Source organism: Panthera pardus, unplaced genomic scaffold (genome assembly GCF_024362965.1).
Source record: "Panthera pardus isolate Hobbes unplaced genomic scaffold, ASM2436296v1 HiC_scaffold_7, whole genome shotgun sequence".
Lineage (NCBI taxonomy): Eukaryota > Metazoa > Chordata > Mammalia > Carnivora > Felidae > Panthera > Panthera pardus.
This window is the reverse complement of record NW_026527002.1, coordinates 16,832,958-16,954,853: the sequence shown is the minus strand read 5'-3', so window position 1 is coordinate 16,954,853 and position 121,896 is coordinate 16,832,958. Positions and strand designations below refer to the sequence as shown.

Sequence of the window (121,896 nt, the reverse complement as noted above, 5' to 3'; positions counted from 1 at the left end):
ATGAAATGAGTGAAGGTGGTCACAAGCTACGAGCTTCCATTTATAAAATAAGTCATAAGATGTAATGTACAGCATGGTGACTACAATTAATAATGCTGTATTGTATATTTGAAAGTTGCTAAGAGAGTAGATCTTAAAATTTATCATAACAAGAAAAACGTAACTATGTGTGGTGATGGATGTCAACTAGACTTGGAGTGATTATTTAGCAGTCTATCAAATCATGATGCTGTACACTTGAAACTAATGTCATATGTTAATTATATCTCAATTTTAAAAATTAATTTTAAAAAAGGTTATATGAAATAAAGATTGCTAATCACCTGACCTTAAGATAGGAAGAATATCCTGGATTTTCTGAGTGGGTCCAAGGTGATCACAAGGGTCCTCAAAAGTGGAAGAAGAAGAAGGCAAAAGAAGAGTTAGAGAAAAAGATGTGACTATGGAAGGATGGTTGGAGAGAGACAACATTGCTGGCTTTGAAGGTGGAAAAGGGGGCCTCAAGCCATGGAATCTGGGTGGCCTCTAGAAGCTGGAAAAGGCAAGAAAATGGATTCACTCATAGAGCCTGCAAAAGGGTGCAGCCCTGCTGACACATTAATTTTAGCTCAGTGACACTGATGTCAGACTTCAAACCTAGAGGGCTAAAAATGTGGTTTTAAGTCTCTAAATTTGTGGTAATTTGTTACAGCAGCAGATTAAAAAACAAGTTAGATATATAGATACATCAGCAACTCTACAAAAGTTGCAGTGTGAGGGCAAGTGTGGCATATAGAGAATTGTCTCCCTCCCTCACTCCACGTGGTTTTAGAAAACATGCCAACTCACAGACTTTTCCATTTTTATTTTCTTTATATAACTAATTGCAAGAGTTCAATTTACCATGCCACAGGATTATTCTCCAAGCAATCTAAGTGCTGTTGGCTAACAACTTACTTAACCCATTATGGGTCCTTGATGATGGCAGATGACAGTTACAGAATATAAATTTTACCTAAGTACTATCTGGTTTCATATATTTTATTTATTTATTTTTATTTATTATTTTAAAAATTTATCTTATTTTTTAAACTAAATTCTACCGCAGCATGGGGCTCAAACTCACAACCCCAAGATCAAGAGTCCCATGCTCTACCTACTGAGCCAGCCAGGTACCCCTGGTTTCTTATATTTTTATTTGTGTCTAGACACCTGAGAGTATCATACAAATTAGTTGTGAATTAACTATCCCAGAGACTTACAGGAGTAGCCCTGTCATCTCCTGAGAGGTGAGCACAGCAGTTGTCAAAGGAGGCAGGCCACACTCACTGAGTCCTTCCTGCCTCTTCTTGGCTTTATCAGAAACACATTATATACATTATTGCCTTTAATCCACATAACCATGCCATCATCATCCCCTTTTTACAGATAAAGGAATAAATTCAAAGAGGTGAAATAACCCTACCCAGGTCACATGGCAGGAAAGTGGCAGAGCTGAGTCCACTTGATTTGAAGCCCTGGTGTTTCTAGAGCCTTCAATGTCAATAGGTGGTTCTGGGTGAAAGGCAGCAAGGACCAGGTGTAGAAGTTTACAAACTCAAATGCCTAAAGCACCTGGGAAGCACCTCTAATGGTGAGTGTCAGAAGAGGTGAAAGTGAGGTGATAAATGGCAACTGACCATCAGTCTTCATGAGTGGCAAGAGGTGCATGCCCTCTCTAAATGGAATGGCTGATGGCTGCTACCAGCTGATTGTTGCTATGTGAGCACAAAGCCCCAATTGGCCAGATCCACTAATCTTCCAATAAAAACTAGCAATACACATTTTTAATGTGAAATGGCATAATTCCAAAATGCTAGGAACAAATTGAGATTTTCTTAAAATGTTGTGCAGGCCAAATGAGCCACATCTATCAAGCAAATTTTCCCCATCGGCTACCATTTGAGACCAGTAGTATTAATCCCTAGGACACAGGGAGTGGTCCCTAGTCTTGCTAAAAGAGAAGCTATGGAAAGGATTGAATTAGATTCTGATTGAGCTCACTGAGTGAAGAAATACCCTAATCTAAAGAACAAGGGAGGCTTATTCCAAGGCATTGAGGCACATTAAAGAAGGGAATATGACTCAACTTTTTCACAGAATCTTTTTAAGGAGACCAATAATTGGGCGCCTGGGTGGCTCAGTTGGTTGAGCATCGGGCTCTTGATTTCGGCTCGGGTCATGATCCCAGGGTCCTGAGTATGGAACCTGCTTAAGATTTTCCCTCTCCTTCTGTTCCTCTTCCACTTGCACTCACTCTCTCTCTCAAATAAAAATAAATAAAAGTCATCTTTTCTTAAAAAAAAAAAAAAAAAAAAGGAGACCAATAATTAAAGCAACTCTAAACACATCAACCCATCTGGGTTTGCTGATACATAAGCACTTTTCGGTGAATCATCATTGATAGATATGCTTATCTGCCATATATCTGTACCTGATCATTAGAAGCCAGATTATTTTAATTTTTAAATAGAAAACAGCTTAATAACATGAATCTAATTACATATATATAGGCAAAAAGCCTGACATATAATATCTGTCGAGTAAGAAGAAATGGCATGACTTTGAAAATATTTATTCAAAATAGTACAATATCAAAAATAAAAACTACACTTAAAATTTGCTGATACATATATTAAGCAGAAAGCTCTGGTTTCAGAAACACAGAAATAGTTGCAGGACACACTGAGGGATGAACTGATGTAGGAGAAATGCAAGTTGTACAATAGATATCATCTTCGCAGAGCTCTGCAGCCATGGTATAGGTATGGAGGAGACAGCCGCATTAAACCTGGGTTAGGAAGGTTGAAGAGAAGGACAGTGGAGGAGGGGAAGAGAGCCCAAGTGGGGGCCAAGCCATTTACACTTATTAAGGAAAGGAGGAGGCAACAGACAGAAGGATGAGACCAAGAGCAAGGGGGACTTGAACAGGTATAGAGTGAGATTAACAAAAACTTACTACACGTTTACACTATTAATAATAGTTTACATTTGAGGTGCCTGGATGACTCAGTCAGTTAAGCATCCAACTTCAGCTCAGGTCATGATCTCGTGGTCCATGGGTTCTAGCTCGAAGTTAGGCTCTATGCTGACAGCTCGGAGCCTGGAGGCTGCTTCGGATTCTGCGACTCCTGTGCTCGCTTCGGTAGCACGTGTACTAAAACTGAAACAATACAGAGAAGATTAGCCCGCCCCTGTGCAAGTGTGACGTGCAAATTCGGATCCTGTGACTCCCTCTCTCTCTCTTCCCCTCCCCAGCTCCTGGCCTCTCTCTCTCTCTCTCTCTCTCAAAAATAAATAAACATTAAAAAATTTAAAAAAATAGTTTAAATTTTAAAGTACACTATAATTTTTTGGGGTGCCTGGGTGGCTCAGTCGGTTAAGCATCCGACTTCAGCTCAGGTCATGATCACATGGTTCGTGGGTTCGAGCCCCGCATTGGGCTCTGTGCTGAAAGCTCAGCAACCCTGGACCCTGCTTCGGGTTCTGTGTCTCCCTTTCTCTCTGCTCCTCCCCTGATGGTGTGTCCTCTCTCTCTCTCTCTCAAAAATAAATTAAAAAAAATTTTTTTTTAATTTCAGTACACTGTAATTTTAAAGCATTTTTTAAAAGACTATTTTTTAAAGCAGTTTTAGGTTCATAACAACATTGGGCGGAAAGTGTAGAGGTCTTATATAACCCGTCTCCACACATGCACAACCTGCCCCATCAGAGTGGTACATTCATTATCATGGATGAACCTACATTGACATGTCATTATCATCAAAGTCTATGGTTTACATTAGGGTTCACTCTTGTTGCATATTCTGTGGACTTGGACAAATGTATAATAACATGTTTTCACCATTACAGTATCCTACAAAACAGTTTCATTGCCCTGAAATCCTTTGAGCGCTGCCTATTCATCCCTCCCTTCCTCCCAACCCCTGATCTTTTTACTATCTCCATAGTTTTGCCTTTTCAGATTGTCATATGGCTGGAATCATATGGCTTCTTTTACTTAGTGACATGCATTAAAGTCCCCTCCCCCCAATCTTTTCATGGTTTAATAGGTCATTTGTTTTTAGAATTAAATAATTTTCTATTGAGGGGTGCCTGGGTGGCTCAGTTGGTTGAGCGTCCAACTCTTGATTTTGGCTTAGGTCATGATCCCAGAGTCATTGGATCAAGTCCCACATCGGGCTCTGTGCTGAGCATGGAGCCTGCTTAAGTTTCTCTCTCTCTCTCTCTCTCTCTCTCTCTCTCTCTCTCTCCCCCCCTCCCCCTCTGCCCCTCTCCCCTGCTCACACACTCTCTTTATCTAAAATAAAAATTAATTAATTTTTATTGTCTGTATGTACTACAGTTTGTCCATTCACCAACTGAAAAACATCCTGGCTGCTTTCAAGTTTTGGCAGTTATGAACAAAGCTGTTATAAATTCCATGTTCAGATTTGTGTGTGTGAACAATACATTTTAACCTTCATAGTCTGAATATAGAACAAGTGTTCTAAGTCAAATCCTAACCAGTCAAATATAACTGGTAGAGTTTATCCTTTGAATATCCTTTGAAACAACAGACAATATGTTACTATGTTAGGAATGAAAAATTCTAAATTGATTTCAACTCATGTTTTGAGGAATGAACTCTCTGTTTTGTCATTCCCCCCTATCTTGTCTCTGCTTCACCCCTTCCCAACCTGGAACACAGTTAGCATGATACAGTGGATCAATGGATGGTGTAGCCATGACTTTTGTGTTGGTTTCTGTTTGACTATTTGAGGCTCTGATGCTTATGAGCAATGTGACTTGCAGCAAGTTACTCAACATCTTTGGGCCTCTTCTGCCTCATCTGTAAAGCAGGGGTTTTTAATAGTGCCTACCTTATGGATGAAATGAGTTTATGTCTATAAACTCTTAGAATAATTACCTGGCACATAAGTGTTTGTCAAATAAAATGAAATATATGTACGTGGATCTCTTGTATGAATGATGGTCTCCCAGGCTTGTATACAATTCTGAATTGTGCTGTTGAGTCAAAGTGTCAGGTCTGCAATTTGTTTTTATCCTACTTACAAGCCAACAAGTTAACCTTTACTGTTTTACAGCTGCTGAAAGAAGACATGGAATATCTGAGGAAGAGGGGGAAAAAACTTTTATAAAAGTTTATTTATTTTGAGAGAGAAAGGAGAGAGAGAAAGAGAGAGAGAGAGTAGGGTCAGGCAGAGAGAGAGAAAGAGAGAGAGAATCCCCAGGCAGGGCTTGAACTCATGAACTGTAAGATCATGACCTGAGCTGAAACCAAGAGTTGTCGCTCAACAGACTGAGCCACCTAGGCAAAAAAAATTTTTTACCCACAGCACAGCATAAACAGCATGAATTGTTTACATTAACTCCTTTTGCCCCAAGTCCCACGGGTGTGATACTAAGAGCCCCAGATAGATGCCACATGTGCAGTGGGTTTGTGTTCATTGGGGGTAACAGTGAGCTTGGGGAGCCCATTGCTTTTCTAGCAAGCAACAAGCTAAGCCAGCTTCTCTTTCCCAGAGGGAGAGGTTACTTCATTCCTCAAGACTGCTTGATGTAGGCGGTCCTGGCTGGCTCAGTCAGTAGGGCCTGCTACTCTTGATCTCAGGGTTTTAAGTTCAAGCCCCAAGTTGGGAGTAGACATAAGTTTTTTAAAAAGGGCAAGAAACCTGGGTAGCTCAGTTGGTTAAATGTCCAACTCTTGGTTTCAGCTCCGGTCATGATCTCACAGTTGTGAGATCAAGCCCCACATCAGGCACCGGGCTGGGTGTGGAGACTTCTTGGGGTTCTTTTTCTCCCTCTCTCTCTCTCTCTCTCTGCCCTTCCCCTGTTCTCTTTCTCAAAATAAATAAATAAACTTTAAAAAAAAAGGACTGGAGTGCCGATTTCATCTCAGGTCATGATCTCCTGGTTCATGAGTTCGAGCCCAAATTGGGCTCTGTGCTGACAGCTCGGAGCCTGGAGCCTGCTTTGGAGTCTGTGTCTCCCTCTCTCCTCCCCTCCCCTCTCTGAAAAATAAGTAAACATTTAAAAAAATTAAAAAGAAAAAAAGATTGCTTGCTGTAAACACCACCATGAGAAATGGCTTGCGTAAAGTGATATGGTAGAAGGCCTCTACAATGGCCCATAATGATTCTTACCTTCTGGTATTCACTCCTTGGTGTAATCACCTCCAGTTGACTGTGGGCTAGAGTTACTGACTCACTTCTAACTAATTTAATACAGCACAAATGACAGGATATTGCTTCTGACATGAGGTTATAAAAAGACTGTAGCTTCTGTCTTGGGCACCCTCTCATGTTCTCTCTCACTCACTGTGAGGGTAGACAGCATGTTGTGAGCTGCCTTATGGAGAGACCTACATGGCAAGGAAAGGATGTCTTTGGCCACAGTAAGAACCTGAGGCCTACCAACAACTCTGTTGAATGAGCTTGGAAGAAGAATCTCCCTTATTCAAGACTGGGGATGACTGCACCCTGGCCAACACCTTGATCTGGAACCAGGGGCACCTAGCTAAGCTATGCCCAGATTCCTAATCAAAAGAAACTGTCAAAAAAAAAAAAAAAAGTTTGTTTTTTAAGCCTCTACATTTTGGAGTAATTGGTTATGTAGTAATAGATATATAATATAAGCTGTATAAGCTGTTAGGGCCTTACATTCTTGGCATACTGTCTAAGACATGAAGGAGTATGAGACACCCACAGATAACCATTCCCAAACAACAGGGTAAAGCTACGAACCAGAAGCAGACAATGCCATCTTTCTAGAAGAGGGCTGACATGTTAAGTGTCCAGTGTGTAGGGAGAGGCAGGCACTGAAACTGGAAAGTAGAATTTGGAAGGAAGCCCTTAGCTGGAACTAGCCTTACCAATCTCAGAGCCAGTTTTTGAAGAATTTTGCTTGCTTGAGGACATAGTGCAGGATAGAAAAAAAGTTTTCTGCTTTGTGCATGCAGTGGGAAGCAAGGTATTCAGTGTCAAATACTGAAATGCCTACTCTGCATTCAGTGAACCAAATTATCTAGTTGTATATTACTCTCTGTACTCATTTGCCTTCTGTTCATCTGAGCCCCTTGTAAACTTTGTTTAAATATTTTCCTGGTCTTATCTGTGCTTAAGGGAATTAGCAAAGGCTTGAGCCACAGTATTAAAGGGGTAACAGTGCCCCCTGGAGGCCAGAGTGGCAATGCCCAGAGGCCACCAGAGGTAGAAGCTAGGATAGGCAAGGGTAATGACAAAGTTCTTTATAAATGTTAAGAAAATATTTGATTAAATTAAAAATCTCTTTGATTCAAAGCTTGTAAGAAGTTAGTATGAAACATTTATAACTAGATGTGGTGATGGATGTTAACTAGATTAGCGTGGTGATCATTTCACAGTATGTACAAATATTGAATCATTATGTTGTAAACGTGAAACTAATATAATGTTATAAAAACCCATTCATTCAAAATTTTAAAAAGAAATAAATTGGTATGGAAGATTTCTTTACGTTTATAAAGAGATTTTGTTTTCAAAGAGAGTTAACTTTATACTCTACATAATGGGGGGCCAGCAGTACTGTTATTAAGAACACGGACTTCGGCACAGACAGGACTTCCTTTTGTTAACTGTGTGTCCTTGACCAAGCTGATAAATCTGAGCCTATTTCTTTTTTCTTTTTTAAGTTTATTTATTTCTTTTGAGAGAGAGAGAGTAGGGAGGGGCAGAGAAAGAGAGAGACAGAATCCCAAGCAGGCTTCATGCTGTCAACACAGAGCCTGATACAGGATTCAAACCCATGAACCTCGAGATCATGACCTGAGCTGAGATCAAGAGTTGGATGCTTACTCACTTATCCCACTGAGCCACCCAGGATCTCCTGGGCCTATTTCTTCATCTGTAAAACAAAGATAATATCTCATCGGATTATAGTGATAATTAAATGAGTTCATGTATGTAATATCCTTAGCACTTGGTAAGCACTTAGTTTTTGAAAGCTGCTATCACTACCATTACTACTAATACTTCTACTAAGACTACCATTGTATGAATAAGATAAGAGTGTTAAGTACTACTTAATATACTATTCCCCATGCTGGTAATGGAATTTTCAGATAAGGAGAATTTACAGAAGGGGTGCCTGGGTGGACCCTGCATTGGGCTCTGTGCTGACAGCACAGCACAGAGCCTGCTTGGGATTCTCGCTCTCCCTCTCTGCTGCTCCCCATGCTCATGCTCACTCTCAAAATAAGTAAATAAATTTAAAAAAAAATTACTAAAAAAAAGGAATTTACAGAAGACATAAATTAGAATAGAGGAAAGGAAGAATCAATGGGCACTAAAACCTAAGAATATATGTAAACATATGCGAAAAAAAATACAATCTTTTTTTATAATCTCTATCCAATTTCTATCCAATTTAGAGGGCGTTGTTACAAATATCTAATTAATATCACCAGTCTATTGGATAAGTGGTCAAAGGAAATGAAAAAGAGGTTTAACAAGTATGTTATCTAACAACCTACTTCTTGGTTAAGAAATGCAAAGTAAAACAACTTCAGCTCTTATATACCTTTTAAAGTCTCAAATATAAATGAAATATAAAAAGTATGGGTATTAGATGGGGCGCCTGGGTGGCTCAGTTGGTAAGCATCTGACTCTTGGTTTTGGCTCAGGTCATGATCTCATGGTTTGTGAGTTTGAGCCTTAAGTCGGGCTCAGAGCTACTGGTGTGGAGCCGGTTTGGGATTCTCTCTGCCCCTCCCCTGCTCTCCCTCTCTCTCTCTCTCTCAAAATAAATAAATAAACTTAAAAAATGCTTTTAAAAAAAGTATGGGTATTTGAGAAGGCACTGACCATGGAACACAACACATCTGACTTCACCTCCTACCAGGTGTGAGTGCAGATGTTAATCTCTCTGTACCTCAGTTTCCTTATCTGTCCATATAAGACAGCAATAGCATATTATAGATTCATTGTGAGTATTAGATGAAAAGACATGGGAAGCCCAGAGCATAATATGGCTCTTACCAACAGTCTCATCATCCTCGTCATCATTATCTTCATCATTATTACTTCATTTGCTGATATTATTATAGGCAGAATTGGAAAGGAGTCTAGCCCTTCAGGAGATTACTCAGAGCAATGTGTAATAAGAGCCATAAAGTTCCATATACTCTTTAAATCTGTTTTTCCATTTGTGGGAAGAAATTTAAAGAGAAAAAATTACCTGTTTAGAGATGTTTATAGCAAGGCTAATTATGATCCTCAAAGCTTGGGAACAACCTAATGCCCAGAAATGGGGGAGAGTTAAATAAACAAAGTACAATAATACAAGATACTAAGTACAAAAGGAATATACAAAAATCATAATTTTACTATGTATTAAGAACCATTTCAAAAATATAATGGAAAAATGACACATAATAATCACAACTCTAAAATACCTACAAATTGGGGTGCCTGGGTGGTTCAGTCAGTTAAGCGTCCGACTTCAACTCAGGTCATGATCTCACAGTTCGTGAGCTCCAGTCCCGTGTCGGGCTCTATGCTGACAGCTCAGAGCCTGGAGCCTGCTTTGGATTCTGTGTCTCCCTCTCAAGATCTCTACCCCTTCCCCACTCATGCTCTCTCATTCTCTCTCTCAAAAATGAATAACATTGAAAAAAAATACCTAGAAATAAAATTAATAAAAAATATTCAAAACCCATTAAAATTATGTTTTACTGAAGGACATATCGTTTTTTGCAAATGGAGAGTCATATATGGATAAGAAACCTCAGTATTTCTTAAGAGTCAATTCTCTCCATATTGATCTATAAATTAAATGTAATTTTTATCAAAATCCCAATGGAGTTTTTTTAATTTAAAAATTGATTCTCTAGTTTCTCTGGAAGAGTAAATGTTTAAAAATAGCTAAGAAGGTTTTGAAAAACAACTGTAACAAAATAAAAATTGGCTTATAAGACACTAAAAGAACCATAAAACTATATAGTAAATAGGGTAGTATGGTACTGATCAGAAAAAAGACAACTAGATCAATGGAATGGAACAGAGTCCAGAAAGTAATCCAGGTTCATACTTACAGGATTTCACATGTGCTCAAGGTGGCATTTCTTTACTTCTCTTTCCTTTTTTTTTTTTTCTTTCTTTCTTTTCTTTCTTTCTTTCTTTCTTTCTTTCTTTCTTTCTTTTTCTTTTTGATATCTTATTGTTAAGTAATCTCTACATGCAACATGGGGTTTGAACTCACAACCCCCAAGATCAAGAGTTGCATGCTCAACTGCCTGAGCCAGCCAGGTATTCCTCAGGGTGGCATTTCAAATCAGTGGGGGAAGACTAGATAATTCAACATAAACAGCAGAAGGATAATTGGCTTAATTACCCATAAACCATGGGTGATTTAAAAATCTAAATGTAAAAAAACAAAACAATAAAACTATTTGTAAAAAATATATATAGAAAAATGTCTTTACAAACTTTGGGTAGGAAAGAACTTCCTTAGTCTGACACAAAAACCTGGAAGCCATGATGGATTGATGAGATTGTATGATGATTAAACACTTGTAAAGAGTGATGCCTTTCCTTATGGTCATCCTTCTCTCCTTGGAATCCCCAGGGGAGCAATAGCATGGGGTGAGAGATGGGAGTTGGGAGGCAAGTGGAGGGAGTCCAGGAAGGCCACTCAGGAGTCTTTTACTATGCTTTGCTTTGATCCTGAGCATTGCTCCTTGCTCAGATAAGCACAGTATTTCTAATTTGAAATGGATTTAAATGAAATGAAAACTCTCTTGTATCTTCTGCCAAACACCAACATAACTTTCAAATAGCAAAATAGCAAAAGAGACTATAAAGTTATGAGTGACGCACAGAAAACATTCACAACCTGGGCAACAAGGGGTTATTATTCATCAAATATCAAGTGTTCTTTTAAAATAAGAAAAAGAAAATAAAAAATAAAACTGACCAAGAAAGTGAATAGGCAATTCAGTGAGAAAGGAATACAAGCTGTCAATAAACAAATAAGCATGCGTTCAACCTCACTGCTAATTAGAGAAATGCAAATAAAGCAAGATGGTTTTTTTACCTAGCAGCAGCAGCATATGGAGGGATGGATAGGTGGTGTGAGCAGTCAGCAGAAAGGAGGGTTCCAAATAATTATGAAACATATCATCATGCTAATTCTAAAATATGTCATTGGCAAAATATTCTTCCCTATGGAGACAGGCCACTCACACTGCCTGTGTGTCAGCAGGCCCGTATCAGAACAGCAAAAATGTATGAGTGATAGCATCCCATGTTAGTATATGCCCACACACTGTTGGTAGAAGCATACAGCTGTTTTGGATGGCAAATTGGAAGGACTTAATCAATATTTTATTTTATTTTATTTTAAATATATGAAATTTATTGTCAAATTGGTTTCCATACAACACCCAGTGCTCATCCCAAAAGATGCCCTCTTGAATACCCATCAACCACCCTCCCCTTTCTCCCACCCCCCATCAGCCCTCAGTTTGTTCTCAGTTTTTAAGAGTCTCTTATGCTTTGGCTCTCTCCCACTCTAACCTCTCTCTTTTTTTTTTTTCCTTCCCCTCCCCCATGGGTTCCTGTTAAGTTTCTCAGGATCAATATTTTAAATGTGTATTTCCTTTGACCCAATAATTCCACTTTTTGAATCTAGAGTACTGAAATATCTCTAATATGTCTAAAGATATAAGTACAAAAAATTCACATAAACTTTGTAAAGGGGACAATTTGGGACACAACCTAAGTACTAATCACTAGGGGGGTGGTAAATAAATTATGGTACATAGCAGAATTCTCCAGAATGGTTGGCAGACTGGACTAGATAACTCCTCAGGTCTCTTACAATTTTCCAATTTTATGACCTTTAGGTTTTTGAGGACAGTTCCAAAAGAGGGGCTTCAAAAATAATTAAACCAATGACATCATTAACAGAATAATCATGCACTCCCTTAAGATAATCATTTAGAAGAGGAAATTAGTATTTTAAAATGTCTGACTGTGATATAATTGTATAGTTAGAGGAGTTGTAAAGATAGTACAGAGTTCCCACATACCCTTTATCCAGTTTTTCCTAATGTCAACATTTTACATAACAATGGTATTGTTGTCAATAATGTTCATGCACTCACAACCTGTTGAATCAACAAAGCCAAAAGAACTAGTGATCTAATTCTATTTACTGCAAGTAATAAGACTCTGCTCCATTGGCAACAGAGGCTAATTATAGCAAAGAAACCAAAGTCATCCTTCTCAGAGAGACTGACATTGAGGTGAAGAAAACATGTAGTTTGGTCACTGCTGCTTCTGTGCATCCTCAGAGTGGAACCAAACTTGGCTTTTATTAATGCTACCTCCAGTTCAACTATTTTTAATTTTCTAATTTCTGAAGTGAAAAAGGCTGAGGTTAGCAAACTGAAGCATTATCTTAATTGCTTTTAAAAACATCTGAGAAACTGCTATTTTCAGATTCTGTTAATTTAATAACAGTAGGCAAATCACAGTGAGTAAGCAGGTCAAGAACCTGAGAAGACTGAATGATAAAATTAAAACCTTAAGCACAAGCACTCTTATTTAACAGCTTGGATTATGCGTGCCAAGTGTGGTGAGTGTTGATGGTTCACCAACTGTTTTGTATGCCAGACACTTCAAAGAACATTCCAGAGAGATGGTCTGACTTACTGGAAGTTTGAAGGCTCAAACCCCATATTTTGTCCTGCTTTATAAAAATGGTTTTTATTATGAAATATTAGGCATTTTACAGGATTAACTAATCCAGTTTCTACAACAGGTCAATAATAGAAATTTTAAAAAAGGAAAAAAAGAAAAAGAAAAAAAAGAACAAAGCAGTGCCGTGGATGAAGAGACTTAAAAGATTTAACAACCAAATGCATTGTGCAGATCTTATTTAGATTCTGATTTGAACAAACCAACTATAAACAGACATTTTTTGAGACATCAGAGAAATTTTCTAATGGAATTGGCATTAGATGTTAGCAATAAATTGTTAATTTTGTGAATATGGCTTTGTGGTATGTAAGAAAATGTTCATATTTTGGAGGTGGTTCCTTAATATATGAAGGGACAAAATTATATATTTAGAATCTGCTTTTAAATAGTTCAGCAAAGGGGGGCACCTGGGTGTCTCAGTTGGTTAAGTGTCCGACTCTTGATTTCAGCTCAGGTCATGATCTCACGGTTCATGAGTTTGAGCCCCACGTGCGGCTCTGTGCTGACAGCACAGAGCCTGCCTGGGATTCTCTCTCTCCCTTTCTGCCCCTCCACCCCTACTCGCACACACTCTCATTTTTCTCTCAAAACAAACAAACAAACAAACAAATAAACTTAAAAAAAAAAGTTCAGCAAAGGAAGAAAAAAAGTAACAGATGAAGTGAATGTCAGCAAACTTAACAATCATTAAGTAATTCCCAAGGTAATGGGATGGGAATTAATTGTATTCATTTATTTATTTATTTATTTATTTTGAGAGAGAAAGAGAGAGAGAGAGCGTATGCACAAGTGGGGTAGGGGCAGAGAGAAAATTCCAAGCAGGCTCCGCACTGTCAGTGCAGAGTCCAGTGCGGGACTCGAACTCACAAATTGTGAGATCATGACCTGAGCAGAAATCAAGAGCCAGATGCTTAATAGATGGAGCCACCCAGGCACCCCTGTACTTTTTTAAATGAAAGTTTAAAATTTTCAAATCAAAAGTTCTCACAAGATACCCACAAAATTTAAATTGGGGGTGGAGTTACAGTTATAACTCTAGACCTTCCAGACCTGTGAAAAGTCTATGATGGTCATCACAAACTGCACAAATGATCTTTTACAAACGAAGTTAAAGTCTGTTTCATTTGCCATTGTGGTTTTAGCAAACTCTCTGACAAGAATGAAACACCCTTTGAGCTCCCCAAAAACCCCCATTTGCTAAAGTTGCTGTGAATGGGATCCCTCCTTCCTCTCTTGATCTCCTGTAGTCATTTCTACCTTCTGGCTAGAGTTACATTTAAAATCATAAATCTAGTCACCTCCTTCTCTGCTTAAAACCCTTCAATGGATTCCAGTTTCTGGAATAAAATCAAAAGCTCTAACGTGGCTCATACAGCCTTATGTGAGCTAGCCTGTGTCTCTCCTAAGACCTCTGGGCTACTCACTGATCCCTCCTCACTGGCTTCTTTCAGCTCTTCACTACCAAGTTCTGTTCTGCCCCACGACCTTCCCAGACCCAGTCACCCCTCTTGGAACATCCTCCCCCAACACATCTTCACAGGACACGCCCCCACCATTTTCTCTCTTCTAGAAACAGTTCTTTTCTCCTTTAGCATTTTTCACAATTTATTTGGTTTTATTTATTTCATGTCTGTTTTCCCACTCTTCATGTGTATTCTGTTTATCATAATACAGCCAACAATATTCAATTTTTAGTGAATCAGTTAACAAACATTTCTTCCCAAGCTTCTAGTCCCAGAACTACAGGAATATGGAAATTTAGTTTTGAAATATTAGCGAGAGGGAATTTGGTGAATATTATCCAAAAAAATTGGCTTAAACTTCAGAGGAATTATGGTTGAGGGACTGGGGGAGGGGGTGGGGTAAGGTGGGAATGGTGGTGGGCATTAGAAAGGAGAAATATCAGAGTGTAGCAAGTATCAGAGTGTAGCAAATGATGATCAGGCTGCAGAGCAGCCTTACAAAAGGGAAATGTCAAGGTCACTGTGATTTTTGATGGGTTTGGATTCATAAACTTCCATTTCCCTGTGATGCTTTTTCTGTTCAGTCAGGGCCCTGATTTCCATCCCAGTTCTCTGCGATGAAACACTAACAAGGGTGGGATTAGAGGTGGGATGAAGACAACTGACCAGGGTCTCACTCCTATGCCAGGGAGCGAAAGTTGGTGGAATACACACAAACATGTACAATCACAAGATTTTAGCAAATTTCTTTAAAAATTGAGAGCTCAAGGGGGTACCTGGGTGGCTCAGTTAAGCATCTTGATTTTGATTTTGACTCTTGATTTCGGCTGAGGTCATGACCTCATGGTTTGTGAGTTCCAGCCCCATATCAGGCTCTGTGCTGACATTGAGGAGCCTGCTTGGGATTCTCTCTCTCTCCCTCTCTCTGTGCCCCTCCCCCACTCATGCTCACTCTCTCTCTCAAAATAAATAAGTAAAAACAAAATTTTTAAACAAAAATTGAGAGTTCAAGCATACAAAATTTGAATAAGACAGTTAACAAATTTGAGCCAGTGGACTTCTATGTGACTGTACAGCATATGATTATTTAAAAAATGTTAACACTATTTAGTGCTGATAATGTGTCAGGCACAATTGCAAGGGGTTTACAGCTATTGGCTCATTTAAAAAGTACATATTCTTTCTCAGGTTCTATGGAAAAGTTGTAAAAGTGATCAAGTACTGATCACAAAGCAAGCCTCAACAAATAATGAAAATTCAAGATCTTTACATCTAATCATATGTAGTAAAACCACAGAAACATGTAAGACAGCAGGTTCCCTGACAAGGGTAAGGAGAGGCAGAGAGGGAGAGAAGGGGATGGGTGAAGCAGGGAAATATTAGCTCTAATGTTTTATTTGAGACGAAGAAAGGAAAGGAAGGAGGGAAAGAAGAAATGATTGAAGGAAGAGGAAGGGAAATTTCTCTTAAGTGGTCCAAAAATAATCTGCATATGTAATACAGAGAGACAAGGATACGCAAGTGTGGCAAAATATTGACATCTGATAAACGATGAAAGGTGTGTGGGAACACCTTGTAGTATTTTTTCTATTTTTCTAAAAGTCTGAAATTAAGTTATAATTTCAAAGATTTTATAACAATTATAGTAATGTCAATTTATGGGTAAAGGAGTATCACATTATCTTTTTTTAAGTTTATTTATTCATTTTGAGAGATAGAGAGAGCGAGAGAGCAAGTGGGGAGGGGCAGAGAGAGAAAGAGAATCCTAAGCAGGCTCCGCACTGTCAGCACAGAGCCCTACATGGGGCTCAAGCCCACGAAACCACGAGATCATGACCTGAGCCAAAACCAAGAGTTGGACATTTAACCAACTGAGCCACCCAGGCATCCCCATGGAAAGACATTTTGATTAAATGTGATAGATGTTAGAAAATATTAGGCAGAGGGATGAAGTGGTAAATTGTACTTTTATAGAATCACTCCACTTTGGTTATTCTATGGAGAATAGAAACTAGTGGGGTGCCTGGGTGGCTCAGTTGCTTGGGCGTCTGACTTCGGCTCAGGTCATGATCTCATGGTTCATAGGTTCAGGCCCCACATCAGGCTCTCTGCTACCAGCACAGAGCCTGCTTGGGATCCTGTCACCCTCTCTCTCTCTCAAAATAAATAAATAAACTTGAAAAAAAATAGAAAATAGAGAACTAAATAAAAGCAGGAAAACCAATTAGGAGGCTATTGCAGTATTCCAGATAACAAATAATAATAATGGTAATGTGGTGAGAGCATTTGGGATTTTTTTGTTTTTGTTTTTTTTTTTTAGAGAGAGAGTGAGTGGGGAGGGACAGAGAGAGGGAGAGACAGAATCCCAAGAAGACTGTGCACTGTCAGCGCAGAGCCTGACTCAGGGCTTGAACTCACGAACCGTGAGTGACCTGAGCTGAAATCAAGAGTTGGAGGCGTAACCGACTGAGCCACCCAGGTGCCCCACATTATCTTTTTTACCTTTTAAGTATTTAATAATTAAAAGAGAAAAAGAAAACAATTAAAATCAAGCATAGCAAATTGTCTGTAAGAGAAACCCCTGATGTCAGAAGAGACAAGTCTGTCGTTCCCCCACAGAACACTGCCTTTGAGTGACCTGAAATAAGGAGTTGTCAGGGGGCTCTGCGAGCAGAAGGGGCTGAGGGCTTGGTCCCCACTCTCCTCTGCAGCTGCTGGCCCTATGCAGGAACGACCTGCCTGACTCTTCAGCCCTGGCTCCACATCCTGTTTATCTACATCTGGCAGTTTTTTTCTATGACAGGATAAATAGATTAATAAACATTAAGACACACCTAAACTTGTTGACCCATCATTCAATTTCTGTGCATGTATGCCAATGATGTTGTTACTATTTATAGGATGCTCACTGTAAACAAAGCACGGCCCTGGATATAGTAGAAAAGTATAAAAATAAATACAAGATGTAGCCAAATGCTCACTCCAAACCCACAACGTGACAGAGAAAGGAAAGGCATGGGTGCCTACATGTGCCAGAGGTTATACCTTCATTTTTGCTGCCTCATTTAATTTCCATACCAATTCCGTGAAATAGATTTTATTATTCCTATTTTATGCATAAGAAAGTTGAGAGAAGTCATTAAATAGCCCAAATTACACAAGCACTAAGTAACAAAGTTTAGGCCTGTCCGATTCCAAAGTCCATGCTCTTTCCACATCACCATGTTTATAAAAGTCACAGAAACATACATACTGTAAAATTTCACTTACTCAACAGTCTTGGGGATGAGTCATGCTGGACGGATGAGTAAGTAAAAGGCCATTCTCTAGGCAACACTGTTCAAAGCCTTCTAAGGTTAGAGCAGAGAACACTGTAGAAGCCTCTGGGGAAGAGGATTTTCTTCCTTGCATTTCTTTTCTGTCTTGGGCTTCTGGCATTTGAAGCCCAGGACACCTGGTGTCTGACATGTAGCTCCTGCAGAAGATGCCCAAAAATTCTTTTTTCCTTTTTGCTCTCTCAAAGTACAAATGAGACAGACTGGCAATTCAGAAATAATTTTAGTACGTACAACAGGAGAACAAAACAAGAAATATTTACAGAAAATACAACTAGTGTAAAAACAGTTGAATTTCCAAAGCACAGTTTTCTGATACAGATTGGGTTGGGCACCCACTCAGTCCTGAAAATTACAACACTGTCCCTTGGTCCCGAAGGGTGGTGTGGCTCTACAGGTCTGTTTCTCATCTCCTTTCTCAGCGTTTTGCTATCTCCTGGTCAGGCACCTTTCAGTATTTATCTTGTCCTTAGTCCTAGAAATGGGTCTAATAATTCATTCTATTCCTTCCATATATAACCACCCTGAATTTTAAGTTCCTCACCTTTATAATAAAAGGGAATACAAATAAATATCTGAGATCAAATAGAGAGATCATGTAGGTATGTGGTACATAATGAACACTCCTAAGTTATTTTTCTTCTCTTCCCCATCTCTGCACATGTGCATCATCATCATCCTGACAATAATAGCTGATGGTTGAGCATTTACTATGTCACAGGCACTGTTCTAAGCATTTTTCATGTCAATTAGTTTAATCCTCACCACAATCTTATGAGGTAGCTACAATGACCACTTCATTTTAATGAAAACACTTTCATTGAAAAGCTGGGACTCAGTCTAACCAGTTGAGTTCCAGAACTAGTGCTTCTAACTACCGCACTACACCACACACACAAGGGACTCCTGTGTTGAAAGTTAGCCATATGGACCTTCAGATCCCTCCCCTCACTTTGCCTACAAGTTGACGCCAGAGCAAGAAGAAATCGAATACAGGGAACATAAAAAAAAGCCTACAAGTGTATCCACTCATATATAGTGATATAATTTACGATTAAAGGTGCAGCAACTTTATAATAAATATATAAATATAATGTTTGAATTCTTAGACCAGGCATTTAGGACTTCCAAAATCAACTTAAAAAACATGTGTAAAGGTAGATTCATTTGGGGAGAAACATTACCAAGCATAAGTAACTTTGGAAAGGAAGGAATTTCATGTAGGAGGAAGTTGTGGTGTTTTTTTTAAGTTTTTATTTATTTATTTTGAGAGAGACAGAGAAAGAGTGAGTGGAGGAGGGGCAGAGAGAAAAGGAGAGAGAATCCCAAGCAGGCTCTGCCCTGTCAGCCCAGAGCCCAACACAGGGTTTGAATTCACAAACCATGAGATCATGACCCTACCCGAAATCAAGAGTCAGGCGTCCAACCGACTGAGTCATCCAGGCACACCAGGCGGAAGTTTTCTGCTTGTTGTTTATTTTAATGTCAGTTAAACTACATTAAAACAATTGCTTATCAGTAAATAGTGAATATTTTCCCGTATCATTAGGATAGTGATTAAGAATAAGGGCTAAGAGCAGACATGGGTTGAATTCCAACAATACTTCACTAGCTGTTTGAGCTGTTTTCTCTTCTATGAATGGGAGTGATACCTATCACCTAGGGATATTGTGAGACTTAAGACAATACAATTAAGGTGACTGGTACAGTGCCAGATTTGTAACAAGTACTCAATAAGGTAGTTTTCTTTTTATAACATCACTATAATGGCTAATGAGTATTCCATCTGATGGCTGTGCCAGGGTCCATTTAACCAGTCCCACACTGTTAAAAATCTGGAACATCTTCAATACTATTAATAAACAACAGCAAAACTTTCCCATACATTTCTGGTTATTTCTTTAGGGTTAAATCTTACAAGTGATTTAGTCAATCAAAGAATATCCACATTGTAAACTTGTGACACACATTATCATATTATCAACCAGTATATAGTTTTACCAAGTTATTCAGAAATAATTTTAGTTCAGGGGCGCCTGGGTGGCTCAGTCGGTTGAGCGACCGACTTCAGCTCAGGTCACGATCTCGCGGTCCGTGAGTTCGAGCCCCGCGTCGGGCTCTGGGCTGATGGCTCAGAGCCTGGAGCCTGCTTCCGATTCTGTGTCTCCCTCTCTCTCTGCCCCTCCCTCATTAATGCTCTGTCTCTCTCTCTCTCAAAAATAAATAAACGTTAAAAAAAATTTTAAAGAAATAATTTTAGTTCAAATATATATTGAAGGGACTTAATCAACTCTTGCCAACAACAGACATTTAAAAGAAATATCCTAATTTTATGGGTCTCCCCAAATCTCATGTTGTTATTTATTAGATGTTTCAATTTCTTTTGTTAAATTATAAAGGTCCTAGGCTCCATAAATTAAAGTATGAGACTGGCAGAAAAATAACTGAGATAGGCAAACGTTTTAATGTAGCATGTTACAGTTGGGGTATTTCAAGCCATTCATGAGGGGGTGAGTTTTTCCAATGGTTTTCAAAGTACACCCTTTGGGGAGGGTGGAAAAGGGGGTAAGTACTGCTGGCAAGTTGGAATAATTCTCATTCATTCCCATTTCAATCACATTGGTCTGTTTTACATATTGAACTTATTGGTAAATTGATCTGGAGGATTCTGGACCTGAAAACAAAACCAAAAACATATTTAATGCAAGGTTTTGGGACAACCGGTATTTTGCAATATAAAATAAGTAAATAAAATCATTTGAATCTTTCCCTCACATCCTATGCAAAAATACATGTCAGCTGGATTAAAACACTAAATGGAAAACACCTCCATAATTACCAGAGAATATGGGAGAGCATTAACTCCTTTTTAAGCATACTGATGAAAGTGGAGGCCATAATGAGAGGCACTATTTCTCTGTGTTGGTTTTTCCTAAAAATATGTGCCTCTGACAGATTCAAATGTTTTTGTGGCTAACAAAGTGCAGAAATGCTACATATCAATAATACTGCCAGGGTGGCTTAGGGTATTAACATCCCTGTTATCTCTATCAGCACACCCAGATTACCCCAAAATGTACACTGTAAACAAAATAATGTCCAAAATGAAAAATGTAATACATTCTAGTATCTTAAGCTGCTAGCAGACTCTTGCCATTAAACCCTTCCTCTCCCTAGACATTTTGGAGGCATCACTGCTTTTTCTCTGGAGTCACAGTGTCATTAGCATAGAAAGGCTCTGCAAGTCCTCAGTAGAAAAACTAACTTTATTTACTCATTGTTTACTAAACTTACTTCACTGTAGAACCCTCCCCTCAACATGATACCCATTAATATCCATAGAATTTGTGGACACACTTAGCAAATGCCAGGCTGAAAATTAATATATGAATGGGAAAATGCTAGGCAAGAGGGGTCATGAAAGACACTCTGTCCATTTATTGCTATTTTACCAATGTCCAAATTGAGGCACTCTCCAATGTTGTGATCTGCTGACACCTAGTGCTGATGCTTTAATTTAGTACATGCATACATAATTTTCAATACTTTCCTGTCCACCTAAATAAAAACCCCTGCTTGCAGACTGCCTTGGATTTATATTCTTGTACATCATACTTATAACACACTTATATATTGGAATATTATGCAAGGATTTATGTAAATAATCTAAAGGACTAAGAAAGTATGTCACCTTGTATTTTTGCTCTTCTCTTACCCATTCACATATGTCTTATGAGACTATACATATAAAAAAATGTAATGCTTATTCTGACTCTTTATGTCATACCCACGAAAGGAACTGAATTAGACTGTGTTTAGGAGATAGAGCCAGAAGGTTCAGACAGAGAGATCAGGCCATTCTACAAAAACTCAAGATTGTTACCGGGATGAGGATAAAGTGTTTCTTTCAGTAAACCCTTGAACTTCACTTTCTTTTACCCCCAAAGTACCCTTTGAGTTCTAAGTAAAGGGAAAATAAAAGGAAGAAGGAAAAGTAATAAAACTGCAGTGATAAGTATTCTCCTGCTCCACAGACATTGGTTATTTGGTCCAGCCATTTAAAATTAATGTTAGTTTGAATTGCAAGCTGTTAGGCTTACGAAGATTAAGATGCAACTTCTGATCTATATTAAATGCGTCTCTATATGTTTACTTTAATAATGTCAATGCAAATGACACTTGTTTGTACAAATACACTGTATTAATATCTTCCAGGTTTCCTGATGCTAGTTTGAGAAGATTAGATCACATATTTCAATAAAAATTCTAGTGCTACAAAATCCTGGAATGCCAATTTTGAGGCTTACCTGATAACTGTAAAGTGGTCACTCATAAGATAGGGTTAGTATTTTTGAGTATTTGACATTCTTTTTTTTAAGTAAGCTCTATACCCAACACGGGGTGTGAACTCAGGACCTCAAGATCAAGAGTCACATGCTCTACCAGCTGAGCCAATCAGGCATCCCCCCTTTAAGTATGACATCTTAGTTAAGTAGTATCAAATCTGAGTATTGCTGGAAACCATGAAGCAATTCCCTACTGTGAGAGGGGCGCCTGGGTGGCTCAATTGGTTGGGTGTCCGACTTTGGCTTAGGTCAAGATCTCGCAGTCCATGGGGTTGAGCTCCATGTCATGGAGCTGTTAGCTCAGAGCCTGGAGAGCTGTTAGTCTGAGCTGTTAGCTCAGAGCCTGGAGCCTGCTTCAGATTGTCTCCCTCTCTCTCTGCCCCTCCCCCACTCTCACTCTGTCTCTCTCTCAAAAATAAAATAAAAACATAAAAAAAATTCCTTACAGTGTATTTACTAGTTCACTTATAACTACTAAGTTCAGAATATATGAGAGTGTGTGTGTTTGTGTGTGCACACATGCATGCATGCTTTGTGCAATTTCTGTTTCTAACTGAATGTAGCACTGGCAGTTAAAGGCCTAGTTCTTTTGAGTTTGGCAAGTCTAGGCTACTGTGTGACATGTGATGACCTAACTCTATCAAAATTACCGTGAAATCTTTATCTATACATTTTGTCATGATGTTCTTTGGTTTTTACCTGATACAAACAAAATCCTAAACTCTAGGTAAATTCAGGCATTCAAAACTTCATGTTTTAAGGTGCTCATTTAGGAAATCATAAATATTGTTTTAGATTAGTATCAAAATTACAACATAAAAATTTTAAAAAGTTTTTAGAGAATTTGTGGATTTTCAATGAATGCATGCTTCGATCTCAGGCTGAGAAACACTACCATAGATGACAGCCATTCATTCATTCAACAATATTTATTGAGGCTACTGTGTGCCTGGCACAGGGAATCTAACAATCAACAAACTGCCTGCCCTTATGAACAGCCTTACAGTCTAATGGGGAAGAAGGACAATAGACAAGTAATTATATAATTTCAGATAGTGTATAGTGCTATAAAGTGAGCAGGATAAGGAAATGGAGAGTGAAAAGGACAGAGGTTGGCAGGAATGGCATCTTGCTGGAGCTGACATTTGAGCAGACACCTAAAATGATTACCTGGGAAAAATTTTCCAATCAGAAGAAGAGCAAGTGCAAAGGCCCTGAGACAGGAATGTATTGGAGTGTTTGAGGACTAACAAGGTGGTCAGTGCACCAAAGCATCCAGCCAAGGAAATGTCTGAAGTAGCCAGGCGCCAGATCACAAAGGGTCCTATGATGTTGTAGTAATGACTTTGGTGGTTCCTAAGGAAAAAATGGGATTGCAGAAGGCATGCTTTAGATAGACTAGAGGTGGAACTTCTGTCCCTGGAACTCAGCCCTTTTTTTTTCTTTTACTTTTTAAAATCAACTTTATTGAGGTATAATTTACACACACAAATGCACCCTTTTTAAGAATTCAGTTGGATGAGTTTTGGCAAATGTATATATCCATATCCTCATCACCATAATCAAAATAAAGAATATTTCCATCATCCTAAAAAAGCTCCCTTGTTCCCTTTTTCAGTCTGCATCCCTTGACCCAGCACCAGAACCAGGAACTCCCTGGAATCTGGGGAATCATTATTTTTAATGAAGACTTAGAGCTGTAAGGACCTAGATCTGTGCTGACAATTGAGAGCCACTAGCCACATGTGGCTACTTAAATTTAATTAAAATTAAATAAAGTTAACAATTCAGTTTCTGGGCGCCTGGGTGGCTCAGTCATTAAGCATCTGACTTCAGCTCAGGTCATGATCTCATGGTTCGTGAGCACAAGCCCCACATCTGGTGAGCATGTGCCCATGCTGCAGGTGAGCTTGAGCCCTACTTTGGGTGAGCCCAAGTTCTCTCTCTCTCTCTCTCTCTCTCTCTCTCCCTCTCTCCCCCCTCTCCTGGGATTTTCTCTTTCTCTGCCCCTTGCTCACTTGTGCACGCTCTCTCAAAAACAAAACAAAACAACAACAACAAAAACCCAATTCAGTTCCCAAGTTGTACTAGCCACATTTCAAGGGCTACGCTAGTGGCTGCCATATTGGACAGGACAGGCATAGGACTTTTCCATCACTGCAGATAGTTCTATTAGGCAACGCACAGTTGTTACCCAGATGGAATTTGACCTTTGCCACATGAAAGTAGGCTAAGCAGCCTGAAAACTGAGTAAACCATACAAGTCACATTACCTAGTTTTATGTTACTATCTGTGTTTAATACTTTTATCACCAAATAATTTTAAAAGCCCATGTATGGGCCAGAGTGTTGAAGGAGGAGGAGTGTTCACTGGGATGGCATGATAACAACAGTAATTACGGGGTTGTTTACTACATAGAAATTCTTCCTCCTTTATAAGTTTAAAGGATGTCCTATTTTTTTTTTTTTTACATTTATTTATTTATTTTGAGAGAGAGAGCAAGCGAGGTAGGGCAGAGAGAGGGGAGAGAAAGAATCTAAACCAGGCTCTGAGCCATCAGCACAGATCCATGGGCTCAGATCATGGCCCGAGCTGAAACCAAGCGTCAGACACTTAACCGACTGAGCTACCCAGGCACCCCAGGATCCTATTTTTATTAAGGGAAAGGGTGATTTCTTTTATAACTCATAAGGCACCATTTTAAGTAAAATTAAATCTTAAAATCATGGTCTTACTAAATTACATATTTTTTTTTTCTTTTTTGAAAGGGGGGGTTCAAAGCAAATATGCTGAAATATTAACATATGTTCAACCTGGTAGTCGGTGCATGAGTATTTTTATATAATGTTTCTGTACACTTAAAATGTTTGAAATATTTTAAAAGAAAAAAATGTAGGCTTTCATTTTAAATGTTGGACAAGAATATTTAATGTTATCAAAATTGTTCATGATTTGATTAAACAATTCAGGTTAAAAGTAGTTTAGCACACTAGTACAACATAATGGTCAGTATGACAGAAGACTCATTATAGTAAACATAATGATTAAGCATACAGGCTCTGGAGCCAGACTGCTTGGGTTTTAATCCTAAGTATGCCACTTACTAGCAATGAAACACTGAACAAATTAAATAACCTCTCTGGGCCTCAGTCCTCATCTGTAAAATAAAAATAATAATAATAGTACCTGGCTCAAAAAATATTATAAGGATTAAATAAATATATGTAAAGACCATGGCACATAATAGATTCCTAATTAGTGTTAATTTAATAGCTACTATTATGGTGATGATAATGATGATACAATTTTGGTTTCCTAATACTTTTAGAAAAAAGGAAATTGAACAGTCCATTAAAAATGGTAATTGTAACCTTCTAATTGATAAGACTAATTTTAATTTTTTTACTTATTTTCTAAACATTCTATGTAAATTCCTGTTGTACTTAAAACAACAGAAACCAAAGTCTGGGTTTTAAGTCCTTCCCCAGATATGACCCACAGTCTGATAAACACTAATTTCCCATGTGTGATCCTTGGACCAGCAGTATCAGCAATACCAAAGAACTTGGTAGAAATGCAAATTCTCAGGCTCCATCCCAAATGCACTCATTCTGGGGTGGAGCCCAGCAACCCACTGTTACATTCGATTCTGATGATCACTAAAGTTTGAAAACTATGGTGCTAAGGCATAACCTATAACTCTACTTGACCTCTTTCACCTTTATATAATAAGAAATACTGCCAATCATTCTTCTTCAAATACTCTCTGCAACTCTTGTTCACAAAGTCCTTCTTCCACCCTTTGAAATACCTTTCATGAGCCTTTTGAGAATATCTCCTCTCTGTCGCCAGTTACTGCCTGACACAGAAAACGCAAATGCTTTCTGGAGCCAAGCAGGTAATATGTCTCAAGGGACCTGGTATATGACCTTAGAGAGAGAACTGCTGGCCACTGCACAAAGATGTTCACATTAAAAAAAAAAAAAAAAAAAAAAGTTAAACTGCTGCTGGCCAAACAAAAACACATGTAAGCCAAGTTTGGCCACTGGCCACCAGTTTGCACTCACTTCTTGGCTAATTCTCTCTCAAATCACTAAGCAGCTGTGATGTAGTGGAAAGAGTGAGTACTAAACATGGAAGAAAACCTTGATTTGAAGCCCAGCTCTGCTACTTGCTAGCTGGGTGGTAATAATGATGATGATAATGTTAACCTTCCAGAGTTAAACCTATCTCACAGGACTGTTTTAAAGACTAAGATAATATTCTGAAAAACACTCCCCCTACAACAAGCCCTCAATTTTTCATAGCATTTGTGATATTTATTTTCTTATACTGTTTTGATTGATTACATGCTTTATTCTACCTATATTTATGAACAATTTAGTTTAGCCTATTTCTACTATTAGACTTGGAGTTCCTCGGCATCAGGGATGGCATTCTGCATCCTTTCAAGTTCTCACGATACCTACTTCAGTAATTAAGTCCCTCACATATCCACCCTCAGCTTCAACAAAAGCTGATGACTCAAAGTCTGATTATCTGGAGTAGAGATCTGGAGGAACACAGTCAACTCTTAGTACAGGTGTATATTTTTCATATAAGAAAGCATGTGGCTGACTTATAACAATCCCCAAAGATATGATTCCCTTCCTTTTCCGATATAAAAGAAAAACAATAATGGTTATGCTCTTGTTAAGTGGATGCCTCTTGCTTTTACATTTACTAGGTTTATTAAAAGCAATATAGGAATTTTAGGGGCGCCTGGGTGGCTCAGTTGGTTAAGTGTCCAACGTTGGCTCAGGTCACGATCTCACGGTTTGTGAGTTCAAGCCCCGCATCAGGCTCTCTGTTGTCAGTGCAGGGCCCACTTTGAATCCTGTCTTCCTCTCTCTCCACCTCTCCTTCTCAAAAATAAATACACATTGAAAAAAAAAAAAGCAATACAGGAATTTTAGAAGTGCCATACTAGAAATTTATGGGGAAAAAGAGGGTTTCAGTTTTAACTGCATTTTGTCAATTCAGATAGAGGTGATGCTGGGGTAATGGTGATAGAAGAGGTATATATCAGAGCAGCTAACATTAGGGGCTCAGCTCATTTTCCCATAGGGAATACTGAGATGAGAATAAGAACTGTTAGTGGGGCTCCTGGGTGGCTCAGTCGGTTAAGCATCTGACTTTGGCTCAGGTCATGATCTCACGGTGTATGAATTTGAGCCCTGCATCAGGCTCTCTGCTGTCTGCTTCAGATTTTGTCTCCCTCTCCCTCTGCCCCTCCCCTGCCACATTCTCTCTCTCTCTATCAAAAATAAATAAACTTTAAAAAAAGAAAAACTATTAGAAATCTCATCAAGATCTTTTAAAAGTTATTAGGCAATTAAGATCATGGATTTGGGGAAGAAGAGGAAGGAAGCATGTATATCTCACATAAGCAAGTTAGAAGCTTTCTGCACTCCTATGGCCTTATAAGAAACAGCATGTCATATTTTGTCCTAACAAAACGTTCTTACTTTACAGGTACCCATGCCTTCTAAATGCCTGTAAAAAAATAATTCACATATTGAACGTGGCATGGTTAATGCCCCTTTGTTAGCCTTCTTACTTTCTGAACTTTGCATCTACAGACTCATTAAGTGACTTGAAGGTTAAATGACCCAATTTAATTCTAGAATTGATCGAAAACTTAACTCCTTTCCCTCCTCCTATGAACTGTGCTTTATATCAGGGTATTTTATTTTTTTTCCTTTCAAAAGTATCATTCTTAAAATTAGAACTATAGTAACAAATGGGTTTAAATGTCAGATTTAGTTTTGGAAGAGTATTTCTAACTAATCAAAGTTCCACATGGGGAAATGAACATTGGATGAGTCAAATGGATTGTGCTTGACAAACCAGCAAAAGGCTACCCATTTTTTCAGTAAGGTGGGAAGTGGTTATTTTGTCAAGTGTGATTTAGAATGACATATTCAAATGCGATTTAAAAAATCTATTTCACTATTCATATGTATTATCAGTAAAGAAAATTTAGCTTGGTGATGTCAAAACATAAAAGTGCATGCCCATGTGCACACTGCTGTCATTTTTCATGTGTTTTGAGGCTTTCATAATTCAATTCTTTGGATTCTGTATGATGAAAATAAAATTTCACTGAAGGTGTAACTTCTCAGTAACAGTAGACAACAATTTCCACCTACTAGGCATATTCAATTTCTCAACTTAAAAACACTCAATTAAAAACCAGTTCCAAGACCATGTATGTAGTTACCACCAAATTATTGTCAGAATAGAAATAAACAACTTTTCCTGCATGAATTAAGAAAAACTTTATTTAAAAAAATTATTTTTTCAATGTTTATTTAATTTTGAGAGACAGAGAGTGACAGAGTGTGAGTAGGGAAAGGGCAGAGAGAGAGGGAGACACAGAATTCAAAGCAGGCTCCAGGCTCTGAGCTGTCAGCACAGAGTCAGACGCAGGGCTTGAACCCAAGAACCATGAGATCATTACCAGAGACAAAGTCGGACACCCAACCAATTGAGCCACCCAGGCGCCCCAAAAAACTTTATTGAAAATTATCCCTTTCAAGATAAGTAACATTACCTATCTTGTATTACGGTAACATCATTTGTGCCGTGGGCCAGGAGAATTGGATAAGAGAATAACGTTTAAATAATTTCTCTTTCAAACATGTCACTTCTTTTGAAGAAAACTGTAGACAATAATTAAGGTGGAAGTCAGTACTAATACCTTTTAGGAGTGTCTCACAGATGGTTCATTTCAAAGCATCAAATTCTATTTACCCAAAAAACCTAGTAAGGTAAACAATGCCCTTGGCAGCTACAGAAGACTCAAATGGCCTCATGGACTGCACTGATATATCTATTTTGTCCCAAATGTTTCAGAAATTTTGAGATAGTTCACTTATCTAAGGTTTCAGAAAGCAAGAATTTCCAGAATAAGTGAAAGGGGCTCACTGTACAATAATAATTAAAACAATACTAGCTTTCAATTAACATATCAATGTGTTGTGCGTGAAGAGGCAATTTCCAAGCACACAATAAAATAAAGCTCTGTTGCCTCCTTAAGGGTAAACATCCTTATCACTCCTTCCCCCTAAGAGATCCAGAGACCTAACAAAAGGTGTGAACTTAACAGCTCTTTTCTTTTGTAGAAAATAGTATAAAAAACACTCTCTGGGTCTGAGATACACTGGTGGTTTGACCTTGGACAAGTCACTTAATTCCTAGTCTGTTTCCATAACCGTAAATGGAGTCGACAATACCTGGTATCGTATTACAGGATTGGTGCCAGAATGAAATGATGTATGTGAACGTATTATGTAAACTATAAAGCAACAGTAACCGGAAGTTAGTTATTATTTTATATAATACTGGCCTAAACTTTCCTGCTATGTCCCGTCTGCAATATGGGTACATATCTAGATCTGAATGCCTAACCATCGCTTGCTGGCTGTGTGAACCTAAGGAAGTCACTTCCTTTTGGGCATGTTTTCTAACAAGGTTTTTATGAAGAGCAAATGATAATGTGTACGTAAAGATTGAGGCAGAAATATATTAAGAACTTAATAAATAATAGCTATTATTAGTTTTGAAGAGAGGACCGTAAGTAAATTATATCTAGTTAAAAGCCTTTGCATGTATATACAACTCTACACGCATCCAAAGTACTGTTATTTGTACTGTAAACTGCAAAGACGTACAGGGAACTAGGAAACAAATGGCGCCTCAGTGACCCTCAATACAGAAGGGGAATAAGGCAGAGAAGGGGACTTAGGCGCCTCAGTAGCTTGGAATAGCGGCAGGAATGAGAGAAGTATGGCAGAAAAAAAGACCTTAAGAAATACTCCGAGAATCAATTCATTGTTTACCCCCCGCCCCCCTCCCTTCTCTCTTACGACCTCCGGCCTAGATTAGGCCATTTCATTCAACTTCCCAGCCCGCTATGCCGCTGGACATTTATTTACTGTACCTTCTTCACTGAGAGCCTTTCAATTCCCCTCCCCTTCTATGAGTCGTGAACTTCAGACCCTCGGCTTCCGACACCCATTCCCTTTAATTCTGTTTTTTACCAAGCTTCCCTGTATCCTTCTCTCCGCCTAAGGGGGAAGTGAGGCTGAACGCACCGCAGGGCATCCTAGGAAATGTGGTCTCTCATTCTCTTTTGCTTGAGCCCCAGAGTGAGGAAGACGACAAAGAAGATCCAGTTAAAACTACAACTCCCGGCAAGCAACACGAATGACGATCTCCTTTCTGCCCCCCCTTCCTATTGCCTTCCTCTTCCTCCTCTCCGCGGGTGCTGAACCGCATGGCCTCACGGTATTGTAGTTCTTTGCGGATCCAAAATCCTAGCATTCAATGGCCCGGAGAGAGGCTGCAAGACTCTAATTCCCAGAGGGCAGAGCGGTAGCTGCGCCTGCGCACTCCCAGTGAGGGCGTGTATGTCTGTGTGTCTGAGGGAGAGAGAGAGCGAGAGTGAGTGAGTGTGAGTGTTGGGTAGGGTGGTGGCCGTTACGTTCGGGGCAACGGCTACGGCAGTGGAGAAGTAAGAAGAGAAACAACGTCCGGCGCTTCCGCCTTCGCTTAGGAGGAGGAGGAGCTGGTAGGGAAAGGAAAGTGATTCGTCCTGGGCCTGGACTAGACAGAGTCGGGCCGGTGGGTGTCTGGGCTATGAGCCTTTGAGGGTCGCTTGGGACGCGGAGCGAGACACGAGAGCCGAGAGGTATGTCTCAGCCGCCGCCGCCGCCTCCGCTGCCGCCGCCACCTCCTCCCCCTGAGGCTCCGCAGACTCCGCCGTCCCTGGCGGCGGCGGCGGCGGCGGCTCCTCCGGGGGGGCTCTCGAAACGGAGAGACCGGAGAATCCTCTCTGGGAGCTGCCCGGATCCGAAGTGCCAGGCGCGTCTGTTCTTCCCGGCCTCCGGTTCTGTCAGCATCGAGTGTACCGAGTGCGGACAGCGGCACGAGCAGCAACAGCTGCTGGGGGTGGAGGAGGTGACCGACCCGGACGTAGTGCTACACAACCTGCTGCGGAACGCGCTGCTCGGGGTGACAGGGGCACCCAAGAAGAACACGGAACTGGTAAAGGTGATGGGCCTTTCTAACTACCACTGCAAATTGTTGTCGCCCATATTAGCTCGCTATGGAATGGATAAACAGACAGGCAGGGCTAAGCTTCTCCGGGACATGAACCAGGGCGAACTGTTCGATTGCGCTTTGCTAGGTGACCGCGCCTTCCTCATCGAACCAGAGCATGTTAACACAGTGGGCTATGGCAAGGACCGCTCCGGAAGCCTCCTGTATTTGCATGACACACTTGAGGACATCAAGCGGGCCAATAAAAGCCAGGAATGCCTCATTCCAGTTCATGTGGACGGGGATGGACACTGCTTGGTGCATGCTGTGTCCCGTGCTCTAGTAGGCCGGGAGCTCTTCTGGCATGCCTTGAGAGAGAATCTTAAACAGCACTTTCAGCAGCACCTGGCCCAGTATCAAGCCCTGTTCCATGACTTCATTGATGCCGCTGAATGGGAGGATATTATCAATGAGTGTGACCCTCTGTTTGTACCACCTGAGGGTGTTCCCTTGGGCCTGAGGAACATCCACATATTTGGCCTTGCCAACGTATTACATCGCCCTATTATCCTGCTAGATTCTCTCAGTGGCATGAGAAGCTCTGGTGATTATTCAGCCACCTTTCTGCCTGGGCTCATCCCTGCAGAGAAGTGCACAGGGAGAGATGGTCATTTGAACAAACCAATCTGTATTGCATGGAGTAGCTCTGGTAGAAACCATTATATCCCCTTGGTAGGCATAAAAGGGGCTGCTTTGCCCAAATTGCCTATGAATTTGTTGCCTAAAGCATGGGGTGTGCCTCAGGACCTTATTAAAAAGTACATTAAACTTGAGGAGGATGGTGGTTGTGTTATTGGAGGAGACAGAAGTTTGCAGGATAAATACTTACTGAGGCTTGTGGCTGCTATGGAAGAAGTCTTTATGGACAAACACGGTATCCATCCAAGTTTGGTTGCTGATGTCCATCAGTATTTCTACAGGAGGACTGGGGTGATAGGAGTTCAGCCTGAAGAAGTTACAGCAGCTGCTAAAAAAGCAGTAATGGATAATCGCCTTCACAAATGTTTGCTCTGTGGTGCCCTTTCTGAACTTCATGTTCCTCCAGAGTGGTTGGCTCCAGGAGGGAAACTGTATAACCTGGCAAAAAGTACTCATGGACAGCTGAGGCCTGACAAAAATTATAGCTTTCCCTTGAACAATTTAGTTTGCTCATATGATTCAGTGAAAGATGTTCTGGTACCAGACTATGGATTGAGTAACCTGACAGCCTGTAATTGGTGCCATGGCACATCTGTGCGAAGGGTCAGAGGAGATGGGTCTATTGTGTATTTGGATGGGGACAGAACTAATTCTAGGTCCACTGGTGGCAAATGTGGTTGTGGATTCAAACATTTTTGGGATGGTAAAGAGTATGACAATCTACCAGAAGCTTTTCCTATTACTTTGGAATGGGGTGGAAGAGTGGTCAGAGAAACAGTATATTGGTTCCAGTATGAAAGTGATTCATCTTTGAATAGTAATGTTTATGATGTTGCAATGAAACTTGTTACCAAGCACTTTCCAGGTGAATTTGGGAGTGAAATCCTAGTTCAGAAAGTTGTCCATACTATACTGCATCAGACTGCCAAAAAGAATCCCGATGATTATACTCCTGTAAATATAGATGGTGCTCATGCCCAAAGAGTTGGAGATGTACAAGGACAAGAGTCAGAGTCTCAGCTCCCAACTAAAATTATTCTTACTGGACAGAAAACAAAAACTTTGCACAAGGAGGAGTTAAACATGAGTAAAACTGAAAGAACTATTCAACAGAATATTACGGAACAGGCTGCTGTAATGCAGAAACGGAAAACAGAGAAGTTAAAACAAGAACAAAAAGGGCAACCCAGGACTGTTTCTCCTAGTACCATTCGTGATGGTCCGTCCTCTGCACCTGCTACCCCTACCAAGGCTCCATATTCACCAACAACTTCAAAGGAAAAGAAGATCCGAATAACAACTAATGATGGACGACAGTCCATGGTTACACTTAAATCTTCAACAACCTTTTTTGAACTTCAGGAAAGCATAGCCAGAGAGTTTAACATTCCTCCATATTTACAGTGTATTCGATATGGCTTTCCTCCTAAAGAGTTAATGCCACCCCAGGCAGGAATGGAAAAGGAGCCGGTTCCTTTACAGCATGGTGACAGAATTACAATAGAGATTCTAAAAAGTAAAGCGGAAGGTGGTCAGTCTGCTGCAGCACACTCTGCCCACACTGTGAAACAAGAAGAGATTGCTGTTACTGGTAAACTATCCAAGGAACTTCAGGAGCAAGCTGACAAAGAAATGTACTCCTTGTGTCTTTTAGCAACATTAATGGGTAAGATCATTTTAACTCAGATGGTATTTCTTAATTGTGAATATTTTTCTGTTGTCTTCATGAAAAACAATCTGTGATCATTATAAAAACGATTTGATTATATAAATATGTTAGGAAGAGATTATTTTTTTCCTCCTAAATAGATGGATGTTAGCATGATTCTCCATTCAGTAAACATTAGGACAACTAAGAAAGTGAAAGTAGTCCATTAACTGTAACCAGATTATTTAAATATAACTTATTCTCATATTTGTTTAATAGCTTATAATGTATCTATTTAAAGTCTTTTAAAATATTTTCCCCCCAGGGCTGTATTGAGCCTGGTCACTTTGTCCCTTTTCATTTATTTTAAAATTTTCTTTTCCTGCATGTCATGTGATTTCAGGACTTCCTGTTTGATGAATTGCAGTTTCTGGTGTTTATATTCTCACTGCACTCCCACCTAATAGTCGCTGTCCTCCATTTCCTGTTCTTCCTTTCCTAGTTCATCACATTTTTATTTGTACATTAGGATTTGTGTTTAAGTAATTTCCTTGCTCAGTGACTCTTTGCTTTCAAACATATTGTACTATTATCACTCATGAGAAATACAAGAAACAGAGGTGGATATTAATGTGTTTCTTAAGAAGCATTTCTTTTTAGTAATTCAGCATAAATTAAAAATATCAACCAAATATGTAAACTAAAGCTTTAGATGATTTGGGATATGATCCAATGGTGCACTTTTTACATTATTTTTATTTGCTTACTCTTTGTTTTTAAATCACTGTTAATATGCTTTACTAAGGCTGAAAGTAGAGTTAAAATTTATATTACATATTAGAAGAGCCTTATTTTTGCTGAGATTAGAGTTTTTAACTAGAAAAGTGATCTGGGTTTTGATTCTGTTTTCTAAGAGTACTAAGTATCAGTGAGTTGGGCCTTGACCTACCAAAATAAAGATTATTCCTGGCTTGTTAAATTTGGGGGCCTAGAAGTTAATAGGAGATCTAAAAGCCCTGTACACATTAATAACTTGATATTGATATTGTAGATTTTATTTTGGCAGACCTAGCCATCAAATCGGGGGATATGTCAAGAAATGTACTAGGCACTTTGTGTATTTCTATCTCTTAGAGTTTTTAGTTTCTTAGAGACTGCATGAAATATAGGAAAGATTGTGTGATCTTTGGAGTCAGAAAGACCTAGAATTTGAATCTTGGCTCCACTACTTATTAGTGATTCAGGCAAGCTGCTTAACTCCCCGATACTTCAGTTGCCTCTTTACAAAATGCCTTTTGTGGTTGATACACAGGGCAACAGTAAAATCCTCCTAGAACTGTGAAAATCAAATAACATCAGCAAAGAATGGATAAAATTAGATACATGCAGAAGGTAGTTTAAAAACTGGCAATCTCCCAGGTCAAAAACAGGAAAAGAAAAGGTCTTCCTCAGTAGAAGATGAACTCTTGAGGATGTGGCTCATTTCTTATCTAACCTTGGATGCTCAGTACCTAGTATAGTGCCCAGCAGGTTGTAGGCACTCTGAATGTTTTTGATTGGATTAAATAGATGACATTAACATGTCTAAAGAAAGGCTATGTCAGCAGAAATGGAATGGATGGTCAGCACTGAACATTGAAAAAGAGTTGAAAAGCAGAATTTGGCACTGTTTATACACTACTGTACAAAGGGAAAAGATACATCATCTGGGGTTCATGAAAATTCTGGTAACTAGAAAGATAATCTCTAGGGGCTGGAATATTTGATCAGTCCTCACCATGGCCTGGCTGAAAGAACTGTATCCGTTTAGGGATTCTGTATTCATCAAGTATTCTGATCATTCATTTAACTTCCTAAGTAGTGATGTACAGGTGAGAGCATACCTGTAGTCTTCACTTAGAAGACTGTGTTCTCCATTGTAGATAAATAAATTGGCAAGGGTGAGATTATGATCAGTACTGTAAAAGTCTGATTAGCATAATAATATATTTTATAATGAAAATTAGTAAAATGTAGTTCTGGTTTATAATTGGTCACTTTTTGAGTTTAGTTTGAGGTTTCTCAACCTGAATATCTGAGTACTAGACTGTTGACTGCAATGAGTTCAGTAAGGTAGTGTCTTCTTGTTATGATCCCTTTCCTCTTTACCTCCAACATTTATGTTGCTTCCCTTCTCAATACACAAATCTCTTTAAATCTTCTATTCCCAACACAAAATTTGAGCATAAAAAGAGTGTTTTGCTAATTTCATAGTGTAGCACTTGAGAGACTTTCTGCTGTAGTGTACTAAGACACTGCGTGGCCTGTATTAGTCCCTGTATTAAACATTAGTTTTTTTACCTCTAATTTTCTTATAACTGTATTTGAATTATGCAGAAGACATTCTTAATAAAAACTGATGTGTTGGTAAAAATGTCAGTTTGGGGATAGTTATATATACACACAACCTTATGTAAAGAGTGCTGGAGAACTATTGATGTTTAGTTTGGAGAGGACTGGAAAATGGAAAATGACAGGGCTTATTTATAAAATTGCAAATTTCAAAATGCAGAAATTACTTTGTGAATTACCAGATGTGAACTGAGCTGTTATGAAAATAGTTCATCAAGCATTATGCTGTTTGAATTGTTGGCTCCTTCTCATTTAGGTGTAGGCTTAAATACCACCTTAGAGAGGCTTTCTCCTGACTACCTTTTCTAAGGGTTTGAGAGACCTTTGCTCACCACTCTAAGTAGGCCCCCTCTCTCATGGTACCCAGTTCATTTCTCTTATAGCACCTATTACAGGTTTCCATTATCTTATTTGTTGGTTTACTTATTCATTTGCTTACCCCACCGTATTTATTATAAACTACTCAAAGGCAGAGATAGTAGTCTATACATGAATTTATACTATCATACTTTGAAGATTAAGTTAAACATTGATTCTGTTCCTTTCTGTGCTTAGCTACTTTGATATTTTTTATTTTCCTTCATATTTTTCAGTTATAAGATAATATTTTTAAAAATTCAAAGAATTTAAGTGTGTATAAAGTAAAATATGATAGTTGCCTGTAACATTTTTACTCCCCAGAGACTGTGTGTGTGTGTGTGTGTGTGTGTGTGTGTGTGATAAATACATTATTTAATGCTAATGATGCTGCTGAAAGTTGTATGGGCTGGATATACTTTAGGGATTCAGTATAAGGAGAAAAACAGGCATGCCTTTCTTAGAAATGGTTTTGACTACTGATAAAGTAGATACATTTTTAGATGGGAGGATCTGCAAGAAGGGTGGAGTGATGGCAATGGTTCTTTCAGCTAATGAATACCCTTAGGAGTATTTCTAGTAGAAACAGTCCCATGTTCCTAGTTTAAATTTACATTTTGGCCAGTTTATTTTATGGTCATAGATATTGGAGTTCAGAGTTAATGTTTAGTACCTTTGGGCATCTTTAAAAATATAAAGGGGGGGCATTTAAAAATATATTTCATTTCATTACTCAGCCATAAAAAAAGAACGAGATCTTGCCATTTGCAACAATATGGATGAACCTAGAGGGTATTATGCTAAGTAAAATAAGACAGAGTAAGACAAATACCATATGATTTTACATGTATGCAGAATCTAAAAAACAAAACAAAAAAGCAAAAACAGACCCATAAATACAGAAAACAAACTGATGGTCGTGGGGATGGGAGGTGGGCCAAATGGGTGAAGGGGCATGGGAGGTACAGTCTTCTAGTTGCAGAATGAAAAAGTCATGGGGATGAAAGTTAAAGCCTAGGGACTATAGTCAGCGGTATTGTAATAGTGTATGGTGGTAGCTACACTTATGGTGAGTGTAGCATAACCTATAGAGTTGTCAAATCACCGTGTTATACACCTGAAACTAATGTAACATTGTGTGTCAATTATGCCTCAATAAAAACACATAAATAAATTTAATATAGGTGTTAGATTTTCAAATTTGCTCACTTTATAAATTGCAAAGTAGAAACTTCAAATTGCCTTTTTAAAAATCTAGTTAGAAAATTAGAATGACAGGGATGCCTGTGTGGCTCAGTCTGTTGAGCGTCTGACTCTTTATTTCAACTCAGGTCATGATCCTGGGGTTGTAGGATTGAACCCCACATTGTTTATGTGGAGCCTGCTTGGGGTTCTCTCTCTCTGTCCCTCTGCCCCTCCTCCCCAAATAAAAAAAAGATTGGAATGATGAGCTTAAAGCCCACTTTTAACCCCATGTTTTTATTAGTAGTAAAAATGAAAATTTTAAAAATGTTTCATTTTAACATGCTTTTTAAAAATTAAATATTGCTTCTTAAAGAGGAAAAAAATCAGATAAACCAAAAGAAAAACCATCTGTAATATCACTGCCATATATAACTTAGGAGAACTGAAGATTTTTAGGAGGAAGGATTTGAGGAAGACAAAGTTTGGACAGAGATTATTGATGGTGATACAGACTTTTTTCTACATTTATACATACACACAATATGTTGAATATAAATATTTTACTGTTCACTGTGGAGAAACAAATGAATTATAAAGTAACATTGGGGCACCTGGGTGGCTCAGTTGGTTAAGCATCCGGCTCTTCGGACTTCAGCTAAGGTCATGATCTCACGGTTTGTGAGTTCGAGCCCCACATTGGGCTCTGCACTGACAGCATGGAGCCTGCTTGGGATTCTCTGTCCCTCTTTCTCTGCCCCTCCCTTGCTTGTGTGCTCTGTTTCTCTTTCTCTCAAAATAAATACATTTAAAAAAAATTTTTAATAAAAGTAAAATTAATTGAGGACTAACAAGAATATGAATTAATACAATATTTGTTCAATGTTTTACCAAGCTTTTCCTATTCTCCAAGAGTTTGCTTTCTAATGAAATGGTAGAAAAATAATTCTTTCCCTTTTTTGTAAGATTACTCTTAGTAACTTTCAAATAGACAATACAGTATTAACTATAGTCACCATGCTGTACTTTACATTCCCATGACTTATTTATTTGATAACTGGAAGTTTATACCTAAAAGTCTTTTCCTTTGTTTTTGCTGTGATTTTTTTTTATTAGATTCATGAAGAGGTATAGATGGTTCCACTAGTTATATTTTATCGGTATTGACACTGAGGAACAGTTATCATGGTGCTGCTTCAGTTAAGTTTTTCTGAACTTATTTGAGGCACTGTTAAAAGGAAAAACGTCATTTATACTGTTCATTCATGTACATTCATTCAATGAATGTTAAGAATGATACTGTCTACCTAGCACTGTGCCAGGCCCTGGAAATAGAAAGTCAGATAGACCAGTGACCTTTTCCTGACTTTGAAAGGCTAGTTTAGAAGGGGAAACAGAAAAATACACTAAATTACCATGTAGTGTGATGAGGGCTGTGGTACTCATATGCATAGGAGTAGCAAGGAAGGTACCTACCTATCCACCACTCTGAAGAATGCTAGAGAAAGTGACACCTAAATTGAGTTTTAAAGAATATATAGCAATTATTGGCCATTGGGAACCAGAGAGCATTTTGGTGGTGTTGCTTTGTAAAACTCAAGTTAGGGTATGATGTGAGATGTGGGATAGGAGAGAATGCAAGGATTACTCTTATCTGCCATGAAAAAGGAGCTTGGACTTCACCTTATGTTTTTTGGGGAACCATTAAAGGTGCAACTCTGAAGGTATTATGGAGGAGGGATTTGAGAACAAGATTGGAGGGAAAACCAGTTAAGGAGATGGTGGCAGTAATTCGAATAGGAGACAGGCCTGAACCAGGGCAATTGTAGAATTGATGGAGACAAATGCAGTGGAGAGCCATATGATGCTAATGGGGCTCTTGTGCAGAATGTCACAATCCCTTTTTCCTGACCTCTAATTTATTTTTTTGGTTCTATTGCCAACAAATGGAAGTATCTGTATACCAAAGGAAATAATTTGCCTACTTTTTCCTCCTAACCAGTTGTTGATGCCATGGATTTCTGTAAGAAAAGACTGCGGATAGTTCTGTCAAATTTGTAGTAACGCAATTTGACCTCTGGTAGAGGTTTAATATCAATGGAAAGGGTAGGTCTAAGCTTTGGAATGATACACAGGATTCAAATCCTGGGTCTGCCACTTACTAGCTGTTTGATCTTGGGAGAATTGCTTAAACTCTGAGCTTGTTTCTTTTTCTGTAAAATAGGACTTGGTTGTGATGAGAAAATGAAACTGAAGTTCCAGCTCAAAGCTGGGTAGATAATAGAGGTTTTGATTTATTTATCCTTCCCTTAAGCAACAGAGCATGCATACTCAGTGGGGCCACATATTGCTCTCAAAGGGGGTGAATTTGGTTCTTGGGAGATGGAGAGAGTAAAAAAAACTTTAATGAATAAAATTCTGATGTAGTACATAGACAAACAGTATATCTGTATATCTGTAGTATTCAAATGTAATGAAGGAGGCAGCATAGGAATATAGTGTCTTAAAAGGGTCCTTAGGAACAATTAAAAAAAAGAAGGATCCTTAGAGGGACAGAATGAAAACAAGATTAATAACCACGACAATAGAGTTCTAATTGGTTAGAGTTCTGGAATAGTTAAGGAATAGGAATAGTTAAGTTATGTAAAGCACTAAGAAATGTCATTTTTTTTTTTTTTACTAGTATTTAATGGTGGTCAATTCTGAAGATTTCCCTAATTTGAGACCTGTTCAGACTTTTACCAAAAAAACTTAAGTGCTACCATTATAATTTTTTATGTTTTCCAAATAAATTGTATTCTGATATTTTATAAAATAGTACAAAGTAATATTGATAAGTAAATGAAAGGTTATCATAGAAATAATTCATCCAAATGAAGTCTAATGATAAATTCAGCAACCAGAACTTCTACTAGAAGTTATTAACATTCTGTATTTAGGGATTTTATTAATATTAAAATTTTAAATTTGTATGCCCACCCTTAAATTTAGCCATTTTCTGGTAATACTGTATCATTAATGAATGAAGTGTTTGTGTGTAAGTAAATGTTCTATTCAACTGAAACTTTAAGTGCCTGGCCTTTTAAAATTTGCATACTTTAAACTGATGTACTGAATAACTTTTGCCAACTGCCATGCAAATTCCTATTCTTGTTTATAAATGTGGGAAGGGGTTAGAGCTCTGAGAGATTGCATGTACATAGTGATTAAGCCTCATCATCAGTAACCTCCATTCAAAACTCAGACACAGTATAATCTTCTAGTAGGAAAAATAAAAACCTTTCTTTGTTAAGATTAACTTAAAAAATTCTGATCGTACATGTACATTATCAGATGAGAAAATAGTGAAAGTATAAGGAAACAAAAACAACCATTCCTGTAGTTACCAGAAGTAACTGTTACGTTCTTTCCATTCTTTATTACCTTTTTGAACAGTGATTATCATTCTTAACTTTTTATTTGAAACTTCTTATTGAATAGTCACTGTCAAAGGATGTTCTTGAAAAAATATTTTTGTGAAATGGTGATTTGCTTGGGGACATTTTGTGGACTTCTAAAGGTTATTCTAAATCTCTTCAACAAGTCATTTCCCCTCTAAATTTCTATTTAAAAAAGTCAACTTTGGAACAACACAATACAACATCAATTACTTATCTTCAGTCTACCTATAGACTTTTCTCCCTAGCCTCTTCCATCTATTTTTGTTTAGTTTTAAGATAAATATAGAATGTTCTGTATTCTACTTGTTAAAAATAAATATCTTCCTATCACTCTCTCTGTTGGTTTAGTTCAGTGTTGAGAAACACTTTCCTTTGAGTTGGATTGAGTCTTCAGGTATATTTTGTTTCATATGCCCAGTATTGACTCATGCAATTTTAAAGACATTTTTGAATTAGTTTCTACATTTAAAAATAGGGAGAATTCACATGAAAAACCTAGCTTTCTGGCTTCTAAAAAGCCAGATGGTCTTAAAACATTGGACTTACACTCTGCTATGATAGCACTTGGCAGTCAGTGGCTGCCACCTTTAGATAGGTCATGGGTTTTCTAGTTTACCGCAGTCCCATCACTCCATATCATCTCCTTATGTTATACCAAGCTGCATCACTTATTTAGGAGATCTACCTTGCTATCTCTGTTCAAGGTTAATCATTAAGCAACCCTGGGTGGAATTCTTTTGTTTGTTGCTAATACTGTTTGTTTTTATTTTACAGGAGAAGATGTATGGTCTTATGCAAAGGGGCTTCCTCACATGTTCCAGCAGGGTGGAGTGTTCTACAATATTATGAAGAAAACCATGGGTATAGTTAATATATGATTTTATTCTTAGATAATATCTCCATTTAAGCTATTATAAGATTAAGAAAGATCAGATAGTATTCTTCTAAAAGCTATTTCCAGGGCACCTGGGTGGCTCAGTTGGTTGAGCATCCGACTCTTGATTTTGGCTCAGGTCATGATCCCAGGGTCATGGGATCAAGCCTTTTGTTGAGCTATGTGACAGACGCTGAGCCTACTTAAGATTCTCTCTCTTTCTCTCTTCTCTGCCCCTCTCCCCTGCTCATGCTTGCTTTCTCTCTGAAACAAAAAAATTAAATAAAAATAAGGCTATTTCCAGCATTTATTTTAGGTGTATATTCTTCAGCAGTCTGCCTAATTAAAGTGGATTATTCTCTTGATATGGTCAGCTATATTTTCTGCTATAATATTACAAAAAGTCTCCTATCACTTTCTTGCTCCTATTTTCTCATTAAATTATGTATATGATTCTAAGGACAAATTGTGAAATTAGAAGCAGAATTGATTGGGGGCGCCTGGATGGCGCAGTCGGTTAAGCGTCCGACTTCAGCCAGGTCACGATCTCGCAGTCCGTGAGTTCGAGCCCCGCGTCAGGCTCTGGGCTGATGGCTCGGAGCCTGGAGCCTGTTTCCGATTCTGTGTCTCCCTCTCTCTCTGCCCCTCCCCCGTTCATGGTCTGTCTCTCTCTGTCCCAAAAATAAATAAAAAACGTTGAAAAAAAAAATTTAAAAAAAAAAAAAAAAAAAAAGAAGCAGAATTGATTGTAATGCTAGTGACTTTGAGAACCAGATAATAATACAGTATTTTTGTTGTTGTTGTTGTTGTTGTTGTTGTTGTTGTGTTTTGGCTATTCTTATTATATACCTCAGTGTTTTCTGGATTTTAAGAAATAGTTCATTTTATATATTTAACTTCTCATATTGTGTATGCATTGTTTGTAAAGATATATGCAAGTATGCAACTTCAGAGTTTTAAGGTCTTAAGAGAAATGTTGGCAATGTGTGTGTGTGTGTGTTTGGATCTCACATGTTTTTTCAAAGATTTGATGTGAATAATTTTGGCCCCAGACTTTATCACTCTGGCTTTTCTCATTTTTTCACCTACCGGACCTCTGTAGACATTAAATGCACAGTCACTATTTATGGATTTTATCTCTTACACACTTTTTTTCCTTCTTACAAAAACATCCCAACTTGGCTGTTGTAGAAATGTTCAAACATATGTAAAAGTAGCAAGAATAATATAATGAACCCCTGTTAACCCACCACTTGTCTTCAGCAATTCTCAGTACATTTCTATTTACATCAACTGGACTATTTTAAAATAAATCCAGACATAATATAATTTCATCTGTAAGAACTTTAGTATGTATCTCTAAAAGTAAGAACTTTCCTTAAAAAAATACAATACCATTATCACATATTATCACATATTAAAATAATTTTTAAAACATCACCAAATATCTAGTGAGTGTTTAAATTTCCTTGATTTTTGATTGTCTCCATTTTTTTTTTTTCTTTTTCTTTTATTTTATTTGAATCAGGGACCAAAGAATGGCTGGCTTCCTTCCTTTCTCCCTTGATCTTACTTCTTTCATTCCTTTCTTTCTAAGACAGGATTGTTGAAGCATATTTACATATAGTAAAATTCACCCTTTGTAGGTATTCAGTGTAATATGAATTTTGACAAACATATACAGTCCAGTAGCCACCACCACAGTCAAGATACAGAACATTTCCATCATTCCAAAAAGTTGCCTTGTGCTCCGTTCTAATGAATCCCTTACCCCTACCCCTAGGCCCTGACAACCACTGATTTTATTTCTGTCTCTTTATGTTTCCTTTTTTCATTATTGCCATATAAATGGATTAATATAATACAACCCTTTGTGTCTGGCTTCTTTGATTTAGCACAGGGGTTGGCGAACTACTGCTTGTGGGCCATATCAGGCCTGCTGCCCGTTGTGTATAAAGTTTTATCAGAACACAGCCAAAAAGAACACAGCCATACTCACATTGTCTAAGGCTGCTTTCACACTACAATGGCAGAGTTGAATAGTTGTAACAGAGACTATATAGTCTGAAGACATAAAGTATTTACTGTGTTGTTCCATTACAGGAAAAATTTGCCAATTTCTGTTTTAGCTTAATGCTTTTGAGATTCATCTATCTGGTTGCATATATTAGTAGTTCATTGTTTTTTATGCTGAGTAATACTCCATTGGACATGGATATGTCACATTTTTAAAAATCCATAACCAATTGAAGGACATTTGGATTATTTTCAGTTTTGGTCTACTATGGATAAGGCCACCATAAACATTTGTGAACAGGTCTTTGTGTGTGGACATATGTTTCACTCCCCTTTTGTAAATACCTATGAATGGGATTGCTGAGTCATATGGTAAGTGTATGTTTATCTTTATAAGAAGCTTCCAAACCATTTTCCAAAGTAGCGGGATCATTTTTTATTCCTACTAGCACTGCATTGGAGTTCCAGTTGCTCTGTATCTTTCTTTACCAACACTTGGTAGTATCAGTTTTTGTTTTTAAAACGATTTTAATAGGTTTATATTACTATCTCATAGTGGTTTTATTTTTTTAATTTTTTTTTTTTTAACGTTTATTTATTTTTGAGACAGAGAGACACAGAGCATGAACAGGGGGAGGGGCAGAGAGAGAGGGAGACACAGAATCTGAAACGGGCTCCAGGCTCTGAGCGGTCAGCACAGAGCCCGATGCGGGGCTCGAACTCACGGACCGCGAGATCATGACCTGAGCCTAAGTCGGACGCTCAACCGACTGAGCCACCCAGGCGCCCCTCTCATAGTGGTTTTAATTTGCATTTCCCTAATACCCAATGATGTTGACCATCTTCTCATATGCTTATTTGCTTCCTACTTCTTCCTTTGCTCATTTGTTTAAAATGTTTTATTTATTTTTGAGAGATTGTGATTAGGGTAGGGGCAGAGAGAGTGGGACAGAGGATCGGAAGTGAGCTCTGCGCTGACACCAGTGGGCCCTATGTGGGGCTCAAACTCATGAAATGTGAGATCATGACCTGAACCAAAGCCGGACGCTCAACTGACAGCCATCCAGGCACCCCATCCTTTGCTCATCTTTAAATTGGCTTGAATCTTTTTTTTAAGTTGAGTTTTGAGAGTTCTTTGTATATTCTGGGCACACATCATTTATCAGGTAAGTGTTCTGCAAATATTTTCTCCCAGTTTGTAATTGGTGTTTTCATTCTGTTAACAGTATCTTTTGAAGATCAAGAGATTTCAATTTTGATAACCAATTTAACAATTTTTTTTCTTTCATGATTTATACTTTTTGTGCCCTATCCAAACAATCCTTACCTAATTAAAGGTCACAAAATTTTTCTTCTATGTTTTCTTCTAGGGGTTTTTATAGTTTTAGGTTTTATATTTAGGTTTATGATCTATTTCAAGTTGATTTTTTTATATGTCACCAGGTATGAGTTGAGGTTCATTTTTTTATGTATGGACATCCAATTGTGCCAGCACTTGTTTGTTGAAAACAGTATGCCTTGTCCATTGAATTACTTTGGTAGCTTCATCAAAAATCAACTGACCATGGGTTATACACTTGAAAAGTGTATATGCAAAATATAGCATCAGTAAAATTATTTTTAAAAATCAATTGACCATGTATATGTGGGTCTGTTTTTAGATACTGTTTTCTGATTTGTTGATCTATATGTCTCTCCTTTAACAAATACTGTAGTCTTGATTACAGTATCATTATAGTAATTCTTGAAATCAGTTGGTATGAGTCTTCCATTTTTATTCTTTTTTTTTCTATTTTCTAAAAGTTTTAATTTAAATTCCAGTTGACATACAGTGTAATAATTAGTTTCAGGTATACAATATAGTGATTCAACACTTCCATACAACATTTAGTGCTCATCACAACAAGTGCACTCCTTAATGCCCAAACCTATTTAACTCATCCCCCACCCACCTCCCCTCTGGTAACCATTAGTTTGTTCTCTGTAGTTAAGAGTCTGTTTCTTGATTTGCCTCTCCCTCACCCCCCTTTTTTTCCCTTTGCTCATTTGTTTCTTAAATTCCACATGAGTGAAATCACATGGTATTTGTCTTTCTCTGACTTATTTTACTTAGCATAATACTTTTTAGCTCTGTCTATGTCATTGCAAACATCTTTATTCTTTACCAAAAAAATTTTTTGGATATTTTAGGTGCTTTGCTTATCCATATAAATTTTAGAATCAACCTGTCAGTTTCTATAAAAAAAATCTGGGATTTTTACTGTGATTTGTTGACTATATGGATCAAATTGAGGATAATTGATATTTTTACATCGATTCTTCTGATTTCATGAAAACTTTGTATTTCTCCATTTATTTAAGCGTTCTTTAATTTCTGTCATCAAAATTTTGTAATTTTCGGTATACAATTCTTGGAAATCCTAAATATTTCATGTTTTGGGAATGCTTGTAAAAGATGCTTTTTAAAAATTCCAATTTCCTTTTGTTCTTTGCTAGTGCATAGAAAATTGATTTTTATGCATTGACCTTGTATCCTGTGACTTGCTAAATTCACATATTCTAGTAGCTTTTGATCAGATTCTATGGGATTGTCTATGTAGGTTATCATATCTTTTGCAAGTAAAAAAGTTATTTTTTTCCTTTTCAGTTAGTATGCCTTGTATTTCTTTCTCTTGCCTTATTGCACTGGCTATAAGTTCATTGTGGAATAGGAGTGGTGACAGCAGACATCCTTGCCTTGTTCCTGATCTTTGGGGGCAGGCATTAGCATTCAGCCTCTAGGTTTTTCAGGTTGAAGACATTCCTTTCAATTGGTAGTTTACTGAGAATTTATATTTTGAATGGATGTTGAATTTTATTAGGTGCTCTCTTCCTGCATCTATTGAGATGATCTTACGGTTTTTCTCTTTAGTTTATCGATAGGGTGAATTATATTGATTTTTGGATGTTGAGTCAACTTTGCGGCCACTTATTTTGTTGAGTGTTTTGTGACTTATGTGGGTATGATGGCATGTAATTTTTTTTAATGTTTATTTGTTTTGAGAGAGAGAGAGAAAGAGACAGAGCATAAGTTGGGGAGAGGCAGAGAGAATGGGAGAGAGATTCCCAAGCAGGCTCCACACTATCAGAGCAGAGCCCAACACAGGGCTCGATCCCATAAACCGAGAGATCGTGACCTGAGCCAAAATCAAGAGAGACATTTGACCACCTGAGCCACCCAGATACCCCAGAATGTAGTTGTCTTGTAATGACTGTTTAATAAGGGTAATATTGGCTTCATAAAGTAGAGTTGAGAAGTGTTTGTTTCTCTTTTGTTTTCAGGTAGATTTTGTAATAACTGATATTATTTCTTTTTTTTTCCCCTTCAAATTTTTATTTAAATTCTAGTCAGTTTACGTACAGTGCAGTATTGCTTTCAGGAGTAGAATTCAGTGACTTATCACTTATGTACAACACCCAGTGCTTATCATAACAAGTGCCCTCCTTAATACCCATCACCCATCTCTTTCATTCCTCCCCCACCTTCCTCCATCAGCCCTCAGTTCTTTATCATTAGGAGTCTCTTACAGTTTGTTTCCCTCTCTCTTTTTTTCTCTCCCTCCCATCCTTTCATCTCTTTTGTTCCTTAAATTCCATGTATGAGTTAAATCATAATGGTATTTGTCTTTCTCTCCCTGACTTACTTCACACTCTGGCTCCATCCATGTCATTGCAAATTGCAAGATTTCATTCTTTTTTTATGACTGGATAATATTCCAGTGTGTGCGTGTGCGTGTGCGTGTGTGTGTGTGTGTGTGTGTGTGTGTGTTCACCACATTTTCTTCATCCATTCATCAGTTGATGGACATTTGGGCTCTTTCCATAGTTTGGCTGTTGTTGATAATGCTGGTATAAACATTGGGGTGCCTGTACCCCTTTGAGTCTGTTTTTTTGTATCCTATAGATAAATACCTAGTAGCGCAATTACTGGATTGTAGGGTAGTTCTGTTTTTAACTTTTTGAGGAACCTCCATACTGTTTTCTAGAGGATATTATTTCTTTCTTAACTATTTGGTAGAATCCATCCAATGAAGCCATCTGTGCTTGGAGTTTTCTTTGCTGGACATTTTAAACTATGAATTTAATTTCTTTAATAGAGTCCTCTTAAGGTTATGTCTTTTTTCTTGAGTAAGCTTTGTTAGTTTTATTTTTCAATAAATCTATCCATTTCATCCAAGTTATCAATTTTATTGGCATAAAATTATTTATAATCTTCCCTTACTATCTATTTAATATCTGTAAAGTCTCTAGCTCTTTCATTTTGATAAAGGTAAATCTGTGCCTCTCTTGTTTTGCTGGCCAATCCAGCTAATGGTTTATCAGTTTTATTGATCTTTTCAAAGAAACAGGTTTTGGTTTCACAGGTTTTCTCTATTTTTATTTTCTAATAAAGGTAGAATTATTTAAATTTAAAGCTATAAATTTCTCTCTTAACATCCTCCCCTCTTTTTTTAATCCTTTTCTTTTTAACTTTCCATTTTCACTTTATTCTACATCCTGAACTATATTGATACCAGCTAATAGTTTTTTTAAAAGTTAGTATTTAATTAGGATTGATTATGGTGTTTTCAGTAATTAGGGTAAGTATGCAGTGTCTTTCATGCAACTGAAAGTAACTTCCCTCAGTTTTTTGTGTGTGGGAGGGAGGAGGTGGGTGATTGTGGGGATGACTCTTGATTATTTTCTGAATACTTATATGTTTCTGGTTTGAAATTATTTTTAAACTGTTAGCTGTAATGCTAAGACAATTTAATAAAGAAAGAATAATTTTTTCAACAAATGGTGCTGGGATAACTGGATAGTTACACACAAAAGAATGAAATTTGACCTCTACCTCACACCAAATGTATCCACCACCAGAGTATAGGAAGTAAAACTAGAAAACTGTTAGAAAAAAACATAGGCCTAAAACTTTCTGACTTTGGATTTGGCAAAACCTTAAATATGACACCAAAAGTACAAGCAACGAAAGAAAAAAGTAGGAAAATAAAAAGCAAACTTTTGTGCTACAAAGGACACCATCAAGAAAGTGAAAAGACAGCCCACAGAATGGGAGAAAATTTTTGCAAATTATGTACCTGATAATAGATTTGCATCTAGAATATAAAGAACTCATCAGTAAAAAAGCAAATAACTCAATTAAAAGATGGGCAAAATCTGAATAGGTGTTTCTCCAAAGAAAATATATAAACAGCCAGTAAGTACATGAACTGATGTTCGGGTGCTCAGCATCATTAACCAGAGAAATGCAAATCAAAACCACAACGAGGTAGTACTTCACACTCACTAGTATGGCTATAATTAAAGAGGCAGATAATAAGAACTATTGGCAAGGAGATGTAGAGAAACTGGAACCCTCGTACTGCTGGTAGGAATGTAAAATGGTACAGTGAGTTGGGAAAACAGTCTGACAGTTCCTCAAAAGATTTAACATGGTTACAACCCAGCAATTCTACTCTTAGGTGTATAACCAAGAGAAATGAAACTTGTCCACACAAAACTTGTACAGATGGTCATAATAGCACTATTCATAACTGTCAAAAGTGGAAACAACCCAGTATTTCCATCAACTGATGAATGGATAAGTGAGATTTAGTATATTCATACAATGGAATATTATTTAGAAATAAAAAGGAATGAAGTACTGGTATGTACTATATCATGGATGAACCTTGAGAATATTATGTTACATGAAACAAGCCAGTCACAGTAGACCACACATTCTATTATTCCATTTATATGAAATGTCAAGAATAGGCACACCTAGAGAGACAGAAATCAGTGTTGCCTAGGGCTGGGAGTTAGGGAAAGGGGAGAAAATGAGAATGATTGCTAATGGGTTTGGGTTTCTTTTTAGTGTGATGAAAATGTTCTAAAAGTGATTGTGGTAACAGTTGCACAACTCTGTGAATATACAAAAAAACAATTGTACACTTAAAACGGGTGAATTGTATGTGAATTATTTCTCAATAGAGCCATTATAGTTTTTTAAATGTTACCGGTGTTACGTATCCTTATTAGGAAGTAGTTGAGAGCTCTGAAGTAAGAACATCTGATATCAAATTTTGGTTCTACCATTTACTCCCATTACTACTATTTTAAAAACGTTTTTTTAAACTTTTTTTCTTAACTTTATTTATTAAGAGAGACAGGGAGGGAGGGAGAGAGAGAGAGAGAGAGAGCGAGAGAGAGAGAGAGAGAGAGAGAGAGAGAGAGAGAATATCAATCCCAAGCAGGCTTCGCGCTGTCAGTGCATAGGGCTGGAACTCACAAACCGTGAGATCATGATCGGAACTGAAATCAAGAGTCTGAAACTTAATCTGCCGAGCCACCCAGGTGCCCCTACCTGTGTGACTTCTAAGTCTCAGTTTCTTCATTTGTAAGTGGATATTATAATCTAGAGATTGTTAGGATCAAATGAGATCCTGCACATGAAACAGTTAACAAAGGGCCTGGCACCTAATAAATAATTAGCTAATGTTTGTTATTGTTATTAGAATTTCAGCTGGCATTTGCAGAATAATTAAAATTCTTTTGACTACAACAGCCATTTGAAATGGGTCATTGTCAGAAAATTATTTTACTGTTCAAAATACAATTCTAATATTTGTGGCAAAGTTTTACCTTTTTTTTTAAAATTAATTTATTTAAGTTATCTCTACACCCCACATGGGGTTTGAACTCACGATCCTGAGATCAAGAGTCGCATGCTCCTCCAACCAAGCCAGCTAGGTGCCCCTGATCTCTCCTTTTTTTAGGACAGATTTATGTGGCAAATCATTGTTATTATCTGGTGGTCAAAGAATCAAAGTATATCAAGCCCTCCTCACCCCAAAATTTACAACCATATCCTCCAAAAATTGGAACATACTTCTCTTAACTTTTTTCAAATTCACTCTAACAAATAGATGGTTATATCTACATTTGAACAGGAATATTTCCCAATTTAATTAACCAGACTGTTAATGTTCCTAGTCTTTATATTTGGATAGATATTTTAAAATTCATTTGTTTAAGGGGTGCCTGGATGGCTCAGTCGGTTGAACATCTGACTCTTGGTTTAAGTTCAGGTCATGATCTCACGGTTCGTGGGTTTGAACTCTCCATTGGGCTCCATGCTGACAGTGAGGAGACTACTTGGGATTCTTCTCTGCCTCTCTCAGCCCCTCCCTCTCTCTCTTTCTCCCTCTCTCAAAATAAATGAATTAAAAAAAAATTAAAGTTAATTTGCTTAAAGTATAGTAATTTTCCATGCAGGTCTTTATATAGAGATAAATGCAGACATGAACGAAAAATTTAGTTTTAAAACTTGTACAGGTATCTTTATAATGTGTTTGAACTTTGTGAAAATGGACATTGAAAATTGTGCTGTATACATTCTCTGTGATTTGCTTCTTTTATGCAACACTTTTTCAGATTCATTCATGTTGATGGGTTCAACTACATTCATTTTCACTGCCACATAGTATTCTGTTGTATCATTTTAATATTATTCATCTACTGTTCTGATGCATTTTGGGTTTTTTGATGTAAGGAAGAATGTAGCTATAAACATTAGTATACACATTTTTTGGTGTATCCAGTGTGATGGAATTGTTGATATGTGATATAGGAACTTTAATACACTTTGATTCTTAAAATTCAAAGGACTATATAAGTTATATAAAATGTAAATGATTATGCTTAAAGGAGTCACAACCCTTAACATATTTGCAGTGATTTTTTAATACAATTTAAATTTTTTTAATAATATAAAGGTTTAGAAAATATAGAAATGGGAAACATCACCTATAATTTTTAAATATTTATCTTATACATATATGTTTTGGCCAGATTGTAATTATAGTACTTAGATGTGTTTCCTGCTATTCATGCACATTTAACTATATATATGAAACATCATAGTTTTCTTATTTATGTCAGTTATTAATAGCTGGATATTACTTCCATTAGGGAGATAGACCATAATTTTCTTAGCCATTCTCTTCTTGTTGAAAGCTTATTTAGATTGTTTCTGGTATTTTGTTATAAAAAATACTGTGATGAACATGTGTGGGACTATGATTCTTTCCAGGGAGGGTCAAGGAAAAGCATCACAATAGCAGCCTGGAAACAATTACAAAACCTTTTTCGATCTAACAGAGGAATTAAAACTATTGACTGACTGATTATTAGGCAGTCTGTGGTATATGCTTTACATGTTTTTTCATTTAATCCTCAAATCAGTGAAATGAGTAGTATGCCCATCATATATTTACCTGATTGTATTATAATGATCTGTTTGTATCTGTCTCCTAAGAATTACATTTTATTTGAATCTTCAGGGTCTGTTTTAGTTCCTGGCACATAGTGAGACTCAATAGATGTCATCTACTGAAATGAATGTTTGAAAAGTTTTGCCTAGGGTCATCCCTGGACTTAACCATTCAAAATTCTCTTCTCTGCTACCTTTGTTTCTTGTGCCAAGTTTTACAGATCTTTGAGGGAGGGGATTGGTAATAAACTGACTCCAGGGTTGTGGCCTGAAAGGCACTTTTTAGACCACATCTCTGGTTTTAAACTTTGTCTCTTTTTGTCAGTTATCTCTGCCAAAAATGTTCTGTCAAGAGGAAATTCTAGTTGGATTTGTATTAATGGATACTTTACTTCTGCTGAAATGAGTGTTTAAAATTACTATATGTTATTTATTCATTTGCAGTTTCGTTCTTTGGTTATTTGGAATATTCAGTGAGATACATTAGAACCACTCTGTAGCTTTTTTTCAGTGGAGGGAGGAAGAACTATATATTTTTTTTAAACAACTTTTTTTTTTTTTTTAATGTTTATTGATTTTTGACAGAGAGAGAGAGAGAGCGCATGAGCTGGGGAGGGGCAGAGAGAGAGGGAGACACAGAATCCGAAGCAACTCTAGGCTCGGAGCTGTCAGCACACAGAGCCTGACGCTGGGCTCAAACTCACGGACTGTGAGATCATGACCTGAGCCGAAGTCGGACGCTCAACCGACTGAGCCACCCAGGCGCCCCAGGAAGAACTATTCTTAACAACCTACAAAACTGGAGACTACCTAAATGCCCACTAAGCATTCTTGAATTCATTTACCCTACACCTCTGTGTTTCTACAGCACTTACTAATAGTTTCATTCATTTTAAACTAGTTTGCTTTTGCCTTTATATCTTGCCATAAACATACCATTTTCATCATGTGTTGTTGAGAGTTCTGTACTTCATCTTTCTTTTGTTGTTGCTAACATGGAAAATCTTTGGTTTTATACCCCTGTTTTTGTATACTTGGAGTATACTCTGAGTAACAAATTTAAAATGTAGGAATATTGGATAGTTTAAAACACACACATATTTCTTACACGCACGCTGGAAAGAATATACAGTTTTGGAATGCCATATAGTGAGGTCAAGATCCTCAACTAGAAAAGAAAGAGAAGCTGCTTTCAAGTTCTTCTGTTGCTGTATTAGTTGACGATCAGAAGTAAATCGCAGGAGCATCTATAAGTCAGGCTTATTTTGGTGATTGTGACTTACCAGAGAAGAATAAGAGAAGTAACATGAAATATAATTCCTTTTTTAAAGGAATTGAATTAAGATCTTTTAGCTCTTTTTTAGCTTTCCTGAATGTGCTCTCATAATTACTACTTTAACTAGGGGATATCTTATTTTGAAAGTACATATTTTTTTATATTTGTGAAAAGTATGTACCTTAGGTACCATACTCTCTTAGCTGAGAAAACCACTTTTATTCTGGTATTCTGTAATTCAGTAGAATTACTTATGATTTTTTAATTGTAATTCACAATGTGCAGCTTATTTGTGCAACACTTTGCCCTTGTAAGTATTTTTGCTAAGTTTTAAATTTGAGTTTTAGTAAATAAAAATATATTTTCTAACTGCTTTTCTGTAAGCATTTGTTTTACTAATTTTGCTAGTATTTTCCCATAACTCAGTTGTTTGTTGAAGCCCTTTTCCTAACTTTGTAATAGGTTAATGATGGTCTTTAAAAAAAAGAAAAAAAAAGTCCCCTGGGGAACTACAGTAAGGTCTGTTATATTTCTTTTTGTTTAGTAGTATTAAATTCTATTAATAAATACAATGAGTTATTTTTAAATTAGTTTTGTTTTTCAAAACTGATCTGGCTATTATTGTTGCAGATTCACTATTTCAACTATAATGGTCTTTACTACACTTTTTAAGTAAGATTTTAATATGTTAAACGCCTTTTTCCCCCCCTTCTTTAGGTATGGCTGATGGCAAGCATTGTACTTTTCCACATCTGCCTGGCAAAACCTTTGTCTATAATGCTTCTGAAGATAGACTGGAGTTGTGTGTGGATGCTGCAGGACATTTCCCCATCGGTCCTGATGTTGAAGATTTAGTTAAAGAGGCTGTAAGTCAGGTTCGAGCAGAGGCTACTACAAGAAGTAGAGAATCCAGTCCCTCACATGGGCTATTAAAACTAGGTAGTGGTGGAGTAGTGAAAAAGAAATCTGAGCAGCTTCATAACGTAACTGCCTTTCAGGGAAAAGGGCATTCTCTAGGAACTGCACCCAGTAACCCACACCTTGATTCAAGAGCTAGGGAAGCCCCAGTTGTACGGAAGCATAACACAGGGACAGACTTTAGTACTAGTTCCATTAAAATAGAGCCTTCTGTATTCACAGCTGCTCCTAGTAATAGTGAGCTTATTCGAATAGCTCCTGGAGTAGTTACAATGAGAGACAGCAGGCAGCTTGATCCTGATTTGGTTGAGGCCCAGCGAAAAAAATTGCAGGAAATGGTTTCTTCTATCCAGGCTTCAATGGACAAGCACTTGCGGGATCAAAGTACAGAGCAGCCACCATCTGATCTTCCTCAAAGGAAAGCAGAAGTTGTGAGTTCTTCTGTGAAGTCTGGGAGTCTTCAGACTGGCTTACCTGAATCTTTTTCCTTAACTGGTGGCACTGAAAATTTGAATATAGAAACAACTGATAGCTGTGTGGCAGAGGCACTGGGAGCAGCATTTGCCACAAGGTCAAAAGCACAAAAGGGAAATTCAGTGGAGGAGCCTGAAGAGATGGATAGCCAAGATGCTGAAATGACAAACACAACTGAGCCAATGGATCACTCTTGATTTATTTAGAGGCTAATAATAAAGGCAGAATGTTTATTGTGAATATGTAACATTTGTTGGCTGGGCCACATAACTCAATTAGTCATAAAAAATCTTGTACGTATATAATTCAAAGATTATATCTTGTTATTCAGTGCATGACAGCAAGTGTGTGATTGGCAATAGCTTTTAATATACTGCTGCCCAGGCTGGCTCTGAATTCCTATAAATTAGTTATTAGATCTGCTGAGATGAGTTTCTTCCATACATGTGGTTCATTGGAAGTTTTTGTAACTTTAATTCCATGAAAGTCTTAATGTTTCAAACATGAAAATTCTCTTGCTAATGTTTGATTTCTGAAAAGGATGGAACTAGGGGAAAATGAGATTTTGCTCATGTTGATGTCATCAAGGTAACCATTCCACATATTTATTAGAGTGTCAAAAGATTTATGTAAATTTGAAGGTTATCTGAAGGATTTATAGATAGAAGGATTTATTAGATACTGGGATCCTGACATTTCCGTGAACGTAAACACATTCATAGAGATATGTATTCTTGGTGAAAAATATCTTGAGAATAGAGTGTAATGATATAACATTTTGCTGATTTAAGCAAGGCTAGGGGGAAAATATCTATTCTAGAATGATAAAGTCAATGTGATTCAGTAATGTTGCTGTCTGAGCCAACACAGCCAATTGTGTGCTCTGTTGTTGATAATATGTTACCATTATTTTTTTAATCCTGGCCTGGTCAAGTACCACTGAATTTTTTTCTTTAATCTTGCAGAAAAGTTGATTGCAAAGTGTGGTAGAAAATATGAAAATAATGGTAGCAGTAGTTAATCTCTAATTTTCAGAGTTTGTCAGATTCACAGAGAATTTATATATAAGAATTTATCTTTATGAATGAGTTACATTGTTCTACAATTTTGATCAATGGTATTTAAGCTTGTATATGCTAAATGTCTTTGAGCCCCTTTGAACCAAAAATGTTTCCTTTTTTCCCTTAGCATCCATAAAATTTTCTTTATTTGTTGGCTTCACTTGGATTTGGATGCAAATTTTACTGCATCATACCCTGATCAACTGGGCATTTGCTTAAATAGTGTATTCATCAAATCTTTAGTGCCAGTTTCCTCAAGAAGCAGCTTTCATGCTTATTATACCTTAAAGACAAAGAATGTTTATCCTGAGATTGGTATTGCACTATTTTATCCTATTCTGCAAAGCTGTATTCTGAAATGTACATTTCAATCCATCTTTTTCCTTTGTTCACTGAAATTAAGTTGAATTTGAATGGATGAAAGACAAAATGTATGTTAATACAATCTCTTATCTAGAGCATTCAAAGCCTGGCTGTCTCTGTTTGCACATGTAACAGATACAGAACTGTGTTTTCAGTCTAAGGAAATGTTCATCAGAAAGTATATTATCAGGTGTTTCAAAATTTCAACCTGTTGATTCATTAAGGAATATATATACAGTACTTTGACTTGTGTTTCCAAAGAAGGGAGGTTTTAGATTTCTTTCTATGAAAGTATTTCTGACTTAATCCACTTACTAAATGAACTACTCCATTTTGAATCAGGAAAGAATGGAGAATCTAGACATTTTGCAAGTGATATCTGAGCAAGATATATATTTGGGTTTTATCACATCACATTTTAAACCATATTTTACCTCTTTTCTTCTAAATTTAGTTTCAATTATCTTAATACCTAAAGAGCAGGAAAATTTAGGACTTTTATATTGTGCACTCGTTTTGCATAAAGAACTGCAGCTACCAAATAATTATTTAGTTAGTATAGGTGGCTTCTGGGTATAAAACTAAAAATTAGAACTACCACTAACCACTATAATTATTTTGGGCTCTTTCACCCACTGAAACTGGCTTTTTCTTATTAGTTTAAATACAGGAAAACTGTTTAGCAAGCAGATGCACTGCTTCCAGGTAAATGATATAATCACCTTTTCTTTAACAAATATTTTCTTCACCTGTGGCTTGGCATGTTTATTAATAACTGAGAAATACACTCTCATAGCATAAAGTAAAAGTGTCAGGAATAAATTTTATCTTCCTATTATATTAAATATTTGCATTTAGTCAAATTAGAATGCACCTGTGAACATTAGAAGAAGGGCTTTAAACTCTGATAACACTATTAATTTCTCTTGCCACAGCAATGCTATTTAGAAGCCAGTTAAGTATGAATATTATAATAGTTTGGGTTCTCCCTTGATAAAGAATAAAAGGCTTGATTTTGAGAGTGGTCAGATTTTCTGAAATTATTTTAAATTTGCTGAAATTTGGGTGGAGTAACTAGTAGGTTTTGAGAAGTGGGCCAGGTATCATCTTCACAAGTTTTAGAAAGAATTTAAGTGCTGAATTTTCATCCTTTGTCCTTCCATATGGTTATCATAATCAAATACATGACTACAGACTTCTTATTTTTTAGTACTGCCATTTGTGGTCACCACAACTTTGAGTTCAAGCTAGAGATCATAAATCGTTAAAATATTTTTTTTAGCCCTAGATGTAACATAACCATAACTCAATCTTAAATTCTATTTGCGATGTTTCACTGAAACTTAAAGTAAAATGGTAAATTTTTCTCTTCAGTAATACATTTTATAAGTAGTCATACCAAGTTTGAATTGATGACCAAAAGTCCAAGTAGAGTTGAAGATGGTGTATGTTTAGAATAGTGGTAATGACAAACTGGTTGAAATTGAAGAAAACAAGACACTGCCATATATTATAAGCTAGAATATAATGAACTCCAAGAGAATGTTTACTCAGGAACTGGTTAAAAAGTAAGCCTAAGTTTCCCCTTTCACTATGTTTCAAGTATTTTATTGGAAAATGTTAGAATGAAGACCTGAAAGAAATTTAGCAAATGCTATTGACTGTGAAATTTGCTTTATATCTTCTGATGATTTTTAGTTTGGTTTTCACAATCAAGCCTACTGCTTGCAATTAAGACATCAATCTGAAATGCATCTGTGAATCCCAGCCACAGGTCCCTATTGCCATTCTTTTTAAGTATCTAACTTGATTTGAAATGAACAGACTTTTGTGTATGGTCTCTTACCTCAGGGAAGATCACTTGCTAGCAATTCATATATTACTAATGACAGGTTTTTGAGAATTGTACTGACATCACATGTTAGCTACTAAATGCACAATTTATAACTATTACTTTATGGAGCTGCCTACTAATACTGACTGCTAGTGAACATTTTCTTAAAAATTTAGAACTCGCTAATTACTAATCTTTAGCTATGAAGTAAACTCGTAACTTCTGTCATTAATTATGCTTTGATCAATATAGTGACAATATCTAATACTGTGTTTATTTCAGAATATCAGTACAATTTTGTCTTCATTTTTCAATAGGAATTTCAGTTGGCCCACACTTAAAATACTGCAGAGTAGATATTGAGAGTTTCATGGTTCCCAAAACAAGATCTCCATATTAAGATTTTCCTAGAAGCCTTTGCAAAATTGAATTAAGCTGCATTTGATACGAATTTAAAATGACCTTTATCATAGCAGTAGTGAGATACATACTCTACATAAGTTGGGTAGATATATCCTACAGTTCAAGATTATATAATTTAACAAAATTGTACATTCTCAAGGCTCTTCACAATATAAGAAATTAATTTGCAAAAGAGAACTATTCACTTGAAAACATACCACAGTAGAATGTTTACTTAAGAAGTAAAATAACAAAGAGGAGCTATTGTAAGATTTATAGTTAACTGTAAGTTCTGCCATTCTTAATAATTCTTTGAGATACTGTGTTTCAATTCATATTTAATGATAATTAAATTGTGGGAATTTTAACGTTTGTTCCAAAATAGCAGAAATTGTAAAAAATTGTGAATTATTGGAGAAAATGCCATTACTTGTATATCTGACATTTAATTTTTTAAATTATGGAGTCTACATGCTTTTGTAGTATAATATTAATACAATGATTATTCTCTTGTAAAAGAAAAGGAAAATTAGTAAAAAAAAAAGTTTTAGTTGATATTATCTGCTTGTGAGTATCAATTACTTAGTATTTAAAATTTGAAGGTATTGCATATTTTTCTTTAGAATGCACAAGTCCCTGAGCCTTTTATGCCTATGATAGGGCAATAAAAGAGTGAAAAGGTTATCAATATTTCAGGTTTATTTGACTTTAAGAATTAGTGCCAAGAGCTGGAGAGTCTACTTTTTGGAGAGAAATACTGTTTAGAATATGTAAAAATAAGTGGTAATGTAAATATTTAGAAAAATCACGTAGCTAGTGCTTTAATTGCTCAATTAAATAGTATAAATGTTCTATCATCCCTAAGGCACTGGCTGTTACCCATTATTTTCTGATTTTGTGGTTGCTGTATATATTACATTTGAGTAATAAATAATGGTAATAGTGTATTATAACTATATAGTGTTCTACAGCACACCTCACACTGTACAGTATTTGAAGTTTTCTTTTATATTAATAAAACTATAAGTTAATACATACTGATTTTCCCCTCGACTTCTCCACAGTAGCTTTTTAAAATAATTTTTTATTCTTTAGTTTCCTGGAATTATACTTTAATAATATAATGCATGAAAATATAGTTCAGTTTTATAAAGGAATTCTTACTATAATAAAGTCTTTTCTAAACTTTTAGTGGGACATCATATAGGGACAGAAGTTTCCCCCTTAATGTGATCTCAATGGAAATGAAGTGGACTCAATTAGAAAAGAATGAGCAAAATTTCTTTAGGCATTTTACATAATTGGGTTATGGAACGCTTACTGAATATTTAAAGACAAAACAGACATGTTCCAATAAAGACAGAACTTAGTTTTGTGCTGTTTTTTTAAAAAATACTTGTTAGACATAATGAAATGAAGGGAAATAAAATAGTAACATTTGTATAGCTTAGCAATCAACATGACATATTTACTTTGAAGTTTTAATATGTATGTTTAATATCCAATTTGTTAGACCTGTTTAACTTAGAGCAGAGTCTCAGACGCTAGACTTCTAGAACTGAGTCTGGGCACGCTGCTTATGGTATGATCGCTCTATGCTTCATTTTCCTCTCTAGGAGGATGATGAGGATATCTACTCCTGGGGTGGTTGTGAGGATTAAAAGAGTTAATACTTATCAAAGATTGGAATAGTGCCTGACATAAAGTAAACACTCAAATGTTTACTATTACTGTTATTTACATATCACAGTAATTCAGTAGAGTTCAGTTGCCATTTAAAAGGGATAAATCCTCATATACAGGACACATTATTTAAATAGTTCGTTTTGTTAGGTTAAAACCTGCTTTATTTGTGATATATGGTTAATGGGCTAAAAACTGAATGGTTTGTATGTTCAAATATTTATGCAAGAGCTTTATGACCACATGCAATACTGAAAATCTGGAGAACTGACAGTCTTGTGCTTCTCACTAACTTGTTCTGTGACCTAAGGCAAGTCATGGAGCCTCTCAAGGCCTCCATTTCTACTATAATCTTTTGGTTCTACAGTTGTTACCTTCTTGTTCTGCTGACCATGTCATCATGGGCTCACTTGCTGATGATCTAGTGCTTATGGGACAAGTGACATTGGTGTGGGCTCCAAGTAAACTAAACAATTAGCTTTGCTTTATGCTTTGGCTGGCTACACTTGTCCCAAACTTGGACTTGAGGTCTTGTACATGCATCCCACTGGTCACATACCGTATAGTTTGAAGCTCTCAAAAACTTCAGTGAATAAAATGAGATAAACATCCTACTCATGACAGTTCAATATGGATTTTATTTTTATTGACTGGCTTTTTCAGACCCCAGTAACTGCAATTATGACTGCATAGTTGATTGTTTCTAATCATTAAAAATGTATACAGAAAAATGAAGTAAGTCTTTAATTGATTTCCTAAACTGTATATGGTATATTGAGATGAAAAACTTACAGGTTCTTTAAACCTGTACTCTTTCCTGGGGCACATGGGTGGCTGAGTCGGTTAAGCATCTGACTTCAGCTAAGGTCATGATCTCGTGTTCTGGGAGTTTGAGCCCTGCATCCAGCTCTGTGCTGACAGCTCAGAGCCTGGAGCCTGCTTCAGATTGTATCTTCTCTCTGTCCCTCCCCTGTTCTTTCTTTCTCTCTCTCTCTCTCTCTCTCTCTCTCTCTCTTGCTCTCAAAATAATAAACATTAAATTTTTTTTTAAACCTGTACTCTTCCCTTGTTGGAACTAAACCTGTCTTTGGTCCATTTGTCAGACCACATAAATCTTCCATCTAAAAACAAACTGTGTGGGAATCTGGGGGGATTATTCCTGTTTGTCAGTTCCATGTATAGAAAGAAACACGTATAGTATGAGGTCTCCCTGTAAAATAATGACTTATTTTTATATTTGATTTATGGAATCAACATTATACTTGAAGCATTCATTCATTTAATCTGTTTAATAAGCACTGATCAAAAGCCAAGCTTCTGTTCTAGGAACTGGGGAAACAATTCTAAATGAGACAAAGCCCATGTAGAAGCTTACATCCCAATGATGGAGACAAGCAATAAACACATTCATAACTATCATTTAGTGACCATTTCCCTATATCCAGACAATAGGTGAACCACAACATGTAAAATTAGTTAAACCCTCAAAACAACTCTTTGTGGTTGGGTAACGCCATTGTCTTCATCTTTCAGGGCACAGACTCAAGTAGGTTAGGTAGTTAACCCAAGGTCCTGGACTTAATAGGTGGCCAAGTAAAATTTGGTGGTCACATAGGTCTATAAAAACGTCTATTGTTAAATCTAGCTCGTTTTCAGGTACGCCAACCTGGTTTGAAATTATTTCAATGTGTGTACCACCTGGCTTTAATTTCACTTCCTACAATTTCTCTTCCTGAACCTCAATCCTCTACCCCAAGTTCTTGGATTTTCCTTCTCCAAATTGGGAGGTGCTTTAGAGAAGGATTTCCACATTTCTTAGATAATTGATCTGGGTAAATTTGAGAATCATTGGTTAGATGAAAGTCCAGTTCCCTCATTGTTACTTGCATTTCCCCTAGAAAACATTTCTATGAAATCTATTATGTGCCAGGTACTTTGCTACACATAAGAAATAATAAAATGGTAAGAAAGACCTACTTCCTGCCATCATAATCTTTAGTGAAGGAGTCATTTAAACAAGCTCACTTGTCATCATGGGCATCCCTTGGTGGTGAGGGTTACACTACAGGAGGAACTAACCTGACCTACTAGTGGTTTAGAGAAGGCTTCCTTAGAAGTGATGTCATTCGAGATCAAAAGAATTAATATGATGTTTAAAAATCAAATTGGCAAGATTCAGTACTACCAAAAATATTTTTTAGGGCAGTGAATCAAGCAAAATTAAGTGTGATGTTTATGTTTGCCACCCTTTAGACCCCAAATCCTTCCTGTAAGAGTGTGGTGATCCAGTTGAATGGATAGGGATGAAAAAGTTTGAGAAAGCTCGTGCAAATAGGGTTGCTAAGGAAAAGGAAACACACTGTAACAGAATGAGATTGTAAATTCAGTGCATAAAACCAACTTGAGAATATGAGCCTATCCTTTGAGACTAAAAGGTATCTTTGCTACTGAATATGACCAGTATAAATAAGATGCATGGATGTATAACAAAAATTTTAGCAAAATAGTAAAGAAAGAATCAAATTAGGAGCTAGAAACCCTCAATTATTTGCTTTTTTCTCCAGCATTACCAGGATTATAGGAAGATTAGTTCCATTTCTTCCTCTGGCTTCTCATGGCCCTGTCAATGGTATTTGTCATTTCCTCTGTTTCCATGTAGCAGTAGGACTGCCTAAGTGACTAGTAACCAATGTAAAAGTTGCACTTGGAATTTTTTTTTTTTAAGATTTTTAAAAGTGTTTTTTATTTATTTTGAGGGAGAGAGAGAGAGTTGGGGGAAGGGGCAGATAGGGAAGAGCCTGACGCAGGGCTCGAACTCACAAACTGTGAAATCATGACCTGGGCCAAAATCAAGAGTCTGATGCTTAACCAACTTAGCCACCAGGTGCCCCCAAGCTTGCTTTTCAAATTAAGACTATTTCATTTTGTGATCTTATGGCAAGTGATTTGGCTATGTCTTTAGTATAATAAATTTTACAATGTTATTAAATTTATTTTTTGGTACAGTGAAGTAATTAGAGAAATTAAATCAATAGCTGAAAAAGTATTCTGTAAAAGTTTTCATTGAAATGGGCCTTAATTGTATTCCTTTTTAAAAAGTTATTCTCAAAGCAATGAATGTATTTGGCTAAAAAAAAAATTCAAAACTAGATAGAAAGACACCCAGTTCCTTCATCTCAATTGCTAAATCAACTATTTCTATTTTGGTGGTTACCTCCATAACAGGTCTAATCTCTTGATTTATCAACATTAGACAGTATTTGATTCCTCCATTATGAAAGATGAATTCCCTTGCCATTTTTAGGTCATCTTCTAACTTCATATGATATACTTAAGTCTTATTGAGCCATCAGTTTTATTTTCAATTTTATTTTATTTTTTTAAAGTTTATTTTGAGAGGAGAAAGAAAGTGGGGGAGGGGCAGAGAGAGAGAGAGAGAGAGAGAGAGAGAGAGAGAGAATCTCAGCAGGCTCCACACCATCAGCACAGAACCCCATGCAGAACTCGAACTCATAACTCGTGAGTTCCTCCCATGCTACTTCCTAACTTTTATGAGCTATACTATTACTGTTATGTTGCCAACTCCTAATGTTATTCAAAATATGTTTTGTAGCCATAATTGCTTTAAAAGTAAATATAGTTCAAAAATAGGCAAGGTGATCCCAAATATCAAAATGAGAAGGGTTTTTTGAGACTCCAGCTAGAAGTTGAAACTTTCCCAAGGCAGATATTAGAAGTTAAATAGATTTGTGTTTTAGGGGCACCTGGGTGGCTCAGTTGGTTAAGTATCTGACTTTGGCTCAGGTCATGATCTCATGGTTCGTGGGTTCTGGCCCTGAGTCTGGCTCTGCGCTGACAGCTCAGAGCCTGGAGCCTGCTTGGATTCTGTGTCTCCCTCTCCCTCCGCCCCTCCCCTGCTCATGCTCATGCTCTGTCTCTGTCTTTCCCAAAAATAAATAAACATTAGAAAAAAAATTTTTTAACAGATTTGTGTTTTAAAAAATCCCTCAGGTGGCCAAGTAGAGAGGATACAGTGAATTGGACAAGCCTAGAGGATGAGAGATCAGTTAAAAGACTTGCTGTAATTGGGGTGCCTGGGTTAGTTAAGTGTCCAACTTCAACTCAGGTCATGATCTCGGGACTCATGAATGTGAGCCCTGAATTGGGCTCTGAGGTCTTAAAGTGCAGAGCTGGCTTCAGATCCTCTGTCTCCCTCTCTCTCTGCCCCTTCCCAGCTCACATTCTCTCCCTCAAAAATAAATAAACATTAAAAAAAAAAAAAAGTCTTGCTATAATTGGTGAGAGATGGAAGCCTGAACTGACCCACTGGAAGTGGGCATGTAAAGGAGAGGATATTGCAGAGACAGTAAAAAGTGAATCCAGACTCTCAGGTTATGAGTTGAGAGGCTGGATGGTAGTCCTACTAATTTGGAATAGGATACTGGAGTAATTCCAGATTGGTAGAAAGGGAGTGAATTCCATTTGGGGCAGTGTGAATTTGGGGTGTTTAGTGCTTCCAGAGGGAGAGAGATGGAGTTCAGGAGAAGGGTTGGGATTGAAAGTGAAGACCTGTAAATCATAGGATATGACTGAAGTCATAGAAGTGGATGAGATAGTCTAGGAAGAGAGTGTACAGTGAGAAGACAGCTAAATGCAATTTGGGAGAATGCCAACATTTAAGGAGCTGGCAGAAGAGAGACTTCCAAAACAGTCTGAGGTAAGGAAATCATGGAGGTGAGGTCACGGAAAACAAGGGTGAAAGTTTCAAATAAAAGGAAGTAATAAAGTCAAATGCTATAGTAAGTTCAAGTAAAATGAAATTGAATTTCTTTCTCCAAGTGTCCATTGGATTTAACAGGGTTTGGTGACTTTTACAGACACAATTCCACTGCATGGTGGTAAAGGTTAGATTACACTAGGACTGAAGACTGATGGGATAGCCACATCAAGACACCTTTGAAGTTTGCCTGAAAGGGAAGAAGGGAAGATAGCAGACACCGGGTTATGGGAGGGAGGGACAGATGGATGGATGAATCGATTTAGATCAATATTTTCAAAACTACCAGAGCCTGTGTCCCCTTTTTATAACCATATACTCTACTCCTTATACCCTACAAAAGTGATATTCATAGATAACTTACAAATTTTTAAAAACTCAATTTAATGTTCTCCCTATAATACGGAGGAGAAACAGAAGAGATTTATAATAAAATCCAGCTGATATATACGTAGAATCGCTATGAAAATAGCTAGAAACATAGATATTCGTGGGCTCCATTTCTGTCTTAAACCCTTAAGCTGAGTTACTCTCAGTGATGTGATTTTCTAAAATGGAGAAACAACTCTTTTAAGTCTGAACAAAATAAAACACAACCTTCCTCTGGCTTACATAGTAGTTGTACTTCTGAAAATATTCAGTGTATTTTAAAACTGCAAAAAGACCCAAACACGTGTGCACTTGTGTTTATAAGTAAAAACAGTTGATTCTGGGCTTAAATATAATCAGGTTTATCATTTAGTGTGGGTTGAATGTTGAATGGAAGTCAGGATAATTCTTCCTTGTGCAGAACTGTTTCAAACATGACAAGAGTTTTCTGTTAGTAGAACTGGCACACTAAATGCCAGTAATGATCTTCAATAACCACAAATTCCCTCCAAATCTTCCAAATTCATTGTTCCATTTGGGAGTTCCTGGATGTCCTAAGCCAGGAGAGTAGGGGAAGCTGAAAACAAAAACAAAAACAAAAACAAAAGAAAAACAAGATATTGTCCCTGATAAAGTGGAAGTTAATAAAATTAAAAAGGTAGAAAGCTTAGAATTAAAGAGGAGAAGCACATAACCTTCGTATCTTGGCACATGTCATGTTTCCTATAGATAAGCAATAGTCCTGCTTTAAGGATTTTGGGGTATCTGGTAAATTATTTCTCTTGTTTAATGCTCTGAGTACTCTCTTAATTTGGAGTTCCTATTCTTCATTTTGAACCCTCAGTTATTAGGCTCACTTGTAAATAAGTGCTAAATTTTGAATGCCATGAAAGATTACCTTTTGAAAAGAAAGCACTACTTTTATTACCACAGGCTAAAAATGTTGAAAATTTCAGAGGTGTAGTTTCCTATTGTTGCTATAACTAATTACCAGAAACTCAGTGGCTTAAAACAGTAAAAACTTAATATCCTAAAATTCTGGAAGTCAGAAGTTCCAAAAGAATCTGCCTGGGCTAAAATCAAGGTGTCAGCATGGTTGTGTTCCTTTCTGGAGGCTCTAGAGGAGAATCCATTTCCTTGATTTATTTAATAGCTCCTACAGGCTGCTTACATTCCTTGGTTCATGACCCTGTTCTCCATTTTCAAAGCTAACACATAACATCTCCAAATCTCTCTTTCTCCTGCTTCTTTCTTCCTTTTTTTTTTTTTTTTTTTTTTGTTTATTTTTGAGAGAGAGCAAGCAGGGGAGGGGCAGAGAGAGAGGGAGACAAAGAATCTGAAGCAGGCTCCATGCTGTCAGCACAAAGCTGGACATGGCACTGGGCCACGAATTGTGAGGTCATCACCTGAGCTGAAGTCAGATGCTCAACTGACTGAGCCACCCAGGTGTCCCTCCTTCTTCTACTCTTAAGGACCCTTGTGATTACACTGGATCCACCTGGATAATCCAAACTGAATTCCCCAGGTCAAGACTCTTATTTTAATCACACCTGCAAAGTCCCTTTTGCCATGAAGGTATTATATTCACAGGTTCTAGGAATTAGGACATGGATACTTTGGGTGGCCATTTACCACAAAAGAGTAGAGCAAAGGATATTGGTTTGAAATAGGGACACTTATTTTTTTTTTAATTTTTGTTTAAATTCCAGTTAGTTAACATACAGTGTAATATTAGTTTCAGGAATACAATATGGTGATTCAACACTTCATACAACACCCGGTGCTCATCACAAATGCACTCCTTAATCTCCATCACCTATTTAATCCATCCCCCCTACCCATCTCCTGAAATAAGGACACTTTAAAACATTTTTTCTCTTAGTTTTTTTTTCTTGCAGATCAACGACTTTTATTTTTACCTTTAAAAGCCAAACTAAGAATTCTATAGCTGGTTATAACAGTATGATTTCTACTTATAATTTCCATCAAACTTAAAATAGCATCCTAAATGTAAAGTATAGATTACCAAAATATATTGGTAGTGGGGAGAGAGAGGTTGGAGCAGACAATTATATATTCAAGATGTAGGGTTTTTTTGTTTTGTTTTGTTTTGTTTTGTTTTTTAGAGAGAGAGCATGTGAACAGGAGAGAGGGGCAAAGGGAGAGAGAGAGAATCTCAAGCAGGCTCCATGTTCAGTGCACAGCCCAATGCAAGGCTCAATCCCACAACCCTGGGATCATGACCTGAGCAGAAATCAAGAGTCCAACACTTAACTGACTGAACCACCCAGGTGTCCCTACAAGATATCTGAATCTGAGTTTTGTTTTCAGATGGAGCACATAATATTTTGTTTCATCATTTCTGCCAAAGCATACTTATTTAGCATTATCAATATTGTTTTATATACCATAGTTACACTATTTCCTTCTATTGGCAGCTCATTTTTTAAAATTAAAAAATAAACAAGAATTTATGCTTTAAAAAGTCAGATAATATAAAAGTACATTTACTTTATATATAAAATGAAAAAGTTAAAGCCCATCCTGCTCCTATCTCATCCTTTTCTCTAAAGTGATACACTGTTAAACAGTTTGTGGTGTGTAGTCCATAGACCATTTTCTATAATGTTAGACACATACCCACATACACACATACCCTGAGTTCTTATGTATACGAATAAGATATTAATCATACAGTTCTGCTACTAGCTCTTTGCTCTACAGCATACTATGTCTATAGTATATACTATACTGATAGTTGGAATTCTCATGGATAGTAGGGTAGTAGAGTGACTGGAAGCTTGGTTTCTAATTCCAATCTTGGTTCTGCCATTAAATGCCCTTGGACAAGTTAATCTTTTGGTGCACTATTTTTCCCATTTATAAAGTGGATGAAAATAATAGTACCTACCTCAGAGGATTGTTACAATTATACAAGTTGTGAATATTGCCTAAGATGAATGTATGCTCAACACCTAGAAGGGCCCAGTAATGTAATAGTCATTTAATTGCATTGCCTTAATATTATACTATTTCTACTAGCTGTATAATTGTTCTTCTCTGATGATGAACCATTTAAACTAGTCTTAAAATCTGGGGCACTTGGGTGGCTCAGTCAGTTAAGTGTCTGACTTCAGCTCAGGTCATGATCTCACAGTTTGCAGGTTCAAGCCCCGTGTAGGGCTCTGTGCTGACAGCTCAGAGCCTGGAGCAAGCTTTGGATTCTGTGTCTCCCTCTCTCTTTACTCCTCCCTTGCTCATGCTCTCAAAAATAAATAAACATTAGACAAATGTCCCTTGCTGTCTCTCTCAAAAATAAACATTAGACAAATTTTTTAAAATTAGTCTCAAAATGTGAAGACTTCCAAAGTGGGGTTTTAATGTAATATAATACTATAAGCACTAAATGACAACTTTTTTGCTTACATTGAATTACAGTATATTAAGATAAAATGTCTGTCATAGGCTATGCACATCTTTATGGCTTTTGCTCAGTATTGCTTTCCAAAAGGATTATACCAGCTTCAGTACTAATATCAAGGAATTATTCAAATTTAGTTGGCAGGATTTAGAAATATTTTGCAACCTTAGCACTCATGAAATGGTATTTCAAACTTAATTTGTACTTTTTATATTTATCCATGTGCTTATTATTTGCCTTTGTTTTGTTCATTGTATAGTGATTGTATTTGAGCATATTAACATATTACTATTCTAGGGACTGGGACTCTACAAATAAATAAAACAGACAAAACTCTATGAGAATCACAGATACAACTCTATTAAAAGTATAGCCTCTCAGTATATTAAGCTAGCAAAAACTTTTCAAACTAACATAAGCAAAGCTTGGGAGTATTTGGCCTTTGTGGGAGGATAAGAAGTTGGTATAACCATGGGAAGGATGCGTATGGTGCATCATACTGCTGATTTAATATTAATGAAGCAATTTAGCAATGTATTTAAAGACTTGGAGTAAGAAAGTAAATTAGTACATGCTTGAAAAATCATTTTTATAATTGAAAACAGGAATATATTTGTCATGGAGTAGAAAGAAAACTTCGTGTGAGGTTTTTTTTTTTTTTTTTTTTTTTTTTGAGAGAAAGAGGGAGGCAGAGGGAGAGGGAGAACCTTAAGCAGGCTCCAGGCCCAGCATGGAGCAGATGTGGGGCTCAATCTCATCACCATGAGATCATGACCTGAGGGGAAATCAAGAGTTGGACGCTTAACCGACTGAGCCACCCAGGCACCCTTATATGAGTTTTAAAAGATAAAATAGTTTTCAAAGAAATTTCCAACACTTGTTCCCAATCTATCTTCCCTTGGTATACAATTCCCTATATCTTAGTGGAACAACTTGAGAAGCTTTAACAGACTATTCAAAACCAACTCTTGGTATTGAGAAGTGTGACAATGAGAAGATCCCTTTGAGTGTTTGCAGTTTTTGGTGATTACAAATAAAGCCACTGTAAACATTTGTTTTCCAAAGTGGCTTTTCCATTTGCATTTCTACCAGCAATGCATGAAAGCTGTATTTGCTCAGCATCTTCACCTTCACCAACACTTGCACAGTCCTTTCCCTCCCTCATTCTAACTATGTGGTAGTATCTCACTGAGGTTTTAATTTGCATTTCTCTAATGATTAATGATGTGAAGCATCTTTTCAAGTGGTGTATTTCCCTTTCGTATATCTTTTTTGGTGAAGGGTCTGTTCTACTATTTTGCCCATTTTTCATTGCTTTTTCCCCTCCTAATTGTTTTGAAAACTCCTTATATACTCTGAATAAGAACACTTTTAAAATGTTTCGCTAAAAAACAAAACCAAACCAATTCTCAATTACATTTGAGTATATGTATTCAAATGACTGTGAACCACTTTAACTGTACACTTTGTCCTTCTCTAAGTGATTTAAATGAATTTGCAATGTGATCTTTCTGAGGAATTACCTTTTTCTCTATCTCTAAAATGAGGGGTATTTAGTTTATTGTCAAAATCTAAAATACCTGCCATCAAACTCTAAAAATGTATTCTGTATAAAAAACCTAAAATATAACAGAAATTCTGCTTCCTGTTAGAATATAAATAAACCGAGTAATGTATGACTCAGGAGTAAATCAGAAAACACTGTTTTCAAATGACTTACTTTCTAAATTAAGTTTTTAAAAAAGTGAAAGAACAACACAATAAGGAATGATTTAAAAGGTGTTTTACCTTCCCCAAATCCGTACCTTGAGAAAAAGGAGCTAATACATAAAAAGACGTTTTAAATTTTGAAAGTAGTGCATGCAGGCTCTTCTTCAATTCACATTTGCACCTGCATCTCTGATTTGCAAAAATTGATGCGTAAAATTTCAAAATAGCAAAATGTAAGTTTGTTATAATATTAACATGTGGTTTAGTGCTCTATGCAGTAGAGCATGGTACCTTGCAAATCTGGATCTTTTACCATTTGTAGTGGTTACTGTAATCTACTTTAATGTTATTTGAACTATTTGAACCGAGCAGCTCCTAGTTTTCATACTTGAATCCTTTAGAATAGCTACAACTGCTGAAGCTCCTTCGGTGCAGTTCTTCCCTCTTCCGTCTCTCCTGGAAAGACCGTCACTTTCCACAGTTGACTACCATACTCATTTATCCGGGCAAAACTCCCAGTCCGCTCCTGTCTTCCTGCATTATTCTCCTGGATCAGGGCTTCTTCATCGCGCATCAATTACTTCCCGGAGAGCGAGCTAAGGGCAGGCACTGCCAAGACCAGACGCAGACCTGGATTATTTCCTTTTTCTGTGCCAAGCATCTTTCCAGCTAAAACCTTTTTTCACCTGTCACTCCTGCTTATTCTTGATATTCAGTTTTCTGCCACAGCCTTCGCTACTCTAGTAGCTATGATGTCTGGGCAAAAATAGCTCACATTTTTGCTTAAGCAATAACGGCCGCGCAAATTTTATGGTTAGATTTGTCTCAAGTCCGAAGACCGCGCCTCCAAACTAATGAGGCGGGATACACCCGGAGGAGTTCGGAGTGGAGGAGCTGTGGCTGAGAGAAGGCTGTGGGGACTTGCCTAGGCGGGGCCACCCAACCCCCAGAGACCCTGACAGCACACTCCGGGAAGTTTGGACTCTTACCGCAGCTTCCGGACCCGCCTCTCTGCGAGCACCGGAACTCGCTTTCCCAGAAGGCCCCGCGCGGTGCGGCGCTGGGCGCGCTCCGGGTCCTGTCAAAGCAGGACCGGAGAGCCCGGCCTGCGGCCCCACCCCCTGATCCCCAGCTCCTTCCCCGACTCCCGCGAGTTCCAGTCCCGACTTCCAGCTCCCCAGCCCCGCCCTCAGCCGCGCGCGCTCTCCCCACCACGCCCTCGTCCCCCCGCGTGCGGCCGCTACAGCCAATGAGGTTCGGGGCCGCGTGCGCAGATTCAAACGGCGGCTCTTGAGGGAGGCTGGGCGCGAGATTCGGCGGTGCGGACAAAACCCTGCAGGAGGCTGCGAGCCCTGCAGAGCTGCTCGCTGCGGGGTGAGGGTGGGGGTCGGCGCCAGCCGCGGAGCTGAGCTCGGACCGCAGCTAGGAGGCTGAGAGGCGGCGGGAGGGGTCGAGGGAGGGCGAGAGCGCGCCTGCTGACATGTTGGGGGCATCCCTGACCGGGCCGGGCCGGGGCTAGGAGTGGCGCTGCGGGCCGGGGGCGGGTCGCGGTCCGCCCCTCCGTCCCTCCGTCCTGCCCTGCAGGGGACGTGCGTTCCACTCTCGGTCGCCTCGGAGAGGGAGCGAGGGAAGCGGCTGGAGGGTCGGGGACAAGGAACATTCGCTTGAGGCTGGAGGAGGCTGAACTGCGTCCCCGCCCAGTCCGCGCCTATGCGGTACTTGAAGGATGGCGAAGAGGTCGCGCAGGTGGGTGACATCCCTTTTACGCAGGCCTGTTGGCATAGTCTCGGCTCAGATTCTCTTCCTTTACCCAGTGCGTCCCCATCAGGCCCTCCCCAGCTGGGGCAGAGGTTTTGCTTCCCGCTGCTCCGCAGCCGCTTCGGCCCGGCTGGCTGGATCCCAGCCGTGACTTGTGGAGAGTTGGGGACCACTATGTTTAAGGCGCAGAAAGTGAGTAACAAATGGTCAGGTTGCTCTTTTGAGTTGATTCTCCCCACAGCGCACGTCCAGACTCCAATCTCGCACAGCCGCATCTTGGTCGGAGTTTCTTGCCAGGTAAGTCTGTGCGCTTTTAGGGAGTACCCTGCGCACGTAGAAGTGCTAGTGTACAGCCCGGACTTGAAAATGGTATTCGGAGAGACTTTTTTCTGAACTACTGTACCAATTAAAATAGGAACTATGTGATAAGCCTGTGCTGGGACGACTCTGCCATCTTTGCTGCCTTGACAGGTATGGAAAATCCCCTTAGGAATAGCTGATGAGAGAGGACCGTTTTGACGTGTTCTGTAGTTACCATTACCGTGTCTCAACTTTATGTTTATCTTTTTAATATCTTCTGTTGGGAAGATGCCACACTGTTACCACCAGTAGCTTCATCTTAAAACAATGTTTGATTCACTGAATATTTTTAGTGCCCGTGTTTGGCTCTGACTGTAACTAAGTGTTGCCCAGAGGTAGGGCATATTTTTTTGTTGGAAACTTGCTAGGAGGAGTTTACTCATCTAATTTTTATTTATATGTTGCTATAGTAGCTACACCTAAACTGTGTGTAGTAACCACTTAGATGGCACAAAACTAGGGTGTCTTTTGTCACTATTATTAAATAAACCTTAAAAGATGTTTGGTAGGGTTTACAAATGGCTTTGTTTATCTAGGTCCACAACCTTAAAGTCTTAACGAGAGATGTATTTCCAAACTTGGAATTTAGTACTAGGATTCACTCATTGCAGATTTCTGTTAAAAACTGGCAATAGCGACACAATATTTGCTGCCTTGTTCATTTATTAAGTATCTGCTGTATGTAGGGTATTTTCGCAGAAATCAGCATGAAATATATGATTAAGTCCTTGTTAGACTGTTATTTTGTGGCAAGTACAGTATAGGTCAAACTCTTGAGGTGGAACAAATATACACATACACATGCATAAACCCACCTCTAGAATAGGATTTTCAGCCTTGTCACTATTGATATATTGGATTAGATGATTCTTTGGGGGTGGGGGGGCTGTCCTGTGCTTTGTAGTATGTTTAACAGCATCCCTGGCCTCTACCCAGTAGATGCCAATAACACCCTGTTTCCCCCAGTTGTGACAATCATATGTCTCCAGAGATTATCAAATGCGTTTTGAAGGCTGGGGGGCGAAATCACCCAGGTGAGAATTGCTGCTCTAATTAACTTCCTAATCTTCAAAAACAATCAATATTAAAAGCTCCTATAATTATAATTACTGAGGAACTCGTTTAGGCCTTTTCTTTTGGATTTTTAAATATACAGAATTTTAAAAATAAAGTAACTTCATTAAGCAAGGTGACACTTGACTATGTCAACTCAGTAATGGAAGTTTGTTTATATTTATTGTGTGGCATTATCTACCTATCACTATTGATGTTAATCTTATTTGAAAGAATGTCTTAGCTAATGCTATCATCAGCATTTAGTTATGGTTAGACAGGGATGCTTGAATGTCAGAACCCTGCCCTCTCTGGTTGATTTTGTCTGTTCTTTTCATAGTTTTTGTATGCTTAATAATAATAGACTAAGAAAGGAGAAGTGATTTAATGACTAATTTGCCTGTGTAGGTTATTTTCTTTTATTGGCGGTACTGTGAGCCCTGAAATCTAAACATTAATTGTACTGTTGACTTTTGTTCCTTGTCAGCTGTATGAATTGAAAAGTATTGTAGAATGAGTTAAAAAGTCATAAGGCTGGAGTAACTAAACGTGGTGGGGTGAAGCTGTGTTCCCTATGGGAGTGTAGAGGTAGAGGATGTGGTAAGAAATTATCATCTCTGTGTGGTGTATTTCTTAGGATCTTCATACTTGAATGTTTCATGCTCTAAATTATATTGCTTATTTATGAAAATATGTCTTATTTATCTTAGAAGAGAATAGAATGTGAAATGTTTTGAAGGAGAAATTATTTGTTGAGCAAAGTGTAGTCTCATGTCTCTTGGCTAAATATCTCAATAATAAATATGAACTTAATTTATAGTTGAATGAGAAAGGAAATAATTTAGTCAATTTAAGATCTCCACTATACAACTATTTAAGTATTTGAGCAAAAACTGTACTTTGCTGTATAAATGATTTACATAAGACTATGGGCATAAATTCTGTAGTATACTTTTTCTGTATGATATGGGGAAAAAAAGAGTAAAAAAACTGTTACCTCAGGTTGAAACAACTGAAGGATGTTGGCTCTTTTGCTTTTTGTTTAAGATTGCTGTAGTGTCTCTGAACTAGATTTACATAAAGGAAAAGGCTCATTTAATGTGACTTTAAATAGTTTTAGATCCCACTGGGGGGTTTAATGATATATTTTACAGGCAATACCAATTGGCATATCTGTTACTAACATGTATTTGATTAAAAAAATTGTTTTTAATGTTTATTTATTTTTGAGAGACAGAGACAGAGACAGAGTGTGAGTGGGGTAGGGGAGAGAAAGAGAGAGACACAGAATCCGAAGCAGGCTCCAGGATCTGAGCTGTCCACACAGAGCCCTACGGGGGCTCAAACCCACTAACTGTGAGATCATGACCCGAACCGAAGTCGGAAGCTCAACAAACTGAGCCCCCACGCACCTCAACACGTGTTTTATTTTTAAGCATCATTATGTATTAAGTAATTAATTTTAGTTTTTAAAAGCCAGGGCTACCCTTAAATAAACTTTAAAAAATGTCATTTAGAACCTAGAAGACCTATTTAAGTAGTAACAGATTCAGATATATACACTTGATAAAGGTAAAAGCCAGATTTTGCATTGGAAAATGTTTTTCAGTGGTTATGTATGTGTGTGAGGGGAAGCAATTTTACTATGTTGTTTCCAGCAAAATGAGTATTATGGGTGAAAAGAATACTGAAGTATGAGAACTGATTTTTTAATCAGCTTTGTCATTAACTAGCAAATTGTTTTAGGAAAGCAAGTAAACTCTATATCCAGGTTTTTAAATCTGTTTTATAGGGGGTTGGATTTTATGGTCTGTATGGTAATTTCTAGATTTAATATATATCCTGTTTTGAACCCTTTTGTAATCATCCTTGCTCATTTAAAAATATATACACTAATGGAATAAAATAGAAAAATTCTCTCATTATTTTCATTTATGAATAGCTAGGTAAAATTCCCTTCAGTATTTATTTCAGTATTGCTATTAGTAATGGTCAAATGAAGTCAATTTTGTCTTACTATAATGATGCTAGCTTGCAGCCTATGTTTGGAAATAAAATATTCATGTATGCAGTACATAATATTAACCACTGGGTGGCCTGATTTCACTTTATTAAATCAACCTGGTAAATTTTCATACCTTGAATTCAATTGGACTTTAAAAAATAAAGAATTACCTTGTTAAGACAGTATAATAAAGATATAATTTTGGATTTTGATAAAAATTTCATATTTGATGCAGTTTATGACTTAAAATATGATCAAGTTGAAGTGATTTTATTAGAGCCAATTTTAAAGAACTTGATATATCTCTAATTTCAAACCAGTAGTTTCTTTTCATATAAAAGTAAATTTTAAAAAATTCTCAAGTTCTTCCTTTCAATACCTTATATTACTCTTTTTAGGTGAGATAATTAATGTCCTTTAAAATTGAACTTCTCCCTAATGTTTTATCTTAATATTGTCAAGTATTTTGTGTTAATATTGTCAAGAATAGTTTGTGTATTATTTCACAGGGTAAGTTATGACTGTAATATCCTATTAGCTCATGCCTAGTGTAGAGTTATTCTTAGCCATTTTCCTGGCCTAATGAGTCATAGTATTTATGTGTGTATGTGTGCATGCATTTCATTTTGCTGTTTAATACTCATCCTAATCACTGTTCATTCATAATTAAAAAAAAAAAAACCTTTTCATTTTAATGTAGTGCTTAGCTTATGTATTAGACAGTTATAGAATAAATATTTTCTTTGACTTAAAAAATAGAACTGGAAGAGTAATTTTGGAAACCAAGTCCTGGATGAAGATTCAGAAACCAAATTCCTCTTCTATTTTTGCTTTGTGATGGGACCAATAATTTCACCCATTTTGCTGTCTTCTAGATCAGTCACTCTAGATTAAAAATGGCTTATTTGTTTATAAGGTAGGGAGTTGATTTTATTTAGTTATTATCATTATCGATTGCTATAATATAGAAATGCTAAAGGAAGACACTGAAAAGCAGAAAAATAGAACGGATTTGTTTTGATGGTATCTAACCATTATTAAGCAATGGAACCATTTTTACTGTTAAATGGTGAAAGTGGGATGTTGGTGAGATTATTTGTGGAGTTTTTCTTTTTTCTTGGCAAATTGTAGGCATTCTCAGGCATCATTCTGTTGTAGCTAGTGATATTGATAATTTTCTAGGATCTTATTCTGTCACACTTATTTAAAAGTTACATCATCCTTTAACAATTACTTAACTAATATAGAAATAACTTTATGCTAAAACTAAGAAGTAGCTGGGTGGATAGACTCTAGGAAAGTCCCAGTGGTAGAGAGATGATTCTAAGAATTCTACTTTAATCCTCCCTCACACTAACCCACTCAAAAAACCCAGCTTCCTGAACATTGGGCTGTATAACTCTGTCTGAAACTGATGACCATGCTGATGCAAAACAGAGAATGAAACCGCATGTAGAAATAGAAATTTCTCACAAATCAAGTATATGGTTAAAAAATAAGGCAGAATCTTAAAGTTGAACAAGTTTTTAGGAAAACTGCTGCTTGCACACTAGTCTTTTGACCCAAGTAACATCTTTAGACTCATATCCTTAACTTAAAATATTTTGATAAGAACCCATGGTGAATTTTGTACAGATGTGATGTAGATATTTTTTTGAATACTCAAGATTTATATAGGCAGGTCCCCAAATTAAATATTGTTTTGATCCAGAAATAACCCAATTAAAAAAAAATTTTTTTTAATGTTTATTTATTTTTGAGACAGGGAGAGACAGAGCATGAACAGGGGAGGGTCAGAGAGAGGGAGACACAGAATATGAAGCAGGCTCCAGGCTCTGAGCTGTCAGCACAGAGCCCGACGCGGGGCTAGAACTCACGGACCGCAAGATCATGACCTGAGCCGAAGTCGGACGCTTAACTGACTGAGCCACCCAGGCGCCTCCAGAAATAACCCAATTTTAAAAAGCAGTCTCAAATATGCTATTGTGGAAGTTGTTGGGATCTGAGGGGAGGGAAGAAAGAGGGGAAGCTGTGAAAAGCATGACTGAGGGCTCTTTGGGATGGCAGGAAGTGTCAGTGTTGGTAGGGACAGTTTTAGGAAAGGTTAGGCAATATTAGTAGATACCCTAAAGAACCCATTGTGTACTGAATATTTTGTTTCAGCAAACAAACAATTAAAATTCTACCACTTGGAGGTGCATTTGGATTTTGAAAGTCCTTTTTAATAAATGGGAATGCCTTTCACCTTCTCCTAAAGATATTTTCATTTGTTAAAAAAAGAAAAAAGTTCTTTCTCATATCCACTTGAGGTCAGTTGTACTGAGAGAGGTGGAAATTTTGATTGGATTGGAAGGGAGTGAGCTAATTTTGGGATACAGAGTACTTGGAGGAGGTAAAAGTAAGGAAGATCATTCAATAGTCATTAATTTTACAAATATTATAGGTACTGTGTTTGTGCAGAGAGGTCAATGTATTAGATATGGTCTTTGCACTCCTGAACTTATTATTTGGTTGGGAAGGTTGGCATATGTGATGAGCATTAAAAAGGAAGGGTAGATGCCATGAATATATACAAATGGGACAGAAAGCCTCAATATGGTGTTTATCTGATTTGGTAGCCTTAGAAATTTATGAAGTCGTTGGATCCTGAACCATCTCCATTGTAACAATTTCATCTTGGCTAATCAGGTGATATTTCTGATAGCTTTGATAGCTTTAGATGGCAGCAAATAACAGGTATTTATTTTTTTAAACTTTTATTTTCAGATTAGTTAACAAAACAAGCATATATGAAAGTGGGACTGGCAGATTAATGTTACAAATAGACACTGGCCTTAGTGAGAGAGCATTGGAATGTTGAAATGTATTGAACTGAAGCAGAGATAGATAGCTATATAGGTAGGGGACTTGGGGTTCTTGGAGTCTTGCTTGGTCAGATATGAAGAATTTTGGTCCTATAGAAGTGACAAATCAAGGGAAATCAAGTTCCTGCAAAGGATCTGTAGACAGTATATGTTAAATCTAGGCCTCCATTTTTCAGTTTTGTAAGAACTAAACTATGTGTAGATATTAGGAACTGCCCACATGTTCTTAAATATATTACATTGAGATTAAACAAATCATCAAACATTAACTGTTTGAAATCTGAGTGAATTTTTGGAAAAGAGTTGAAATAGCAGAAATAATCATGGATATTGCTGGTCATTCAGCCTATGCACATAATACTAATGTTGAACTACCTCTCTGTGCCACAATCCTATATGAGGTATTTTATGTGTTTTTTCATTTAATTTTATCCTTAAAGAAGCACTATCAGGTAGGTGCTCATTTCACAAACAGGTAAACTAAAGCCCTAAGAGGTTAGTATGTCCAAGGATGCAAAATAAGTAAAGTTGTAACTAGAACCTGGTTCTTCTGGTGTCTTTGGTGTCTTCCAGCTTCTTCCCTGTTTTTCTAGTATGTGGTAGTATAGTGGTTAAGTAGTGGATTTTGGAGTTCAGTCATGCTGTGTTTGGCATAACTATGGGCAAGAAGTTAATTTTCTAAGTCAAGGCTCCCTATTATGTAAAATGGGAATAATAATATTTTCTTCTTGGGGTTGTTGTGGGGTTTTAAGAGAGAAATTTCATAGACGACCGAATGTCTGGTACTTAGAAAGTTTAAACAAATATTAGCTCTTGTTATTATCAGATGCTCATGACTGTATTCAGTCCTCTAGCTACTCAAAGTCTTCTGGTTCAGTTTATCATAAAGACCTGCCCTCTCTTCTGGGGATTTGTGCTCTCATGGCTTTAATTGTTCTCTGTATGCTGGTGACTGTCAAAACTATGTGTCTACCCTAGGCCTCCTACCTGAGCTGAAGATATTGGGCCTAGTTGCCTTCTAGATTTGCTCTGCCCATAGGATAGCCACTTCCCACATGTGGCTGTTGAGCTGTTGACATGTGGTTAGTCTGAATTGCAGTGTACTCTAAGTATAAAATACACACTAGATTTTCTTTAGTAAGAAAAAAGGAATGTAAAGTAGCGCATGATTATGTTGATTATGTGATAATTTTTAATGTATTAAATAACATAAGTAACGTTATTTTGACATGTTTTTATTTTTAAAATGTGGCTACTAGGAAATTACATATATGGCTGCATTATATTTCTATTGGACTGTGCTATTCTAGATATCTCCTCTTATATATTTCTCAAGTGCCTTGAAATTAGCTAGTCCAAAACTGCCTGAGACTCTCCCCATTCTCTTCTCCCTCCCAAAGTTCTGTTTTTCCTTCTGTTCTTTATCTTGGTGGATAGCTCTGTTTATGCTCCCAAAGCCAGAAATTTTGGAGTCATTGATTCCTTGCAAAATCTTTTTCTACTTTTTTCATATTTGTCATTTTCATGCACTTCTTATTGTTGCCACTATTACTACCTTCGTTGGTTTATTCTTTTATGGTTTCTTGATTTTGTTATATTTAGATCCGTTCTACTCAAGGATATAAAAAGATGGAATTCTACCCTATTTTTTTTTTAAGTTTATTTATTTATTTTGTGAGAGAGAATGTGTGTGTGCATTAGTGTACGTGTTCACACAGGGGAGGGAGAGGGGCAGAAAGCAAGGGAGAAAGAATCCCAAGCAGGCTCTGTGGTGTCAGCACAGAGCTCTGTGTGGAGCTCAATCCCACAAAATGAAATGAGATCATGACCTGAGCTGAAATCGAGTCCAATGCTTAACCAACGGAGTCACCCAGCCTCCCCTACCCTATTTTTTTTTTTTTTAATTTTATTTATTGAGGTAATCTTTACACTCAACATGGGACTAAAACTCATGACCCTGAGGTCAAGAGTCACACTCTTCTCTGACTGAGCCAGCCAGGTGCCCAGGCCTTTCCTATTTTTTTTTAAATAGTATTGTTACAGTTTCGTTTTTTTTAAAATATATTTGCTTCATCTAAAGTTTTTTATTTTAAAGTAGGACTCAAAGTTTGTTTATAAATTTTTTTTATTTTTTAATTTTATTTATTTATTTATTTATTTATTTATTTATTTATTTATTTATTTATTTTTTGAGAGAGAGACAGAGCATGAGCTGGGAAGGGTCAGAGAGAGGGAGACACAGAATCCGAAGCAGGCTCCAGGCTCCAAGCTGTCAGCACAGAGCCTGATGCAGGGCTTGAACTCATGAACCATGAGATCATGACCTGAGCCAAAGTCGGATGCTCAACCAACTGAGCCACCCAGGCGCCCCTCAAAGTTTGTTTTTAAAATTTGTTACCCTCTGTCTTACCATTTATTGAAAAATCCATCTTCACACCACTGATTTGATATGTTACTGTTAAAATTTACCGAATTCCCATTTGGATTTTGTTTTTTTCTGAATGTTCTAGTCTCTTCCATTGATCTGTGTATCTGTGTGCCAGTAGTATTCTGTTTTATTTATTGTTTCTCTGCAGTATGTCTTCATTGGGTAGTGCTATTTGTTTACTTTTCCATATGAACTATAGAATCAGCATGTTTAAGTTCCTCTGAAAATATAATGGTATTTTAATTTAATTTAAATTTATGAATTATTTTAGGGAGAATGGACATCTGTAATTCTGTTCCTATCCAGGAATGTGGTCTGAATGTTTTTCCATTTGTTCAGATCTAATGTGTATTACAATAGTGTTTTGTTTACTATATTTTGATCTTGTATATTCATATTATTTCTACATGTTTTAATGTTTTTGTTGTTTTTGTAACGTTAATGGATCATTTCTTCCATTGTTTCTTTTAACTGGATGTGACTGTGTTTTGTATTTTACCTTTACCAGTGTCAGGCCCTAATGATTTTTTTTTTTTTTTTTTTCCCCAACGTTTTTTTTATTTATTTATTTTTATTTTTTTATTTTTGGGACAGAGAGAGACAGAGCATGAACGGGGGAGGGGCAGAGAGAGAGGGAGACACAGAATCGGAAACAGGCTCCAGGCTCCGAGCCATCGGCCCAGAGCCTGACGCGGGGCTCGAACTCACGGACCGCGAGATTGTGACCTGGCTGAAGTCGGACGCTTAACCGACTGCGCCACCCAGGCGCCCCCCTAATGATTTTTTACTTGGATTATTATAAAAATTACTAATTGGTCTTTCTCCATTTCTCTACATCCTGCCAGTGATTTTTCTGAAACATGAGATATTTGTGTTTTACTCCCTTACTTAAAGTCCTTTGACCCTTTAGGATAAAGGTTAAATAAAGAATGAAAGTCAAACTCCTTAGCATGACATAAACTCTTTCCTTGTCTACAATTGACCCCTGATGGCATATCAACTCCTGGTGTCAGTAAGAACTATAGCTACTCTACATTGTATAACTCTTACTTTTTTATATCTTGAATAATCTGTTGGGACGTATGTTTTTAGTCTGGGTGGCTTCTTCAGTCATACCTGTATACACAGATTCAATGATTGAATTTACAAAGTTGCATAAAATTCTTGATTTCACAATTTTTTTTTTAAGTTTATATATTTATTTAGAGAGAGACACACACATACACAGTGGAGAGAGAGGGAGAGAGAGAATCCCAAGCAGGCTCCATGCTGTCAGTGTGGATCCCAACAAGGGGCTTTATTTCATGAACCATGAGATCATGACCTGAGCCGAAATCAAGAGTCAAATGCTCAACCGACTGAGCCACCCAGGCGCCCCAACAATTGTGTGTGTTTTTTTGTTTTTGTTTCTGTTTTTGTTTTAGTGAGGATGAGGATGATGACCTCCAGTATGCTGATCATGATTATGAAGTACCACAACAAAAAGGATTGAAGAAACTCTGGAACAGAGTAAAATGGACAAGAGATGAGGTAATTACATGATAAGGTTTAGTAATTTCATACTTGTACTTATTGGTTAATAATATTTAATAAAGGAATTAAAGATCTTGAAAAGCAAAACATGAGAAAAGCTATTCATCAACTGATATGCACATATTTTTCTTCCACCAGAGGTGTGAATAGTGGTATGATGTTAAGACTGACAGAAACACTGTAGTAAAATGGGAGAGCTTGTATTACAGTGGCTTATCCTTCTACAAATGGTCATCAGATATGACATGAAAGAATTAGACAGTTATCTATATTTAGCGATAGAGGAATAGGCAAAGGAAAGAAAGCTTTCTAATTTTCACACCTGTTTTAATAGGATGATAAGTTAAAGAAGTTGGTTGAACAACACGGAACTGATGATTGGACTCTAATTGCTAGTCATCTTCAAGTGAGTGAAATATTTTCTTCTATTTATAACATGGATAACATAAGCTATTGGGTTAAATTTGCTGTTTTTCAAAAATGTGTCTTCATTATTTTAGACTTAGGTTTCCTTTCTTTTTTTTTTTTTAAATTTTTTTTTTTTCAATGTTTTTTTATTTATTTTTGGGACAGAGAGAGACAGAGCATGAACGGGGGAGGGGCAGAGAGAGAGGGAGACACAGAATCGGAAACAGGCTCTAGGCTCCGAGCCATCAGCCCAGAGCCTGACGCGGGGCTCGAACTCACGGACCGCGAGATCGTGACCTGGCTGAAGTCGGACGCTTAACCGACTGCGCCACCCAGGCGCCCCCTTTTTTTTTTTTTTTTTTTTTAAATTTTTTTTTTCAATGTTTTTTTATTTATTTTTGGGACAGAGAGAGACAGAGCATGAACGGGGGAGGGGCAGAGAGAGAGGGAGACACAGAATCGGAAACAGAAGACTTAGGTTTCCTTTCTAAAAACATCTCTGTTTTTCTGATCTTCCTATAGTGGCCAAAGGCTTAAAAAGTCCGATTTTTCTAGTAATTAGTTTATATAGGGGCCTAAAAAGATTACTAATCTAAAATGAAAATACTAGGTTTGGGTAGGGCTTTATAAATATTTGCTGATAAATGTTAAAACATTCTGACAGAAGTTAAATGTATGGAAATCTTTTGGCAGCTAATCAATAAAATCAGAAAAAGCTCTGTTGAAAGTTTGTCAACCTTTATTTGGATTTTAAGGGGTTATTGATCTTTAAAAAATTCTACTTATTGTTCGTTCATCATACTATTCACAGGCTATTCATTAGTATGTATGTATGTATGTATGTATGTAATTTTATATTACATACATACATATGTATGTAATTTTATAATTTACATACTATTCACATGCTATCCATTAGTATGTAAGTTTATAATTTACAAAATTTATAAATTTATAATTTACATATATTCCTTTTGTTCCTTACTACATTAAAGGTAGGGAGGCAAAATAGTCACATTTGAATTTGTTTTGACTACTGTGGATATCAGAAATCAGATTACCTATGTTCTTTCTAAATTGTTATGATGCTTTCCAACATAACCTGAAAATTGAGACCAGATAATGGAAAGTGCGTAAGTTTTGGAGTCAGTCTGATCTATATTCAAGTGCCAGCTCTACTAGCTGTTTGCTCTTAGAAAAATTACTAACTTCTTTGATGTTCAGCTTCCTTGTCTATAATATGTAAATAATAGTACTCGTTTTTGTAGTATTGTTGTGAGAATTAGAAATGACATATAGGATGTTGGGCATATTTCCTGACATTTAGCAGGTGTTAGATGAATGGAAACTAAATTAGAAAAGTTATTTATATTAGGTTTACCAGTGTAACTTGAGGGTATAGCAGCAAATGAAGTGAACAAAGAAATGCTACAAGCACATACAGGAGCAGTCTGATTATTTTGAAGAAAATGATAGCCTTAAAAATGGATCAGCATTGATGTTTTGAAGCCATAAATGAAGAAACTCAGTTTAAATAAAAATAACTTGAGACCCACTAGACACAAAGGCAGTGACTGGTAAACAAAGTATTTGTATTTATCCCTTTATATACTTCTAATATTTTTGTCATTCATGAAGTTAACTGTTTTATTATTATTATTATTATTATTATTATTATTTATACATAGGAGTTAATGTTTATTTTTGAGAGAGAGAGACACACACACACACACACAGTGTGAGCAGGGAGGGGCAGAGAAAGGGAGACGTAGAATCCAAAGCAGGCTCTAGGCTCTGAGCTGTCAGCACAGAACTCGATGTGGGGCTTGAACTCATGGACTGCGAGATCATGACCTGAGCCGAAGTCAGATGCCCCACCGACTGAATAACCCAGGTGCCTCTAGTTTTTTCTTGATAACTTGGAGGTCATCATGTATAAAAATCCTTTAAATACCATGCAGTGGCCTAGTAATGCCTTTGGGGGTTTTTAAATTGTATAGAGTTAAGTACTGCTGTACTGTATGAATCCAGACTGCTGTGCTATTTGAGTTCATTTGTCTATTTTGTATAGTTTTCTGTTTACTCTCTTTTATTTCTCAATCTTAGATACATTTTTTTTAATGTTTATTTATTTTTGAGAGAGAGAGACAGAATGCAGATGGGGAAGGGGCAGAGAGAGGGAGACACAGAATCCGAAGCAAGCTCCAGGCTCTGAGCTGTCAGCACAGAGCCCTACATGGGGCTCAAACCCACAAACTGTGATATCATGACCTGAGCTGAAGTCAGACACTTAACCGACTGAGCCACCCAAGTGCTCAGATACATTTCTTCATGGCAGTATCTGTGTTATAAGGCACAGTGTAGAGATATATACTTAAAAATATATAGTCTAAGCCCTTCCAGAGACTTTAATTTAAAAATGAATTGAGACACAGGCATATAAGATAAATATTACAGTTTAAAGAATGTTATTGAATGCATTATTCTTGAAGACTTTCTTCTTGAGTTTAGGTTGACTTGCTTTCTGGAAGACATTGTTCAATAACAAAATTATCAATTCTTTCAGAATCGTTCAGATTTTCAGTGCCAGCATCGATGGCAGAAAGTTTTAAATCCAGAATTGATAAAGGGTCCCTGGACTAAAGAAGAAGATCAGAGGGTAACATGTTCATATATTTTATTCTCACTGTGTAGGTGGATTGGCTTTTTTTTTCTTCCTAATATATTGTTTTGTCACAAAGGTTATGTTTAAATCACTTTGATTTGGTTGCTGCTTGTAGAAGAATTGAAAGTTGAATGTCTTGAAATATAGTTTTTCTGAATTGAGTCAAACCAAGTATAATATATTTAGCTTTTCTTTGTGAGTTTAGTTTACAGAAGGAAAAATGTTATTAGCTTATTTATCTTATTTAGAGCTTAGGTTAGTAACATTTAGGGTATAGCTTGTTGAAAATTGAGTTAACATTTTAAAAAACAGAATTTAATTTAATTTTAATTTTAATTTTATCTGATAACATGATATGTGAGGAAGTCATTCTTAACTTTCCCTCTTGACCTATAATGTGCCCCAAAATAAGATAGATACCAGAGCACTGTATTTCTAAAAGGTTTGGTGATTTCGATATTAAGGTAATTGTTTGTTTTATAAAAGACTGAGAAGAATGGGAAAGTTGCTGCCCTCCGCTAGGAATTGGCTTTAGTTCATGCTCTTTATGGCAGAAATGTTGTTAATAGGGTTGAGGAATTAGAGCATTTTTTCCTGCCACTCAAGGGGAAAAAAAAAGTTCACTAGGCTCAGAACTGGTAAGATTTACTTGATGGTCAGTGATAGGTTTTATAATGTGTGTTCTGTATCCTTTTAGTATGAGAAAGGAAGAAATGAGAAGACAATAACTTTGTAGATCCTTCTTGCTTCCAAACTGATTTATTTGGCCTCCAACTGAAGCTTTTTTTTTTTTTAAATTTTTTTTTTCAACGTTTTTTATTTATTTTTGGGACAGAAAGAGAGCATGAACGGGGGAGGGGCAGAGAGAGAGGGAGATACAGAATCGGAAACAGGCTCCAGGCTCCGAGCCATCAGCCCAGAGCCTGACGCGGGGCTCGAACTCACGGACCGGGAGATCGTGACCTGGCTGAAGTCGGATGCTTAACCGACTGCGCCACCCAGGCGCCCCCAACTGAAGCTTTTTTTAAAGAAAGAGTAGAAAATCTATAAGTCTCAACATTTTTACTGTTAAATTGATTTTCAGTGATAACATTTTAACTTACAAGTCACTTTAATTAGCACATTGTATTTTAGATAAGTTTGAGGTAAACTTTTGTACTTGGCCAATGCTGAATTAGTATTTATTAGTATTTATTAGTTAACTTATTAGTAACTTAACTTAAATAAACTTAACAATTAGTAGTTGTGGTTTGGATTTAATGCATTTAAAAGAAATAGTATTCTTGAGTTATGTTTTAAAATTCTATCAAGGTAATGCTTTTTCAAATTGAGATGTATTCTCACTGTGTCATGTTAAATTGACATGTAACACTATAGTAGTTTCAAGTGTACCACATAATGATTTGCTCTTGGTTTGTATTGCTAAATAATCACAATAAGGATTCTAGTTAACATCTGTCATCATATATAGTTAAAAATTTTTTTTTCTTGTGATGAGAGTTTTTAAGATCTAACAACTTTCAGATGTGCATTACAGTATAGTTTTTATTTATTTTTAATTTTTTTTAATGTTTATTTATTTTTGAGAGAGACACATAGCATGAGCAGGGGAGGGACAGAGGGAGAGGGAGACACAGAATCTGAAGCAGGCTCCAGGCTCTGAGCTGTCAGTGAAGAGCCTGATGTGGGGCTTGAACTCACGAACTGTGAGATCATGACCTAAGCTGAAGTCAGATGCTTAACCCCCTGAGCCACCCAGGCGCCCCTGCATTACGGTATTAACTATAGTCACTGTGCTGTACATTGCATCCCCATGAATAAACTTTTAAAAAGGTATTTCTTTTTTAAACTTTGTTTTTTCTGTTTCTTAGGTTATTGAATTAGTTCAGAAATATGGGCCAAAAAGATGGTCTTTAATTGCAAAACATTTGAAAGGAAGAATAGGCAAGCAGTGTAGAGAAAGATGGCATAATCATCTGAATCCTGAGGTAAAGAAATCTTCCTGGACAGAAGAGGAGGACAGGATCATCTATGAAGCACATAAGCGGCTGGGAAATCGTTGGGCAGAAATTGCCAAACTGCTTCCTGGAAGGTGCTTATATAAATGTATATACATTTTCCTGTACTTAAACTTGATCTTTATTATGTTACTATTAAATATATTTGCAAGTACCCCATGACTTTTATTTTTTTTTTTAGACAAGCAGTTTTTGGGGGCCTATTTGTAATAAATTCTGTGTAAGGGATAGAATTACTTTTATAATTGAAATTTAGACAAGCATCCTTTTGGGCCTATTTGTAATAAATTTAGACAAGCAACTTTTTGGGCCTATTTGTAATAAATTCTGTATGAGGGATAGAATTACTTTTATAATTGAAATTTAGACAAGCAACGTTTTGGGCCTATTTGTAATAAATTCTGTGTAAGCAATAGAATTACTTTCTTAATGAAATATTTTATAGCAGTAATTTGTGCAGTAAAATGATAGACCTTCAGATTATGTGAACATTTAATAACTTCCTAGATTGTTTACTTATCAGTGCGAGTCAGACAGACCTGTGTACAAACCTGGTTGGAATAGAATGTAAATTGAAGAGATTTCTTTCATACTAGATTCTATGCACAAGACCAGGGAATAGCAAATACATTGCCTAAAATAAACTATGAAAGTTCATTAGACAAAATTTAATTCTTAATTAATTATGGTATGATTCAAATCATGAGAGTAGTGTATATATCCCTGTGGCTAAAATACAGAATTTCCTTCTGGGAGAGTGATATACCGCTGTATACTATACATTGTAAGTATTACTATACATTGCACTGGTTGAAATTTTTCCCTATTGTAGTACAGTAGACCATCAACCTTGGGAAAATCCATACCTCACTCAGAAGGTATGCATGTTTTGTTTTTTTTTTTTAATTGTTGTATGTAGTCTCTATATTATACTTCATAGTTTATAAAATGCTTTTACCTATATTTTTAATTAATCTTTATATGTAAGTGAAATATGCAGAGCAAACAATGCTGTCCTTTTTTTTTTTTAATAGATAAGGAAATTAAAGCATAGTGTTAAGTGTTTTATTCAGGTTACTCAACTTGGTTTAGAAAATTCTGATGTTTTCAGTCTTACATATATTTTTACTCAGCTAGCTTAGTGCTTTAACATAAAGTAGGTTCTCAGTAAATGTATATTTTATGAAGGATAGAATTATTAAGTGATCACCATCTAAATCTAGCTACTATCTGCCACCATCACAAAATTGTTACCTATTATTAACTGTATTCCCTATGCTATACATTGTATCCCCATGTCTTGCTTATTTTATAAGTGGAAGTTTGTACTTTTAATCTCCTTCCCCTATTTTGCCCACCCCCTCTGGCAACCATCACATAGTTCTTTGTTTCAATGAGTCTGTTTCTGTTCTGTTTTGTCTGTTTGCTTTGTTTTTTAGATTCCATAGATAAGTGAAATTGTATGGTATTTATCTTTACCTGACTGTTTTCACTTAGCATAATACCCTCTTGCTCCATCTATGTTGTAGCAAATGACAAGATTTCGTTCTTTTTTATGACTGAGTGATATTCCATTGTATGTATATGCCATATCTTTTTCCATTCATCTGTCAGTGGCCACTTGGGTTAATTCCATATCTTGGCTGTATATAATGCTGCAATGATCATGGGGTGTGTATATCTTTTTGAATTAGTGTTTTTGCTTTTTTCAGATAGATTTCCAGAAGTGGAACTACTGGATCTTATGGTAGTTTTGCTTTTAATTTTTTTGAGGAAACTTCATACTATTTTCCATAGTGGCTGCACCTTTTTGCATTCCCAACAGTGCAGGAGGATTCTTTTTTCTCCACATCCCTGCCAACACTTGTTATTTCTTGTCTTTTTTTTTTTTTTTAGTTAGAGAGAGAGAGAAAGAAAGAATGTCTTAAGCAGGCTCCATGCTTAGCACAGAGCCTGATATGGGAGCTCGATCATATGACCCTGGGATCATGACCTGAGCAACAGTCAGATGCTCAGCCAACTGAGCTACCCAGGTGCCCTGTTGTCTTTTTGATAGTAGCCATTCTGATCTGTGTGAAGTGATATCTCATTGTGGTTTTGACTTGCATTTCCCTGATGATTAGTGATGTTGAGCATCTTTTCATGTGTCTATTAGCCATCTGCATATCTTCTTTTTTTTTTTTCAATTAAAAAAAATTTTTTTTTCTTTTAAGTAGGCTCCACATCCAGCGTGGGGCTCGAACTTAGGACCCTGACTGAGATCAAGAGTCGCATCATCCACTGAGCCAGCCAGGTGCCCCCATCTGCATATCTTCTTTGGAGAAATGTTCATATTCTCTCCTCATTTTTTAATTGGGTTGTTTTTTGATACTGAGTTGTGTGAGTTCTTTATATATTTTGGATATTAATCCTTACTGATTATATCATTTGTAAATATCTCCTCCCATTCAGTAGGCTTTTTGTTTTGTTGATGGTCTCCTTCACTGTGCAAAAGCTTTTTAGTTTCATGTAGTCCCATTTGTTTGTTTTTGTTGTCCTTGCCTGAGGAGACAAATGAAAAAAATACTGCTTAGGCCAATGTCCAAGGGCTAACAGCCTGTTTCCTTCGAGTAGTTTTATGGTTTCTGATCTTACATTTAGGTCTTTGATCTATTTTGAGTTTATTTTTGTATATGGTATAAGAAAGTGGTCCATTTTCATTCTTTTGCATGTACTTGTCCAGTTTTCCCAGCACAATTTATTGATAAGACTGTCTTTTTCCCATTTGGATGTTCTTGCCTCATTTGTTGAAAATTAATTGACTGTGGGTTTATTTCTGGACTATTTGGTTCCTTTGATCTGTGTTTCTGTTTTTTGTCATTACCATACTGTTTTGATTACTGTCACTTTGTAGTATAGTTTGAAACCAGGGAGAATGATACTTCTAGCTTTGTTCTCTCTCAAGATTGCTTTGGCTATTGGGGGTGTTTTGTGGCTCTATACATGTTTTAGGATTATTTGTTCCAGCTCTATGAAAAATGCCATTGGTATTTTGGTAGGGATTGCATTGAATCTGTGGATTGCTTTTTGTAGTATGTGCATTTTAATGATCCTTCCAGTCCATGAGCATAGTATATCTTTCCATTTATCTGTGCCATTTTTGGTTTCTTTTATCAGCGTCTTAACAGTTTTCAGAGTACAGGTCTTTCACCTACTTGGTAAAATTTATTCCTAAGTATTCTGTTTGATGTAGTTGTGAATGGTATTATTTTCTTAATTTCTTTTTGATAGTTTGTTATTACTGCGCTAGAAACAACAGATTTCTATATACTAATTTAGTATATTGCAATTCTACTGAATTCACTTATTAGTACTAATGTTTTTTTTTTTTTTTGGTTGACTCTTTAGGGTTTTCTGTATACAGTCATCCATCTGAAATGGTGACAGTTTTAGTTTTTTTCAAATTTGGATGCCTTTTATTTCTTTTTCTTGCTATGGCTAGGGCTTCCAAAACTACGTTGAATAAAAGTGACAAGAGCGAGCATTCTTGTCTTAGAGGAAGAGCGTTCCTTTTTTTACTATTGACTATGATGTTAGTTGTGGATTTGTCATATAGGGCCTTTATTATGGTGAGGTATGTTTCCTCTGTACCTACTTTGTTGAGAGTTTTTATCATAAATGGATGTTGAATTTTATCAAATACTTTTTCTGCATGCATTAAGATAATCACATGGTTTTTATCCTTTATTTTGTTACTGTGGTGTTGATTGGTTTTGCAGATATTGAATCATCTTTGCATCTTTAGAATAAATCCCACCTGATCATGGTATATGATCTTTTTTTTGTTAAATGTTTATTCATTTTTGAGAGAGTGCGTGAGCAGGGGTGGGTAGGGCTGGGACAGAGGATCCAAAGCAGGCTTTGTGCTGACTGCCGTGAGCCTGATGTGGTACTTGAATTCACAAACTGTGAGATCATGATCTGAGCTGAAGTTTGACACTTAACTAGCTGAGCCACCCAGGCACCCCTGATCTTTTTATATATAGCTGAATATAGTTTGCATTGATGGTTTCCTTCTTATTTTTTTTGTTTTTCTATCTTCCCTCCTTCCATGCTGCCACACTTTCAATGAGAATATAAGCCCCATGAAAGCAGGGACTTTCTTTCTTTTTTTTTTTTTTTAAGTGGTTTAAAACAACTAATTTATTTAGTTCATGATTCTTTGGATGGCAGGTGATTGTTCTAGTCTGGGCTGACTGCTGATTTCCACAGAGTTTTTTGTGCATACATGGGCAGCTAGTGAGTTGTCTGATGGCTGTAATTCAGGATGGCCTCATTCCCATGTCCATTGATTTTACACTGTCAGCCAAAGTTTTCCTCCATCATGCTAGCTCAGTCTCATTTAACATGGTGAGCTCAAGGTTCCCACTGCAACAAGAGTGGACAAGCCCTAATGCAAAACCACTTTTCAAGTCTCTGCTTGAGTCATGTTTGCCGTTGTCCCATTGGTCAAGTCTAGTCACAAGACAAACTGGAGAAATAGATGACACATTTTGACTGAAGGAATTACAAATTCACTTTGCAAAGCAGTATTCATGTTAGGATGGGGAAAGTCTATGGCCTCTTTTTCAATATACCACAGTATATATAGCATTTAACAAAGATGTAACTTCAGTGGAGTAGAGTTAATGTTAAAAAGAAGTGAAGAAACATAGTTGTTTGCCCTTGAATGAGCCACTGCAGGGCTATTGCCAGGAGAAAGAAAAGATGACTAAGTTAACATTTTATGAATATTAATCTGAAAGTTGGGTAGAGGATAGTCTGGAAGAGAGAGAATTTAAGGAAGGATTCAATGTTTATGAAAGCAGCTAGCAGTATCTGGCACCTATCAGTTGCTTACTACATGATCCCTACATCTTAATTTGAATCCAGATGTGAAGTAATAAGGACATGGACTCTGGTAATGGTATGAATGTAATGAAAGTGCCAGATGTGAGAAGAAATTTTGAATGAATTCTTAGCATGCCTTGATTACTAGTGGATTTGGAGGTTAGGGGAGAGAAGTAGAAGGAAATTAAAAAGAAAAAGATAGCTTCAAAGCTTCAATCCTTGATGAGAGAAAGATTGATTATATATTAACAGGTACAGGGAAGGAAAGGAGAACTCACTGGAGTAAATTTTTGTTCAGATACATTATATGTTAGTATAGGGTAGCATCTCCCACTGATCATGTTCAGTGGGGTGTTGGAAATATGAGTGCAAAGCTTGAGGAAGGGTCAGGAATATAGGAATAAATAGATATTATTGTCCATTTTCCACATAGGGATGATTAGAAAATGTAAAAATTGGATGAAGTGCCCGAGACAGAATACAGAGAGAAAAACAGTGTGGAGATGATCACTGGAGGAGAAAAACAGAAAAGAAATCAGAAAAGGATTATTAAAAAAAAAAAAAAAAAAAAAAAAAAAAGCAAGAGGGAGGAGTGGTCAAAGGTTTAGGGAATAGGGGTGGAGAAAAATGTCATAAAATGTCAGAACTGCCAAAATAGGAAAGAGCTCAAAACAATTTCCTGAGTTCTTATCAGGAGTATTAGAAAAGAAAAATTTTGTTGCTTCAATAGGAACAACAATAACAAGTTGGGATGAGGTTGTCAGCAATACAAAGGAGCAGTCTAGAAAGATAGCTGATGGCAGATTCCCACTTGCAGGATACCTCTTTTGGATCAAGGGGAAGATCAAATCACTAAACTGTGTTTTAGCTCATCAACTTAGATTACAACTGTACCGTTGGAAACAAAGAAGTTTGACAGGATAAGAAAAATTTCTGACCTGGGCAGATGCATGGGCAGAGTGAATATTTTCTTCATTCATTTTGTTCTCATTTCTAACTTTTTGAAATGATTCCAGTGTGTTATTTCCTAGTTTTGCATGCATGTCCATTGTTTGCTTAGCCACTTTTTTTTTTTTTTTTAGTTTTATTTTTTTAAATTTACATCCAAATTAGTTAGCATATAGGGCAACAATGATTTCAGGAGTAGATTCCTTAATGCCCCTTCCCCATTTAGCTCATCCCCCCTCCCACAACCCCTCCAGTAACCCTCTGTTTGTTCTCCATATTTAAAAGTCTCTTACGTTTTGTCCCCCTCCCTGTTTTTGTATTATTTTTGTTTCCCTTCCCTTTACGTTCATCTGTTTCGTCTCTTAAAGTCCTCATATGAGTGAAGTCATATGATATTTGTCTTTAACTAATTTCACTTAGCATAATACCCTCCAGTTCCATCCATGTAGTTGCAAATGGCAAGATTTCATTGTTTTTTGACTGCCAAGCAATACTCCATTGTATATATATACCACATCTTCTTTATCCATTCATCCACTGATGGACCTTTGGGCTCTTTCCATACTTCGGCTATTGTTGCTAGTGCTGCTATAAACATGGGGGTGCATGTGTCCCTTCAAAACAGCACACCTGTATCCCTTGGATAAATACCTAGTAGTGCAATTGCTGGGTCGTATGGTAGTTCTATTTTTAGTTTTTTGAGGAAACTCCATACTGTTTTCCAGAGTGGCTGCACCAGCTTGCATTCCCAAAAGCAGGGGCTTTCTTATTCACTGCTATATCTCCACTATTTAGAACTGTGCCTGATCTATAGATGGACAGTTTATCTTTTGAATTAAAAAAGTATTGGGGCTCCTGGGTGGCTCAGCCAGTTGAGCATCCGACTCTTGATTTCAGCTCAGGTCATGGTTTATGGGATCGAGCCCTGTGGAGAGTCTTGGGATTCTCTTTCTCCCTCTCCAGCTGCCCCTCTCCCTCCCTCCCTCCCTCCCTCTCTCTCTCTCTCTCTCTCAAAATAAATAAGTAAACATGAAAAAATGTATCTAGTTTCATTGTTTGTAAAAAATTTTTTTAAGCACTTACATTTTATACAGTGTTAAAATTTGTGGAATCCCTTTTTTCTTTTTAAATTATACACTTTCATTTCTTAGGACTGATAATTCTATCAAAAATCATTGGAATTCTACCATGCGAAGAAAAGTGGAACAGGAGGGCTACTTACAAGATGGAATAAAATCAGAACGATCTTCATCCAAACTTCAACACAAACCTTGTGCGACTATGGACCATTTGCAAACCCAGAATCAGTTTTACATACCTGTTCAGGCACATATTTTTAATACCTTTATTATTTAAAAAAATTTCTTTAGTTGCTATATGGGAGGATATTTGGTTTCTTAATAAAACAAATACAACATATATTAAGGGGAATAGATATTTAAATTTCCAGACTGAAAAAAAATTGCCTTATCTAGTTGTTAAACCATTAGTGGTGGTTTATCCTACTTGTTTGATTGATAAATATTTTGGAAACAAACTCATTAAAATGTTTCCTTTTATATGTAATTTTTATATTATCTAATTAAGAACCTTAGTATGTACACTTACTAATGCTATCATTCTTTGAATCTTCATTTATGATTCAGTGCTTATAGTCATCTGTGCTTTAACATCCATTGCAGTTTCCTTTTTAAAAATATTTTATGTAATTGTAGTATTACTTATCTCTAAGAGATAAGTGTGTATAAAATGATCTTAAGAAGAAAATAGTCAAAATTCATTCATCATTTTGGGAGGTGTGGTAAATAATTAATTGGTTCTTTGATGACACTCAACTTTGCCTTTCTCCCTAGTAACCAGTCAACTAAGTGATGTCATTCTTTGTTTAGACAGGTTTATTAGAGTAGAGATTGCCCAAGTTCATAATAGGGCAAGCTCTATTTTCTTTACAGTGCATTTTCTTATCTGCAAGACATTAGTTTAGAAGTTTTCATAAGGTTTGTTTTACATTTCTCTGCCTGTCTGTCATACAATTTTTTATGTTGAACAATTCTTGGTTTTCGTCACATAAAAGGTAAAGATTAAATCAGGACTTAATAGTGTCTACCAAAAGATAAAATTTTGGTGTTAAAAGTCTGCTTAGTATGCACAGATTTCATTTGAATGTACTTCATTAAATGTGCATGCTTTTGGACATAATTTTAAAAGAATTAATTGAAAAAAGTATCACATCTTAATTTACAAATAGGAAAACATATGAAGACAGTACAGTTATCTGCTGATATTCACAGTACCTTAAGGTTTTTATTGTTTGTTTCTTTACATTTTTCTTTAGAGTCCTAGATTTCAGCAGCATAAACTGAAACATTCTGCTCTGTCTTAGAAAGGTTATCATTTACATTTATTGCTTTAACTCATAGAAACAGTTTTAAAAATTATCTGGGGCCAGGAGAGTATTTAACAGTCTCCATCAAAATATATTGGAAAATAAGAGCATTTCTTGTGCTTTAAGAATGGCTTATTGTACTTTTAATAATTCTTGGAAGATTTATGTATTCATAATTCAACTCAAACTACTAAAAAGATGATTCTAATTTGGATTTGAAAGAAAAAAATGGATTGGTTTGAAATGCTGTTACAGATTTAAATGAAAAGTTTGAGAAAGATAAGTTTCTAATTCATTGGAAGTTTAGTGATAACTGATACAAACCAGGTATTGTGAAAATTAAATTCTTTGTTAGAAGTTATTTTTGTGATTTTGCAGCAGATAGTGATTTAGGTAGGCCATTATAGAAGATGAACAATTTTATGTTTATATTCATTACATATTTAGGTTTTTAAAAATACCTTCTCTTATGTTTCATTCCACCATTGCACACTAAATTTGCATGAAACTTCGAAATTCTTATTACAGATGCTTTAGAAAAGAAAAAATAATTCTTAGTCTGTTGTCAGAGTATTAAAAAGCACAGGAGTGATTATGACGTTCTCTGAGACAAGTAGTAGAAGCAGCTTCATATCTTTCACACAGAGATTGGCATGGGGAGTAGGAGTAGGAGATAAGAATATTGAAAAACCTGCTTTAATGTCTGTTCTTGTGAGTGCTTTGTATGGACTAACCCTTTCTTCTGAAAGATAAGAAAGAACGCAATTACTTTGTTTTCTCCAGGAGATAGAGCAATCCTTCTAAGAGGAGATTAAAAAAAATAATAATTTGGAGGATAGTGTAGATAATAGATGGACTGATTGGCTGATAAATACAGGCCAAGTAATTCTCATATTTCATCCAGGAGAAGATACAGCTTTCCTAAGAGTTACGACTTTTCGTTAGTAGATTCTAAGAACAAAAATGTAGCTGTTAGAAACTATTATATGAATGAATATTCAAAGTTAACAGAGATACTTCATGAGTTTCTATTGTCGATATTTGTCAAGAGTTTTTATGCTCTGCCTCAGATTTAAAAAATTTATATGGTATTCTATGTATGATACTAATGTTTTAATTCCATTTTAGATCCCAGGCTATCAGTATGTGTCACCTGAAGGCAATTGCGTAGAACATGTTCAGACTTCTTCTGCCTTTATTCAGGTAATTTTTTATTTGTAACAAAAAAAAAAAAAAGAGAAAGGGAAAAAAAACCCCACACTTTCAAACATATATTTGAAAGTTCTGGGGCGCCTGGGTGGCTCAGTTGGTTAAGTTTCCAACTCTGGCTCAGGTCATGATCTCATGGTTTGTGGGTTCGAGCCCCGTGTTGGGTTCTGTGCTGACAGCTCAGAGCCTGGAGGCTGCTTTGGATTCTGTGTCTCATCCTCTCTCTGACCCTCCCCCACTTGGGCTCTGTCTCTCTCTGTCTCTCAAAAATAAATAAATGTAAAAAAAAAAAATTTTGTTTTTAAAGTTCTAATAGTGCCTATTTCCTCATCCATAAAATTAGGATGAAAACAATACTATCTGTTCTATTTACTTTGAGTATTATTACACTAGAGGAGAAACTTTTGTGAGTTTGAAAAATATAAGCTGTACAAATGTAAGGTGGTTGACAGCACCAGTAAGGTATTCCTTTCATTCTTCCAACGTAAAGCATTAGGTTGTGAATGGACATATTTTTTGTTTGTTTCTTTTGTTTTTCAAAATTTTTTTTTTTTTTTTTAATTTACATCCAAATTAGTTAACATATAGTGCAACAATGATTTCAGGAGTAGATTCCTTAATGCCCCTTACCCATTTAGCCAATTCCCCTTCCCACAACCCCTCCAGCAACCCTGTTTGTTCTCCATATTTATGAGTCTCTTCTGTTTTGTCCCCCTCCCTGTTTTTATATTATTTTTGTTTCCCTTCCCTTATGTTCATCTGTTTTGTCTCTTAAAGTCCTCATATGAGTGAAGTCATATGATTTTTGTCTTTCTCCAACTGACTAATTTCACTTAGCATAATACCCTCCAGTTCCATCCATGTAGTGGCAAATGGCAAGATTTCATTCTTTTTGATTGCCGAGTAATACTCCATATACTCCATGGTGTGTGTGTACACACACACACACACACACACACACACACACACACACCATATCTTCTTTATCCATTCTTCCATACTTTGGCCATTGTTGATAGTGCTGCTATAAATTTGGGGGTGCATGTGTCCCTTCGAAACAGCACACCTGTATCCTTTGGATAAATGCCTAGTAGTGCAATTGCTGGGTCATAGGGTAGTTCTATTTTTAGTTTTTTGAGGAACCTCCATACTGTTTTCCAGAGTGGCTGCACCAGCTTACATTCCCATGGATATATGTTTTGATAAACTGGGTAGAATATAGATGATATAATATAAGTTTTTTAATGACCTTTTTTTTTTTAATTTCCCAATTCTGGGGGCACCTGGCTGGCTCAGTCAGTAAAGCATGTGACTCATGATCCCAGGGTAGAGATTACTTAAAATAAAATAATAAATTTCCCAAATCATTTCTGTTAAATTGAAAATATTTGCTAGCATTTCTGATTTTTTATTTCTTATTGTATTATTTTTTAATATTAAATTTATTGTCAAATTGGTTTCCATGCAACATCCAGTGCCTATCCCAACAGATTCCCTCCTCAATACCCCTCACCCACCCTCCCTTCCCTCCCACCCCTATCAACCCTCAGTTTGTTCTCAGTTTTTAAGAGTCTCTTATGTTTTGGCTCCCTCCCTATCGGACAAAGGGCCAGTATCCAAAATCTGTAAAGAACTCACCAAACTCCACACCCGAAAAACAAATAATCCAGTGAAGAAATGGGCAGAAAACATGAATAGACACTGCTCTAAAGAAGACATCTGATGGCCAATAGGCACATGAAAAGATGTTCAATGTCACTCCTCATCAGGGAAATACAAATCAAAACCACACTCAGATATACCTCACGCCAGTCAGAGTGGCCAAAATGAACAAATCAGGAGACTATAGATGCTGGCAAGGATGTGGAGAAACGGGAACCCTCTTGCACTGTTGGTGGGAAGGCAAACTGGTGCAGCCACTCTGGAAAACAGTGTGGAGGTTCCTCAAAAAATTAAAAATAGACCTACCCTATAACCCAGCAATAGCACTGCTAGGAATTTACCCAAGGGATACAGGAGTGCTGATGCATAGGGGCACTTGTACCCCAATGTTTATAGCAGCACTCTCAACAATAGCCAAATTATGGAAAGAGCCTCAGTGTCCATCAACTGATGAATGGATAAAGAAATTGTGGTTTATATACACAATGGAATAATACGTGGCAATGAGAAAGAATGAAATATGGCCTTTTGTAGCAACGTGGGTGAAACTGGAGAGTGTTATGCTAAGTGAAATGAGTCATACAGAGAAAGATACCATATGTTTTCACTCATGTGTGGATCTTGCGAAACTTAACAGAAGACCATGGGGGAGGGGAAGGAAAAAAAAAGCATCTCTTTAGATACCAGAAGGATTGTGATATTGAGCATTTGGGATTTACTTGAATTAAGCTTTATTAGAGAAAATAGATTTTATGTTGCATAAAAGAAAATAAAAATTAGAACAACAACAATAATAATAAAGGCATTATTTAAATAGTCTTTCTATTTTACTTATTTTAGCCACCCTTCATTGATGAAGATCCAGATAAGGAAAAAAAAATAAAGGAACTTGAGTTGCTTCTTATGTCAGCTGAGAATGAAGTTAGAAGAAAGCGAGTTTCATCGGTAAGAAATAAGCTTAAGTGTTTAGACCTTGTTAGAAGTCTTTTTGTGCTCTTGTAGTTTTCATCAGCATTGACTTTCATATACTAACACAGAAAGCCTATTCAGTATGACTTCAGATTTTAATACAGACTAAAAGTAGTTTTTCTAATTTGCAACTTTGAGGTTGCCTGATTTTGATATACAGCTCTTTGAACGTATTTTACAGTGTTCTGTACTAAGATGCTTTTTGAGTCATAAATGTCAAGCAGACTTAAGGTATGATTATATATCTACACATATGTGTATATGTATATATATAAAAATATATGTCTCTATATATTTGTAAAATGTGTGGTTTAGATTAGTCTTTGCTTTTATTTTAGACATTCCTTGTAATGATGGCTTTAATAGAAAAAAGTTTAAAAAATAAAGAACTTAATAGACATGTAGAGATTTATGTGCTCAAAATTACTTTTATTCTGTCCTTGAACATTTTTTCCTATTTACTATATTAAGAATACAAATTCGGTAATTTGGAAAAAAAATAATAACTTAAAAAATATAGGGAAAGGGAATATTTAAATTTTATGTTCTTTAAAGAAATTTTTATATGGCTGTTGGGTTTTGGTTACTACATGTGCAAACTCTTGTCTGGGATTTGGTTGGTGAGAACAATTAGGAGTATTAAATTAGGATAAATGGTAATCATCCTAGCTAAACTAGGGGCTATGCTTGATGGACTAAAAGAAAAAAAAAGTTTATACTTAAATGACAGTTTTAAAAGTTTAATATCCTGAGACTTTTTACATTTAGGAAAAGGTTATTCTTGGTTTGGGGCTTAATGAGGGGACTATCCGTTTAAGGTGACTAGGAACTAATACAAAATTGCTAAATAGAATTACCTGAGATCTTGAAATAGTGTTAGGAGGCACCTGGTGATGTCTTTATACCATTTAAAACAGTATTAATAAAAATGACACTTGTTAACTAATGGACAAGATATATGCCATAGGAAGCATAGTTTTTGTTTTGAAACTGCAAAAACCATGGGCAAATAGGAAGACCTAAAGTGCACTTATTTTAAAGTTAATTTTGTTTTTTTTTTTAAGAGAGTCCACGTTTCTAGATAATTGTATCAAGTTTAAACCATTTTTGATTTTTTTTGAGTCTACCATTATTACTATTATTATTATTTTTTTATTTTATTTTATTTTTTTGAGAGAGAGAGAAAGAAAGCATGTGGGTGGGAAAGGGGCAAAGGGAGAGGAGAGAGAGAATCTCAAACAAGTTCCACTCTCAGCGTGGAGCTGGACACAGGCTTGATCCCACGACTGTGAGATCATTAACCTGAGCTGAAATCAAAAGTCGGATGTTCAACCAACTAAGCCACCCAGGCACGCCCATTTTTAATTTAACAGGAAGATATAACTAGCTAAAAGAAATGGCATTTAAAATGAAGAAAGATATTAATTTTTTAGAACTTGTTTATTTAAATATCACTCTTATAAAGATCTGGTTGGAGATTCTAGATTCTAGAGGGAAGTTGTTACACCCAGTGAATTAGTCTATACACATAAAGTATGTGTGTAAAAGTATTTATTATTAAAAATTATGTGATAGTAATTATTGTCATTTACTGGGTATCCATTATGTTGGAGCAATGTTAAATATGTTTTATGTATTCTTGGTAATCCTTATTATTAACTCTGAAGTTTGTGGTTTGTTGTTAGAAATTCATTGTTCAGGTGTGTCTGAAGGTAGCCCTGTGGTTTTTCCACTGGGCCTAGTCACCTTTGGAATCTTTTTCCCACCTCCAAACTTAATTGAAATGCTTATGGTTTGGAAGCTATCTCCAGAAAGTGACCATAAACTCAGAAGTTGGCTGTGCTAATAAAATAAGATTGCTTTAATTTCTTTTATTTTGGAGAAACTTTAAAACAGGTGGAACTTACTTTGTAACAATGTTGAAAACTTTTTTCACCTTACTTAACTTGAAACTTAACATTTTGTTATTATGAATATCTAGCACAGTCTAGTAATTTTTTTTTTAAAGTAATAGGTACCATTTTTTTAGTACTTCCTATGGACAGGGCAATGTACTCTCTAAAATATGGTAGCTACTAGCCCCATTTAATTTTAAATAAAATTTAATAATTGAGTTCCTCAGTTGCAGTAGTCACATTTGATTCCTCATATGGCTAGTGGCTCTCATATTGAGCAGTTTCAGATGCAAAAACATTGTCATCACCTCTGAGAGTTCTGTTGGACAGAGCTATTATTTTACATATTTTTTCCCTAGTTTTGTTAAGATATAATTGACATACAACACTGTATGTCTAAGATGTGCAGCATAATGATTTGATGTATATTGTGAAAGGATTACCACAATAAGTGTAGTTAACATCTGTTATCCGATACAGGTACAAAACTATATTGAAAAAGAAAAAGGGAAAAATATTTTTTTCTTGTAATGAGAACTCTTAGGATCCACTCTTTTTGTTTGTTTGTTTGTTTGTTTATGTATTTTGAGAGAGAAAGACAGCATGCATAGGGGAGAGGCAGAGAGAGGGGGAGATAGAGAATCCCAATGCGGGCCTCGATCCCATGAACCATGGGATCATGACCTGAGCCAAAATCAAGAGTCAGACACTTAACCAACTGAGCCACCAGGTGCCCCTTAGGATCCACTCTTAACAACTTTCAAATTACATATTGTTTCTTAACCATGACTCTTCAAGGTCTCTTTTCATTTTTTATTATGAGATACTAGGAAACTAAGCTCAAAAGATTGCCCAGTGTACCTCTTTAGAGAGATAAATAGGACACAGTCTCTGACTTCAAAAGATTTACTCCGCAATGAGGACACAGACAAGAAATAGGATATAGTGTGATAAGTCACAAAGTTTTATGGGAACACATAAGAGAGGTATCTAAGGATTGGGTAGTCAGAGAAGGGTTCCTAGAAGAAATTCTATTTGAGTGCAGTGTTGAAAGACAATGATTATATTCTAGCAAAGTAGGTGAACTGGAACATTATTATAAGTGGAACAGGTAAAAGTGGATGATCAGATGGAGTGCTTTCCAGTATTTGAGGTGTATCTTAAATGAAGAATACAAGTTTTCCTTGGTCTGTGTTGGAGAGCATTCTAGATAAAGGGAGCAGCAGTATGTGCAAAGGCACTCTAGGGTAAAAGACTAACTCATGAGGGAATTGCAACAACTGTAGTTGGGTATTTGATATTTCATAAAAGGAGGGCTTGTGAGTGGAAATGTTGGGAGATGAAGTGTGAAAGGTAGAGAGAGGACAGATTCTGGGAGTTTGAACTTTATGTTGTATACACATGCTAATTTTATCTTACCATGACATTATATATTTAAAAAAAATAGAGAAAAGAAATAGAGTCAAGAGGTTTAATGAAAAAAATGTTTACATCCATTTTGAGGAAAGACAGTATATTTGCTGCTATATTTTTAGCTGAAATGTTGTGAAGTGTGTTATTCTAGAAAAAACTCATACTTAAAATCCAAATTTATGCTTAGGTTGAGAATGACAAATAATATTCACATTTCTTTTGTACTTTTAGCAACCTGGAAGCTTTTCTAGCTGGTCTGGTAGTTTCCTCATGGATGATAGCATGTCTAATACTCTAAATAGCCTCGAGGAGCACACTAGTGAGTTTTACAGTATGGATGAAAATCAAACTCTGTCTGCTCAGCAGAATTCACCCACAAAGTTCCTGGCCGTAGAGGCAAATGCTGTGCTGTCCTCTCTACAGACCATCCCAGAATTTGCAGAGACTCTAGAACTTATTGAATCTGTAAGTTTGAAATTGTGAGATTATAAAAAGCTCAATTTTAGCTACATGGTTTCATGTTCAGAAACTTAGTTTAAGGGACACTGACCAGTTTCATTTTAAGCATTCCTTTATATGTCATGCTTAATTTTGTTTTGATTTTTTGCAGTGGCTTTTGGCATAAAAAATTGTATCTATATCTCAAGTATGTAGTTTGTCTAAAATTTTTAGAAGTTTTTTGTTTTTTATTGTACAAGTTGTACAAGTATATTAGAGTTGGAAACTAGAGGAAACTGTAAAGAAGAAAAATCCTCATAAGCCCAGAGTTAATAATTTCAAGTATTTTCTTTCAGGCTGTGTTCTATACATATAAAACATACATATATGCATATATTTTTAAACTGAAATGTACTCTTATGTATTATGTTTGTGGATTTTTTTGACATTATATCATGAGCATGTCTTTGTTTTCTTAACTGTTTTCTAAACTTCAATTTTATCCTTTCAATTGAATGTAACAAAATTTATTTACTCAGTGTACTGTTATTGAACATTTAGGTGGTATCCAATTTTTTAGTATTGAAAATTGCAGAGCATCTTACGTAAATTTTTGTATAAAATCATGATTATTTCCTTAGGTTAGATTGAATTTCTGGATCAAAGTGTATGGCCATTTTGAAGATGTTCTATACACATTTCCAAATGACTTTATAGAATTTGATAGTATTTTTCTGATACAGAGTAGAGTGCACAGTTTTATGAAGAATTGTACTCTTTGATAGTAACTTAAAATAATTTATTCTTTTTATTTAAAATACTTTGGCAGTATTCCTCAGCTACTGAATTGGATGAAATATTATTTTAGGATGTTCCAAACTGGAGTGTAGTGAAACCATAATCTGTTCCTTTCAAATGGTCTTAAAAAAAAAAAAAAAAAAAAAAGAACAAGGAAAGCCTGTTTCTCCTAATACAAATGAATAACTTTGTGAAAGTCATCTTTCTGTGTTCAATGTCAGATTTAGCTAGTTTATAACATTAACTTAAGGATTTATTTTATTGCAGGATCCTGTAGCATGGAGTGATGTTACCAGTTTTGATCTTTCTGATGCTGCTGCTTCTCCTGTCAAGTCTACCCCCGTCAAACTAATGCGAATTCAACACAATGAAGGAGCCATGGGATGTCAGTTTAATGTCAGTCTTGTACTTGAAGGGAAAAAAAACAGTTGTAACAGTACAGACAGTGAGGCTGTTCCTGTAACATCCCCAAATGTGGCCAAGTTTAGCACTCCACCAACCATCCTCAGAAAGAAGAGAAGAATGCGAGTGGGTCAGTCCCCAGGCAGCGAACATAGCGATGGCTCCTTCAATGATGGTGGTAATACAGCACTAAAACACACACCGGTGAAAACACTACCATTTTCTCCTTCACAGGTAGTAGTGTTGTGTTTGTTTATGTTTCCAAATGTTGATGAGCTCGATTACGTTAAATGTTTAATATTCTTACTAGCAGTTTGTTGCTTTGATAAAAATGGATAAGGTATTTAAATGTATACATGAGAGCGCTGAGCTCTGGTACATCAGAATGTATCTCATAAAGTATAGTAGTTACATTACAGTATCTTAAAATTTTTAGAGCTAAAAGGGATGTTTTAGGTAAGTAGTTGCACATCTTTATAGGATTCATCAGGAAATAGGCCCAGAAAGGTAAAATGGTTTGCCCAAAGTTATCTGATGGCAGAGCTGAGACTGAGATTGTTTCCTGATTAACTGTTCAACAGGTATCAAGTGTATATTCATAGATGACTGCTGCCTGGAAGAATTTCATGTGTCTGAAGGTTTTCTAGGCATGTCAGGAACTATCTGCTTTCTCCTGTAGTTATGTCCCTGGGCAGCAGCTATTTATAAGAGATACAGGGCAAACTGTATCTCTTATTTTATAATACTATCTTTCTTAATGAATACTGTGTTCGAGGCTGCGTGCTAAACACTTTTCTTACAGCATCTCAGTTAATCCTCTTGCAAAAAACCTTAGAAGGGAGGTGGAATGAAATTCAGAAGTTAAGCAGTTTGTCCACAGTCAGTTAGTAAGAGGATGGAGCTGATGTTTGCTGAAAGTGTCTTGATAGAGGTTAAAAAGTTTTACAGGAAAAGAAGTAAGTTTAATGGTCAAATAAACTTGGAGGATGCTGAGATATTATTGAAAGTGTATTTTGATGCTGGGAAGATTAGGAGGATCTGGCTGTATACAAGCACTGTGTTCTCTGAAAATTAAACCCCCTGTGCTTCAGGGGATGCAATTGACATGGACTACAGTTTGAAGAGTTGCATTTCCCAACATCACCCCAGCTCTTAGAGTCACAAAGCATCCTGAGGAAGGTGAAATGGGGTTGGGCACACCAGCAATTTTCTATTTTTGGAGTTTTGAACACTAGCAATTTTTGTTGAAGTATAAATTCTAAGGTGGAAAGTAGCTGAGAAGGTTGAGTAATGATAAGAAAGACCTAGTATCCCATACGAAAGAGCTTGAATTTTATCCCATAACTCATGGGCATCATTGCAGGGTTTTGAGAGGGTTTGACTGCTAATCTCAGGGTTAAGTATTATAAATATTAGGAGCCAGAAGTGATAGAGCTAGAATTCATTTCAGTTATAAGTAGCCTTAATTTCCACTTCTTCCTACCACTGCTTCTATTCTGTTGGCTACAAAAATAGTATTTCATGGTTGTATGTAAGTTAAGATTCAGTGAGTAAATTGTGTCATTTGGAAAATGAATTCTTGATACCAATTCTGGCTACTCCAAAGTTCTGAGAGCTGTATTTTAGGTAAGAAAATTTTTTAGACAGCTGTATTATCAGCAGAGCATGATTATTATTTTCTGAATTCAAAGTATTCTCATGGAAAAGGACACTTAAGATTAATAAAGACACTTATTAATAAAATAATAAAATTTTTCCAGTTACACTGTTGTATGAATCTGTTTTACTTAACAGTTTCTGTAGATTCCTATTTAATAATACACTGTTTTTAAATTGTTGTATGGTGTTTTGTAACTTTTGAATATTTTTTAAACAACTATTTTGAATGCCTATTATGTGCTAAACACTTAAAAGAGCTGAGGAGGCAGTGATGAACAAAATAAAAATTCCTGCCCTCATGGAGCTTAATTTTCATGGAGTGGAATGTAGATGAAATATTATTGATAATTCTATTCTAAAAGGAATGGAGAAATATCTTACATTTGAAAATATCTTTGAAAATCCTATCAGTGTAATATTTGTGTAGGGAAATTAATGTTCTAGAAATTGTCTTTAAACTCTCTTCCTTTTTTAGTTTTTCAACACATGCCCTGGAAATGAACAAATTAATATAGAAAATCCTTCATTTACATCAACCCCTATTTGTGGGCAGAAAGTTCTCATTACTACTCCTCTTCATAAAGAAACAACCCCCAAAGATCAAAAGGAAAATGTAGGGTAAGTAGTATTAAATAATTGTGTTAAAGAAAATGGGAAGCACAATTTTAAGAGTAGATTAGTGGGGTTTCGGGCTGGATCAATTGGTGAAGCATGTGACTCTTGATCTTGGAGTCATCAGTTCAAACCCTATGTTGGGCACAGAGCTTACTTAAAAATGTGTAATAAAAATGATCCTGTTTTTAAAAAAATAGGTTAACTTTTTGTCCACTTATACAAATATCCTAATCCCTATTCATATAGGACTTAGAATTGAAAAAAAAGATCATAACCTCATATTTTATCCCTCGTGAAACAAGGTAAACATAGTGGAAAACTTTGATATGAAGCAAACAACATTTTTAGTACTTTTTTTACATTTGTTCTTTTTCTATTTTAAGATGATTGATTGCAGTAAGAATTAGTTTAGGCAAGCATACTTTAGAATACTCCTGGAATGTTTAAATAAAGCATGTGTATATGCAAGAAAAATTTAGTGTAATGCTTTTATCATGGCTTTGCTTTCCTTAACTCTTCTAAAATCAAATTTTGACTATAATACAAATATCTAAATGATTGGCTAGGTTTAGAACACCTACTATTAGAAGATCTATATTGGGTACCACACCAAGAACTCCTACTCCTTTTAAGAATGCACTTGCTGCTCAAGAGAAAAAATATGGACCTCTTAAAATTGTGGTATGTATACTCTTTTTAATCTTAAGAATTTTCCTAATTTTAATAAAACACAAATTTTGGTATTTATCTTTGAATCTTTACATTTTAAAAAAGATGTGCACAGAAATTGATAAAATGTGATTTCTTGATTTATAAGTTAGAATTTGTTACGTTAATCTTTTTCCTTAACTTGTAACTAAACCTTTGCTTGGCTTGTTTTGAATTTATACTTTTTTTTTTTTTTACTATTATATCATCTAGAGAAAGCAAATCAAGTGTCAGTTGAACCCTTAATATTAAAACCCACATTTTAGTAGTTTCTGTGGTGGTTACCTGCAGTAGAATAAAATAATTTTAATATTTTGATATACATAAGCACTTTGCTGATAATACTTATGACTCTGATAAGGCTCAGTTTTCTATTCAACCCACATCTCAGAGGTTATTTCTGAAGATAAAAAAGATAGTAGAAATAAAGAGGTTGGTGCTAAGTTTCAAGTAGTATTTACTTAGTTGCTATTATTATTTTAATAATAGTGGTAACAATAGTAGTTCATAAATGGAGGTGGGAAGTATAATCTGTGCTTTTGCATATATATTATCAACTGGAAAGTATGTTAGATGAGTTATGGGCATTTTAATTCCAGACAGATAACAGATTTCTGACAAATTAGGTTCATTAGAAATAAACTATTTTTAAAATATTGGTCACTTCTAGGAAACTTTAGTTATGTTTTTCTATTTATTTTTTTTAATTTTTTTTTTTAACGTTTATTTATTTTTGAGACAGAGAGAGAGAGCATGAACGGGGGAGGGTCAGAGAGAGAGGGAGACACAGAATCTGAGACAGGCTCCAGCCTCTGAGCTGTCAGCACAGAGCCTGACGTGGGGCTTGAACTCACGAACCGCGAGATCATGACCTGAGCCGAAGTTGGCCGCTTAACTGACTGAGCCACCCAGGCGCCCCTATTCATTTTAAAATTCATCATTAATTCAACAAATAATTGAGTCCCTAATAAATAGGTGCCAGGCACTGGACTAGGCTCTGGGGATGTAATGTTGAACCTGTCAGGTATGGTGTCTGCCTTCATAGGAGTGTGTAGCCTAATTGGAAGTTAGACAAATAAATAATGATCTGAAGGCATAAGAATTCTACAGTGCTTCAGGGCCATTTGGTCAACATATAAATTGAATAAAATTGTTATTTTAGTAATAGTACATGAGAGAGCGCCTGGATGGCCCAGTTGGTTAAATGTCAGGCTCTTGATTTCAGCTCAGATCATGATCTTAGTTTCCCGGGTTTGAGCCCCGCATTGGGCTCTGCGCTGACAGTATGGACCTGCTTGGATTTCTTTCTCTCTCCTCTCTCTCTGCCCCTCTCCCACTTGCGTGTGTGCTGTCTGTCTCTCTCTCTTTCTCAAAATAAATAAATAAACATTAAAAAAAGTAATAGTGCATGAGTAATTAGGTTTTAAGTGACCTAAAGTCCCTGTCAGTTTGTTCTCGTTTGGGAAGAATTTATCCATTGGCAAAACAGATGATTTTTGTCAACAATTTAAGATGAAAAGAAAGTAATGATTTAGTAATTACAATTTCTAAAATATCCATATGCTCATACATTTGTTTACAGCAAGTTGACTTTTCATTCTTCCTCCTCCTTCTCCAGTTGTTATTTACTGAGTACGTACTATATGCTAACCATTTATTTTTCTAATGTATCTTATGAGTCATATGCACTTCTTCGAGATGGCTCTGGAATTTTAATCAGGTACACCTTAAGTATCTGTTGCTTTCTTAATAAACATTGATTCTTCTAGTGTTCATTGAAAATCACTCAAAAGACTAAAAACTCTGGAAGTCCTTTAAATATAAATCTAAATTTTGGTAGTATCAAACCTAGGAAATATTAAATACAGTAATTCTTTTCTTTGTCACATTAGGACAATTAAGAGAATAATTCATGGTAGCGAATGAATTCACCTGTGTCTTAGTCACTTCTCTAGGACATTTGTATTCTTATGAGGGAAAAAGAAATTATAGATTTTTTTTAAGAGCACCTAATCTATATTATTTGTGAAATGTAATCCTTAAAACAAAAACTCGTAGAGCAATGCATAGGAACACTGACATAATTCTTTCATATCTCAGGGTGTAGGTGAGAGCACTTTAAAAATTCTATTTCTGGGGGCGCCTGGGTGGCTCAGCTGGTTAAGCGGTTAAGCATCTGACTTTGGCTCAGGTCATGATCTCTTGGTTTGAGTTTAAGCCCCACCTCAGGCTCTGTGCTGACAGCTCAAAATCTGGAGCGTGCTTCGGATCCTGTGTCTCCCTCTCTCTCTGCCCCTCCTCTGCTCTCGCTGTGTGTGTGTCTCTCTCTCAAAAATAAAATAAACATTAAAAAAAATTCTATTTCCATTTTTAAAGTTTTTGTAAGTGCTTTGAAATATCATTTATATATGAATGTTATTCTCCCTAGCTTTGTTGACTGCTGGTCATTCTGTGCTGTCAGTTTGTTCTTTATTTGGTGGCACTTTGATTACTTATTTTTTTTAAAGCAGATCTTGGTTATGGAAGGTGTTTGATATAATTAAACAAATTTTTGCTTAGCTATTTGATAGAAAGCTAGATAAATAATATTTTGAGACTATTTCACTATTCAGCCCACACTCAGGTTTCTTTCCAAAATACGCATAGACATACATATCCACACTGCTTCTTGAACACTGTCTCAGCTCTAAGCCTAAGGCTAGGGGTACAAAAGTATATACAAAGATGAAAAAGATGTGCTCACTGCTCTTAAGTAGCTTACACATTTAGTGGTAAGAAAAATGTGTTAACTAGTAATTACATGCTATATAATAATTACAACGAACGTAGAGTAAGAGCTAGTGTGGTCCCTCCCAATTTGTTCTGTATTTCTTATTTTTATATAAAAATATTTGGGAAATTATCTCTCATCGGTTTAATTCTGAGGATCCTGACTGAAGCAGGAGCTACAGTAGATTCCCCAAGAAGATTTTTGTTTAGTAGCCTGGAATAAAGAAAGTGCCACACTTCATTCAGTGCTTGCAATGTGCAGTATTAGTTTTGCCATAAAACTGATTAGTTAAATTCATTCAGCTTATGTATCTATAGGGACTGGGTGAAAATAATGCCAATAATTAAAAAGTATAAAAGATTGGTTTCTATATATGGGGAAAAAAGGGAATTGCTATAAAAGACTTTTTAACCCTTTTAAAAACAATTTAGTCACAGCCACTTGCCTTCTTGGAAGAAGATATTCGGGAAGTTTTAAAAGAAGAAACTGGAACAGACATATTCCTCAAAGAGGAAGATGAACCTGCTTACAAAAGCTGCAAACAGGAGGTAATCTTTTAGTATTATTGTTAATAAAAGTCTTGATTTTAAAAACAAAAGTGACTTTACCATAATGTTTCTATTGTAAATTATTCATTCTAGCATACAGCTTCTGTAAAGAAAGTCAGAAAATCACTGGTCTTAGATAATTGGGAAAAAGAAGAACCAGGGACTCAACTATTGACTGAAGACATTTCAGACATGCAGGTTTGTAAAGAATTTTTTTTTGTTAAGATGGTGGCTTGAAGTCCTAGTGGTTCTTGTTTCTTAGAGATTCATAGAGAGTTTCTTTTAGTATTTATTATTTTGCTTAATTCAGAGAGAAACTATTAACTATAGAGAATATTTTATTTACTTCCTTGTCTTTTATATTTGTTTTGAGAAGAGTTCACTCAATTATGTATAATGTCAAAAAATGGTAGTTCTGAAAACTTTAAATTTCAGTATTTTTCTTGGGCTAATTTCTGAAATATTTAATTTTACTACATTACTAGAAATTTTATTGGAGCCAAAAGCTTTCTTGGAGGGAAATGAGCAGGGCTTCCACTACCACTTACTCAGTAGTCCCTCTATTTGTCTCCATTTTTGAATTATTTTCCTTTTTCTTTTTTCTCTCTTAGTCAGAAAATATATTTACAACATCTTTATTAATGATACCATTATTGGAAATACATGACAATAGGTGCAACTTGACTCCTGAAAAACAAGATCTAAATTCAACCAACAAAACATATACACTTAATAAAAAGAAACCAAACCCTAACACTTCTAAAGTTGTCACATTGGAAAAGAATCTTCAGGTATGAATTTATAAGTTTCTCTTAGTGATTTTTGTTGTTGTTTATTCAATTATCACTTTGGACTTATCACAAATTATACTTTTTCTTTTTAAATTCAAAATTTACTATAGTAGTAACTAAACATTCACCATTATTTTGTCACTCAAACTAGATTTGCGTTTTTGAGAGACTCCTTCATCAGGACACATATAAACTAAACAATTGGAGTTGTAGCCAGAGTCTCTTCTGTTGATTTCTTAAGTACTATTTAATTTTAATTTTAATTTTAATTTTTTTTATTAAAAAAATTGTTTTTAATGTTTATTCATTTTTTGAGAAGGAGAGACAGAGCGTGAGTGGGGGAGGAGCAGAGAGAGAGGGAGACACAGAATCTGAAGTAGGCTCCAGGCTCTGAGCTGTCAGCACAGAGCCCGACGCAGGGCTTGAACTCACGAACCATGAGATCATGACCTGGCCGAAACTGGACGCTTAACCAACTGAGCCACCCATGCACCCCAGCACTATTTAATTTTTAAAATAAAGATATCTAAGTTTCCTTCTGGCATTTCTTCTTCTGTAACAAATATGTATATCCCTAATTGTTATCTTGAAAGGGTAAGTGGTTGGAAGCAGTTTCAGCTTGATTTTGTTGGTATAATTGTTTCCAGTCAACTTTTTGGCTCAGAAGTTGTAAAACAAAATTCTTTTTTCTATTGCTGTGCAGCCATTATGTTGCTGTAAATGAAGCCTGGAAAGTTTTTTTACTACGTTATTGTAAGAATTCAACCCAGATAATTTGAGAGTTCGTTGAGGAGGAAGTTCTCTTCTTTATACCACAGTGACTGCAGCCCTAGCATTCTGACATTTAAGCAGTCCTTGAAAACATATTTGGCAATCAAATGTGGCCACCTCGTCTCAGTCCTTAGCTGCCACTCTTCAAAGAGCCATGAAGCACATTCTCTCAATCCATTTAAAATGATTTGATTTCCCAGTGTGTAACGTAGAACTTTTCAGGAAAAAATATATATAGCAGGCCATACCTATAACGTAGTAATCTTTATAATAGAAGAAAACCAATGAAACAAACACAAACTTGATCTTCTGTTATGAATATATTTCCTAATTTGCAAAACAAAGCGTTCTCAGCTCATTTTTTGACATTGCATCCTCTCTTTGAATCTTTTGCAAAATTTTGAAGCAATAAAGACTGACATTTCTTTCCATGTTAAGACTGATTTGATTTGGGGGGAGTCATGGGTAGAAACCTTTCAAACTGCCTCCACAGGTCTATAAACAATATAGATAGCTAAAAAACATGGACTTAAAAAAATAAAAATATGGACTTAAAAAAATTGGCCATAAATATTTCGGTATGTATTTTTAAAACATTGTTTAATGAAAAGAATCACAATGCCATTGTCAAAACATGTTTACAGTGATTACTTATCATTAAATCCAGTCAGTTGAAATAATTGACTTTTAAAAGTGTAATTGTGAAGTGGAATAGTTATTTTAGTAATTTTCACATCGCTATTAATATTTCCTTCACAGTCAAATTGTGAATGGGAAACAGTGGTTTATGGGAAGACAGAAGACCAACTTATCATGACTGAACAAGCAAGAAGATATTTGAGTACTTATACAGCTGCCAGCAGCACTTCAAGAGCTCTCATACTGTAATTGTTATTAAAATTGATGAAATGCCCCACTCTCTTACTATATTCTTTACTAAATTAGGTTGCAATGAAATTTTTGTCAAGTAATTGTTTTTAAAGTTTTAATACAGCACTAAAACGGTTTACATAATTTTTCATATTGGGCAGGCAGAAAGCCCAGCCACTTAAGTAAGGGGTAGGTAATTTCATAGTTTATTTTTTAAGAGATGAGATTTTTTAAAATTGTTTTTAAAGAACGAGATGGGTAAACCATATTAGAATGTTACAGATATCCTAAAATTCTCACATATTTTCTTCACAAGATACATGTTGTTACTCTCTTGATGCTGCAGTTTTTTACAGATAGGTTTATGAGTATGTATGACTTCTGCATTAGTCTGTGTATGAGAAGCACACATGGTTTTATGAAGTACTTTTGCCTATGTGCCAATTTCCTTAGGCTATCATTTACAAAGAAATACAATGGAAAAAAAAATTGAAAAGGAGAGAAAGTTGCACTACTAATTTTTGGTATTTTTCAAAAACAATAAAATTAACTACAGTGTTAAATGTATTTATTTGAGCATAGTACTAAAAACAAAAAGCATTGAAAAGGGTTTTTTTCCTTATTAGTAAAGAGTCAGTATTTTCTTCATAAATCTCAGAAGAGTTTTGTTGAATGTATTGTACAGTATGTAGGCGCAAGAAGACTTTGTAAATTGGAAAGAAGTCTTTTTATAATTTATTTTCATTTTTAAAGCTTAAATGTAGATATTTATACCTATACAGGGTGTCTAGAAGCCAATGTTGTTTCCTGTTATTTACAGCTAACATAGTAAAAAACAATTTTGACTTTTAAGTATGAAATAGTAGTAAGTTATAGCTGCAAAGAATACAGTATCTTTACTGTATGTCACATCTACCTAAATATTGCACTATGCCCTTTAAATCATGTTGGTTATAAAATAGTTCTAAAAATTTACTAAATAATAATTTAATATTTTCTTTTTAAATTATATGGGGGGGTCATATAAATTAATCTGGTGATTTGTATATGTGTTTGAAAATTTTGCATTTTGTTTAAACAAATAATATGGTACTTTGGTCCCTAAAAACAGTCTGCACTTAGAAGTTTATTATATTTACTCAGTGTTTCAGAAGTAGAGAACATTACCTTTTATTTATAAAAATATTTTGTCCTTTTATAAATGTTTTGTGTTTCTCTACAGGTTACAACAGTTGCTTCAGTTGCCTGTTTTAGGTGTTTGCACTTATTTCTTTTTTGAAAGAATGTCTTTATTTGCTTTTGTGTAGAGATTTTATGTACTTTTTTTGAGACATATAATGGTGTGCTGTCAACTTAAACACTGACAGGCAAATAGAATTGTACACTGTAGTTGTAATTATTTATAATTGACACACTCTCTCCCTCTCCACTCCTGAAGTATGCTGCTATAGAAAATAGCAGAATCGGCTTGCTGCTATGAGAGAAGGAAAGAGCCACCACCACTTGCACTGTGTGAAAAGGTAAAAAGCAAATGATGGCAAGTTCTCAAGTTAACTTAGTGGAATCAACCATTACCAGGCAAATTCTTGCAAATGCCAAAATACTATGCCTTAAAACAAAGACAGCTTAAGATTTTCTGATGTTTTTATGTTAATAGAAATGGTAATACTAAGTATTTGAATTCCTAGCTCTTGAACAGTAGACCTAAAAGGGTTTTAAGCTATTTAAATCCACTTGCTCATTTTTGCATATTATATGTAGTGAGAAGTGAAGAAAATGTATGGTACTAAGATTATGCCTTGTTGATAACAAATAGATGAACCAATTTGAATCTTCTTAGTGTGTTTGTTAAGTATGTTGATTGCTTCCTAATTAGTGAACTTCTCACAGAAATATCACTTTATAAAAACCAATGATTGTAGCAAAATCATACTGGATCATTTCTATTTCAGTTACTTTGAACTAATAGCACATAATGGTTTTTGTTTGTTTGTTTGTTTTAATGTAGCCCATAGCCCTTAGTTGGTTTGGATGTACATAGTCTCCAATCACCAAAGTATAATATCTTGGAAGAGCTATATTTTTTTAAAGCATAATTTTTCTTGAGCATTAAAGTATCCCAAGTGTAATATATTGCAGATAAGCCTGGGCTTATTGGACGGACATAGAACGTATTTGGGTTGGTATTGGTTGAATCCTTTAGTTAACTGCTTTGTTGCTTTTTGCAAGAAGATTTTTAATCTTAAACGTGTCAGGCATCTTACATCACCTTATACTGTTGTGTTCATTTGAATTTCTTTCAGTATTTATAAAAATGCCAGACATACATGTAGCAGCCATACTTGCATGGGAACTGACTACACATATATAATATTGCATTTTGTTGTAAGGTTTTCACATTAATACAGCAATTACCCTGACTAAATTGAGTTTTTTGATGTATGGGAAAACTTTCCATTGTAAGAGAATCTTGCATACAATATTGACTATTAACATCCATAATAAAGCATCTGTGTACAAGCTGACTTGGCATTCCTCATTTCACTTTGGTTTTGTTTTATGATGTTCATTGCATCCTTAAGGAGTTGACCCAACATTCTGTTCTTAGACTTTTTCCCCCTCCTTTAGAACTACCTATACAGGTGATTTTATCTGTTAACACAACTTGACCTCTTTACTCAGGAAGTGGAAATACTTACACAGTCTCTTGCAGAGCCATATTTTCATCTGCTTTTAGGTATTTCCATAGGACTCTTCTGTCAGTACCTTAAATGCATCTTCTCGTTTTCCGAACTTGGACCTACCTTTCAATTTTTTTTTTTCCCCTTAGTGGTGTTGCCTTTTCTTCCATCACCCAGTGAAAAATCTCCTGCCTCCCTCACTCCCCGCATTGAAATCTGCAGTAAATTTCTCAGCCTGCATAAGGCTGTTGCTCTAATTCCATTCCTTCATCTCTTACTTGGATTATTTCCATTCTATAGAAATATCAAGAAATTGTGCTAGTGACATCAGGGTGTCACCTGCAAGGCCAAATGGTCACCCATTCAGGTCTGTGGAGTATTACATTGCTTCAGTGTATTCATCACCATTTAGATTTTACCTTTAGCTTTCTAGGCTTAGAAATCTGATGGATTAACCCACCAAAAATGAGTTTACCCTTCAGTACAATGCTGATCTCAAATGTTCAAGACTGACACATGAAAGTAGAATGCCAATCTATTAATTTACAGTGTGAAATACAACTGCTAAGAGGATGAAGCACATTCTCTTCTTCTGTGTAAGCATAAAGAAACAAATACAAAAATCACAAAGAGGGGCACCTGGGTGGCTCAGTCAGTTAAGCGCCTGACTCGATTTCAGCTCAAGTCATGATCTCACAGTTTGTGAGTTTTAGCCCGGCATCAGGATTCTTGGGATTTTCTATCTCCCTCTCTCTCTGTCCCTACCCCCCTTCAAATAAACTTAAAAATCACATAGATCTGATCACATATCTTCTGTTCAAAGACCTTCCATGATTGTCTGTTGTCTCCTGCACTTCCTAACATAGACCTGGTGACTTGGATCTTCCAAGAACATGTATGTGCATGCCTCTGCTTCCATGCCTGTGTTTGTAATGTTTTCTCTGTATGATTGCTTTGCTTTGTCTCCTTAGCCTGTTAAAATTTTACTCATCCTTGAAGACACAGATCTGTGAATCATTTCCTGATTATCCTAGTGCTTCCATAAAACTTTCCCACTAGACTTTGTTTTCAAGAGTGGGGACTGCTATTTATAGCTCCTTGTCTAGCATGGTGCTTAGAAAAATCTCAGTAAGTGTTAAATTGAAAGAATTTTTAAAAATTAGTCATGACTATCAGGGAATATTAACCATACTTTATACAACAGAATATAAATGGCTTTGGTTTCTTAGTTATCTACATGGAACTAGTTTTACTTTATAGTCAATAAGCTATCATTTTGTTAGAATCTTTTAGCTCATTTTATAACCATGTAATTTCCTACTTAGTTTATGCAGCTATAGAGTGATAGGCTTGCCAGCTAATCAGACTTTTAATTATAATGTAAAACAGATGGTAGTTTTCTCAGAGGTACTTCCCACTCTGCGAAAAGTGAAAATTTATTTTTAATTAAGTAGTGGAGGGTAAAATGAACCAAGTGAAATTCAGTAAAAATTTATTTTTAATTAAGTAGTGGAGGGTAAAGTGAGCCAAGTGAAATTCCATCATAACTTTACATTTTCCCCTTCCCTGGCATTTTTTTTTTTTTTTAATGAATAGATATGGTCAAGAATCTGTGAAATATATCAGTAGAAAACCAAAATAAAGTATATCAGAAAAAAATTATTCATGGCTGACCTGTATCAAAAAGAGAATGTTTTGAAAACTTTTTAGTGTCTTGGCATTAGTACATTAAAAGCTGTTGCATTTGAGCAAACTCAGTATTGAAAACAGTGTACTCTAATGCCCTTATTTCTGCAGGTCTCAGATCTGGTGTGCTTTTTCAAGTTCCAAGTACAGAATGTGCTAGGTTTGAGTGGATTTTCCTGGCCAGCACAGGGAAAGAGGGAAGGAGATTGACTTTGCTGTGATTTTACTACTGTAATTTTGTAACCATAGCTCAAAAGATTGGATCAAATTCTGACACAATTTGCTAAGCCCCAATACAGTTAGCACTTATTTATTCGTTCAATTAGCAACCACTACTTAACCAAGTGCTTGGAGTACCTGGTACTAGGTATTGGGGATACTAAGGTAAACAGGACATGACCCTTCCCTTAAGGAAGCTGATACTCTAGAAGGGGATGTGAATAAGGGTGTAACAGAAATGGCATCTCTTCCTTAGGCTGAAAAATGAGGTGGATCAAGTAGCCAAGTTTCCTCTTACATTTGTAGATGCTCATTTGAGAATTCGGTTACTGCCTAGATAGTGTGGATTTCTTTTCCCCGTATACTGTGGACAATGGGTAGGCTCGCACCACCCAGGGATCTTGCACCACCCAGAAGCTCACAGCCTGAAAATTTGAGTACAGTGTAGCAGATGGGGCCATGTGCCAGTCACACAAGTTATGTCATTTAATCCTCCCAAAAACTCTATTAGGTAAACATTGTTATAATCCACTTTTATGGATATGGAAACAGGCTTAAGAAACTTGTCCAAACACACAGTACAATGTTGAGCTGGTATGCATTCAATTATCTGAGATTTGGGCTGATTCTTTAAAATTAAGCATAGGTTGGGGCGCCTGGATGGCTCAGTCGGTTAAGCATCCGACTTCAGCTCAGGTCATGATCTCACTGTACATGAGTTCGAGCCCTGTGTCAGGCTCGGAGGCTGGAGCCTGCTTCGGATTCTGTGTCTCCCTCTCTCTGTTCCTCCCCTGCTTGAACTGTCTCTCTCTCTCTCTCTCTCAAAAATAAATAAAGATTTAAAAATTAAAATTAAGCATAGGAAGGGGGGCCGGGGTGGCTTAGTCGGTTAAGCGTCCGACTTCATGACTTAAGATCTGAGGTCATGATCTCATAGTTTGTGGGTTCAAGGCCTGCATCAGGCTCTGTGCTGACAGCTCAGAGCCTGGAGGCTGCTGCAGATCCTGTGTCTCCATCCCCCGCTCATACTCTGTCTCTCAAAAAATAAACATACAAAAATTTTTTTTAAAATTAAGCATAGTATACAGAAGAGTACATAGTGTATGATTTTCTTTTTCTATGAAAGTACAAAAACAGATGAAACTAATGTTTGCTATTAGACGTCAGGGTAGTGGTTATCCTGGGTAGGAGAGTTGTTGAAAGGCTTGAGGAAGGGGGCTTCTGGAGTGCTTCTCACTGCTCTTCTTTAGCATATCTTGAGCCCATTTCTTCTGGTAAAGTAAATTTATGCAAAATGTTTACATGAAATAAGTGAATATTTCCATGGGCTATAAATGCCAAACATACAAATTTTGTTTGTAAGAGCTTACAATCTGATTAACCCGCCATTCCCAAGTTCCCTGTCACCCAGGGCTAGTACACTAGTAGACCTTCACTAATTAATTGAACACTTTTTGCTCAACAAGGAGTACAAATAGTGATAGATGAGAGGGCCTGTACATTTTTTAAAGTTTAACTTACTTTACCCAATTATAACTTTTAATAGACATTTTTAAATAAGGTATTTTACATTCTTTCCACCCCTGCCCCCACATTCTTTGAAATCCAAAATGCATTTTATACTTCACAGTACATCTCAATTCAGACCAGCCACACTTCAAGGGCTCAATAGCCACATATGGCAAAAGGCTAGTGCACTGGGCAATGCAGTTTTAAGTCACCAGGAATTCACAGGGAAAATGTTTTGTAATTCAGAAGAAACACTACTCATTTCAGGCCACAACAGAATAACTTAGTAAATTACAGTCATTGGAATCTTTCCTCTCCGCCTTCCTTTCTCCCTGTGTCTTTTGGAGTTGATTACTTTAATCCCAACTCTTCTCCTTGCTGACCTTGGGACCATGCCTGTCACAAACTTCAGTTTTTTCATTAGTAAGATGGAGGTCTAATACCTTCTTACCCTCCATATTGCCATCTCTTTCAGTGGATTGTAAGCTCCCTAAGAGAATGTGTCCAGCATTGAGTGCACCACCTAGAACTATGCAAAACACAAAAGATAGAATAGTGAGCAAAAACAAGCAGCCCTGGAAGCATGCTTAAATTCTGCAGGGGCAGGGGGGCGGAGATAGAGCTCTAAGCACTATGAAGGAGAGAAATATGGCCCCATGAGAAATTATGACAAAGGAAACTGACCTGTTTTCCTCAAGAGAAAGTTATGTGTGAAGTGAGTTCTAGAAGATGGATCAGCATGAGGTAACTAGGTAAGGAGAGTAAGGCCTTGTGGAGGGAGCAGGCATTCCATATTCAAAGACCCCAAAAGACCCCAAAGCCAGAGTGTAATAGTGAGGTTGGTGGAGGAGGACAGTGCAAAGAAGGCTCCTGAAGAAGCGGGCAAGCCCTGATAGGCCATGTTAACCCCTGGGAAGCAGTCTCATGGAGATGAGCATGTAGGATGTGTGTTAGAGGGTGCTCTTGTAATCAACACCTGAGGAAGGGGAGGGAACAGGACTGGGCAGAGGGAGAAGCTGGCCCCATATAGTGCTGTCTCATTGAAGACCTTGGCCGACTCCATGGGGAGCTCTGAGGCTCAGGTGGCCCTTCAAGATGTCCCAAGTCAGGTGAGGCCAGGTTTTTCCAACCCTGGGTCTCATTGAAAGTGGGCTGTACCGGGGCGGAGGGGAGGGGGGGTGCTGCCCTTTGGTGAGGACTCTCCTCAGAGAGCCAATTCATTGACTTCAGTTTCTTTTGTGGAGTAAGAGGCAGGGAAAGACAGGAGGAACTGATGAGGTGGGAGGCATGTCAGAGATCTGATGAGAGTAAAGAATTTTTAAATGATTGGTGAGAACGGGGAAGGGATTTATCAGGGAAACACAGTAGAACTGCCAAGTAGTACTGAGGACTTGTTTAGGCGAGCATGAGTGCAGGCCCTCTGCTAGGTCCATAATGATGCTTTTGTGTTAATTAAGCCCCACTTGTGCCCTCAGCTGGGCTGCACGACCACAGGCCAGGGGCCCTGCCCTGATACATGGTGATACACATCTGCCTCACCCTTGGCATCCACTGCGAGGACCAGTTGATCCAGGGCAGAAGCAGATTGCATATCCATCTGCCAAATGGATGCAGCAAAAGGACTGAGGGGCAAGGGAGTGTGGAATATTATCAAGAAAGGTGGTTTGTGGGGGCGCCTGGGTGGCTCAGTCAGTTGAGCAACCGACTTTAGCTCAGGTCATGATGTCATGGTTTGTGAGTTCAAGCCCCGTATCAGGCTCTGTGCTGACAGCTCGGAGCCTGAAGCCTGCATCAGATTCTGTGTCTCCCTCTCTCTCTGCCCCTCCCCCACTCATGCTCTGTCTCTCTCTGTTTCAGAAATGAATAAACATTAAAAAAATTTAAAAAAAGAAAGGTGGTTTGTGGAATGAGGCAGGATAACCTCACTGCCTCATGAAGTGGAGGTCACTTTGCCTCTTCTGAATTTCCATTGCACTTTATCTGTCTCCTATTTGTAGTTATCATTACTTCTGTCTCTTTTTAGAGCTTTTTGTGTATGCCTTGGCTCCTCTTCTAGATTTGTACATTTCTGAAGAGCTCCAGCTCCCACTGGGCTCCAGCCCTCAACAAATATTTTCTAAATATTCTGGAGAGTTGTTTTCTGGTTTTTGGCTCACCTACATTGACTTGGTTTCTAGATTAGCCAAGTATTTGTTAGTGGAGGAGGAAGGGAGCTTTGGAGCCACACCTTAGGTTCATCATTAAGTCATTCATGCAACCAATATTGACCATGTCCTACCATAAATTAGTAAGGATAAAACAGACTTGGTTCTAATCTTATGGGATTTGATATTTGGTGATATAAGGAAGGAAAAATTCTTTTTCTACCCTTCAAGGTCTTTCAGCTGGACTAAGAATTAAATTTGCCCAAGACAGATTAACAGAGAAAACCCCAAAGTTTTATTATGTGTGACAGAGGCCCAATAATGAAATCTGACACCTAAAGAAATGATCAAGGCAGGCAGTTTTTATACATTTTGTTTTATTTTTTATTTTTTATTTTTTTAGTTTTTATACATTTTAGACAAAAAGACAATAAATTGTAAGGAATTGACAGGATAAACAAAACAGATGTTTGGGAGCTTTAACTAGTAGGGAATTCTAAGCAGAATTAGGGCCGAGGTAGTAGATTAGAAAAAAATAACAAGATTTGTTTCTACAGCTTTCTCGTCTTTAGAGATGTCTCTGGAGATAAAGATGTCTTTTTACTTCTTAGCACAGGGAGGATTTTTCATATGGGAGATTTGTTTCCTGCTTTCAGGGTAACAGAG

General features: G+C 36.6%; 2 protein-coding genes, 2 long non-coding RNA genes and 1 other non-coding gene across 6 annotated transcripts; 3 read left to right on the top strand and 2 right to left on the bottom strand.

Annotated features, from left to right (window-relative positions):
* Positions 1-2,577: 2,577 nt before the first annotated feature.
* On the bottom strand, positions 2,578-8,260 carry LOC109269303 (uncharacterized). Its single transcript, XR_002081012.2, has 2 exons — positions 6,165-8,260; positions 2,578-3,181 (listed from the first exon to the last, which is right to left on the bottom strand). It is a non-coding gene; the product is annotated as an uncharacterized LOC109269303 (long non-coding RNA).
* LOC128775410 (U6 spliceosomal RNA) lies at positions 3,152-3,257 on the top strand. Its single transcript, XR_008420131.1, has one exon. It is a non-coding gene; the product is annotated as a U6 spliceosomal RNA (small nuclear RNA).
* An 11,744-nt stretch (positions 8,261-20,004) lies between the features above and the next one.
* Positions 20,005-30,038, bottom strand: LOC109269300 (uncharacterized). The gene is made up of 2 exons (XR_002081010.2): positions 29,891-30,038; positions 20,005-20,233 (listed from the first exon to the last, which is right to left on the bottom strand). It is a non-coding gene; the product is annotated as an uncharacterized LOC109269300 (long non-coding RNA).
* A 231-nt stretch (positions 30,039-30,269) lies between these two features.
* VCPIP1 (valosin containing protein interacting protein 1) lies at positions 30,270-54,798 on the top strand. Its single transcript, XM_019453198.2, has 3 exons — positions 30,270-33,355; positions 41,482-41,568; positions 53,884-54,798. Exons 1-3 carry the CDS (start codon positions 30,643-30,645, stop codon positions 54,753-54,755), a joined length of 3,672 nt encoding a protein of 1,223 aa, XP_019308743.2. The 5' UTR covers positions 30,270-30,642; the 3' UTR covers positions 54,756-54,798.
* Positions 54,799-71,705: 16,907 nt separating this feature from the next.
* On the top strand, positions 71,706-115,516 carry MYBL1 (MYB proto-oncogene like 1). 2 transcript variants are annotated; one of them, XM_019453194.2, is made up of 16 exons: positions 71,707-71,924; positions 82,071-82,176; positions 82,514-82,585; positions 85,154-85,246; positions 87,124-87,344; positions 94,239-94,413; positions 96,602-96,676; positions 99,185-99,289; positions 102,853-103,086; positions 104,125-104,493; positions 106,394-106,536; positions 107,100-107,214; positions 110,443-110,559; positions 110,653-110,757; positions 111,171-111,350; positions 112,881-115,516. In XM_019453194.2, the coding sequence occupies exons 1-16, from the start codon at positions 71,905-71,907 to the stop codon at positions 113,007-113,009; spliced, it is 2,259 nt and encodes a 752-aa protein (XP_019308739.1). In that variant the 5' UTR covers positions 71,707-71,904; the 3' UTR covers positions 113,010-115,516. The 2 variants fall into 2 exon arrangements, with proteins under 2 accessions (XP_019308740.1, XP_019308739.1); XM_019453195.2 differs by lacking the exon at positions 111,171-111,350 and having other exon boundaries at positions 71,706-71,924.
* The last annotated feature ends 6,380 nt before the right edge of the window (positions 115,517-121,896 follow it).

Excerpts from the sequence above, each read along its gene's own strand:
- MYBL1 (XM_019453194.2), top strand. The coding sequence starts at position 71,905 with ATGGCGAAGAGGTCGCGCAG. Across the intron at positions 71,925-82,070 it reads ATGGCGAAGAGGTCGCGCAG|TGAGGATGAGGATGATGACC; the intron begins GTGGGTGACATC and ends TTTTTGTTTTAG. Across the intron at positions 82,586-85,153 it reads TAATTGCTAGTCATCTTCAA|AATCGTTCAGATTTTCAGTG; the intron begins GTGAGTGAAATA and ends CAATTCTTTCAG.
- VCPIP1 (XM_019453198.2), top strand. The coding sequence starts at position 30,643 with ATGTCTCAGCCGCCGCCGCCGCCTCCGCTGCCGCCGCCACCTCCTCCC. Across the intron at positions 33,356-41,481 it reads TCTTTTAGCAACATTAATGG|GAGAAGATGTATGGTCTTAT; the intron begins GTAAGATCATTT and ends TTTATTTTACAG. Across the intron at positions 41,569-53,883 it reads TATTATGAAGAAAACCATGG|GTATGGCTGATGGCAAGCAT; the intron begins GTATAGTTAATA and ends CCCCTTCTTTAG.